Here is a 144,179-nt window from a genome sequence, read left to right as displayed (position 1 = left end):
CTAAATTACATGTTAAATCTTGTTTGTTTCATCTGTACAAAAAAGAAGTAAAAATGTAAATGAGTGGTTTTACAGATAGGTGGGTTATATTATTATTATTATATTATTATATTATATTTTATTATATACCGTATTCCCCCCTCTGTTTCCAGTCTTTATGCGAAGCTAGGCTAACCAGCTGCTGGCTGTAGCCTATTTTTAGTGGACAGACATGGAAGTGGTATCAATCTTCTCATCGAGCTCATGGCAAGAAAGTGAATCAGCCAAACTACTCCTTTAAATAAGCATCCCCTCAACTAGCTTAGCGTTGCAGTTAGGATTAGAGCTGTAAATTTTGGATCACTTTACTAATTCAAATTGTTTCATTCAGTTTATCTGAAAGATTCATAGTCACTGACTATGTAGTTTGTTCACTTTTTTCGAAGCTATAAGAATGGCACTACCATTGAAATGAAGAGTACATTTGTAAATAATACATCACGGTTTGTAACACTGTGATGTTCGGTGCTGCTTCTGTCTGTTTTCAGTTTAGCATTATGTTCAATCTGTTGCTTGTTCAAGCCGTTATGTTCAGTTCAGTTCAAAACAAGCCCCTTACAAGCACTGCACATAAGTTTAACAGCTCAGTATTCACCTATGTGTGACGGGGTTATCACATCGTCCTTTTTTTGGCAGCTTTTGCAGTCTTTTAGTGAGCTTTTAAGAGGAAGTAATGTACCGTGAATTAAGGCTGAGATGATGGTGGTCTCAGGCTCCACTGCTACAAACTACTGATTTGGCCAGTGACAATGGTTGATTCAGTACAGTCAGTTCAGATTAAAGAGTCATTCATATATGTTCTGAAAAACACTCATGAGAGTGTGAAGTATTTGTCAAAGCAGAATTTTTTTGGTAATCTTCTCTGTATAATGTCACAAATCAGTATACTGTAGATGAAAACGTTCTCTTGATAAGCAGCTTAAGTTTCAATGCCAATAAATGATTGTCTGAGTCTTAGAAAATGACATCCAACATCTGAGTCATTTTACCTGGATTGATAGTAAAACGATCCATTGGCAGATCAATAGTCTTGTTGATGGAGAATCCAGATGAGCCAGCGTTGCTCTAGCTAGAGGGCTTGCGCCATTATGCTAAACCCAAGACTAGAGAGGCCCTAAGGTCCAAACAACACACACCACATCCCTCATTTGATGTGGCATTGACATCTAACATATTGGATTCCATGCTGGAGCAATTAGGTTGGGACTACAGCACGGGGGCACAGATGAGACGGGACCAGGAGCCAGGATAATTACCATTTATTGATACATGACTGCTTTAAGCCTGTTTGCCCAGTGAATTAAACCAGCTCATTACAGGCTTAATGGTGGGTAGGGGAGATAAATAATAGATGCCAGTCCATTCACTGGCACTTTAGCATGCATCAGGAGACCCCCACCACCACTGCCACCAGCCCCACCCCCACCCGTCTTCCACCATTCCTGACATCAATTTGCCCTACACAAAGTCAAGACATCCTCCCTTGAAACCAGAACTGACACCACCACTTCAATCCAATCAAGTGGTCTCATGAGGGTTTGATTGGAGGTTTTAATGATTGTGGCTGTGGATAAAGGTTGGGGTGAGTTGGGTACTACATCAGATATAGTCACATGTGCGGATGCATTTTCAATACAGTGAGTACATTTTTTGCAAGTGATAAAAACTCAGATGTCAAGACAGAATGAAAAACGTTTCTGTAGATATGGACACCACAAAAAGGTCTTCACTTATTCTACTTTTCCCTCACTCTCTTCTGCCTTACTTCTGCTCACAGAAATGAAACACCAATACATTTTAGTGGAGCGTTACAGCAAAGCATTCTGACAAACAGATGATGCTTTTTGTTGTGCTTGTTTTCGTCTGTGCCTCCCTTGTCCTTTCCAATTGTTCTCCTCCCTGACAACATAACTTTTCACATTCCTTATTTCTGTTGGTTTGCACATTGTTTCTAACAGTTATGATACCATTGCACTGGCCAAAGATTGACTAAATCAGAATGTGGCAACATTGTTTGAAAAAAAAAAGTGAAACGTACCAGGAAAGATGAGAAGTCAGACAATTCGATTTTTTAAAAAGCCCCAGTTCAACCGAACTCATCGGCTTTAGAAGATGAAGGCAAACAGTAGATTTATTACTCACACTGTCTTTTGTACACATCCATCACAGTTTACAGACCAACTTTGTGGTTCAGCTTTGATCATACTTGCCATAGTTGTGTAACCTGTCTAACTGACTGCTTGTGCTACGTGCCTCGTCAGATTTAATTTTAGCGATATCACCATCATGATAGATACTTCGTGCTTTGATATTTTGGTGACTACAATGTAACCATCACCAAGTGAAATGATGGCCAAACCTTCAAAAATAAAATCCCATTTGTTATTAAGTGCATTTATCCTTTAATTAAGGCACGTGATGCCCACTTTGTTTGAATGGAAAAAAGTTCAAATGTAGACGTTTTTGCTTCCTGGCACTATCTAATATGATTGAGGCAGTCTGGCTAGAGATAAGCACGGGTGTGAGTTGGTGAGGGACTGTGATGATACTCTGGTGCCTGTGTGGGAGAAGTCTTTCCTTCCGCTGAACAATTGATTCTGTTATGACCAAATCCCTACCCATTGTTTCTTAGTGTCATTATTACAGCATAAATCTTAACAAAGGACTAGTTGCTTGATTCATCTGTGAACCTGTGGAGGAACTACATCTGAAACCTGTGTGGAGACTGTATTTGATTTTGTCATGACCTCAAATAGCCTGATAAGAAATGGAACTAAAATCCACTTGCTAGCGTTGGTTTAAATATAACTTGACAAAGGCTGAATTTTATTTGGTCTATAATGATATGGTGCACGATTATTACCCTTTGTATGCACTTACATAGATAAATGAAAAAAAAAAAAATTTGGAATATGAAGCAATTATACTTAAATAAGAGCTGCTGGCAGGTGCATTTGTTTGTAGCTGTTGTAGCTTTCACAGGTGACACAAAATATGGGGATGGGGATTTCACACAACAATCTACATCTAAAGAAATTTCACATGAGAAATGTTTTTCCAATTATCTTGGACACTTCAATTTAAACTTGCGAACATGAAGACATTTCTCAGATGCTTGAATCAAACAGGGCAGATGTTTGATGACACAAACTGGAGCTAATACCCAGACAATGAATGACTGACTTTGAAGACTTGTGGAATGTTTTGAGCATTTACAAATAAAGGAGGCCTATATCACAACAGTAGACAGTGGCTCAGAGCCAGCACCTTAATAAAGATCTACATCTACATAAATTTCTACTTGAATTAATTCTGGTATTAGAGATAGATCTGAGGCAGGATTGTATCAATACAGATATTTTGATTTATATTTTCTTTTCCACAAAGTACCAAAAGGTCAGGGGATGAAATTTCAAAACTCCGACCATGTCTCACGGCCGCAGACAGCATTCAGAAGTTAACTTACTCTCATTGCCCTCATTATGTCACTTCTGACATTTGCAATGCTTTTGCCCGTTTGTTTATTCTGGGTTGTAGGAGTACTCCTTCAGTGCCACCCATGAGGGTCTATCGGTATCAAAGCAACACCTCAGAAACCTGACACACATCACAAGCCTTTCTCCAGTACTGCCAAGGCTGTGCTGGGAGCACACTTAAGTCTATAGGAAACAGGCTCTTGTAAATCATCAGAAGCATAAGAGCCCTATGTAACATTTACAGTTATATGGTACATGTGAGCATATAGGTCCGAACAAGTGTACAATGTCTATTGTCTTTGTCTTAGAAAAAAAATACAGAAGCTGGTAATTTGTCAGTATCATACCCAAACATCCCTGAAAATTCCTCAACTTCTATTTGAAACACATATAGGGCATTTTGTGCAACATTTATACCAACCTTCTGTTAATCCAAACTACTACTGTTTTACATGAAATCTAATATAATTGATTGCAGGATATTTTTCAGAAGCAGCATTGTAGTTGCTTTTCAGTTTTCTACACATTTCAAAATACTTCTACAACCCTTTCAGCTTAACAAGACTAAAGGTCTACAATTCATTAAGTACTGGAACACAAAATTGTTGGATTGGTTAAAAAGATAAAAAACCAAAAAAGTAATAATTTAGCTGGAAAATAAATTTACGGGCAGGATATGCTGTTAGCCAAATTTGGCTAAGCTAACATTAGCTCAACTCTGAGCTGATGCAGCGCAAAAAAAATTAGTTAAAAGCTAGCTGCCAGCTACATTGTGTCTGGAACTATTGTTGTAAATAAACAAATGGCTTAAACGAGGTTTGAACTTCTCTGCAAAATATTAATCGATTACTTTTTCCTAAATCTTAAAATTTCTGGTGTGTAGATGATGTTTGTGTTTTTACGGATGAAGTTTGTTAACACAGAAGAGCAAAAGACAACAATATGCTAGAAAGATTAGGGACAATTTGATTTGAATTCAAAATTTGTTTGCACTGTGAAACAAATTTACCATAACCTCCAATTCATGGTAACAAGTCAGCCTATGATATTTTCACTGCATGAGGTGAAACAACCACAAATGCACAGGACATGCTCTGTCATCTATGCTATAGTTTAATTGTTTTGAAAGTAACAGATTATGGCTGCGTACATAAGTCTTGACAATAATAGTTAACATATTTTAGGGGTGCCTGCTTGGTAACCTGTTACATGTTCACATTCAAGAACTATATTTTCTTATTAAAACACATCATTAATTTACTCTTTTTCCAGGCTACTAGAAAACTTGCTAGAAAGAAGGCTGTAGTTATAAAGGCAGAGGCTTCACAATGAGGAAGGAATTAAGTGCGGGTAGAAAAAGATTTTTTTAAAGCACTGTTGTATTATTGAAAACTGCATTCAATGCTATAGCACTGTAATAGAAATAGTAATAGTGCCCTCCTCTTCTGCAGTGGTTTAATGGGACCTAACTGGAGAATTAGCTCCACCAAATGTAACAGCAGTGGATGAAAATGTGGATTTATTTACTTTTGGGAAAGTTGTTTAAAATTTTGCAGTACATTAGGATGGAAACTTATGATGTGATGGTACTGGCCAAATTACAAAGCCATTTGTATGGTGTCACCACGTTAGTTTTTGGTTGTACTGAATGGTGCTTTTTAGAGCCAACACTATTAGGGTTAGGGTTAGAACCATTCTTAACGTGTAAATGGATCTTTACTGCTATCTGAGGTATCAGCGCCCAGTTACAGGGCGCATTTCAGAACCGGGTGGCTCTTTGGTGGTTTTGACTTTGACAGTTCTTAACTCTGACGGGACAAAATGATTTTTGGAATTTGTGGCAAAGGGGTATAACCACTGTGTTTTGAACAATTTAGCCATTCCAAGTTCTGTTGGATCATTCAGTGCTGAAGCTCTGTAATATTGTCTGTGGGCGCATGCCTGATTTTCGTTATGTCAATACTTCCTTTTTTGTGACGTGCAAATGGATGTTTTCCATATCATTTTTGTCCTACCATCTGTCCCAGTAATCTAGGAGGCAAAGTAAGCTGCTTCTACGTCTCCATAGCTTTTTCTGAGGAATATGGTGACTTATTTTCATCTGCCAGTCCCCTATCTATGTGCAAGATGCCCTGCTCCTTTTGAATAGATTTTAAATCGACATCAGCAATATGCCTACATTATATTCTCTCAAAATGATCACAAACTTGAGAGTAATGGAGTGCTTGGACAATAATAGACAATAATTCGATTTCAAGGATGGATCTTGTCTTTGTTTATTGTTTGCTTGCTTATTTATTTGCTTATAGTGATCCACCCTAAAGATCATTAAAAGTAAAGTCAGAAACAAATAAAGCAAGCAACACGTACAGTATAATAGCACCACTACACTTCAAATATGCAGCCAAGCTGCATTAGTTATTTATGTTCAGAGGCGACTTTTAAAGTCAGTGTAGGAAGTGGTGTGACGTTCATGCTGCAGTAAAAGTAAAGGTGTGAAGGTCATGGTGGTTGAATGGCCTATAAGCATTTTTTCAACACTGGCAGCCCACTTTTGTGTCTCATCTCATAAAAGCAATCAGTGATGAAATTTTTGTCACATAGCAATGACCACTATCTATCTATGACCTTAATGAATTGGCTTTAATTACCCAGCATTATCCATGCCCTAACTATACTTACGGATCCACATACAGATATTGTCTGAATAGAAAAATGTTGGTAATGAATGTTTTGCTGTTAACTACAGCCTAAGAATTCCTTTTACTACTTAAAAGGAAAGCAAAATCCAGTCAACCCATTGTTTCCCCCAAAATGTATTTTGCTAATGAATAATAGTTTTATATGAACAGTATTTGTGGGACATACGGATGATGTAAATGAGCCTCTAGAATATTGCTATCTTTCAGAGACTTTTGCCTCCTCACTTCTTTTCATAAATTCAGATCTAGATGAGATTGAGGGTGACGAAATGTTGTTTAATACAATCCTTGTCATTTCCACACAATTGCACTTCGGATTGGCCAGGAACCATTTATTCCTGTGACTAGCTACAGAGCTGGTAGTTTGTGATTGGGCATCTTTAAAAACTGTCACGCTATCTTAAGAATTTATATTATTTTCCATGGAGAGCTTCAGCATTAGCACGTGAGATGTATCTGAATCATTTCTAAATCAACTGGTTAAACTGCACTAGACTGTCCAATTTTCAAGACTGTAGTGTCTCAGTGTCTGAGTTAGGCTGTCACAGTTAGGCTGAGTTAACTGTCACCTTGTGCTCATTATAGTTTGGTATAAGAGGCTGGTGGAGTAAGGAGTAGTTAAGCAGTTTCTATGATGTTTCTCCTGTGTAGACTCTGTTTCCTGGACCCATAATTAATACATAGGTTTTGATAATATTGCTTTAATATCGTAGTATTATGGAACTGGACCAACCAAAGTGATGTATTTCTCTGAAATATAACAAGGAAAACACTAAAACACAACATGAAAGTCTAACACATTGTTGCTGCCTCCAGTCCTACATTGCCTTCCATTTTACAATCAAAAACAGTAAAATGTATTAACTGTTTCCCTCAGTTATAGCAAGGGAGGATTGTTCTGCTAAATTATTCTTGATTAAGCTGATGGTGGAGACAGACAAAGGTTAGCCCTGGATTAACTCATTTCACCTTAACAAATGAGCTTCACCTTATTTAGTCAATATTAACACCCACAATTATCACTGGCGGGATAACAAATGTAACTTACAATCAAATTCTGTATTAGCCATACTTCACTGATTTTAACTACTTAGAGGAACAGACGGAAACTGGTGGACACATTGAATTGCACTGCTACAACTGCTGCAAAGTAATTTTTCCAGAGAAATGCTGGTCAATATCTGCTGAACAGCAAAACAACATGTGTCCAACAGCTTAGCATTTGGAAACTAATGGACCTGCTGGATTGAGATGTTTGAAAGAAGGAAACATAAACAACACCAAAACAGTTGGTAAGGTGTGATGAAGATTAATTAGAAGATTAACACACATACAAGTGCAGACATACAAGTACATATAGAATCATACACACTTTCACAGATGCTTACGCACATTCATGCAACCCTCTATCCTCTCAAGGGAGCACTTCCACAACCTTCTCTGATGTTTTTATCATTCAGTGTTTGATCCTACTTGCCTTCTTCATGCGTCTACCCTCAAGCCTGGACAACTCAAGTGGCCAGGTGCAGCCTCTTACCTAACACAAAAGCCCTCCAGTCACTGTGTTTTTACCAACACCACAATCATATTCAACAAATTATTCAGCTTTTTCACCCTTCAGGACTGAGAACATCATATCAGCTATCCAATTTATCTTCTTTGAAATTTTGTGACGGGCTACAGCAGTCACACTGACGTGTAAGAAAACCTGTTCTCTTGCTTCCTTCTTCAAACATATTTCGCTGAACTAATTATTAACATGTCAGATGAGGGAAGATCTTAATAAATCCACTGTACAAACACTGTTTACACAGTTAGTATACTTACAGTATAAGGGAACTTCAGGCTCAGAATCAACTCTGGGCACATAACATCAGACTGGCATCGGCACGAAAAGGGGATTATAACTGGGTGCACCATCTCTATTATCCTCTTCGCCGTTGCCATGAATATATTGGTCAAGCCATGTGAAACTGAGTGCAGAGGCCCTCCGTGCAAGTCTGGGGTCCGACAGCCCCCCGTCAGAGCCTTTATGGACGACCTCACTGTCACCACATCATTGGTGCCTGGTGGTAGGTGGATCCTTCAGGGCCTGGAAAAGCTAATTTCCTGAGCAAGAATGAGTTTCAAACCTGCCAAATCCAGGGCCATGGTGTTGAAGAGGGGAAAAGTGGTGGACAAGTTTCGCTTTTTTTTGAATGGCACTGCAATCCCATTCATTACTGACAAACATGAAAAGTCTGGCCCACCTAGCAGGTTAGCAAGGCTTGAATTTACCAACATGACATCTTACCTCGAGTCCTCTGGCCTCTGCTGGTGTACAAGGCAACCCTGTCGACAGTGGAGACGCTGGAGAGGAAGATCAGTAGCTACCTCTGGAGATGGCTGGGTCTGCCACGCGGCCTAACCAGTGCAGCACTTTATTAAGAGGAGCAACAGACTCCAGCTCCTTATCAGCAGCCTGGACAAGGAATTCAGGATTTCTCACACAAGAGAGGCACTGCTCTATCGGGGCTTCAGGGACTCTAGATTGGCGTCAGCAGGCATTAAGGCGTGGACAGGCAGGAGGTGGAGAGCCCAGGAAGGCTTGGATATAGCAGAGTCTTGGCAGAGACACATGGCATTGGTGGGCATAGTGGCAACTAGATGGGGTGGGCTGGGAGCGATCCCACATATCGTAATTCTATTGCGATAGCATGACCTTGCCAAAGCTTGATGGAAGGTAGCTTCTTCGAATCTTCAGGGCTGCCAAGCGAAGCAAATTTTTAAGCCATGACTCTCATTGTGGCAGAATGTGCTAGGCAAGATCTTCATCCCAGCTTACTTTTTCTCTACATAGCGCCTGAAGGATAGTGGAGAGGACCCCTCTCCCTGTCAGTGGATTTTCCTTGACTACCATGCATTAGAATACATCTGCTTCAAAGCACCACTGAACTCCAAGTGCTTGGTCAGTGTGAAGTTCTCCTGAGATGCAAACTTGTGCAGCCGAAGATTTCCTGATCTGCACGTGGCTCTTGACCCTTCCACTAGATGTATGTCTTCAGCAGGTTGAACTTGATGGGACTTTTCCCTGAATTTTCCATGACTATGTGGTGCCAGATTCTTGAGTCCAAAGTTGGAGGAGCCAGGGGATCAAGCTGCCCCAAACACATGCACCTTCATTCTGTACACTGAGGTCCTGGAGTCCAGATCACCTTTGTCCCACCTGACGAGCCTCAAGTAGCCTTGGTGTTCCTTTGCAACGTGAAACTGATGGAACAGTCTTTCAAAGTTACATATTATGTCTATTTCTAAATCAACATAGCACTCCAACTTATGTGTTAGTCAGGTTTGGCCCAGTCCAAAGATGATCATTGAGAGAGGTTCCTTGGAAGCATGCTGAACAGTCGATAACCACATGGATATTCCCAGGTTTCTGGGCATGGTAGACTCTGTGGTGTGGAAAATTCTATGCTGGTTGGTTATCGAGTTCAGGCTGTGGAACCTTCTCAGTATCTCCTCGGGTTAATATATCATTCATGAAATGGACATAGTCCTTGTAATACTATTCATTTCTTCTTAGTCATCCTCTAATGAGGTGACCCTATGAACTGCTAATCATTTATTGTCTAGGAGATTAGGTTTGTCTGTCCTGAAATGTCCTCCTTCTGCCTAATACCTTCTCTCAGTATAGACAAGAAGAGGAGGTCTGCCTGAAAATTGGGTTATCATTTGCAGTATGATCTTTGAAATCGGATTCAAGAGCCTTGATTTTGTCTGTTGGATTGATCTCTTTGATGGGAGTTTTGCGCACAAAATGCACTTCTCTCTTTAGGTTAACTGATGGCTGCACAGCAGGTGTTACTTGTTGCACTAAGATTCTGTGACATTAGAAGCAAAGCTTCTCTGCGTGCACAAACTTGACATGATCTTGAATTGTCTTTTCACCAAACCTTCTGCATTTGGCAAGGACATGTCCTGTTCTTTTGTAGAAGATGCATGATGGGATGCAGCTTTGCGTTGTCTTTGAGGACAGTGTCTTTGTTTGAATAGTTTGGCTTTGTGGATGCTTTGGTTTCTCACTTTCCACACTCTTGTTTATATATATATTGAGGATGGGGGAAGAGAGATCTGCTGCTTTTCTTCACTAGGCTACAAACAAAACTAGAAGAATGGTGAGTACCCAGCGTTTGCTTTTCTGACTTCAATTACCTTGTGGTTCCATCTGGATACCAATCAATCTGGCAATTTCAGCAGAATTTTTTGACTCTGATGTCTTAATATGGGGCATTGTGGCCTTGAGGAAGTCTGGGAATTCTCTAAGTTCACAACCATCTTTAGAGCTTATCTTTGGCCATCCATGCAGCTTCTCTTTGAAGGACTTCTGTATTATGTAAAGGTCTCTGAAACAGCATATGCTCAGCTGCCAGGCTGAGTCATTTGCAGTTTCGGTGCCTAGTAAGAAAAATCCTTCAACAGCTTTGCAGCGCCACCTAACTACTTTCCTGGGTAAAACAGTTTTTCATTCTTCGGAATGTTTTTCCTTTCTATTAGTCGCCAGTCTATGAATTTCAAAGGATCTCCATTGAATAATGCAGGCTCTGGTGTTGGACGCTATTGGCACTTATACGGTAGCTTTTGCTAGTATGTTGACCAAATCAGAGCTTTTCTGCACTTTAGACGTTGAAGTGATGTTGAGCCTGAGATACCAGTTGCAGACTTTGGGGACTAGGAGCTTGACTTGTAACTGGTAGAGATTGAGGAATGAATGGAGGAGTTGAGGTATATAGGGCTTGGGTTGTGACTGGCAGAGATTGAGGTATGAATGGGGGACTTGAGGCATGGAAGGTTTGGGTTGGGACTTGCAGAGATTGAGGAATGACTAGCGGAATTGTGGTTACGAATTTGAAGTTCTCCCACTAGTTCAACATTATGCAGCACATTAATTATTGGGCTTGAATTCGATTTTTCTAATATGCTATTTATCAATGTAAGCTACAGTAGGTCTAAATGTGAGTAGCCAGAAAGGTTGTTAATAACTGTAAGAATTCTTTGCCAACTGGGTGAAGACTATGTGGGAAGCCTAATTTAGCTAAATTACTTTGGCACAAAAAACCTTAATTGCAGAGGGAATATGCTTAGAAATGCATTGAATCACATGTCCTTTACATAAGAAAAAGTTTTCACAGCAGTGGAGTGACCCTTTAAACTCCATCTAAGTTGCCCTTTAAGCTCAGTTACTTCTCATAAACACTTTTTTTTTTCAACTTATAATAATGTCCTTTTCTTTAACTTTTACTAAAAACATGTTCACTTGCTTATGGGGTTAAGTTGCCATTTAAACCTTGCTTAAGGGGTGGAGATCTCCTTTAAACCGTGTGACATTTAACAACCGCAAACACTGGCACATTAGATTTATCCTCAAACATATAAGCTAAGCATAGTATGCAAGGTTAATAGAGTCCTTAGTTGCAATTTCCAAGTTGAATCACTTCTCACACCAACTTAACTTGACGGTTGTGGTATAGCACTTCCTGGCGCTGGCCTGAAAAGTTGCGCTTTCAACACAGTGTAATTACCAGTGCTTGCAATGGCTATACTGAAAATGTGTTATGGGCTTTGCGTTATACACTGGCTCTTCATCACTTCGTTACCAACTGCAGTCTTGTAGTCTCTACTACTCGTGTTGAGCAAGCAAGTTTTCACTGTAGCTCTCTTCATGACAACACAGACACAGGTCGGTTCTTTGAAATGGGCTTTTATTGCTTGGCCACATCTTTTTTCTCTGAGGCATTCTCGCCAGTCTTGCCGTAAGAACTATATTTGTGAATTAACACAGTACAAAAATACATCAACAAATTACACAGTACATTGCATGAAAACAAATGAAAATACAAAATGGTGCTTAGCGTGAACATGAAACAAAGGCATTCTACAAGTAGAACAAAATACCCTCTTGGCCGCTTGTCATAAAAAGAGGTTCTTGAATCCTTAAGAGTCTTTCGATAGTCTCTTTGACTGTTTGCTTTGGCTTCAGACATCAATAATCATGACTTTGAATGCAATATAACAGAGCCTTGTGAGAGACTTCCACTCACCTTTACTAAATGCAGCAGTGCATTCTTGTAAGATACGTTATTTTGTGCCTCATTGTATTTTAACTGTAACCAATAAATAAACTGTGCATTTCATAAAATCAGATTTAAGTTTAACCTTACATTAAATAAATGATTGATTGATTTATTGCATTAAATTGTGGAATCAATAATGAATCAATTATGCATCATGAACATAGAGCATTTATGCAACAGCACTTACGGTGAAGATATGTTGATTTTGTGTTCACAACTTGTTTCTGCTTCCCCCAAGTGGCAAAAAAAAGTAGTTATTGCGGGTAGAAGTTTTAAGTCTAATGTGTGATCAGAGGATTTTATTTGTTATTTATGTTCACTGTGATGTTTTAGGGTCAAGCCACTGATTCCCACAACACTGACCTGCGGCTATCCATCCCCAAGTCTTGGTTAGCAAACAGTTAGGACTGAATGGGGTCAAATAGTGAGGTTACTGGGATAAACACCGAATCAAATTCAAGCTACAGTCTTTTGCCTGTGCTGTAGTGTGGCCTATGGCTACTTTGTGACTGCAACTGAACCTGAAACATTAAAAGATGCATTTGACATTCCCCATGGCTAGACAGGGCTAACAAATCTATGCAAGTAACCACCAGTATGCCACAACTTCAACACAGCTCCATCTATGTGGTACCGAATGCGCTATAAGTCACAAGCAACATCTGTTCAATTACACGCCATCAAATCATTAGCTAGTGCTCGTATAATGAGGTCATCAGTAGGGATATTACCACCCAATGCACACTTTTTCCCACCACACACTGACTACTCCGACGGTGATGGCCGGCTCAGCGTACCAACCTATGTAATCCTCCCTCACCCCGCTCAACACGACAATCTCTCTTAGCCATTCTTCTGCTCTATTGAGTACAAAGCCACTCGCGCCACTCTTTTTCTCCTCTCAAGCAGAATCATTGGCAGTGACAAACATCATTATAATGTTCCTCAATGAGTGCTTCACCTTTAGCTGCATGTTGTAGCCTGCGGGGGGCTTTTCTCCTGAGTGGGATCTATGTGCTGACCCGTGTTTGCATGCTTGCAGTTTGACTGTCCACTCCAGTGACTCACACACCCCAGTCAGTTCTCAGCCTTTTCATTAGAAGATAGTGAAGATGTCACTCTAGCTACATGACTGACTAAATAAAGACATGTAAAAAAAAAACAACTAATAAATAAATAAATTAGATTTGAAAATGCTGAAAATACAAACGAAGAAAAGGTTAATAAAGTACTACTCTGGGAAACCTCCAATCTACAACACAAAGTTTACCGAGTAATAGTTAACATTTTACTAACCAACAAAATTATTTTCAGCTGTGCACTGATGCCAGAATGACTGCCAGATAAATCAACATGAATAGGAGGAGTGCTACTCTCCTTCTTCCTTTCTGTAAAATAAAAATGTAGTTGGGAAACCTGGGGCACAGTTGAAAACATACAAATTAGGCTAAATATGACGTAATACAGTATATACATAGTTTAATAGGATGTACAATCACAGGATATAATGTTTGGTACATTTATTTGCATGTTTTGGTAATCTGTATGGTGGGGAGTTATTGCTGGCAGAAAAAGGGATTTAGCAAGTAAGTGATATAGTATGTGGCATCAAAGCTTTAAGTATTAATGATTTACAACAGTGGAGCTGCTGAAAACTCTTCCTATAGCATTCTGGTCTCAGCATTTTTGGGATATGACTGACTAGTGGATGAACAACTGCCTTTCCATTGTTCAAATAAAAAGGAAAATGCTATACATATTCTAATATTTTTTATGCAGAGGCAAGAACCTTCCACCAAATGTTGTCTAGAGTGTGTTTTCAGGACTACCCATTCACATAAAAATCTTGAACGTTGTACCATCTATTGGCTTTCTGCTTAATGTAAATTACAGTTACTTTATAATTTAAGGACCCTAATATGCATGAAATATTAATCTGTGGACTATTAGAGCCACACTGCCACAGAGTCTATTGGGGGCTTAAGTGTTCTTTATGACAGAGCTGTGCTTTCAGACAGTCTGCTGCAGACTATTTCAAGTATTAACGCTTTCGGTCCTCTGTGAATTTGCCATAAGATTAAGCTCCGAGAAAGAGTCACGCATGTCCCTTGGCAGGCATTTTTATATCCTAAAACTATTATTTCACCGATGATTTATAACATATTAACTACACGTGTAAATTTTCCTGTGACCATTTTGACAGCACCATTAATGTTGCTAAAACCCAGGATATAAAAATTCATACTGGGTCTCAACAACAAAACGCACAAAAGATGCTGCTTTTTTTGTTTTGTTTTATGCATAATGCGGGTTTTTGGAGGTACATCAGTAATGTGGCTCTGGTTAGGAAGCATGTGGTGACTTTGACCTTTCTAACCTTGGCAAGATGATGCGATGACCAACTGTGAGGCCGGCTGTCAGTCTCTCACTGAGCCCTTTTCTTTAAGTGACAGGCCTGGAAATGTTTCCAACACATTAATTTAACTGTTAAAGTATATCTAAAAGCAAGGGAAAATGCAGTCATTAAGTTATTATGATAACATCTTTACTGTCCAATTAAACTAAATGTTTTGCTAATCACAAGAAAATTATGGATGGAAACATAATCTTGTTTGTGCTGACGTTGCTCCCTGTAAGTACCCTACACCTTGCCACTGAGTGTGCTTCTGCTGATTCTTTATGGAACAAATCATGAGGAACAGATGTACCTGTTGTCAGAGATGGCAGCCCCTGTAGGGCGTTGCTAGCTCTGTGCTCTGGGATCATGTGTCCACCCTGTTACCAAGTCCAAGAGGTGTCTGACACATTTGTGGCAGGTGGATTGCCAGGTGTCCCAGCTGGTGGCCAGGCATATATATGCTCAGGGATGTCGCATACAGTATTCTCAAGCGACTATTCCTGAAATACTGTTTGTTCAGATCTGAATAGGCCAAAGAGGGCAGTGGTAACCAATGCAGCTCCATGTGTATCTAATGCTCGAACTACACATTTTCACTTTTCTGTTTTCAGATACAGTATATGTTTTCAGGTCCCTGAACGCAATGTGTGTGTTCATTTTTGCTTTGATTAAATTTTGCTCACCGATTTTCCTGGAAAATCGTTAATACTCTAAATTATATGAAATGTGATCAGTGATATCACTTCAGTGAAACTGCAAACAATATGGCATATGTGTCCGTAGTTCCTGAAAAGTATCTGCATTTCAAAATACAGTATACTCTGATCAGTAATGTGAAAAAAGCTTCTCTTGAGAGACAGGGACAAACTACGCGACATGCAAAGTAGAAAGGTGAGATGACTCCTGGAATCTAATGTGACTCTGTTGTCTGTGTGTGTGTGTGTGTGTGTGTGTGTGTGTGTGTGTGTGTGTGTGTGTGTGTGTGTGTGTGTGTGTGTGTGTGTGTGTGTGCGCGTGTGTGTATTCTGTATATTGGAGGTACTACACCTGTAAGCCCTGCACTCACTGGAGCAAAGCCTATTAGAACAAGCTTGAGACATATCCCGCAGACTGTGAACTGTGAACACACACACACACACACACACACACACACACACACACACACACACACACACACACACACACACACACACACACACACACACACACACACACACACACACACACACACACACAAGCCCATTTTAGGTAGACAGGACATTGTACAGTGCAGGCATGAATTACCATCTTGATCATATCCACAGCAGCCGCAATGTCATGCAAACGTATTGTTCTGTCTAAAGCTGAGGTCACCTTCAATAAAACAACAAGTCAAGGTGTGGCTTTATGCTGTCTGCAGCTGTTATGCTTTGTTCTAGCCACAAAATGTATTTCTTATCTCCTGCAAATACTTATTCATCAATTGACAGCGCAGAATCCAGTAACTGTCAAAGGTAAACTTATTGCTCTGCCTGCTGCAGAGCTACTGAGCTACCATGAACACAATGTGTGGTATTCTAAAATTCACTTAATGCAACAATGATGCTTTTCCAGACACAAAGTTTATTTCTAATAATTGATCAAAGCTTAGTCATTCCTTTGACATCAAACCACTGTAACTGTCTAGCATTTAGTATCTCAGGCTCTTTTGTGCATTGTCCGATATTTGGTGCAGATTAAATATTGATTTCTATACATTATGGAACATGGTGAAAAATGTTCCCTTGTGTTGGGTTATAAGGGGTGTTACTGGAGGCCACTCATCATTTTTCTGATACCTACAATTTGACTCAAGAGGTGAGATTATACCATATACTAGGCTGTCGTGGCCTTTCAATATTTTAGTTATTTGAGTATTCAGCAAGCCTTTCTCAAACGACTTGTTCATAGCAGTGATCAAACTCCACTAAACTTACTTTCCATTGCGCTAAGTCCTTAAAGCAATCAAGGATGAGGAGAAAATAGACTATCTCCAAGAGAGTATCTCATGCTGATTTGCTCGCTATGCTTATCCAAATAGTCTGGCTCCTTATCAAATTGGGTTGGTTTATTTGAATGGGAGTGAAGTCCCTTTTGGTTAGCAGAAGATTACTATTGATTTAATCTGAAATTGTTAAATACGGGACAGATGGTGACAGTAGACCTTGAATTCTGAAACGATTGTCCATAATACACTGTAATACACTGTCTCTTGGTGTCGTTCTTCTTTTCTGCATAAAGACAAGGCATCTGTAGACTACTAAAGTGTTCTTCAAGGGACTAAGCAAAATTTTTGTGAGAAATAGCCATAGTTGTGCACTTCTGTGGCCTCTTCACATTGTGAAGACCAATAACTTCTCATGCAACATTGAAATATCTGAAGATATTTAGGATCCATGCGCTACTCCTCCATTTTTTTTTTTAAGAAATGTATCCAGATCAATTAACTTAAATTCTAGCACTCAGAGAACTTCAGTAAAAGGTGTACAACTGAATGATCCTAAATGTCTGGGTAAATACACATTGTTTTCCTAGCTACAATATGTTACAAAATAATAATCCATCATGGCTCTCATCCTTACTATGCTGCTATGATTACAATTGATATTGCATAATATCATTTGTCTTGGGTGAGTGATGTTACTGATTGTGAAAAATGAGAATTGGTGTCAGCTGTAGAACAGAGACTGTTTCAGCATCCTTGTCCACAGCTCATTCAAAGCTGTCTCCTTGTGCCAGTAGATAATTACAAAGGATTTACAGCAGGCCCTCGCCCCGAAATACAGTACGCCTCATCAGGACTAAATGTCATTTGCCTGTTTTGAAGATAATTACAGCAAAGTTGACAAAAAGTCCCCACAGGTCAGTTCAACTGATTTTCTAATTACAGATATCATAAGGACTGTGATGATGCGGCCTCTGCTTTCATCTGAGCACCAGGGAGTATCCACAAATGCACTACAAGCTTGATGCTTGCCTTGTTGTTGTTCTTTTATCCCTCTATCCCACACACAGGAGCAGCCTTTGAGCCTCTGCAGATGCTGGTGAGAGCTAGGAAATCAATGCACTCAAACAGGGATAAGAGGGGCTTGGTTCTGGATAACTCAGGGTGCCCTAGTGTGAATTATTCATTTGACGGGAGAGACACAGTCACAATTGCTGGTGCTGCAGAGGTGTACTGGAGACAAAGAATATGAAAGCTAAACCCAATCACTCCCTAAATCTCAGAGCAGAGGCACTGCAATTCCTGGTGTTTGGTTTCTCTCGCTCCCTCTGTGTCAGGGCAGGTACAACACAGCTTCTGACAATGTTGTAAACCTGTTTGAAATGGAAACAAGGGCAAGGGTTTTTCTGTGAGCCTGCAGGGTTTTCTGGTACAGATAAAGCTAGTGTGTATTGTGTAATTATAATCACTGTAGACATAATTTTCACAAAAACAAAGAAACAAACACACAATCGATACTCATGGGACTTTCATTACTACATGAACAATTTCATGATTTGCACGGGATGTAAAAAAAGCAAGTCTTATCAGAGCATAATTCTTATCCATTTGATAAGAATTATTGATGTACGTCAATGTTAGTTGAAAAACAATTTCTTATTGTACGTAGGTGCCATCACAGCAGTTCTTAATTTGCATTGCCTGTCATTTCACTCAGAGAATTACTTCTTTTAAAACTCAAAGATGAGGAAGAATATATTCCAAAGCAGGAGATATCTACTGTAAGTAAAAATCATCACAACAGTAAGAGAATCTATTATTAATTTTAACCTTTTGCCTAAGCTCATTACGTTCAGTCTAAATATATGAAGATATTAATCATATCAATCCCAGATAAAATGTTCTTAAAAGTGTGTGGCCTTTCTAGCTCAAAGAGATTGGCATCCACGCAAATGTGTAGGAATATTTATATATATATATATATATATATATATATATCAAAGACATAAATCTCACATATACTTCTCACATACAAAGTGAAAACACCTTAAGGGAATGCATTTACACACACATTTGCACAGACAGCCTGCAAAACACACACACACACACACACACACACACACACACACACACACACACACACACACACACACACACACACACACACACACACACACACACACACACCTACAGAATACTTTTGAACTTTTTCCTATTTTAATGTTTATCAAAAGTTAAATTTTGTCTTCATGTCACTGTAGGTTTGTACTTTGAAGAGGTAGCTGTCACTTTAAATCTGGAATATTTCTTACTTACCATAGAGACTAAAAGCTCAAGGGGCTGGGTATCATATAAATCTTTGTTGGTGCTTTTCAGATTCTCTTTCAGAAGTGTGGTATGTTTCAAAATATATTTAATTTGCACAGGTGCCCGCACATATGCGCGCACCCAGAAATCCAAATTCAGAGGGAATTTCTGCAGCTTTTGCTTTGATTGTGAATTAGGTGGTAATTTGCTCCACTCCATCCCCTTTCATCATTTCTCCCTGGCTGCATTGAGTCTGCTGGGTACGTAGGCACTTGAATTTCTTATTCATCAGGAAATGATTGTGAAAGCAAGTATAACAAAAAGCAGACCGATACAACACAATTCTGATAATGATTCCAGTCCATGACTTCATGACATTTGAGAGGCCAGTAACTGATTAATCTTGAGGTAGTCTGGGTTGTAACCTCCTATCAGAGGGACAACTACCTCTATTTCATGGTTCAAGAACTCAGCTTTTCTAAGTGAGAAGACAGATTGGCTCAAGGTTAAATGTGTTGGCAAGACAGTCATTAGTGTGCAGCAAGTGAAGGCTGGTGGTAAGGGACAAAAACTTCAGCCCCTTGATTTTCTGTGAGATATCTCCCACCCAGATAATTTAGCCCATGGGGCCAGAAGTCACAAACCAATCTCAAAGCCCTTGTGTTATACCATTTTGAACTAACATGACTAATTAGCAAGAAGTAGTCAAGTCTTCTCCTGGACGTATTTCTGAGCGCTTGCTTTGTGTTAGACATGTATCATTAGTTAATGAGTATCTCTGTCTATCTCTTTATGCCTACATTGCCTAATGAAATATAAACAGTTAACACAAGCCCTATAGTTTTTGCTCGTTGTTTCTCCTTCCAGATCTCATTTGGGGACTTCACTTGTGCTTTCAACATGATTTTCATGAACCTGCTGCACAGTAATGTGTTGCAGCAATGTGTTGCAGCTATACATTGCTCCGTCACTGTGTAGGCAGATATCAGCCTTCCTGACAAATCGAAGGCAGCGACCTGTCAAACACCACGCTGCAAGCACAGGTGCACCACAGAAATGTGTTTTCGCCTCTACTACTCTCACTGTAAATCTATCATTGTATGGCCTAACTTGTTGTAAAGCTTTTTCAGTTTATGAACAACACTTGTCTTGTGAACTTCAGCTCTAAAAGTAGGTTTGAGCTGATAAACAGAGGTGGGCGTTCCTTCATCATACTGCTCAATCAATAACCATGAGATGAAACTGTGAAGATGAGAATTCATTTACAAGGAACTAGGGCTACAAGTACCGATTACTGAATTTTCATTGTTTGATTATTTTACTCATGGCTTAACCCCAGAGCCTCAGATGACATATGTTCAAATTTCACGTCTGGTGCATTTAACGGTACGAAACTGAAAAGGTTAGCGCGTAGAGATAATTACCATCTGACTCTGAAGTTCCTCTCAGCTCTATGGAGCTTCATAGTTACTTTCAGCTAATTGTTTTGATTGTATGGCCTGTAACTATACCATTTTGATTCACCTCACATCCCTGCCTTTCTTTGATATTAAATGTTGTATTGTAAACATATAGCTCCTAATCCTCCTTACTCCATAACATGGATATATTATATATATAATATTACTCAGATCTTACATTAATTTTTGGGACTATTATATATTTCTCTTACATTATTCTTTTTGGTAAATAGGAATCCATCATTATCCATTCGGTTTATTGGTTTAGTTGCAACAGAGAAACTCAGCCTCAGGGTACGGTATATTTCTACAGACATATTTATATAAACAGCTTAAACCAAGTGACACCTTAACCGCGTATATGGACAATCACCTTTTTACTCCAAATATAAGGCTATAGCCAGTCCATTGGCTTAATAGGTTCTAAGGTCAGTTATCACCAGCAGCATTAAATGAGCAAGTATGCCAACTCAAAGGCTTCAGTAAAAGATCGAGTAATTAATGTTCTTTCCATTTCAGCTGAAAAAAATGTAATATCACGCAGTTTTTCTTGGTCCAGTGTTGCAGGTCAGTAACAGAGAGTATCCTCATATCAGGCATGAATCTTGCATTTAGATCCACATCCCTCTGTTCTAAGGATGAACTCCAGTGTGTTATCTGCAATACTACTGAGCAGGTGACGGAGCTGCTGACTGTGCTTGATTTGATTAAAATGGAATGGCATCATGTAGAGAGAAGGGCAGGAAAGATTGCCCTAACTCAGTCAATGCGCACCCAGTCTTCCAGAAACTGTGCCAGAAACTTTGCTTTGACAGACAGTAGAGGTCAACGTAGCCGCTTCTCCCAAGCACCAATTAAAGCAGTTTCCCCTAAAAGGCAGGTTTAGGAGATATTAAAAAAAAATAAAAGAAATCCGTTGTAAAAAAGATGTTGTGATGAACTGTGTGCGGAGAACACGGGTGTAATCTTACATGAAGTACACTGTTGATTTAGCTGCAACAAATGAATGAGTCAAAAAGTGGGCATTTACAAGCTAGAGATGCTGTGATACTGTGGCTGTAGCTGGCTTTTTGTAGAAGGATTTTTGGCTATTGATTAGTTTCTGTCTCCAAAATAGCCTAAAGAAAGGGCCAAAAGAATACATCTAACTTGCTACTTTCATAATGAGGGGATACAACTTTAAAATAAAAACGGATTTTTTAAGCCATTCTTTTGTTTGAGATCACTTTACAGCAGCACTGCATATCTGATTTAGTTTCCTTAAATTAAACAGTCAGTTTGTTCATTGTATCAAGTTGAACCTTGAGGAAGAGGTTTAGAAGACAAGAGATCTAATAGATCTATAGGTATGTAAAGTGGAGAGTAAGAGGCAGATGTAAGAGGAGCTTGACACATAACAGTATGACAAGTACAAGTCAGTGAAATATAGACATAGTCAGTATAGACAATGTTTACTTAAGATCATTGTTTCACGTGTGTCTAGAAGAGCATGTGGCACCTCTGCAGAGAATAATCTGTCTTTTGTTGCTCCCACAGAGGCAGCCCTGAAAATGCTTGTCTTTCTGACTCCTGGCAGCTCCAAGTTGCTCATTTCAGCATCTCATTTACTGCCTCAGGGGAAAAAAAACATAATTCATGTATTTAAATGACATCTTCCAAACAACAATGAAAAGCTCATTGTCACATGGGCCTGGCAACATCCAACATTTACCCATAGCAGAGCAGAGAGAGATGACTAAAACTGCATAATGTAAAATTCAGTTAGTTTTTCTTTGGAAGAAATCATCACAGTAAAATGATAAGAAAAATTGCCCCGGCCTTGAGAATTAAAGAATTCATGAAACTTTCAATATTCAAAAGTTGCTGATATTTTCTGTGTAGGTGCTATACTATTAAGTGCTCCTTGGAGCTTTGATGTGCCATTAGTAGCTGTGTGCATGTGTGGCTAAGGAATACTAAATGTTCATTCAGTAGGTTAATCCAAATATTTTCTTTTTGCCTATCCAAGGCTCAGGGGGGCATTCATTAATTTCTTCTGTAACTATCACACTCCCATTTGCTCAAACAGAAGTAGATTCTCTTAAATCCCACTCAACATTATGAGTGGATAATGAGCCAGAGGCGTAGTGCAAATAAGAAGTTCTGACTATTCAGACTTTATGAGCTGGCAAGCTCCCCCGTTTTGCGTAGAAGTAAGGATGAGAGACAAGCGCATGATACATATATCTCATTTCAACGGGCAAAGATGTGTTACTCCGGACAGAGCTGTGTTTCTTTTGTTTCTTGTTTTAATTTTGTGATAATTTGCAGTACCACATACAGGGGATGAACAAATAATGTTAACACCTCATAAAAAACTGCTGCAACTATGAATAATTTTATCACACTTACAAATGCTACTACAGTGATAGTTTATTGAAGGTGGAATGCCTTAATCGTCAGTTTTTTGTGTGACTTTTTAAAGCAACAGGAGACAAGCAACAGAGCTCCAAAGAGGCGACATCATCTATTACCAAACTGAAAATTGCGTCTGGGAAATATTAAATATGTCAAATACACAAAAACATTAAAACATCATGACAGCAAATACCAAAAATGCACAGCCTGGCTGTAAGATGACCACAAGTTGAAACTAACTAACAGGGATATCATGTGCCAATCGTGGAAGAAGCACTCACATCCTTTTCTTCAGAGAAAGTAGTACCATGATTTAGAATACACATTTGCAAGTATGTCCTGTGTTTGAAATGTAAGCAAAATATACTTAAAGAATCAAAAGCAAAAACTCCATTATTAACATGTAATTAATGTCCATCTTAAAATTCAAGTACCTCAATATACTTAATTACAGTACTCGAGTAAATGTACTTAGTTACTTTCATCACTGTAACGGACATACAGTACGCAGTCTAGAGGGTTGACATTACTGTAAGGTATAGAGGCCACTGCCACCTCTGTAACGGTCATATAGTTACTTTAGAGTTTTAGCTCTTTTTTCATTATGTGTCCATCCTGCATTACTTCACTCTTTTCCCATTCAAGTTTAGCTTCCTGTTCACGTTTTCTCAACTGAACATGGTGGAAGGTGATTTACGCAAGTGCTGTACTTGAATACGGTGTTGAGGTACTTGTACTTTACTTAAATATTTACATTTACCTGACAGCTGTCGTTTTTAGATACTTTTGCTGCTCTCAGTTAGTCTGATCAGACCTCTAGTCAGGTTTATGTTGAGTGGCGATATGCTGGTAATTATGTGATGACACTAAAAGACTATGTACTAATAAGATGACTAATAACTTATACCAGTGTATAATAAATGCTAATTTATAAAATCAAACAATCAAACATTATAATAAGCAGTTAAAATGTGCTCTACCATACCCTACCATTAAAATGCGGCAGTTCAATGCTTCAGTAGTAATAAAACAACAATAATAAATAGTAAAATAAATAATAAAATATGTAATAAATACACAAGGTCCACTCTGCATAATGAATACTTTTGATACTTTTAGTACATCTTTCTGATAATACTTAAACTTGTAACAGAATATTTAACGCTGTGGTATTGCTGCTTTACTTTTTTACTTCTGCATTGCTTTTTAAGTAAAGCATCACAATACCTACAGTTCCTCCAAAGAAAATGAAAAATGTTTAATTTTTGTTTTAATGCCTTAATAAATAAACAGCATCTTCGCAGTGGAAAGATCATTTACAGGCTCGTTGGTCCTCGTGTCGGACTGAGGACAGGGCGCGCGATGAGGAGTAGGCGGTGTGAACCTGCAGCGTGAAAAAAACAAAACAAAACCACAAACCAAAAAAAAAAAAAAAAAAAAACTACTGTATATCCACCTCGGATGTCCCGTGTGCCACTGCCGCCGCGCGCGCAGGCAACTACAGTCCTCATCCTGTGGACGAGCCGGACGCTCAGACACCGACGTCGAAACAGACCGTGAGCACTTTCTGCTCCCCAAATGAAATTACTCAGTGAAATTTAACAAAACAGAACAACGACAACAACAACAACAACAACAAAACCCTCCACACCGCGCAGCTCCGTGACAGTAGCCACCGCCGCGGGTCTGGTTCGTGTCAGCCCGGCAGCGGTGCGAGCAGGACAGCCGGGGGACCCTAAATTGAATGTGCCGGAAACTGGAAACGGGCTGCTAGCAAACTGCCCCGACCCTGAAACCACCGCGGGGGCCTGAGGGTGGAGGGAGCGAGCGCTAGCGTTTTTGGGGGTAGCCTGCCTCCAGAGGCGAGAGGAGAGTTTGGGTCCATTTCTACGGGAACGACTTCCGCGGGGGGGTTTAGGGGGGGGGCGAACTTAACTGTCGCCGTCGACTCGATGCTGGGAGCTGCTGGGCTGAAGGAGTGACGGGATGCGCGGTGTAACATGGATGTCCGAGAAGGGATAAACATCAGCAAACACCGCGGGCGACCTACTCAGGTAAACAACTACAACTATTTCCTTTCTCTGTATTGTGTTTGAATTCAAATGTTCATTGCTCCCAAAGAATTATTGCTTATTTTCGGTCAGTGCAATCATCAGGCTGTCAGTCAACACAAACTTCCACTTAAGCCATCGGAGATAATTACATTCAAATGGCGCACAACCCTGATATTTTAGACATTTACCGAAAAATATCAGCGTGCAGGCTGTAATATTCCGGGTTTTTAGACTATCCTTGCGTTTTTGTTTTTTTGTTTTCTCTCTCACAGGCAATAGTAGGCAGCAACAGAGGTTATTACAACACGTCCAGCGTGTAAATGGCTCACGTCAACGCACATATTCGTGTCCATGCCTTGGAGCATTGGCGTATGTGCCTTATGGCCATACGCCAATTAGAAAAGCTCACAGGTTCGAAATCCCTGCTGCGCAGTCCCCACTGGAGTTGTACACTGTCTACATTAGAGACAGTAACATCCGTATGTCCTCCAATTGCCACGGCCATCACTAATTCCACGCGTCTTTTCTGCAAGAGGACACAAATACACTCGACAGTTCTTGCTCGTTTATAAACCCTCTGACAGAACTCATTTTGTCGCCAGGGACCAACAGGGGACTGGACTCAGTTCCAGTCACATCATCTCTCGCTGTCTTTGATTGCTTGATTGCCTCTCGGACCGTCTCAAGTCCTTTAGCGTGCGTATTCTCAGGAAATCAAGTGTCCATGTGTCTGAGAGGGAGCTGCCTCGCACATTGTGATTCTGCTATTAAGTAAATTACATGTGGCTCAGAAACTAGATGTGGTACTTTTTGACAGTTGACTCTTCCCTATAGAAAAGCGTTTACATGTTTGCCTCATTTGCCCCCCCCCCTATTTGCTGGGAAGTCTCATAGTTCCAAGCACTGTCTTTGGTTTCATGCTGACAATGGGCCAGCCGGATCTTCTTTTTAGGCGTAACTGTTGCTACCTAAAGCTAAGGTTTAATTCCCTCCACTCAACACCACACTGGAGTGCAGTTACTCTTCTTACCTTTTGTATTCAAGTAGCTGCACTAGTAGAGCTATTGCTCGTCTCCTTGGGGAAGTGTTATGGCTTGGCAGGTTTCTGATGATGTCACTGGCTCAGAAAGAGGAGGAGGGTGGAACATGAAGTTCATTGTACCCCACTGAGTGGAGCATGGTCTGCGTGAGAATTGGAAAAACAGCACACGCACTGAAGAAGGTTGATGCGGGCACGTGTTTCAGCATTTTAACACAACAGGTAAGCACTGGTAGTGGGCTGACCCACGCGATTTCTTTAGAAATCTGTTTCAGTTTTGTGTCTCCGCCGCTCAGCCTTCTCTTTGTGTTGAAAAAACAAAGGAATGCAGCTGACCACCAACAGCTATGCCATCTTTATCTTGTATTCAAATTTAGGTACAGCCGGGACAGTCAGAGTTATAGTTTGAAGGAGCCTGCTAGATTCTACAGTGTATCTACGTAACTCTTTACAGTGTGCCAGAACAGAACAGTAGCAATGCAGAAAATGAAACCATTTGGATCATATGCTTACCTATTGCCTTAAACTGTTTAGAATCGACAACCCTGATTTGTACTAATCAGAATGCAGATATTTTCCCCGTGCATCAAAATACTTCAGTGCTGGTTTTGCATTTTGTCATGTACACCAGGCAGCGCTCAGTGAGGAACTATAAAGTTCACGTTCCAACCTCCTCCTCTTTTTGAGTCACTCGCACCCTCAGAGACGTGGCCATCCATAAACATAATTTTCTGCTGGCAGAGAAATGTCATGTAAAATGATTCCCTCTCGTCACAGAATGTCTGTAATGTATATTTGTAATATGATACTGTGCAAATTTTTTTTATATATTTGAATTTTTTGTCAAATAATCAAATTTTAAATGATTAAATACCATAGAATTGTTACTGTCTTCAGCTCTGTTTTCAGTTGCACATTATGTGCTAATTCTCAGCGTGTATTGAGTATGCAGTGCGTTTACGCATGAAACAATGACAGAATGAGGTATGTTGAGAGACAGGATCTCTCAATTTTGGAATGCGGTGTGGATGGACATCACAGCTGGACGTGTCCAGTAAGGTAACAAATATAGGAAAAACATACTTACTTTATATTCCAAAGTTGTAGCTTGATTGATAATCCATGCACGCCTTGTATAAACAAGGAAAAGGTACATTGACTTCTTCTATAGTGTCAAAACAATGTAGTGTAAAATTACACCATATTCTGTAAATACCATATAGTTTTGAATTGGGCCACAATTTGCATATTTTTACAAAACAGTGCAGTCTTCCAGATTTTTTGTAATAGCAGCAGTAATCGTGCTTCCAGTCTGTACAGATGCCTTAAGCCCCAGTGCTCACAGTCACTTGAGGATTTTTGTCTGGTAGAGGATCTTTCATTCATTTCAGGTAATATCAGCTTGCATTTCTCCACCATGGTCGTAAATTACCTCCCATGGTAACTGCTGAGTTCAACCATTGTTCCACCAAAGACCTAAATCTGTGTATTTAAGGAACTATTAACTGGCAGGATCTTAAGTCCTCACGGGATCCTTAATTATTACCTTAGTAAAGGCAGGTGCACTGGTACTGTCAAACACTTGTGCCTAAAAAAAAAGAGTTGGTCAGAGCTACCATCAGTTGTAAGACAAATACACAATTTAGGCCACTGCAGTTACATTTAGTTTAGTTCTAATAAAAAATAAGTTGCAACCATTTTTCAGTTTACTTACATGTTTTAGTTATTGTAGCGTACGTACAGTGAGTGAATTGCTTGAAGTTTAACCATTCATTCAATAATGCTTAAATACAAGATGTTCAGAAACTTTATAAATGAATTTGGATGTTTAGATCTATAATGGTGTGTAAATTATTAACACATACTATGCTCATTATATTAAAACTTGGGCTTGGAGCAACGTGTGCAAGCAGGAAGAACCTTTCAACACACTCAGTTGGTCTTGTCACGGGGGAGAATGGGATGAGCGTTCCGTGGAGTGCCCGTGGTGTGGTCTCGAGAAATGAAGAAGCTGGCATGTGTTATGTCATGCCTGCGGCTTGTGTGCTTAGATCAAAACACCATTAGTCTATTTGTCTTGTGCCACTATTTGAGGTAGAATCTTGGCTAGGGAATACGTTGGCACTTCCGTCACTCCCATGGTGTGCCATTTGTTTGGAAGGAAAAAAAATGGGTTGGCACATGTAAAAGCATCAGCTCAAAAGTTATGAGCTTATGGGTTATAGCTGCATAGATTCTTGAAGAGCAAGATTAGCAGGGGGAAGTTAAATTAGTTTTTTTTTTTTTTTTTTTGACCTTTTCACTTCGGTCGAATTTGAAAAGCACCCCTGAGTTCACTCTAAGGAAAAGAAAAAGAAAGCACCTTCAACATACCTTTGAAAGTACAGTCAGTCATTGCATCTTGAAATTGTACGCGAGGCCATAAACATGTTTAATGGATCAGATATAACACTTACTTATCACATACCAACAACCATGTCAGTTCTTTGATGAAAAAGAAAAATATTTGCAAGATTTTTAAACCTTCAAAGAACAAGAATGTAGTCTTGCTCACTTTAAAACTTTGCATCACCGTCAAAAAAACAAAATAAGAAAATGTTTTGCTGTCTTACAACTGTGGACAATATACATGTATATGGTTAAATGATTGAATATGTAGTGTAAAAGAACCTATAACTGTAAAATAATATCATCTGATAAGGACTTGATATCATTATCACTGCCACTCTTCCACAGAGCTGCTTAAATCTTTGATTCATGTATGCGGTGAATCAGAGTATGCAGCATTAGGAAGAAATTTCACGTTCCCTACTACTACTAGTCTCAACTCGAGCACCACCAGTAAATGAATTTTAGATGACTGGAGGCACTCTGAGCCGTGAGATGAGACTCTCATGCAGGAAAACACTGATCGAGCTGGTGTCTGCAGATCAAATGAAGTCACAGCTCAGGTGATTAAAGATGCAGCATTGTATGCCATTTTTCCTGGTCTTGTCTCATTCTGGCAGAGTGTGGGAGTCTGGTCTCATTCATGATTCAGAGCTCGGGGGGGAGTGGGTTTGTGTGAGTGTGTGTGGGCTGCTCATGCACTTTCGTGTGAATTTTATCCTCATCTGGACTCTTCAACCAAAGGGATCTGGAGTACCCTACTATTAATACATTTTTGAGCCCTGAAAAATTGATGGTAGCAGAGAGATCGGGTATAGTAGAGAGGGTCGATCACTGTCAGCTTCTGTGGCTGACTGAACTAAAATCTGTGGTTTATCAACTCCAGCTGGCGCTGTCAGAGAAGAGGAGGAACAGAGGTGTCATTTTGTCAACACTTAAATTTGGAAGAGCGCTTTGTCTCCAAAAATCTTAAGCCTCCCTCAAAGCAGCTGCATTTCCTCAAAAGTCAAATAAAATGAAGCGCTCAGTTTCACCTCCAAGCTTTCTGCTGTTGCAATACATGCAAATGATTCCTTGTGATTAGATGAAGTTCTAGTACTATTACACATGGGAATGGACCAGAGCTGCAACGATTAGTTGATTAATCAATTAGCTGACTGACAGAAAATTAACTAGCAACTATTTTGATTAATTGTTGAAGTCATTTTTTTTTCAAGCAAAAATGATTAGATGTTTAAATTTCTCAAATGAGAGGATTTGCTGCTTTTCCTCATCTTAAATGACAGTAAATTGAATATCTTTGGTTTTTAGGTTTTTGATCAGACATGACAATTGATGACAGCACCTTTCCACTGTTTTCTGATTATTTAGAGACCAAGCGATTAATCGAAAAATAATCAAAAGGTTCATCGTTAATGAAAATAATAGTAAGTTGCAGTACTAGAATGACATACTGTATATTTCTCCCATACATTGCATGCCACAAGGAACACAGGATAAAATGTTAGAAAATCATGAAAAATGCACATCACAATTTCCTGAAGTGCAAGTAACCTTGCTTGTTTTGTCTGACCAACAGCCCCAAACCTAAAGCTATTCAATTTATAATTAAACTAGAATTACCATCTTGCGGTTGTATTCCTCCGCCAACTAGTGAAGTTGCTGTTTACATCCATTTCTGTCCAGACTCATATAATATATGTACTCAAGACTCTGAGGGAATTAAATAGAAGGTAGTAAGTGTATTTTGTAATAATTAGCATATGAATTCTTCGTGCGCTATGGCCAAAAATGTGTTTTGTGAGGTCACTACCAAATTCTTATCAGTTCAGCCTTGAGTCCAAGTGGATATTTGTGCCAAATATGAAGAAATTACCTCAAGGCGTTCCTGAGATATTGCATTCACGAGAATGGAACGGACAGACAACCCGTAAACAATATATCTCCGGCCACGGCTGTCACCAGCACGGCGGCATAATAAAACAGAGAAAAGTAGCAAAGCCTGAATGAACAAGTGCTTGGCACTTTGGCTGCTGTGCATATAACTTTAATTTATTATCAAAACATTGTTGATTAATCTTCAAAAGTAAACTTGCTGTTATATTGATATCTCTACTTAAGATTAAACATCTGAGATGTTGGTTACTATGATAATGTGACATTTGGGAATTTTATACATTCATCACTCAACACTCATCATCATGCCTTGATTCTAATTAAAATGTTTTGATCTCCCAACATCAATCAAGGGTTTTGGCACACTTTTAGCAAACTAAAGTCAAAGCATACGAATTCGGTAGATACCATTCATTTCCTCTAGATATTGAGTTTGTGTAAGTACTCGAACTGTAACGTCAGTTTCATAGCTAGAAATATTGGGCACTTGACAGGGATAATGCTGTATGCAGTATGTCCATCACAAGGTCAGCAGTCGTTAAATCATTACTCAGACGGAAAGAAAGTATATAAATCTGTGTCATTTATTGCATTGACTCTTTGTATGTTATCCTCCATTTATGTCATCTGCATGAGAGGCTGAATTCATCACTGTGGTGTTACATTTAAATGCAGTGCAGATCATACAAATTGGGTCAGGAAATGTTTAGGCCAGGACTGTCATTCCAGCTTTGGTCATATTCCATTTTTCAACCATTTGGTTTTTTCCAGGGACATGAAAGAGGGTGGAACTTGAAAGGAAAAGTCTGAAAGCCTTTCCTATCATTAACTTTCATCTCATAGACCAAACAAATGAGAGAATCAATTTAGGATGAAAGTAAGTCATTGGCCTTGTCAATACCACTTAAGGTCATAAGGGTAATTAATTTGTACTAAAGAGGAAGTCAAATACTGCCATGGACACTCCCAGCTCCCCTAGCCATTATTTTAGTGCCGAGCTTCTTTGGATCAAAAGGCTGTCTTTTACCCCCCCCACTAACCCTTCTGTCTGATGTCTCGTGTTTCGGGGCTTGTGAATAATAGAGTTTAAGAGATTGTTGATAGAGGCTAACAGATACCTGCTTTTATGAATGGGCTGTCTCAGTAGTTAACATGTTTTGGTCATGTTGGCTTGTGATGCTGTAAAAACAGGATAAATTAATTTTAGATGACCAGAGTGTCAAACATTTATGAGACTGACAAAGCAATTACTTGAAAAGTTTTTGAAAACATGGAGCATTTGTCATAAGGGTATGAGTGTCAAATTGCAGCGACAGTTCAATCTGCAGCCTGAGGTGACATAACTGTTTACTTTGGTATAGTGAAAAGAAAACTGCAATTTGCCGGATTTAGTCTATGTATACATGTTAGATGTTGTCCAAACATCTAAAAAACATGGCATAGGCGAGACAGTGGAATATAAAGTTTCAGCTGAATTTCTAGACTCCTGATTTGTCTTTTAAAGACACTCTGTGGAGGAATTTATTCCTTGCATCTCTCACAACTATTCCCTCAAAGGAGGAGCACTCCAAAAATATCCAGGAGCACAAGAAGGGATTTGAAGTCTCTCTGTTTTATTATTAAAAGCCAACATTTACTTATGACATGTGCATCCTAATAACTGCAAGATAAATTGGAACTAAGATGACACTCTAAACCCAATCTCCATAATGAGATTTACAGGGGAAAAGTGTTGCCTTTAATGGTTCAGTACATGCAGAAGGGAGAGTAGTGTAGGCAAATGTGTCAGGGACGCAGTTGATATATTCACATAAGCATCAGAATGCTCTGTCATGCCTTTCAGTGGTGCAGAGATAAGAGGCATAAAGATAACTGAGAAACTATGAAACTGTAATCATTCAGTTGTCTCTGCTTTTTTGGCACTTATCTCATGATAGACTATACTGTATGTTCTTCTCATTTATTTCAGCATTGTTGGTGGTGTGTAGTTTGACGAAACTGTGCCATCGGTCAGTTAAATGTACCAGGAAGAGACAGTTTTAGCAAAGACAGTGGCTAATTTCCTCATTTCATCCTCTTTCACTCCATAACCAGCCTATCATACGCACACATGTATCTGCTGCTTTATCAGAAAGTATCATAGCTATTAACATATTGCGGGTCTTAGAGTAGTTAGACAAATAAATAAATCACTGTTTATCAGTGATGGGAGGAGTACATCTCATTATCATGTCAACTTTTTTTGAGACCTCATTTGAGTCTAAGCAGGGATAAATTAAGGTTTAATTCTCGAGAAAATCCATTGTGGGAGTCTCCCGGGGGACCAAAAATGATTTTGCACTGCATACAGTCAGCTCTTTATGTCAGAAATACGTAATCCCCCAGCTCAGACGAATTCAAGGAGCCAGGACAGTGCTTTATTACATCCTAGGGATGTGTCTGACAACCAGCTTGCTTTTTGTTTTGTCTCAGCAGGTTTGAGTACAAGCAAGCAATCCCTTTATGTTTCTCTTGCAGACATGATCCCTATTATGTAATGTTAAGAACACTGAAGCAAACCGTAGAACTAAAGTCTTTTGTAAGTGCTTTGGTTGGACAAATCATTTTCTACGTTTGCACAAGACAGAGCAGTTTCTTAGTTATTCCCACAGATACATTAAACACGGCCCATCATTCAAACAAGAGCTGCTATTACATGTCACCTAGACCTGAATAGTTTTTTCAGAGATTAAATTTTATTAGCTAAGATCTTTTGGTTTTCTGGGTATGATTGATCATTTTTTTAACATGCTCTTGTGTTTTATATCACTACCCAGCAAACATGGACAGTTAATGCATGTGAATGTCTAATGGCTTTCCCCCTCCTTTTCTTTTCATTTGACAGACGAAAAGTGAAAGTGCTGGAAAGGACAAAGCCGGGATTCTACACACCTGTGATTGGATGTGAGCTTGTAGTGACCTGATACAATTAAAATGGAGTTGCTATGTAAACTTATACTGCTTCTATCATTGGTGGAGTGTCTGACAGGTAAGCCTCCCAAACATGCGCTTTTTTATGTTGTTAGCATAGAGGCTATGAATTGCTATTTATAGATTTTTTGTGATGGCGCCTTGGCACACAAAACAGATGGCACTTAAAAGTCAAAAGGAAAACTGAAAGGTTTTATGGCAAAGAGTACCCAAAGCGCCCCACCAATTTTACAAATGGTAGGAAAGATTCATGTTGTGTTTTCATTGGCAGTTTAAGGTGGCAGATCAGCATTTTTTCAGTTGAGTATTGCAACTATCTCTTTTTTTTCCTGGCTTATTCTGTTTTGGAAAATAAGAAGCCAGGTTTCTATCTCTGAAAGACAGGCCCTATCTAGAAATTGAATATGCAGTCATTCATTTCAAAGAGCACCTCAACTGTTACCCTAATTGAGATTGCACTGGTAGTGGTACAGAAATCTCCTCATTGATCTTGCCTTTAATGAGAGGCCTAACTTTCCTATCTTATAAAATGTCCAGGTTCAAATGCTAGTTCTCTTCAGAATGTCAGAGTCTGGAGCTGAGAACAAAATGAATAAGGACTTTGTTGCATGAGCACAATATCTTGAGGAATGAGTAATCTTTCCTGCTCCAAATCAACAGCCCCTCCTCGCAGCTGGGACCTAAAATAATTAGTGTGCGTGCGTGTGTGCTTCTGACTGTCACTGTGTGTATTTGTTTGTGCATGTGGGTCTCTTTTCAAAAGCACAACAGCACGTTGGCACCTAAATTTGCCGACATGGCAATTAGCACCACTTATCACTAAATCCAATACACATCAGTGGATGTCTAATGAGGCTTTCCTCAGGGAACTGTGACTCACTGGGGGATTAGGATCTACACCACAAGTCTGGATAACATATTATGTCCTACTTAGGCATTCTGTTAAATATACAGACGAGTGAATGTCTTCGACATTGGTGGAAATCCTACCATATACCTGACAGAGTTTTGATCTCAGATAAACACTTAAAGAAGACAATTCAAGTCTGTGATCTGTTCTGCACACTAGATCGCAGCCACAAAATGTATTCATGCAATCATGAGGTGCAGAAACCACATCAGAGTTATGTATTCAAAGCAAATTAGTGCTTAACAAAGGAGCAGAGGGCAAATCGTTTCTGAAAAGCATTGGTTGCACAGCCCTTGCCTCACTCTTGAGGCTCACACTCACAGTTGGAAACACAGAGTAACTGAGCATTAATATTCAATATGGGCTTACATTACATATGCTCTGCTTGCAAGACAAGTGTGGTGCAATATAACGACAGACCTCAGAAGCCTCTGCGTTCTGATAAAGACATGATAAGCATTTCAGTATTCAGAGGTGCCATAGTGGGTAGAAAAAGCACAGTGTGAGGGTGTTAGATGGCTGCTGCTAGGTAGGTTATTTATCCAGAATTAGAGGTTGTTCTTAAAGCAGTAAAAATCGGCTGTGTGGGAGAGCAATGGGGCCAAAGGGAAGTCATTCCCATAGTGAGTTCATCTGGAGTTAACCAGCCCCCCCCCCACTTCCACCTTCCCCAAGTCTCCCAGAGGGTCTGAATGACCCGAGGCAGGGGCATGTACTGTACAGTATGTGTGCTTGTGAGAATGAATGAAAGAGAGCAAGGAAGGGAAAAGGAGATGTTGAGGTAGGCCCGGATGTGGTTTGCCCCAAACAGACACAGCTATCCTTCACACAGCAAGCCACATCCAGCACAGGCTCAACAGTCCTCATCAGACAGAAAGCACCAAGAAGGGAACTAAAGACCAAGCTGTGAAGCTTGCTGTACATATTCCCTCTTATTACACAACCATTTCACACAAATATAAATCATTTGATGCAAAATATTAATTGACATTTCACTACATGCTCAAAAATAATTGGCAACAGGGCAGTCACAGAAACATCTGTAATTGGCATTGAAGGGCTACAGTTCAGCAGCACTGGAAACAGAAATGTAAACACATCCAGTAAGATTGCTGTTAAGGCTCTAGCCACAGATCAAATGTTTTGTGCTCTGAGAATAATTAAGAATAAACATTCAGAAAAGAATTCCCTGGTTAGGAGTGTCTACATTTGTAGAGTAATGCATTTTTGGCATAACATGTTGTTTAATTTGAAAATTCAACGAAAATCTCCAGGACTGATAACATGTCTAGTGTTCAGAAATCACTCACCTGAGACTGTGTTTGTTGGCCAATCAGCAATAAGCATTCAACAAAGCTGTAATGAGTTTTCCTAAGGCTTCAGCAGTCTGAGTTGATCAAATCAAGTGGGTGTTGTCCAAAGTTTTGGTCATTTAAAAGACTAACTTTGTAAGATACGTCTTGTTACACAGGAAGAGTACTGTGCATTTTGACCCACATCACTTACATTTAAATAGCATCTGGAGGTAATCTTTTCACAAACACTATGAACAGGAGAAATTATTTCAGTGACCAAAAACTGTTTTAAATGTATATATAGATATGTAACTATTGTTTAAGACACTTAAAAAATGTGAACCTCTCCTTTAATGTGCCACAGCCAGCGGTTCCCCCCAAATAAATATTTAAAAGACAAAACTGCTCATTTAAACCAGGTTTATAGTGATGATAGTGAGTGAAAATGAAGGACTGCTTCTGGCCAGCATTATAATCTCCTAAAACTACTTTTACTTTGCTCTGTATCCCCATGTGTGCATCCCAGGGATGACTGGAGTTTCAAATATTGACTTACCTCACTGATTCTTCAGAACATGGCAAAGCCTTTTAGGAATCATTAAGCAAGGATTTTATTGCATCTTTGAAGTTCTGTATATGCGAAGATGTGGAGTATTCCCCAGTGATTCTTCCTCTCATAGCTTTTCACTTTATCCAGGATTGAAAAAGTATCCAATTTAAATGTGTTATCAGTGTAGGGTTAATTATAGACCCATGCTAATCAATCTGTACTGTGTATTATTTCTTTTAAACGGATCGCTATCAGTTAAACAGAAATATGCATTTTTACAGGATACATTCGGTAGCCTTGAGCACTGGTGTGAGCTCCTTTACTGGCATATTTCAGTGTCACTAACTCCTGATACTTTACTTATGAGTCTGATAACATTTCTCTCCCTTTAATCTGAATATTTTACCTGAATTTTCTTACATAGTAGCAGAGACATGACAGTAATAATGCTTAAATTTAGATTTATAAGAAAGAATGAAACATTTATTTTCAGCATCACTAAACTCTCACACGTACAGTAGTTTAATTAGACGATGTAAAAGTTTGCGTTACAAACATTACATTTGGATTTTTTTTTACATCTTATTAACAGTATTAATGAGGTTTGTGTTACATATTTAGAAAAAAAAATGTTTTCAATTTACAAGAATCCACTTCGTACACTGCCTTGTCAGAAAATAAAAACCACTAATAGCAAAATAGGCATTCTGTAAGTTACTATGGTTGAAAACATGGTACAGTTTTATACCATACCATACTTACAGAATACTCATTTTATACCATGATGAATGTTTCCATTAGTGTGTACCACAGCAGCTGGTAAATGACAAATAACCTTCAAACCAATCTTGAGAAAGAAAAAGAAGGGATATTACTACAATTAAATGACAAATGGTATTCTCAGGAGCTGTATCTTTCTGGGTTTATCCAGACATTCAATAGAGCAACAACAAAAAATAGCTTTAATTTGCCTTTCCCACATATGGAGTTAGACCTAATCAATTTCTGTGTTTCCCCAGTGAACATGGCATTGGATACACTCGATACAAAGGCTGTTATTGAATTTCAGTTGCACTAGCTTTGTTTAGTTAGAGAACGGTTTGACATAGTAGGATACTGGTTGCGAGTGTGTTGTAATTATCTAAATTATCGTGAGTCTGCTGTACAGTACAGTACACCCTAGCTTATAGTCACAAAAGTAAAGTATTGCATACGTTTGACTCTGTTTCTTTTTATGGGTTTCTAATATGTCTTCTCACTATATCCATAGCACTGGAATCACGAGAATGGGGCTATCTCTATTCACAACGTTTCTTTTTCCGCTATTTTAGTAGTAAAATGTAAAATTATCAATTGTTTTATTATTTACAGTTCAATGTTTTTGTTTTTCAAGGATGTTGTGAAACAAGTCCTACAGATATTTCAAACTTTTAGACAAGATGCGATTGAATCTATATGTTGCTCGAAACAACCCAAACCTTCCTTCTGCTCTGGAGTAACACTCGCTGCACCTGAATGAGAGACCTTAAAGGTGTACCTTATCGGCCTGAACAGAGGGGAAAGATGCTTTAAAAAGCAAGATTGGCTTTTTTTATTTGATGCATAAAACCCTGAGCTGAAACGAATGGATTTGGTACCTCGCAAACGACCGATACCTCCCCCATCGCCGACTCCCCATGTGCCTGTTTATTCATGCTGAGGTAAGCTGGAGGAATTCATTTGCTGTCAGCTAGTATTGAATATGAGATAAGTTTTTATTTCAGCCTCCAAAACAACTCCCTCTGCCTTCCACTTGTGCTTGTGTTGTCTGAGGAGCCTTCGAAAATGGCTGCACATATCACCATCTGGCAGCAGTTGACAGATATGAGTGGAGGCAGCCTATTTTTTTAAGAATCCTTTCATAATGACCTCCATCTCTGTCCTGTGCCATTGTACAGTCAACTTCCTGTTAGGATTGTGGATTGGTGCACTTCTCTGACAGAGAACTTTTTCATACTTTTACTTTCTGTGGTCATGGGTGCTCAGGGTTGGACCTGCAATCAGATTTTGACACTCTGGTTTCAACATGATTTCCTGACTCCTTCTTAGACCTTAAATGGGGTAACTGTTGTTGTCAGTGTTGATATTAAATTTTAAACTTCCATTTTTGGCCAGACGCATTTCCAGTATTTATCCATGGTTTGGTCAAGCCAATAAGTATTCCAGCTAAATGAGATGTTCCTGGGAAAAAATAATAAATCCCGCAGTGTCTTTAGTCTGTGGATCCCAGTCTGAGTGGCACTGGCTTAGTGTGTAGCACCTCCCATGTTTGATTACCAGAAAGCAAGCCAGAAAATTATTCCACTTTACCTACCGCATCTTACATTCAGTCCTGCTAGGGCAATGAAAGAGTTTCAGAGTGGTTGCATCAGTTTGAACTGAGCCCCCAGGCACAGCCGCGGGAGCTCAATCCCTACTTTTTATTCTGACACTTAGTCACCATTATAGTAACAGTTGCTATGGTGCTGCCAGAGATCAGGTCAGTTCAGCACGGCCATAACTGAGAGTCCGGGCTGCAATGAAAATGTTGATTAATTTCCCATTAATTGAATATTGAGTGAGGTTTGTGTGATGCAGTCCAGTTAAGGACTGATTAAGAGTGCATACACACCAAGGCTATGCAAAAACATACTGACAGACAGTGTGTTTACTTGTGGATGCAGTTGGGGTAATGCAAGTTATTCTGTTGCAGTTGTTTGTGCGTAGAAACAACACATTAAGTGAGAGGTCCACCACATTAAATACGCATCTTCAGGAACTCATGAAAATAAGTTGAGAACAAGCCAGAGCAGTGCATTTTCTTATTCCGGTTTCTCTACATTAATCAAGTCATTAACATACAATGCTATGCTACAGCATACATGAAGTATTTAACAACCTTAAAGAATGAACTTGTTTATTATTAATAAAAACAATTTCTCTCTCTATGTATGTATGTGTGTGTGTGTGTGTGTATATATATATACACACACACACACACACACACACACACACACACATACACACCGACATACACACATTACATTATCAGTTTAATAAGACAATGTGATTCCTCTCATGGTTACTGCAATCATTATCATCCTGGCAAGTTTGTGTACAAGAATTATCAGGATGTTTCAATATGTTTGTAAGAAAAGTGTCTACTTGTAATCAATCATTATCAAAGCTGCTTCGAAGGACACGCCTCATCTATAACAAAGATTATAATTAGGTGCCCTTTTATTGTGTGTAACTTTCTGAGAGGTTTATCCTTGTGGAGAGGAACAATCAGTGTACAAGGTCCCTTGTCAAACATCCCCATTCTCTCAGAGAGTTATTTTGAGTCCTGAGGATAAACCTGTACTCCCTTGTCTTCAGGGACTTGAGAAGGATACCTGCCTCCCATACAAATTAGTTATCCTACCTACAAAATCTTCCCACTTTTGTACCATTACAGATATGCAAATGTATTCTGACAAATCCAAATTAATTCACCTGTCATCACAGAGAGAAAGGTTTAATTCCAATGAAGTGTTGACTACCCCACTGGTCTCTGTGGGCTTTGACTGCACAACATGCTGCTGTCTGCATCTTTGTTCTCACAAAGACAATGAATCAACAATGCTTTAATATAACTCAGGGAATTTCGAGTTATTGTATTAATTCATGTGCTTTGCTGTATATATTGTATATTTACAAGTTTTTCTTCTTTGCAGAACACCACATGATGAATAATTATGATAATAATAATTATAATAATGATAAAAATTATAATCGTAGTCAGTGTCCACACTGCATATATGCACAGTGAATTACACTGTAAAAGTGTAATTCAAAGTAATTTGCAAGCAGCACTGGCAATTTGTTGTACCATGGCAAGATTGTATTATAAGGAATAATGGGACGTTTGGATGAAATTTGAAATTAAAGCAATTTGTGTTCCTCTTCCTCTGAACAAAAATCAAACTATCTTGAAAGACTACAAGACACAAAAACACAAAACAAACCCTCTCTAAAGTATTTTGAAAATTACTTTGAAAATTACTCTTTTCTTTACCTGATTCACAAAGGGCACAATTTTGATGGTTCAAATGAGGGTCCGATTCAAAATTAGACCATATTACTCTCAGTATTTGTTGTTTCAGATTTCTTATTGGATGACATGGGATTCTTATGGGATGGTGATAAGTTTGAAGGGTCTGGATGAAATTGTGCTGAAGCACGGTGGCAGTAAAGTGTGCCTCTGACAAGTCTGTACATTCAGATGTTTGCATCAAAGTTTTATGAAGGTTTCCAGCTAATTATGCAGTACCTCAGGGATAGATCAAATTTTTTATGACTATATGAATATATGAAAAATGTGAATCCATGCCAAAGAGAGGTATATAGTGATTCTACCTTTTCTTGTACAGCATGGTTTCCCACTTGCTTCTTGTAGATGTTAAAACTGTTTTTTTGGCTCACCAGGACATCAAAACTGAGGTAGTTTTGTTGGTTTCCCTACACAGGAAGTGGGGTCTTACTGAGACCCGTGTTCACCAAGCAACCAGGCAGTGTGGTGTTTCCCCTTCAACCTGGAGAGAATCGCAGAGAGGTGGTGTTTAGCTGTGAGGCCCAGGGACACCCACCGCCCTACTACAGGTAACACTTGCAGGCATAGCTTCATGCACACAGTTTTTGATTTTTGTTATGCAGAACCTTCAAGTAACACCCCAGAACTTTCAAGTGCAACATTCGTGCTAAAAACCAAGTAAGACTGGATTTATTGCCCAGGGAAAACTGGGGAATTGTGGATCTTATGGCCCACTGCTGCTCACTGCCTGCAGTGTTTAGCTTTACTGTCAGTCATGGTTAATTTGAGAATGATGAATTAATTGGTCTTAGTTGCTGGGTATGGTATATTTGCATTGTCAGATGGACATTGATCTAGTTTAGAATTCACTTTGAGAGCTTCCTGTCATCAGTATCAGTGACCATTCAGAAGATCAAGTGACCCAAGAGAATCACGCACCAAAAGTCAGCTTATATCATGACACAAGATGTCTTTTCATATCTCTTGTTCAGGCCTGCTACAGTTAATGTTTTTTGTACAGAATCACTGCCAAAGTCGGCACAGACAGTGCCACAGGGCATCTGATTTGGAGGTTATCATTACATGATAAACATGATACAAATCACTTGATTGACCGAGGTGCAGAAAAACAGTAGATGTTCGTTGTCCTTCTTCAATACGTTGACTTTTTGTAGTTTAGCGGTCCCCCGGGGACTGTGTTAGAAACAAATTGATGCCCAGTTCCTCTGCTGCTAAATTGATGACAAATGAAAACAAATGACAAAGGATGATTTGCTTTTAAGTGCATCAAGCGCATTCACTATTCATTCATAATCTATCAAATGGGGCTGGATAGCTGTTGTATTCCTGTCGGTGTAATTAAATGCAAATTGCAAAGCCAAGCATTTAATGTGTAATAGGTTGAAACGATCTCTCATAACATCAGCATATGCGGCCGTTAATGTAGCTTGAAGATCCTTGGTGTTATGCCTAATGGGCACAAATTGAAATGAATGTACAAGATCTTATCACTTGGATCAGCTGGCAATCAGTCACTACTTCACTGTCTGGATAGTCCTACTTTTTAAAATGAAAACCAATTCATGAGTTCAAATCTGCACATTTTTTTGCCCTTCTGAGTTCATGTTCTGAGAGCATGCCCGGCTCCATGTCAAATCAAATTTTGCTTTAATTCGCTCTTTAATTACAGCAAGTGCCACCAACTGTGGCAGTTTATATACCACATTAAGAAGTGATTTTCATTATGATATCACTCTTTTATCCCTTTTAATGATGGGACTGATATTCAGATGGACATATTGCGGTGTTGTTAGTTAAGTCAGCACACATCGTAGTGCTGTCATCGCCTTGATGATATTCTTTTTTAACAAAAGTCACTTGTGCCAGCTTTGGTAATGAGTTTTGAAAGGGTTTTGAGGTCCTTGTGAGGTTCAGCAGCAGGACTCCATATGCTGAGTAGCTGTTCACTGCTGTGAATGTAAACAGGTCTATTTCAGGGGCGCCAAGGACAAATTAATTTGTCTAAGACTACCCAACGACCGCTGCCACACAGAGCTCCCACTCTAAGTTGTCACCACGGCCCCTTGATTTGTCTCATCTGGAGCTCTTGGACCAGTTCCCGCTGCAACACCAAATCACTAAATCAATCCAATCAGCCAATCTGCCATTGAGCACCACTCCATTGCATATGTTCTCCCATTCCCTTCGTTCATCAACCCATCCTCCTGTTCCCTTTGTCTATATCTTTCCCATTGAAAAAGGAGGAAGAAAGGTGAAATAGAAACCTTAAGCTTCCCTTTTCTCAGAGAGCTGTGAAAATCTAATTAGGACAAAGGAGCTAACATCAGCCTAATTGTCCCTATTTCTTCGATGAAAAGCTATTTCTTGGGAGTCTTCTTTTGAAAGTGTCACTTTTTTTGTCAGTCACTCTCTTCTTGTCAAAGTGTTATTGCACACTATTTCCTGAGTGTAATACAGACAATTTCAAGAAACCACTGAATTGATTAAATGTATCTGAGTACATTTAGAAAGTTTTCTGCTAAACAAAATGGCGGCTTTTAATTCTTTTCATGTATTGCTGTAAACTCTTTACTGTTCACAATTAATAGAAAAACCGAACCTTGTAGTCTACGTAATGATCTAGGAGGTCATGGTCCCATGATGAGTTTGGTTTAACAGACATCATTAACTCAGCAGGTTTTCTTGGACCATGAGCCTTAATTATGCAAATTGAACAACAATAGGCCTCCCAAATCAAGCCACACAGAGGTCTTGTACAGTTAAGAGTTGATTGCCGGTTTTTCCATATTCCATATTCTTTTTCTCACACACACACACACACACTTGCTGGACTGCTGCATTACTCTGAACAAGAGGTTTAATCAGAAACCAGCATTATCCTGTGCTTTGCATGTGGCCATTTTGTTTTAGCAGTGACTGGTACTTAATACTCCCATGTAATTACTATGATTGGAGGGGAGGATTTTTATTCTTGGTGAAAGGGCCGTCCTCATGGGGTTGTGGTTGATGGACAAACAGACTGAAAAGAGAAAGGAAATGTCAGAGGAATGTTAGTGAAGTGAATAAAAGTGAATAAAAGCCTGAATAGAAATGAACAGTGTTTTGAAATGACTGTCCCTGGTTGCCTCTCATTTCAGTTATATTGAATTTGGTTTTTCGTGCAGCACACATTAGACTGTGTCATATCTGGTAATTCCTGCTTTAGCCAGAATAAGGTCTGGTAAGCCATAGTTTAGGCTACCAGGCAATCTCTGTTGTACATTATTTGCTCTTATTGTTGTGCGTTATGTGCTTGCATTCACAGATGGAAACTAAATGACACTTTCATCCTGCCCAGACCAGGGTCACATTACTCTCTCATGGGAGGAAACTTACACATCAGCCATCTGAATAAAGAGGAAGATGTTGGCATCTATCAGTGCCTGGCATCAAATTCTTTTGGCACCATCATCAGCAGAGAGGCCAGTCTGCACATTGCATGTAAGTTCAAGATATGTTTAAAGTGGAAGTCCACTGATTTTTCACTTTTCTCAAAGTGCAGGTTTTGAGGAGTACTACCGCATACATGACAAAAGCTGTATAAAGCCTTTTGATAAATTACCTCAAGTGATGTCACTTGAGTCAGCGTCAGTAGGGACTGAAGGCTACAAGTTTGAAAATGAAAAAAAATATTTGGGTGTGGAGTTACAAAGGAATTAGTTTACCAGACCTCTATAGCCCGCTCCTCATCTCTGCTTGAAGCTCTAGGCTTTAGGCTACATTGGCCGGTACATGCATAACACAGCCGGATCTCTGCCCAAACTGTCAGTGGTCAAGTTGCATTGTGAGTAATGCAGGTGCCAGATTCTGACAAGGAAGAAGAATGTGTGGAATAAAAAAGATATCTCTGGTTTTACTGCATTGATTATGATCTTATTTTAAAAACTGTCTATCGTGAGCATTATAGGAGTGCCAGGCTAAATCTTTTATGCAAACTACAGTATACTGTATGTTATTTCAGAATAAAATAAGTTTCTATTGGTAATAAACCCATTTCAATTAGCAAATATACAGCCCTTAAATTTGACATTGATTTGTGTTATTGTAATATTTTCTTCAGTTTGATTATTTCACCTCAGTTAAGTTTAGTTCACCTCAATTCAAGCTCCTTTGACTTCAGTTCAGTCTTTGTTTTCCTTAGAAAGCAAAGTTTCATTTAGCATCAGACGCTGTGGTTCACTGAAAGTATAATGACCCAGTAGGATTCTCTGGAAATTGTTTGTTGTCAGACCTGATCCTCTCTAACAACAAACAACCAGCGACAGAAGACTCTTATAGTAGGCTGATACACTTAATATCATGTTATCTTTTTATCCTTTAACCCCGATTAAAGCTCCACTGCTGGTGTTTACTCTGCTTGGTGGTTCTAAATTTCTCACACCCCTGTGATGAAGACTGCATGATTGCGTGGTGGGCCTTGACAAACCCCCGTGTAGTTGATGCTTTACAGTCTTCATCCATCACATTTTATAAGACCAGAGTCTAAGGCATCTCTGATGGCAAGGTGAACTTGCGGCCTCCACTCTTGATGGGCAGCCCATATCAAATGACAGCCCTTATATCTGTGAACAGATGGTGCAGCTAGATTGAATTCTGATGTCTGTTTCTCTGCAATAGCAGTTGCACAGATGATCCTTGGCAGGGAGAGCACCAGGGGTATCCATCTCGCTACTGTTTGGTGCTTCTCTGTCACAAAGCAGTATTAAATCTTCGGCATATAGGGCAAATCGGTGTCCTGAGTTGCTAGCAGGCTGTTGATCATATTCACATTTCCTATCAGCTATCGAGTCCTGACCAGAACTGTATTTCACTGCGATTGGTCTCCTCAGTTGCCTGGGACGGACCTGGATTCTGCTGCTTTTGTCAACGATTGAGGACAAGCATCAGTGCTGATGTGTCATACATCTTATTTATTGCTCTTGGTTTAACTTAATTAAGTGTGCTGTGTGATTGAGCGGGTCTCAGTTCAAGGGAATAATTCATCGGAGGAGCAGCCTGTTATGAGTCAGTATTGTGTCATTTGTGACAGACTCTTACTCAGAGTAGCTCAATATGCTCTTTCAAACACCCAGGGGCTTGCGCCTCTCTCTGTCTTGCAAAAACTCTGTGAGACAAAAACCTGGGTAAAGACCGTTAATGAATTGAATACGAAGATCTAAAATAATGTCCAGCTTGTAATCTTACCAAGTCTGGAAGCCTAAAACCAATGTTTTTAGGCACTACTGCAGAAAACAAATTTAGAATAATGATTACAGCATTATTAAATACACTATTGTACCTCTTTAACAATGTATTTTATATTTGGCGATATATTCCTGAGAGTCCATGGTGATGAAGAACTGAAAATCAATGTCTTAGAATTGTGCCAATTGATGATGCCCTATAACATCAAATTTGTATTACATGAATGTGCAGTGCATACATAAGAGTTAAGATAGCCTACATTTTTAATCATCTGAAAGATGGATGATATAACAGTTTCTGTTACCATCTGGTAGGGGCTTAAACCTCTAAAAGTATAAAGGTTCTTGATCGTGTCGACAATACAGACTTAAATCTTTAAAAGGTTCTGCTCGCCTGCTGGTAGCGCTGGAAGGAATAATCTAGTTGGTTATCAAACCAGATTGAGTTTCCTAATCTCCCAGGGATATTTTTTGGTTGAAGTGAAAGGATTTTCACTGATGCAAGATGCAGCATTATAAAACAGATTGCAAGGTCTGCAATATAAGCAAAGTGTATTGGATGCCTGCCCTGGAGAAGGAACATGCTACACCCTAGATGCTGCTTATAGAGTCCTAAGGGTAAAACAGTGTTTAATGAAGGGTGAAATCGCTGTATTTATGAAAGAAATGCAGGATGTGACTCCCTTGTATCTTAGTGCTCATGATTTCTCCTATCAAATTCAGTCCTGTAATTGCACATCATTTGCTTTTTTTCTTACTGGATCCAGTCTAACCTATCAGCCTTATCTGTATAATTACTGTGCAAGATTTCTATCTCTTGTTTTTTTTTTTCTTTGCATTTGCATTTGCATTAGCTCTGTACTCTTTCTTCAGTGCTGTTGCCTCAGGTGAAAATTAAGTCTGTTTTGCGCATCTGAGGACGGGACAGTAACATTTCTCATCAGAACTGTGATGTTAAGTGCTCAATCTTGGTTTCAAATCATCTTTTAGAGAGGACGGCAATGGCCATTTTCTGAATGCTGCACTTCACGATAGTGTTGTAATTGTCAGGAGACACCAGCAGTAGTTCTCTGTAAGAATTAGGCCCCTTTGATGTTTATCAACCTTCAAATGTCATGTGTCACTCACTGTTAGGGGTTCACTGCATGATGCGTGAAAAGAGGAGAGGAGAGGGGAGGGAAGACGAGAGGCAGACGAAAGTGAGAGAAGAAGATGGTTTTCCATCAACTATCAGTAACGTTCATTGCAGTTATTCATTTATATTTTTACCTTCATGGTAACAACATAGGGCAGCGTGTTGATTGCAGCTTTTTGGTGACTTGCACTTTACTTGTACCTTTTTTAATACTTACATAGTCACTTTAAACGGCTTTACTTGGTGATGAATAACCCTTCTGTTTACAATCAAAGTCGCTTTTGCAAATAAAGACTAGATACTATATGGTGAGAATATTGACATAAGTATTGCAGGAAAAAAATGTAATTATAATAATAATAACAAAACAACAACAACAATAGTAATAGTAATAATAATAATAATAATAACAATAACAACAATGATAATAATAATGGCAATAATAATAATAATTATTATTATTACTATTATTATTATTATTATTATTACTATTATTAACATAGTAATAACTTACATGTTTTTTCAGGCTATTTTTTGTATACTTTCTTTTTATTCATTACTCAGGGTATGGCATTGTTAGTGGGCCTGCCAGTCTCAACATTTGATTGTCATAACATCGTCCCAAGACAATGAATCCTAATGACTGTGGATTTTATAAAATCGTATCAAACAACACTTTAGTTCATCACAAATCGCATTAAAAACCAGTGACCCAGTTTACATTGTGCTGAAATGAAGGTACTGATGGAGACACCATTGGACATTTATCAGATGTTAATTACAATTTATACCAATGTTCTATTTTCTGTCAGATCTAATATTATTTCTTTTTTTAATCATTATTTTTATTTTTATTTTTTTTATTTTGAGGAATAAAAGCCTAAAGGTTCATAGGTTTTTAAAGAATATATTCAATCCAAACCCGCTATGACTGGTCAGCTTACATCAGAAATACAGAATAACCCTTTTTTCATTAAAAGACAGGCTAATGGGGGCAATTGAACCATAGGTAGAGATCTTCATATAAAGAAGGTTTTTAAGTCTTTTGTCCAATGGCTAGATGACAAATGTAAGCACATCACAAATTGTCCTCATGCTCACACTCCAACAGAATGACTTCCATTTTTCCTATACTGCAATTGCTTCTCAATCATTAAAATGGGTTACATTGGAATAGCAAGCCCAAAAATGCAAATTCACATCCAATTTCATGGATCTGGAAACACTCAAAATAGCCTGAACCTGGCCATGGATAAGCACATGGAGGTGCAGAGCCATGATAGGCTTGATAAGATGATCCACAGGGTGCAGAACAGCTTGGGTTGTCAGGCATTGTTGGCTTTTAGTGTGTCTAGCTCATTTACGCCCCATCATGCTCCAAAGTAATATTGATCAGGAGAGCTTCACTCTCAGTGTGAGTTGAGCAATTCTAATATTTTCTAATGTGTCAGCCTGGTTTGGCTGAAAAGACTTGAATCTGATCCTGCATATTGCTTGTACTACCTGCTGACGGAAAGACGATGGGGACAAAAAACAGGGCTGTCTGGCCCTATATTTCTTTCTCATTATGACAAAATATTTGATCTGATATACCCTTATTCAACACAGCTTTGTTCACCCTAAAGCAACCCCACACATGGACGCTTGTTTAGGGCAGATGCCTCAAATAAGTTGCTTCACTTAGTGGTAGAGTGGTGATTCAAAGCTGAGAACCTTGTTCACCTGTGCAGTTGTTAATTAAATGACTATAATGTTATATTGTTTAGATGATTGCAAAAGAAATATAATACACTATTGTACATGATAGGAAATTGTTTTGCGGTTCAAAACAAATTCCATCCATGCATACTTTACGATAGAAAAGTTTTGAAAACTTTCCAAAAATATTATTTTCCTTCTCTATTTTTTATTTTATTTTTGATATAGCATTACAGTATCCAAAATATATGAAATATCTTAAATTTTAAGATTAAAAGTTATGTTTTGTAAATGTTATGTTTTTTAAAAATATAAGAAATGAAGATTCCAGTGTAACGTTTGGAGAATGATCCTTCTTTTAGTCAAAAAATAAAAAACTAATTTGGCATATTGTTTTTCAGATATCCACCATATTCTGCCCATTATTAAGTCCAATATAAATTATTATTATTTTTCCTCCAATTTGATATATTGAAAAGGTCCTACCTGGCTATTCTAATACAATGAAGCAGACAATTAGCCTTCCTAAACTATTACTATCAGGAAAAATATTGCCCTGTGTACAGTTTTTTAATCAGGAGAAGGCTGTATTGAAAAGGCCAATCCTTTTCAACGGAGTAATCCAACTGTTTGAAAACCATAAATCAGGGAGCAGACTCCTAAAACCATGCTAATGACAGTCTGTAATGAAAGATACAGGGAAGTACTCAAGACATATACAGACCTAACAGTGGGCAAAATGTTTTCTGTAGAAAGCCTAAAACCACCGACGGCCTACTGTAGATGGTGTATTATTCTTATCAGCATTCGGATGACAATAGTGCGCAGAATACTAAATGAAACCAAACCATCCACGACATCAAACCATTCAAAATCCTTGCTACCGCAGCTACTGGGACATACTGTCTGACTCAGCAGGTAGTGGCCCTGCCCGAGCAGCTAGAGTTTAATATGTTATCAGATATGTGGTTATCCTGCTCACTAAGCCAATACTGTATGTGGAGATAGGTGGAAAAGGGACGCAACTTAAAAAATAGACACCTTCATTTTTAGCTGTGCTAATGGCATAGCTGAAGTGATGGCAATGTCGCTCGGTCTGTCAGTCCATCACTTTTGCTCAGACTGAAATATCTAAACAACTATTTGATGGATTGACATGTCACTATAGGTAATGCAAAGGTGTAAATGATAAAAATAATGATGGCTGAATTCCATTTAGCTGCTTCCATTTCAGGGTCCTGGTATTGTTCCTGCTGGCTCACTGCCACTCCATCGTGTCTTGCAACTTGCTTTAAATGCTTTAAATAAAGCAGATAAAATAAGATTGAACTTGTAAGTTTGGATCAGCCAGGAGAAAGATAATTTTATCTCTTCCTCTCTGGGTTTTCCTATACTGGTTCATTAATATCTGTGAGCTTGGGCTTTTACCGAGTATTGGTTATTGCAACAGCGGCAAGGTTTTGAGTTCAATTTTAAATTCAGCTTGGAAAGCAAGCATATTTGAACAAATTGCCAATATTTTTATTGTTGTGTTTTTTTTAAATTTATACAGTGATTAACAGCATTAAGATGTGATGTTACGTGAAAAAAGGCTGATAATGATAGCTGCCACAAACATTTCTGGCATACACAGTATAAAAGAGATAACGGTAAAGTAATAGATTTCTCACATTAACTTTGGAGCTTAATCAGGTCTACAGGGATCTATAGATGTCTTGCTGGTCCAGAGGGACCTTAACTGTGTTGAATCTTGTTATGCAGAGAGAGGCTGTATGTTATTTGGCATTACCCATGGATCAGCCATAGATTAAGAACTGGCCACTGAAGCATCTCCTCAATCTGTCTACACGAAATATGGAAAGAACTTAATGATCCACTAATTAATTTGTGAAATTGTTGTGAAGTTATACAGGGGCTTTAAACTTAATAATTTCTGAACCCCCCCAAAAAACAGAAAAAGAACGTGTTTCAAGTGTGATAATGTAATACTCTTCTGCTGGAAGCAATTTTCCATTACACAAGGTCTGCAAAGATTATGAACACCGTATCATCCTATCATCCTACTGTGTTTGTACACACGATGTGTCAGTTTTGCATTCTTTCATTCTGTTTTTGAATTCAGTCTTGATTATGTCATTATATGGCAGCGGCATATTTGGCTGCGCCACCTGTGATATCTCCAAGAGCCACAGCAGGCAAGAAAAGGCCAAGTGTTCAAAGATTGCTGTTTCTATTTGCTTTCTCTCAGTAGGTTGTCAACAAGTAATCGGTCTCCATACAAATGATGTTTCAGTCTTAGTCATTTAATTGTTGCTGGTCTGTGTGCAGTGGATGAAACACAGAAAGTGATAACAATACACAGTTCCAATTAAATTCACTCATGTGTGACTTAAACTTGAGGAATTGCTTTCTGCTCCAGTCAGAAGTGTTCAGGTCTTTACAGCACCATGTCTGCATTTATGGTATGCAAACATAGCATGAGTGTTTCATGAAAATATGCAAGAGTTCTGCTTCATATCTCGATCTTAAACTTTGGTCAGTAGCTGTGCTTTAACTAGATATGATATTATTGAGTAATCACGGATATGACTTATAGTGCATTTTTATCTCTGTAAACAGCTAGCCGGTTTGCTTCCTGTGTGCTTATGGCTTTAGAATGAATTGATTATTTTTTGGTTTATTGCTTTTGTGTTGTGTTTAACAGACTTGGAGAATTTCAAGACGCAGAGAAGAAGTCCAGTGAGGGTTCGTGAAGGTCAAGGAGTGGTCTTACTGTGTGGCCCACCGCCCCACTCCGGAGGTAAGTTTCTTCTCATGTGGTATATATTTTAATCTCTGCCAGTAATTTCTTGCTGCCAGTCAAAACACACTCTATATCAGTGAAGATTCACTATTGGTTTTACATGGAAACGTGGACACAGTGCGGTTTGTCATCTCTGATTCCTCATCTACTCTGTGTTTATCTGGACAAAGTGGAAGTGATGTTTGTAATCTCCCCCTCAGATCTCCTGGCTGTTTGTTTGTGTTCCTGAGATCAGTGAAGTGAGTCATTTTTAGTTTGGTACACTCTGGCCTGTGAGCCTGATCTTCAGTGGGGGCGAGGAAAAACTTTGGCATGCAGACTGGAGAGGCTGTCTGTGGCTGGGGCCCTGCCAGGCTGAGTAATGGAGCTTCTCTCTGAAGGTGCTTTGTTTGCTCCACATCCCTTTGCTTCCATGACATTATCAATGGGAGTTAGCATTCAGTGCTATTAACTTCTACACAGGGGTCTGAAGATTGGCTTTTTGCTCTACCAGCCAGCAAGGCTGAATGTAATTCTCCACTGTAACATACTGCCATTATTTAAGATTAGTATAGTGAGGACAAGGGTACAATGATAGTGCCTGTTTTTAGTGTAAGTATTCACTTCAGTTGAATTTAGAGCGTGGGAATAATATGGGGTTTGGGGTGTCAAAAAGCTGTGATGATGGTGGTTATAATTATTATTATTATTTCTACTGGTTAAGGCTGGACAATTATTCAGTATTATCATGTATCAACTTTTGGTAAAGTCATTTCATGATGATTTGATCATATCCTACTGCTACTGTGTGAAAACATGCTGTTCTGCTGCTGCAAATCTAACACAAGACCTTCATTTGTAGTACTTTGTTCTGTATATGTTATAATGAGACATCTCACCTTGTGTTGACAAGAAAAGCTGGAACAATGAGCCATATGCATATATTTGGCAGCCCCGTAGTGTTATAATTTGTTTTTTTTTTAGACACATCCCCTGGTGCAAGGTGTCCAAATGCCAACATTCTAACTAGCTAAAAAAAAACAAAAAACAGCAGCATTGTCAGGAATGTTGGGCTGTAGTAGCAGTGTCATGACAATGTCCAAAAATACTTTTGAAAAATCTGGGCACAGCAATTTAAATTCAATAGTTTATTCATTATTCACAGTAAAACAGCACCAGCTAAGTCAGGATGATGTCCCATATTCAGAAATTGGTCCTGCTTTCTTTCCAGAAGCACGACGCATTGTCTGTTGTGAAGGCAATCCTGCATCCACCAGGCTAATGTTTACAGATTGGAAGAGGAAAATTGCTTCCTTTATGTAAGAGCGTTGACAAGGCGTGTAGCGCTCCCTGGACAACCTTTTGGGTTAGCCATCTTTTTTGGGAACAAAAATCAGCTGACATTGACTGACCTCTCCTTGGATAGATTACATGTGCCAAATTCTCGAGGGTCATTTGCACACAGGACACAAACAGGGTACAAGTATGTGAAAGCAAAAAGCAGAAAAAAAGAGGAGAAGACGTACAGTAAACAATCATCATTTACTCACTTGGACATGTATTGATGTAGTTTAATGAGTCACCTTTAAATCACCTTTTCGTCAAGAAAATAATCTGGATTGTTTACATGTGTAATGAATGCTGAAGTCACGGTAGGTCATACCATTTATCTATCATATTGTGGCTACGTGCTCCATAGTTTAAGCAATTTTTGACAGTGTATATTGTTGTTACAAACTTATTTAGTTAGTTAGTTAGTTAGTTAGCTATGCATAGTGGAGGTACTGGTGTACAAAGCATGAATTTCAATATCTACAGGTGGTAACTGTTTCTATTGAGAGCAAGTGATTCATTTGTTAATTTTGTATCCACATTGTGTGAGAACAATCCATGTATTTTTGGCAAACTGAGGCCAGAACATATAACTTAAAATGTGGAATTTTAATTTAATCTTAATTCAAATTGAATGTCAAGAAGATGAGCAAGGTACAGGTTGCCCAAATAGACAACTTTAGTCAGAATTAATTTATTCGCCAAATGTTCTTTTTTCCTGATGGCAGTTATGTGGGCTATGTTTGTAGTATAAGTACATAAAGTCACATACAATATGGCACAAGTACAAGAGGGTGTTACATGACAGGTACAAAAGAAAGTCCATAAGTATTTTCTTCCTAGATCTCAGAGATTTTGTTTTACATAGAAATACAAGGTAATAACTAGGCATAGAGAAATAACAAGGCATATTTGACTTGAGAAAACTACTTATAGTCACATTTTCATGCCTCAAGAATTATTCAGGAGTGCTGCTGCTTGGCTCTGAAATTGTTGAATGACCTTGTCCAGAGGTCATAAGGCTCATAATGTGAACATCACACCTGCATAAAAACATGTCTGATGATGATTTGCGTTATATTTACATAGCAGCAGGTGGGAGCTTCACCCCTGTGAGAAACTTCACAGTGTGTGTCATTTAAAAACCTTTGGAACTCCACTCCTAATCATTCGAAGCTCAGTTATTCCATTCTCCCACATGTGGTGTGGTATTCTCTCAGTTGCACAGCTTTTTATGTTTTTCTTTTTCCATGGGTGATGAAATTTTTTGTTTTACCTTTTAACTGACAGATGGTTACACCAGCAGGGTTTCTATACTCAAATCTTAGTTCTTTTAATTTAGGCTCCAAACTCCCTTTGGACTACCCTCGATGTGACACTGATCATTTGGGACTAGTGTCCTGGAGGGATTGTTGTCAGCAACCCACACTGCTACATTGCACCTGGCCCATATCTGTCACATCCAGTCTGATACAAACCTTTACCTGCTCTTAAAGAGGAACGATAACTACATGCACACTAACGTAAAATCGGTAGCCCCATCTTTATTTCATTATCTAAAATGCAGAGAAAAACACAAAACCTAATGCTTTTAATGCCACTGAGACACATAAACTCAGATGGTCATTTGAGTAAATGCTTCCTCTCATTAGATGAAAATATTGTATAATGATTTTAGATTTGATAACTGTCGTGCAGATTTATGTTTATGCACAATGGGTAGAAATTGTGTTTCCTGCTTGTTCCAATACTCAATTTGCTTCAGTTTCCCTCTGACTTTTTGGTGTTAGAAGGTAAAATATATAAATGTTGGCCCATTCATTTCATTTAAGGAGATTATGAGAAGCCTGACTGGAGGGTCTAGGAAGGTAGTAGGAGGCAGGCTCGAGGAACTCATTATGTGAATATAAAAGTTTTATTTTATATTCGACCAAAGTACATGTGTACTATAGGAAGTGTAAAGAAAAAACAACAAACAACTAAATAACAAACTTGGCCTAACTGACATAATTAAGGGAAACTCAAGTAAACATCACATGCACACAGCTACATGGACATTTCTCTCCCTTCTAAACAATAACCTTAGGCAGAACCGTACATCTCTTTTAGGGTTGCCTCAGTCCACACCAAACAGGTAATATCACTGTTACTTGTATCAATATCAATCAATATCAATGTATCAATATATATAACATTATCAGTATAAACATTCATCACCATTTTGGCAGGAAAACTCTATAATCATTTCAAAAACAAATAAATACTAACCAGCTTAACATGTTATACCAAAGATGTAGTATCAGAATCAATAAATAATTTAACTTAAAGAATACCAGCAAATAACAAAATGTGACGCATAACAATAACCCGGGAAAATTAGTGTTTGCAATGCTATAGATTAAAGATTAAAGATAATATAAATAAGAAGCATGGTTAGAACATTTACATAAGTGTAAATATGACAAAGTATGCCACTTTGTCACAGACATTAAAGTATTCTCATAATAATCTTTAACACAGTAGTGGAAATAAAATGATATGTAGATTGCGTATATGATTAAGCTATTAATTACTAATATTAAAAAGTTGATTTTGTACAACACTAGCCAAAATAAATGGCAGTTTTATGAGCATGTCTGTCTTTTTCCAGAAATAATCAGTGACAGTGCACCGTTAGCTAAAAGCTGCCCTGGTTAAAAAGAGTCATTTTAGGTTTTTTTTCAAAATCTTCCTTGGGTAGCTGTTCAGTATACTTTTGAAATGATTAAAAAATTATGCCAAACACTTTGTGTCACCAAAGTCTATGGCATTGACTAGTACAAGACAGCCAGAGTATTTTAAGGAGACAGACTAATTTTGTTCCAATAATTTTCAGACCTGATAACAAATGAACCATACACAGCTAAATGTAAAGCAAGACATCTGATATGATAACATGAAATACAAGGATGTTCCAAATCCAATATGTATTATCAGCGCTCCCTAACTGTCAACAATAATTGCAGTTCGGTGAATGGTGAGTAATTGCTAACCTTGTTCATATTTATTCAAACTGGGTCAGTTCGCTTCCATGCTGTTTTCCCCCTATCAAATACGCACAGCCAGAGCCTGCTTTTGTCCAGCTGACCAGTAATGTGCTTTTATTTACACCAACAGCCCTTTCATTCCTGCTCGTTGTAATGGATCATAGCTGTTCTCTGGAGATCTAGCACAATGTTTGGAATGATCCATTTTCTGACAATATTTTTGGCAGCTGTCATCGTAGATTATGCCTATTGATGGAGATGTTGAGGCTGTTGAGATTTGCTTCAGGATGAATCATATCCAATTTTCTAACATCTTTGCTGAAAGGCTAGCCTGACCATATCTGTTATGGTAATGATGTATCCACCTAGATTTAGTTACATGCTCACACATTCATACATACAGAAACACCCACACACTTTACATTCGCATTCTCTTGTCCTCATTTAACCCCTCATTTTATCTACAAATATAAATGGATATACTTCACTGTATCACTGTATCTACTGGATTCCTTTTAAGAGAAGAAAAGTAAATAATTTGATATCAATACTAGTACAAAGAAAAGGGAGAAAACAATGTCTGAACCAGTGTCTTACTTTGAAGCTGAATTTGTCTCCAGATATTTTTAGAGTAACAACCAAGGTTATTTTGAAATCTAGCTGTGGGTGTATTACCAAAATTGTAGTTTGTAGAAAGATATTGCTGAATATTTTCACGTGTGGACAAAGAGACTATAAAGACTGCAAAATAAAAAAGATTAAAAAGATCTTAGTAAATGTGAGATACATTCATGGGAATTACATGGATACATTTGGAAGGTGTGACAAGTACATGAATACGCTAAGACAAATAAATGTATGCTGTCCTATATTTACAGCGTTATGACTGTATTGTTGCACATTTGAAACAAAGAAAATCCTGACTGGCATTTCTCTCACAGTGTTGCTGAGAAACACGTTCCCATAAAGGATGAGAAGATATAATTCATGATCAGCACAATGCAGCCTTTAGACAAGGATCTGCCTCATCTCCCCTGTAAAGGATTTCAACATGCCATGCATGATTCAGGAAGCCATTATATCATTTAAACAATGCCTCAAAAACCCTCAAGACAGCTGCAGGAAGTAGTTTGGTGCGGCCAGGATGTGCTAAAAGTGTAAGGCAGTTTGAAGTTGCACTTAAAGAATGACCAAAATATTGTCAAGTATCCAAGAGGAGCTCCAGCAGCGTTCTTTCACTGTGCTTTTTGCATTAGATGTCAGTATGTGTCGTCTTTTGCTTTGAGAGGGTCTGAATGACCGGGGTTCATCCAGGACCTAATGCATCTGACCTCCTTTCACTAATGGAAATGGGCCTTTTAGATTTACTCAAGGCTGAAATCACTTGTTCTCTCTATCCAGTGCATCTACTCCGAAACAGAGGCTGCTCGCTGGCCAGTAACAACTCACGTAGCTTGCAGGGATTTTTCCCATGTGCGTAACCTAAGCCATTTCATAGAGTGAACTTGTTGTGTGTTATGAATACAGATAGGTAGCCCTGGATAATGGCTGTTACTTTCCAGGGAACAGACATGCAAGTACAAACTTTGACACAAGTTGTGCATATACTTTTATTTGATGCAATACACACTTGTGCAAAAACCCACTCTGGATTCAGCATGTCCTTGGCTTGTCATGTTCCATTTCTCTTTCCTCTTCTCAGATCATTAAGGGGGAATTGATGCTGCCTGTTCATTATACAAGAGCTAAATGGAACCACAATGAAAATCTGCCCCTCACTGTCACTCATGATTGCATTATTCCATTACCGCCTAGCCGCAGAAGGCTCTCAAGTCAAATCATCAAGTACAACCAATGGTGCTTTCCACTTCCTATTTCCTGCTTCCTGTTTCTCACCATGAATCTTTAACTAACCAATTAGTAACCTCTTATTTGCTGTTGTTCCAGTTTGTTGTGCCCTGCACCATTGGAAGATATTGTTTCAAAAAGAGCCATTAAATATAAATAACCCTGTCAGGATGAGAGCTTGGATATATTATTTAGGGGAGAGGAGGATATTACAGCTGTTCCCTGTGTGGGTCAGATGGATCAAACCAAGAAGTTATGGTCGGTACAAGTCACAGAGGCTAGGATGCAGTTCATGTCAGGAGAAACCGCAAGTTGAAATACAAGTTGAAACCAAAACGCAGCTCCTCTTACTATGTGTCTTAAACCAGTCTGTGAACTTCCTGAAAGGATTAGTTCAACATTTTGGGAAATACACCTTTTTGCTTTCTTGCCAAGAATTAGATGAGAAGATTGATACCATTTGCATATCTGTTCCTTAAATATGAAGCTACAGCCAGGAGATGATTAGTGTAGCTCAGCTTAAAGACTGGAAATTGGGGGGGGGGGGCTAGACTGGCTCTGACCAAAGGGAATAAAAACAATCCACCTACCAGCACCTATAAAGCTCACTGATGAATGGATTTTGTCTAATTTTCTAATCTCTACAAAAACTGAAGTGAAAAAAATTACAAAAATTAAGCTGATTACAAGACTCAAGGATTTGACTGCTCCTGGTGATGTAATTGTAATTTTTTCCCTTTGGTTTTTGTATAGATTAATTGTATTAAACGTAATATATAGCGTGTTAATAAGTGAGCTTTAGAAGGTGTCATTAGCCAGATTTTTTAGCTTGGGAAGGACTCAAACAAGCTATATCCCTCTGTTTCCAGTTTTTGTGCTAAGCTAAGGTAACGGTCTCCTTGCTGTAGCTTTGTGTCTCTCTCATGATTGTATTTACTGTACAGATAAGAATGGTATGAATCTTTTAATCTAACTCTTGGCAAGAAAGTGAGTCAACATATTTTTCTAAACTTCAAACCATTCCTTTCATTCCAAAGTACATCTATCAATAACTACCAATTGTTTGCAGACATATGAAACAAACAAGAGAGTATTTACACAAGATTTCATATATTGTAAAGTGTTTGTACATTATAAAATTTAAAATGTGACACATTTTAAAGCAGGAAATGTGGGTATTATTGGCACAAAACAGAGGGACAGGTTTGATTACACTGTGTTGTCCAAGTTTCAGTCTTGTGTTGTGTTCTTTGGATGATCACAAGGTCAGTATGTCCTCTACAGGTCCAACCCACAGAAAAAACACCCACTCTGTACTTGTTAAAAAGGGGCATCCTCACATGCAAATCACACATTCTCAGGATTCTATGTCACGTCATGATTAGCAAGGTTTGCAGTAATATGTCAAAGCCCACACATCCTCTTGCCCCCTAAAGAGCAGAAGTGAAGAATACTGAGTCAGTAGATGAGTGTCCAACTCATATCTCAGTTATTTCCTGTACAATAACGCCAAGTCATCACTTAGACAAGTTTTTAACAAAGGCCAAGATTGCTTTTGGGACAGGGATGTAATATGGTCCAGAGCAATCTGTCCTTGTGTCAGTATGTCAAAACACCATCACTGGTTTTTATAATGCTAGAGATTGTTAGTGCAAAGCTTCTCTGACTACACTCCATTTGGTTGATGGCAGTGGGAGTCTTTTACAGAAACTTGTTATCATGGATGATAAAAAGTAGACCAGGTGGGACCATACTGAATAACATGATCTGTAATACATTGGTTTTATTGGGCATTATAGAGTTTTTTATACAGGAGCTGAAGCTTCAGGTTGGATTTAAGGTCCTTTTCTGCGACATGAGAGGTGCAGAGGTAGATGGTTGTTGCTGTTTTTTTTTTACGTACAACCACTTTCTTTGTGTTTTTAAATACATTCTTATTAGGTAATAAATCCCAAAACGAGGTATGAAAAAGAAGGCAGATAAAATAAAGAATATGAGATTAAATAAAATATAATTTAATGATATAATGGTAATACAGTTACACACTTATTTAATTTTAACACACAGGACTGTGGCAAGAAAAACAAGGGGTGTTTTTCAGCAAAAAAGTTGTGGTGGCCGGTCAGATACATGCAAGCACAGATTTCTAAAAGATAACTTTGTATAGTAAACTCTGATGATTGTTGCAAATCTTTTCTTTTTTTAAAATCCTATCTTATAATAATATAAACTGCTTTGCAGAGTTCTGGTGTCTGATAAACCCTTAGATTGACAGATCTATAACTCAAACTGGACTCCCTATATTGTACTCCATGTCTCAGTGGTACCTGGGGCAACATGTCCCCACCAGTGCAGGCTTCTCCACTGTCTTAACGCACGGCTGTTATTGGTCTGAGAGCCTGCTTAGTCATTTGACCATCATCCCACTCCTCATTTTTCCATCCAACCTTTAAGTCAAGTATGCCACTGTTATAAAGAGCTGCTGTGGATGTAAGTATCCACTATCCTGCAAAGGCAGTCACATACTCTCCGCATGATTACACAACAAACACAGTTCTGCCACAACATTACAATGGTAACTGTTTAAAATGTTCTCGCTGATTGCTGTACTGAACCTGTGAAATTTTTACCATATTAATTCATCCAACAGTGAGTAATTGTTCTTCAATTATGAACTACGTTTTTAATCATGGAAGGCAACCTGTCCAATCCACTAATTGTTTTATCCCTGAAGGCATCCACTCAACCTGAAGTAATGAGACTGCTGACGAAGCACACATTATCTGTACATGGGTATAGATGATGTATAATTACAGTATGTGTTTTTGACTTGCACCCTGCATGTCTCACATTCATTATCCCTGACTTTGTTCGCAGAGCTTACCTTCACATGGATCTTCAATGAGTACCCATCGTTTGTCATCCAGGATACACGACGATTTGTTTCCCAGAAGACAGGCAACCTCTACATCGCCAAAGTGGAACCCTCTGATGTGGGCAACTACACTTGTGTAGTCACCAACACTGTCACCAAAAGCAGTGTGCAAGGACCACCAACTCCCCTAGTGCTGCGGGTTGATGGTATGAAAGTACCACCCTTCCTGAACTGTTTCACAATTAAAAATTGAGACCATGCAACTTTAAAATTACAAGTGTAGTGACTTTAATTAGCTATAGCCTGGCAAGATAACAAGTTTAAAAAGGTAAAAGTTTTAGCGGGTGGACATTGATTTTGCCAGCTGCTCTTTAACTGGCTAACCAGCAGTTTGAATCATCTGTGCTCATTTATTACTTGGCTTACAAAATTAAACAGTTTACTTTCTGGTTTGCATGTTCATTGTAATGTTATGCTCAGACAAAGATAGTCTTGTGTAAATACACACTACTCTGTGTTGATATTTAACTGGACTTCTGCTGCTCAGTGTGCTCAAAAGAGTGGTGAGTCTCTTGGTCAAACAGACTGGCCGATCAGATGAGAATTTTTTTCTTTGAAGCTGACTGTTATCTGGCTACCGGGTTTGAACCCTGGGAGGACTGGTGTCAACCTCATGTGGGAACAAGCAACTGCATCATTTCATCTCTTTCTTTTCATGTCAAAACAAGATAGGTTTTTAATTATGCTTGGTGGATATTTGATGTGATATAGACCACCAATATAGGCTTGGAGTGTAATTTATAGATTGTATTTTAAACCACAAGCCAAACATTGGTCATAAAAGTCACAAGTAGACACTTAAACCAAGTCCTCGGTCACAGTGCAAGGAAAACTAAGTGTTCAAAGAAACCGACTTATAATTTCTTTTTGCTAAAACAGTCGTGGCCTACACTTTGTTTTGATTGTGTTTCTTTGCGACCTTTTCAAGCCTTAAACTGAAAGAATTGCCTCAAATTGCATCAAATCTATGTTTCTCTTTGTAACTCCAGGTGTGATGGGTGAATACGAGCCAAAGATCGAAGTTCAGTTCCCTGAAGTTGTCCCTGTTGCTAAGAGCTCAACCATCAAACTGGAATGTTTTGCACTTGGAAAGTACGTCCCACTGTGAATAATTATACCACAGTCATAACTATGCCATAAGTTGTTTGCTGTACCAGTCTTAGCTGCTTGGTAATGTGTGGATACCATTGTGAAGTGATTTTGGGAGCAGCAGATTTCACATTTTAATGACTTCTTCTTGTTCTGTAAACCCAGAATGCACAGAGAACAAACACTAACAACTTTCACAATAATTTAATGTTGACATGCTTTGTCATTTTTTTCAAATATTCACTGGTGTCATACACTGTACTTGTCTTCAACTAAGCAAAATCCCTGGATAAAAATGATCTCCAGGAGTATTTTTCATTTCATGGTCTTGCTGTGTTGTATTTTCATACCTTTAGCCCAGTGCCAACTATCACCTGGAGAAGAGTGGATGGAGCCTCTTTTGGCAGGAAGGTGGAAATAAATAAAGCCAGCGGAGTTTTAGAGATCCCTTACTTCCAGCAGGAGGATGCAGGGATATATGAATGTGTAGCTGAAAACAGCAGAGGAAGAAACTCAGTTAAAGGAAAGCTGTCTTTCTATGGTGAGTAGGAGGATGGTTTTGCTGACTTTGATCTAAATCTTATCTTACTTCACCCTTCTCATCTACGGAACCAGAAGATAGCTTATGCCTTCAACCTGTCAGTCATCTTCCTAACATATCATGTACATTTATAGACTGTTAGGAATCTTATGCCCGTTGATTCATAGCCTCAAAGGTTCACTACAACTGAGCTCGATTGAAAATCTTGCAGAATCAAAGGGTTGCTTCAGTTTGAGTCAAACAGAAAGTTTTATTTGTTGTATTGCAATCTGTGTCTTTTATTAGAACTCATATATAACTGCATCATATAGTGGAATTTGGTATTAAATTAAACTATTACCAGTAGTTCATTTCTGACAAGGTCTTTATTGTGCCAGTGGCTAACACGGGCTGTAGCGCACACAGATTTATACCACCTTTCAGGGAGAGGTGATTTTTCCCTTACCAACACTGGACTTATGGGCCATATTCTGAGAAAGCTTTTAATGGCCATTGATGAAAGATTTTTATGGTTTCTCTCGCCATCATTTTGCAGTTTATGCATTGATGATGTCTGCCCACAAGGCCCTGTAGGGATGTGCTTGACTGAAATAATCAAATCCAGATTTTTCTTTCCTGTGAAGGAGGATGCCTTTGATATGATAATACAGGGTTTTTTCAGGACCTGTGGGTAAGATGAAATGCTCACAGTACCTTTAGGTAGGCTGCTGATTAAACTTGCTTTACTTTAAAGAGAAGTGCCTCTTCACAGAGCAGTACAGAGACTGGATCTTGACAAGTTAAAGTTCCAAAAACTGGGGGAAATTGTATGATCATTTATGGTCATTTTGTAAACAAAGTCATGATATTTCAACAACTTGTATCTATCACTGACTTGGTACCATGTTGTATGGCCTCTATACCTTTTCTCTACTGTAGCTGTGTGGAAGTCATGTTTCCCCTTGTAAGATTTAAGTCTTGTCTTATCTCAAAGCCTCGCAGATTGGCCAGCTGCCAGGTGATAAAAATCTGTAATGTCATTTTAAACTCCCATAGACAGGTGCTTGTGGGACATCCATCAACTCTATAGAAGAACAGGAGAATCAATATTGGGATGTGGTGCTGCAACACCCAACCAATGCGGGCACAGGAACAATAAGGGGTGACTTCTCTTTCGATTTCCCACATAATTGTCCTTCTGTAGTTCCAGGGGATTTATGAAATTAGATCATGGTTTAGCAGTTGACTGCATTTGAATGGGCTCACACACGATCGGATTGACTTTGTATAGAAACTGCTTGCATCATGTCTTCGGTTCCATTATGTTATTTCTGACGGTCTCATTTGTAATATTGTTAACAGCCTGTCATGTACTATTTGTTTCTGTATAGTGATGCATTTTCCAATTCAGTACTGCTTGCTCGTTTCCAAATGTATTTATTATGCAGTTTCTTTTCACGAAAAGAACATAAGGAGCAGATTTTTTGATTAAAATTTTTTTATCTCAATTAACATATGGGGCTGCTCTCCTGAAGCTCTGTGAGCTTTTTAAATATTACTTCAGTGAGAATTTGTTTAAGTCCCTGTGTGTGGGTGAGTTTTTGACCTGCTAAAAAGTCCATGACACTGATTGTACCGCAGATACTGAGCAATCTGTACTCTTGTATTCCCAGAGCGAGATAAGATAAAAGGCTATTTCAACCAAGAAAAATTAATTGTATTATTATTAAGATTATTACATTATCAAACATTATCACAGCTAGGCAAGCAGACAGACTGACTTAACTACCTTGTTCCCCTTGACCCTGGCAGGGCGGCTTGTATTTATGTGGGTGCTTCACAAGGGCCATAAATCTTACACTGTTGCCAGAGATAAGGTGCTAGTCATTTATATGACAGGAGAAGCACTATCATAAATATAGAGGTATTTTCTCTATAGATTTCTGATGCTTCAAAAGACAAGTCGATGCCTTCAAATGGAGTGCAATCTGTGTTACAAACTGCAATGCTAAAAAAGAATTACAACCCATTCATTGTAAGAATCGCAAAAATAATCCGGTCAGTAAAATGGATTCTTGTAAAGGATTTGCATCAATATAGCTAATTCAAGCTGGCTTTAGAAAATCTAATAGCTTATCTTTTACCCTTTAACCTTAAAGTGAATGATTTCAACCATTCACTTTTGATCCTTCCTCATTTTAAGCTCGTACAGTTCTTTTTATTAATATTATTTTCAAGTAAAGGTCAGTTTTGAGTTAATTGGAAGTGGATTTATGATTTGTGCCCTTAGATGCTTCTTTAATTAACCAATTGCCTGCTTGGTTGGTTCATTGATTTATTGTAGAAGTGCTGCATACTGATAATGGTCAAGCATTTGTGTAGCATTAATGTGTTAATTTACAGTATGTGGTTTGTGACCTCTCAGCTGCACCTCACTTGACCGAGAAGCCTCAGGATGTTCAGAAGACCATTGACGACACTCTTGTGTGGGAATGCAAAGCCAGTGCCAAGCCCAAACCTTCGTACCGCTGGCTGAAGAATGGAGAGCCTCTGGACCCCATCGAGGTAAGGTATTTTTCTTTTTTTTAATTGCCTTTAATTGGAAAAAAAACATGAACACGAGATTGATTCCTCAATTCCCTGCATTACAGAGGGCTGGCATCCCCACCCCACTTCAAACGTTAATAAATGAAGAAACAAAAAACATGAAGGAACAATAAAGCAAAGTGCGCCCACACAATCAGTTTGGAACAGGAAACATCAGATGATCAGTGCTAATTTGTGCTCTCTAGCTTAAATCAACACCCAGTCTTATAAAGGTGTGTAACACTCTTTTGAAAACAGACATATTATGACTGCTGAAAGCTGCAATGTTCAATTTAACAGGCTTCTACTTAAATGATATTTTGTCAATATGTTTCTGATATTAAAACAGCCATTAAGCAGTTCAATGAGTGGATATGTCTCAGATGAAAGCTGATAAGACTACAGTATTACAGTATTACTTAAATGATACGCGAAGTGTTAGCGCGCTGTTTGCTGGATTCATTTTGCTCAGAAGCATAAAATGGTTCCAACTCATAGGCTTGTACTTGGCAAGCACATGCCACTTTGAAAGGCTTGTATTTGCTTGGGACTAAATTTGGCATCACAATTGTGTGTGTGTATGTGTTGGGGGAGGGTGTTTGTATGTGTTTTGCAAAGAAGCCAAAGTGATGCCATTTTCTGCCTGTCATCAGCCGGGGACTCGACAATTTAGCACTCAATCTCTCCTATCTGCTACTCTCAATTTCGTCATTAAGTTTTGTTCACTCTGGGGAGGGTGAAAAATGCTTTATCATCCAAAATACATTTCACATTTAGGCAGTTTGCCTTATTTTGTGTTATTGTGCTTCTTGAGTGAATGTGCTTTCTGCGTGAAAAGAACAGCTCCAGTGAATCACAGTCACTGATAGTGTAGAGTTTGGATTAGGTAATGAGATCAAGAAACGCTTTTTGTTTGGTTAGACGTGTTTTTTAAGGGACCAGGTGGGTTTAGTTTCTGTAACTTCAGCTGAGAGCTGGGTACTTATATTCAAGAGTTGGGTACTTAAATTTGAGAACTGTACACACACTGAATAAGTTTACAGAGTTTTGAACTAAAAATGGGTTGCCATTATGACACAGAAGTAGTTATGTGCAAACTCTGTATGTAGAGCAAATAAAAATTAAGGTAACTTCTCTGTACATGTGGCTATATTAATGAGGTGGGGTGTTACCATTTTCAAAATGCCACCATCAACAGCAGCAACAGTAAATCAATTTCCAAACCCAAAGGTCAGCGATGTAGAGAGAGAGGTAGAAGGAGAGGAAGGCCAAAGGGGCCATTTGTTATTCCTCATTAGAATGGATCAGTCTTCCTCTCCCTCTCTCTCTCTCTCTCTCTCACTCTCTCTCTCTCTCTCTTTATCTCAACATCTCTGTTGCTATCTTTCTCTTTCTTGCGATCTCTTTTAAGCTTTTTTCCTCCCACTTTTTCCCGTCTCTATGACCACCTCATTTTGGGCTCCCTCCAAGGGAATTAAATTGTGCAGAGGAGGGCTGTCACTTCAAAATGTCACCCTGGTGAAGCAAAGACCTACTTGTATTTTTCCACTCCAGCACCCTTCCCCCTTTCGTTACATACGTGAGTGTGTGTTTTTGAGATTTTTCTACCTTTGACCTCCAAAGTCAGGGAAAAGTTACTGTGTCCATGATTTGCCCTTTTCATAGCTCAACCTGAAACAGTGCTGCTATCGGAGAAGAGTCAAGCATAATTAATGATGACCATAAAGCAGACGAATGCCATAATTTGTCTCCAGCGCTAAAGAGATTGTGATAGAGCCACCGCTGAGTCTCTGGGGTTTTTTTTAACAGGGCATTGGGTACATTGTAATGTGGCAACAATCCATGCACTTCCACAGATCTCTTTCATCTCTTTCATCCCCCTGGGCCCTTGCACTGTGTAACCTAAAAAGGACAATCTATTATCTATTCAAAGTTGCTAAGGCTCTCTCTGTCTCTCTCTCTCTCTCTCTCTCTCTCCCTATTTCTCTCTCTTTCTCTCTTTTTCTCTCTCTTTCTGTTGCTCCCTCTCTCTCTCTATCATCCTTTTTCCTTGAACACTGAACACTCATATAAGTATCCAGTCCCAGCCGAAAACCCAGGCACTTGTGTTCCACTTGGAAACTGCTGCATCCACCGAGGACCCCCTCTGGTGGTGGCTTTAGCACCAGGTCAGCCGTGTGTCCATTGTGTGACTAGGCCTCAGAAAGAGCCCTATTTGAAGATCCTCAGCAGTGTCACTGACTAATGTTAAGGGACAGTCCCTGTCTTTTCAAGTGGCCGTACTGTAATGACTCCAGACGACAGACAGACTGGCGGTAGGACCCTCTGGACTACTTTGTCAGTGACATTAAAAGGTCCAGCTACACTCAATGGGAAGGATCAAGGACAAGAACAATGAGTGCTGCCACACTTAAATTGACACGACTATAAAAAGGGAGCAGAAAGCAGTGCCAAACCCATGTAAAGGTCAGAAGGAGCAGTGGGACGAGAAGAACTTTATTCAGGTGTTGTTATTACTGTCCATACTCTGTGTAGGCATTTTTAAAACTGCATGTATTCATTTGTAAACAAACATCATCACCTGCTAAGCATTTCTTTTCTCTGACACCTAACACTATGATACTTTGTGGAGTATAAATCCGCCTGCGTGCTTCAGCTTATGCCTGACTAAATTTCAGCCACCGTTTGATGATGTCTTAGTGCTATGTTAAGCTGAGAGGGGTTACATCTAGTCACAGCGGGCCTATTAAGACCACGGAAAATTAGAAGTGTTTCAATTATCAACCCCCCCAAGGAGAGAAAAAGTGTGGCTAAAGCTTGAATTAGATCAGGCCATTCTTCAGAATGAAAACAGTTAGCATCGTAGTACTTATAATGTCCATATATAGCCCTAATCGCCCCCGCCTCAACGCAGTTTTAGTCCAGCATTCTCATATTAACACCTTGTATGTGATACTGTTATGGCACTAATTGGACTGATTATATGCTAACCTTGAAAAGATCTCACACATTTCTTTTATAAAGTGAAAAGTCAGTCTTGTCTTAGAAAAAATACTTACTCTAGATTGCTGTATTAGCCATGGATGATAGGTTGGTCTAAATTAAGGTAAATACTCCAGGTGCTGCTCCAAACAAGACATAAAAAAAGCACCATTAGGATAAAGAAGGTCTCGTAATATCTGAGAAGTAACAGAACTTACAGTGACCTTTTATTACTTTATCAAACCCACTTATAGAACCACTGCAAACAACAGAACAATAATGCTAGAAACTATTAAAATACAATAAACCACACACAAACAGTCTAAAGCCATTCTATTGTGCTAAGTAAACAAACATAATGTCCTGAAATAAAAAAATTAATGATATTAATATTGCTGCTGAGTACTTCTTTACAACGGGCCAGCATAAAATGAATCCATGTGTGTGTCAACACTGTAATTACTATGTAATTGCTTGTAACTATCATCATCCTTAAAGTATAAAAATGAGCACTTACAACACATTAAAGGCTGGTGGTGGATGGTTTGATCGTTATATTGACATGAGTGTAAAACTGTCAGTCTTTAAACAGGCATAAGATTTCAGGGAACTATAAATGTAACTGATTTTTGGAATTTACCTTGCTATAGTCACCAGCAGAATAGACTATTGTAATGCCCTTTTCACTGGCCTTCCTGTGAAAGCCATCCAGCAGCTTCAGTTCGTTCAAAATGCAGCTGCCCATCATCTGACTAGGACCAAAAAATTTAGCCCATGTCAACCCAATTCTCAAACAAGTCCACTGGCTATCTGTTCATTACAGCACTGACTTTGAGGTTTTGCTCCTGGTCTACAACGCATTGAATAGTCTGGCTCTGGATTACATATTCGACATGCTGCCAGTTTATCAACCCGACAGATCTCTCAGGTCACAGGACAGCTGTTTCCTCCAAATTCCAAGAGTGCAATCAAAATCTGGACACAGAGCTTTCAGTGTTTATGCAACTAAAGTATGGAACACCCTACCTGCTGAATTGAGGTTTGCATGCGGTCTGTCTTTATTCATGTTATAACCTATTCTCTATTGTTGTATCTCTCTTTAGAGCACTTTGAATTGCTTTTGCATGGTACTGTACTTTACGAATAAATTTGAACGTGAAATGCTCATATAGTATATAAGAAAACCTTGAATCTATTATGGATATACTCTGTGCTTTATCTGTGCATAATTTATGATGGTTTTGTTATATAGACAAGTGTCAGTACTTCTGAGGGATCAATGTCAGATTTGCTAAGGGGATCATCAACTGAGGTCTCTCAGACAGCATTCTTGGACCTGAATTGCTCGTGTGAATCTGGGGCCAACAAGCAACATGTTAGCGTGTTTGGACGGAACCTAAGAGGATTTTATCGTCCTTTCAGATTTATCTCTTATCTCTACTGATCAATATTTTTACATTTTAACAATGGATCAAATGAGTGCATCTGAAAGGGGTTACTGTAGTGACAAAACCGTAAAGAACTGTTACACAGTGTACACCACTGTACCTCCCAAGCAACAGCAGACAGACACAGTTAGTGACAAGCCGGAGACCCGGATATTTTTCTCAGGATTTGGTGGAGAACAATGAGCTAAAAAGATGGTGAATATCATATGTAGGTGTCCAGAAACATGGACAGAGGGAAAAAGCAAAGACACAGTATGATTTTGATAACAGTGCTTTCATCACTTGAAGGAGCATACAACAGTACCAGCACAGAGGACGTCATAATTGGATGTAAATCCTATTTTGTATTTGGGCTTATTTTTATTCTAGAGTCAACCACTCAAGCACCTTCTGCTGACTGTTCAAGTTGTCTAAAACTGTTTAGTGTTTGTTGTCAGGCTAGAACAGCAGCTTCCATTTCGAGTCATGTGGTGTTAAATGCATGCGTGTGTGTATTTGTGTGTGCCTGTGTCTTTAGCAGGACAGAGTTCAGGCGAATAATGGAGTGCTGACGATCAGTAGCTTGAATCTGGCTGACATCGGCATGTACCAGTGTGTGGCAGAGAACAAGCATGGCCGAATTTTCACCAATGCTGAGCTACGAGTCCTAGGTAAGACCAAACACGCAAGACTTTGTTGATTTCTCTAAATACATTTAGAGGGGTTCTGCTCATGCCATCTCCCTAATCACTTTTAGCTGATACATAATACACACTTTTTTTGGCAAGCTTGGGCAGCTTGGTGGCAGCAATATAATGAAAGGTGTACATCTGAGGCCATATCTCCTATACTCACAGTCATATTGGCAGAAAATGTCTGCAACATGTGTAGTACATGTCTTTTGCCAGTTGGATCCCCAACATAATTCTACAAAATAAATTTCTCTTAATACTTTTTCTTTTTTCTTGTATGGACATTTTCCAAAAAAGGCTGTACAGTCAATCTGAAAGGTAAACTCGCCCTCCCCCATCCATTTAAATGAATACTGAGCACATAAAAAAGCAATTTTTGTTTCTGTTCTTGCCTCTGTGTTAAGCAAACTGAGGGAAAACACATTCATGATTACAATTCTTTTGCCAGTAGCTTGTCTAAAAGTACAAACTAGTCCTTCTTTCATAATCAAGTGACCACATGGGATTTGGGTGAAGTGACTGGTTTGCTTGGGGAAGCTCACGTCTGTGCACTGAGAATAGCACGGAGATTTTTCATGCAATTATCCAGCCAATCATTTGGCTGCAGTGCAACGCATAAAATCATGCAGATACACGTCAGAATCTTCTGTTTATTGTTCACATCAAACATCAGAATTGGGAAAAATGTGATCTCATTGACTTTGACTGTGGCAGGAAGGCTGGTTAGAGTGTTTTTCTGAAACTGCTGATCTCCTGAGATTTTCACACACACCAATCTCTGGGGTTTTACTTAGCACAAAAAATAAAAAACATCCAGTGAGTGGCAGTTCTGCAGACAGAAACACCTTGCTAATGAGAGAGGTCAGAGGAGAATGGCCAGACTGGTTGGAGCTGACAGAAAGGCTACAGTAACTAAGATAACCACCTTTTACAACTGTGGGGAGCTGAAAAGCATCTCAGAATGCACAACATGTTGAGGGGATGGGCTACAACAGCAGAAGACCATGTCGGGGAACCCATCTCCTGCCAACCAAGAAGAGAAATCCGAGGCTACAGTGGGCACGGGTTCACCAAAACTGGACAGTTGAAGACTGGAAAAATGTAGCCTGGTCTGATGAATGTTGTATTCTGCTGAGACAGCAGATGGTAGGGTCAGAATTTTGCGTCAGCAGCATGAATCCATGGTCCCAACTTGCCTTGTGTCAACAGTCCAGACTGGTGGTGATGGTGATAATGGTGAGGGGAATGTTCTCTTGGCACACTTTGGGCCCCTTAATACCAATTAATCATCATTTGAATGCCATTGCAATTTATTGACTGTTTCTTGTAATAATCATTAAATTTTACTTGTCCATTGTCACAATTTACTGCTAACTATCAATTAATAGATTTTAGATAACATAAATTAATTTAATTAAGTTAATTTACATATACATATGTTGTCACATTACATTTTTACAGAATGCACCAGAAAATCTGCAGCACCAGTGAAGCTCCTACGTCTGCTGTGAAGGAAATAATATTTATTTTAGAGTTTCTAACATTAGAAAGAATCTAACCATAAACAATGAACCTTATGTCACAGTTTATAATAATAATAATAATAATATAACACACCATGTGTTAACACAAACTGTTTCGGCCGATCGATATATAAGGAACAGTAAGAGGCAGTTTAATACTTTCAAGGTCCTTCAGGCTTAAAAAACAGTTAGTTGGCAAAAGTTTATCAGACAAACAGGCGCAGGTAACATGAAAGGCTAAGATGCTATGACTATCTGAGCAAGCAGAGTTTTGAGTTGAGTTTATATGCACCTCAACAGCCATTAGCACCTACATGTCTGGCTTACTGTGGAAATTAAGTGCAAACTTAATTTCCTTGCAAACCGTATTTTAGGTATTTGATATAGGCAAGTATTGAAAAATTATGTTTTTTAAATCCTTATACAAGCACATTGCTGTGGCAGTTTGACATCAGTTAAACAAACTGTTAGGAGTCTGTCAAAGCCACTTTACTCCCTGACATAGCAGCTTTAGATGCTTGTGTTTAAAAATATACATAACTCTGATTGACAGCTCAACACAAAGTAACTGCATGTATGCAGGCAGGGTTAAAGCTGCAGAGCTCACAGAGCCTCCGAGCAGGTTTAAATGACTCTATTGTGGATGTGTATGTCCAGTACAAATCAGTAAGTGTGGTAGTGCAAAGCCTTTACATCACACAACAATTCTCAACTCAGACCACAGCCATTACTGCAGGATTTCTTATGATTTACTAATGTGCACTTCATGATTGATTAATGTGACCTTTTTTTTTTTTTGAATAGTGAAGTAATATTTTACATCTTTGGTAGATGGATAGTTTCTTACTGAAAGTGTAATGATAGTTAAACTATGCTAATTTTAATCCTTCCACGTGCCGCCGTCATAATGTCTGTTCATCAAACACATAACTCAGAAACACAAAATGATAAACATTTCTTACTTACTTAACATGGTCCTCCAACAGACTAGAAGATCTGTTTAAATTTTGTAGTACCTTGCTGCATTCGTTTAAAAGATGAGTATAAACGAATTTTATTGAAACTGTAACTCCACCAACTTCTGCCTCAGGATAAGAGTTCATATAAATTCCACCCATGTGTTATCAGAAGACAGGTATGACAAATGTCTATTCTGTTGTTCAAGGAGACGCTGGCATTTTTACACTTAGTGTCAATAAATAATTCTGAAGTGCTATGTGTTTAGAAATACATGTGTATTATAGTGTGTATTGCTGTGTATGCACGCACACTGGCGTGCCGTTGGCAGGTGCTCAGCCATGTCACTGGCGCCAGGCTGTGTGTTCACTTTCAAGAGCTTTCTGCTGAGTCGGTGCGCATACAAAACAGCTGCAGACGACGGCGCCTTAGTAATTAAGGCCTAAAGGAGCAGCAACAAAGCCTCCCTCTCATTTTACATTCTCTCGTTTTTGCTTCAGAGCCCCACAGCTTAAATCTTAATGCATAATGTCCTTCTAAGGAAAATACATGGAATTGGTAAACCCACTTCCTTTCAAATAAAATGTCTTCTTAAAAAGGATTTACCATGTCTGTTTTCCTGCATTTATGTGTGCATGTCAGCCTGTTTGTGTCCGTGCAAATATGTGTGTATGTGTGAGGAAAGGAAAGGGTGTGGGAGCTGACTTATCTAATGGATGGAGTGACCTGCCTGTTTTAAGTATGCTCTTCCACTGTCATCTCCTCAATAGCTCCTACCCCCTTTGCTTCACTCTATCTCTCTTTCTCTTACAGTAAATTAAACATCCTTTCCTTTTTTCTTCTTCTCCTGTCTCACTCACAATCCTTACATTCCTCTCGTTCTAATCTCCGTATCAGCTATCGCTCCAGACTTCTCCCAGAACCTTCTGAGGGCACAAACTCTGGCCCGACAGGGTGGCGACATTTTGATCGAATGCAAGCCCAGGATGTCTCCTCGGGGCGTTATTTCTTGGAGGAAAGGGAAGGAAGCCCTGAGAGAGAGCCACAGGTACCAGGTTTCTTTGTGTAAAGCAGTAAGTGCATTGTGTATGGGACCACCGTTGTTTAGTTTGTGTGCTTTACCAGCAAAATAGTATTTCATCCACTTATTTTATTTTTCCCTCCTTGGTATTCATGGTGACAAACTGCAAAGAAAAGAACCAAAGTGTGACACAATACAATTTGAACTGCATAACACGTTAAAGCACTCTACCACTTTCCCTCCCACTATCTACATTTCTTTACTGAGCCCCATTGTACTTTCATCTCCTGGCTGTGCTCAGAGCTGATCTCTGCCCTGTTTACTTAAGGTAATTGGTCATTCCTAGACTGTGGCACTTGGATCGATGCACTGATCCATCAGCTCATTAGCAGCATGTAAGGCATGGAGGGTTATTAGAGGGCCAGGTAGAAGATGATCCAAACTACCACTGAGACACGGAAGAAGCAGATGAAATCCCCAAAAGGACTGATCAATGACTAGCTGCTGAACAGCATACATTCTTCTGTGATAGTGGTGGTGACACCAGGGGAAATAGCTGGACACCGTGTTTTATTAGAAATCAGGTTAAGTACAGATCAATGAAATACTTCTTTGTGCTGGAGAGGAGAACAAAAAAGAAAACAAATGTTAATGAGACCAGAAAAACCACTTCTCTCCCCTGAAGATATAATGCTGGTCAAGGTAGCAGTAGGATATTTGGTCAGTGATTGATCGGGATTCATACTGTTTCTTCTCACGTGGCAGCAAACAGGGTAGATATGGCAGAGGGGATCTCTAAATTACATGCCCATTGTTAGTGAAGTGGACATACATTTTGTCTGTTTTAAATGCACGACCACCTGCAGAAACAGGCAGTCACAGGAATGGTGATATTTCACTACTGCAGGACTCACATCCTAAAAAAAAAAATTCAACAAGATTACTTTGGAACGAACCAAAATTTGAAATCATTAACTTTCAGGTGTGCTCTCATAACCTCTCATTGTATAAAACCTAGTGGGATCCACACAAATTACTAACTGACGCATTTCCAGTTAGAACATTTTTTGCAGGAATTTACCAGCAGGAGGAAAAAGACACCTGCTGGTACATGCAGTAACATGTGCTGCACCCCCACTGTGGGAGTGCAGCTGTCAGACAGTTTGCTGGGGAAACTAAAGGTGCGATCTGATTGTTAACACAGATCATAATACCAGGCTGAGACATCTTGATTACAGGAGAGAGATGTTTTATTTGAGGGGGAAGCAGCAGAATCAGCAGCAAGATTATGTTTTGCAGAGGCCTGCTAAATGTTGGACCCGGCTTGCAGATTTATCCTCCTCTTAAGTATTGAAAGGCTAATGCATCCCTACTGCAATGTGCAATATCAATCGCGCCCATAAAGGCAAGATTTCACATTAGAGATTTAACATTACAGCCTCAACCTGAAGTGGGTGAGCTGCATACGAGATGTTAGGCTTTGACATTATTGCAGCATCTCGCAAACCTATTCCCCTGATCCTGGCTTGTTACCATTTACTTTCCTCCATATCGAAATGGGGCTGCTACCAGTGCTATTACAGCAGTGGCACAACGCTAATCCATCCCACTGGCTCAACTAAAATACCCATAATACCTTCTAATCTTCCAGGGATAATGTTTTCAAGGATCTGGAGCAGGGGAGAACAAATCAACTAAGAACAAGGCAGGATCTGATTAGTTAATGAAATCATGCAGTGGTGATACCTACATGAGCTCTTATCCCAAGCATGTATAACAAGATATCCTTATAACAGGGTTGCAGTGCACTTACAAATGGAGCTATGAGGTTAACAATAAAGGGCTTACCCTAATTTAATTTAACTGCTGACCACTGCAAGCAAATGTGAAATGGATATAGGAAACAGCTCTCAGGAACATTGCCTTTAGATTGAAGCATTGTGTTTAAGATTGTTATGCTAAATGATATAGAGTATATTGATTTATTAAGTAATGTAGATCCATTTATAATCCTGCAAGATCTTTGTGGATGTGTTGCCAAAACAGAATGTGCATCGCTAATGAATTAATTACGCAGTCCTTGAGAAGATTGCAAGTTCCTTGTAATAGGGTTGATTGCGCAATCCTTCTTAAGTGGTTAAAATAATGTTTTTCATTTGCAGTCTCTTAGTTTTTGTTACACCATAGAGAGGCCGAGCAGGATGTTAGATTACGGGCAGTATCTCACTTTAACAGCAACTAATAGGGTTGAGGTAAAGTGTCCGTTTACTGTGTCACACTGCTCAAGATCTTACGTGTCCCACAAATTTCCCCCAATACCTCAGTTGCTCCAGGGCAACATGTGAGAGAAAAGGGAGCAAAGTGAAAGCATTTCAGACAGATAATGCCCCTTACATCTTTATCCTGAACCGTTCCTTTGGTGAGGGGGAAGCCTGATATAGGTGGCTGCACAGTTTAATGGCAAGTCTTATCCCTGTGACATCTCATATCCATAACTCTTTGTTATAGTCCATTACAAAGGAAGCCCTCAGTTCACTTAGGAGAATATACCCATGGCTCCATGGGGAATGGACTCTGTTGGAGAGGCTAATGTGTTTTAATTCTTCCAAGCCTTTAAGGCGATACAGGTCATTTTTGATCATTTTGGGAGGTACAGGCTGCCTTCAAGGGATGTTTTAGAAAGGAGTGTTCAGCTTCTTCTTTCAAACCAGTTACGTTTGAAACACTGGCTCAACTCCATTACACCATCGTGTGCAGTTTAGAAGCTAAGATGGGAGTTTCTGGTGAGGATTTATGGGGCACAGCATTTATCAATGGGGTAATTAATTTCAAATGTGGTAAGGAAATTGTGGCGACCATGGTTGAAAGGCAGCATCAAAAAACCGTGGAACATAATTTGGTTAAATTGGCATGACCTTTCTGTAAAAGAGGTGAGCTGTAGCATTTTCTGCTTTGCATCTATCAAAAATATCAATATCACATTTCTTCCACAAGCATGCAATGTTTACCCAGTGTTGTAGTGTCTTTCTTTGACAAATTACTCTTCAAGAAAGAAATCCCAGCAGATGGGAATTATCACCGATATCCTCCTTTTGTCAGTTAAGCCATGGCATCAGAATCTAAGTCTAACAACTGTTTCACATCATGAAATATTAATCTGTGCTCATGAGGCTTAATGGTTTGTAATAACTTTGATAACACCGGGCCAAATTAATTATTAGTTCAATAAGCACTGGCTGTCTTGTTAGCTCAAGGGAATTTATTTTTAACAGTGATATTTTATTGATCCCCGTAGGGATTTTTCTTCTTCATGCCTGCCTGCTCTGGGGAGATCAGAGCTGGTTGAGACTCGGTGTTGCTGAAGGACATCTCAGCAATGCAGATTGTTGAAGGATGGACTCTAACAACTAACCTGTCCTGCCTCTATTATTATTTTTATTCTCTAAAGTTATACAACAGATATTCAGTAATGAACAGTAAGGGTGATGGGCCTTTTATTGATTTGACAGATTGAAATGACAGATTTCAGTTTTTGATATTTCATAAACTTGGAAAAATTTCTAAAAAAAATCTACAACTCATTATGGTGTGCAAAAAGTGAGGCTTTCTGAGGACACTGTAAGTTATCACATATTTTTCATCCCTTTAATGTTTATAGGTTTTGAGATCTTGCACCTCAAATGAAAACATTTAGAAGATCTGCTTTGAGACAAATCTGAGACCCCTAGTTTCAACAAGTTTTTCGAAATTTGTATCACAGAACAATTACAATGTTTTGAATTGTAACACTCTGCAAGAGTGTCACAACTGACACCACGACAAGTGGCATGAGATGGGGGGGATTAAATAAAACGTTTTTAACAAATAGATAACAAGACTGTAGATTACCACCTATTCAGGCCAACAGATGAGCCAAATTAAGACGCCTGCCTGAGCTATAATTAATTAAATAAACACAGAAGATACAGCAAGACTATACAACATTAAAGCTTTTTAATGACACTTTACTAGGACGAACGTATTTGCAAATACCATACCCTCAAAGCTTGATAGAAGTGCTGGGAAACATTTTTCAGTGACGTGAAGCAAAGAGAATCGAGGAATTAAGCAAAAACAGTCACGCTGTCTTTTAAGGGATGTGATAGATTACTTCCAGTAATTACAGAAATCAAAGGAGAGAGAACAAGACAATGATTTTTTCCGCATCAGCTGGAATGCCTTGATAACAGGGAAGACAAAAGGATCAAACATGAACAGTAGATATTAAAAATTAATAATTTAGTGATACATTATACCAAGCTAGTAGTAGCTTATATAGCTGATTATGTTTGGATGAAATAATGGTTTAAATGATTCTACTGCATCATCACCATGCTGAACACATGAATAAACTCTTTTGGCTTTTAATCAGAGTACTATTCTGTGCAGCATGTGACTAGTTTTTCACTAAGGCAAAGGAATGTTTTTTTGGCATCATGGTAAATAGAACTAATCAAACCATTAACGTTTCTGTGTGTGTGTGTGTGTGTGTGTGTGTGTGTGTGTGTGTGTGTGTGTGTGTGTGTGTGTGTGTGTGTGTGTGTGTGTGTGTGTTTGTGTGCGTGCCTCAATCACCTGTGGCTCTGCCATTCATTTCAATTTTAGAAAGTGTTTGTGTATCCCAGGCACTTATTTTTCTTTTATCTTCTATCCTTGACTCTGATAAAAATTTGGCAAAATAATGCCATTATACATATTTCCTTACAAGTTCTTTGTGCGTTTTCTGTACACACTGTATTCAAGGACCTGTTGACCCTGACATGCTTTAAAGATTCATCGCCCACAAATCTTTTCAGTTCTCCTGGACTAAACTGAGGTTTAGTTTTTCTCTTTTCACTTAAGATAACAGACAAACAACTCCATCTTCTAAAAACTGCATTTATATAAAACTAAACTGCAACAATTTATATGTATTATATTCAGAGTCAACTTTTTTTTCTGAATGAATGAATAAATGAATGAATGAAGCGTTACATTTATGAAGAGCAGCTGACTCACCAGCGGGTGGTTAGGGTGGATGGTTGGTGTACAACACACATGACTGCCACACCAGAGACAGGGGTTGGTATCCCCAGTCCTATCTGTGTTTAGGTTTAGGCAAGAAAAGCATTTCGGTTGGGGAAAGATTGTGTTTTTTGTTAAATGTAAGTAAATGTAATGTGTATGAAGCCACTATGGACTCTTTTCTATATTAAACTAGACCAAGATCTTTCCCCAACCTTAACCAAGTGCTGTGAGTGCCTAAAGTTTATTAATGCTGTAATCACTACAATTTGATATTATACTGCAACATCAAATTTATTTTTTTTGGAAAACAAACATGTTTTCTGTGAACATTTTACCTATATGTTCAGTATCAACGTATTTGGGATTTGCCAAATACATAAATTTGCAACATATCCTCATTACATTAACATAAAACATAATCCCGTCGCCATTACATTTCCTACAAACGTATTTGCTGTTGTAGTTTAGTTGTATATAACTTCTAGGACACAGGGTTGCAGATGAATTAGTTCATGAGTTCTAGTTATGGTTTATAGTTAAAAGCACGAATAAAATGATACTGTTAGTGTCTGGGTTAAATATGAGCAACTGAGTAAAATGAGAATAACTACGTAGCTCATGGATGAATTTAATTGTTGCTGTGAAATGAAACAGTACTTGTCAAATGAAATCTAAATGTGAAACATAATTGAACAGGGGGGCTGGAAATACACTTTACAGTATGCACTTTATTCATGCAATTCCTTGTTGCTGACTTATCTTTCATATTTGGCTTGACGTCGCTCCAGCACCTTGTTGACTGGTGAGGTTAAAGCAGTGCGCTCTCCCACTCGCTCAGAGAAAATCTGTCAGCCTTGACACACCTTGTAATTATGCCAGCACATGAAATGAGGCTCTTTATAATTTGGACTCCTTGGTAGAGTTTTAACTTTCTTTTATTACCACACAACCAGGCAGGTAAAATTTGTTTCTCTGCTGGTGAAATGTTACTGAAATATACAGTACAACACTCCATCGGATTAAATCCAAGAGCAGTTTGGGTTGGATCTCAGTAGTTTTAGTTGTTTGTACTTTTACTTTTTCATCTTAGATCTATTAAAGCATTTATCCAGGTTACAAAATTAACAACTGCAGAGATCTTAGCAGTCATTGCATGTCATTATGTCTGAACAGTATTATGAACTAAATCATCTCAGTGCTGATTTAAAAATTAGGGTTTAATTGACTTACTTTGGGCTGAAATCAAGTTAAATGTTTTTTAAGGCACAGTTTTCCTTGGCATTATGCTGCATTTCCCTCCTTTCTTAACAGTGTATTTAGGATGAGGTGTCTTAACCATCATGTAGCATTGTATGAAGAATTTGTCATATGGCAAATCATCAATGTTAAATTTAAGTGTATTTAGGTTTGCTGAATCAGTACTCCTAAAATAACACTTATGATGCACTAATACAGTATGAGTAGATATATAAAATTGAATTATTTAGAATCCACCCTGATATCCCCATGAACTGAAATGAGACTTCCCTCCCATAGAGTCATAAAGTGAAAGCAATGTTCTTAGCAAGTCAGTCCTGAGAAATCAAACTGTAACTCTTCAAACTGAACCTCTCCTCCTGTCACACCCAAGCACAGGAAGCCAATTAAAATTCCCTGAGATGAACTCCAGGCTAAAGTTAAAATACTGCAAGACAGTGGACTGGCTCATTTAGAATAGATTTTCATGCACTTTGAATAAAATGACCGCCACGTAGGCTTCCACAAGGAAGGCTGTACCGTACTTTATTAACCCACTACCGATGCACTGTCAACTGGCCTAATATAGTTTTACATATGTATATAATATACTCTTTTTACCCCTGACAGAGTTGCTGTGTTGGATAATGGGAGCCTTCGGATTTCTAATGTTACTAAAATGGATGCTGGACTCTACACGTGTGTAGCCAGAAACCAGTTTGGAGTGGCGAGCAGTGCTGGCAGCCTTTTGGTTAAAGGTAAGATATTATTTTCTACATTATGATACAGTCCATAATATGGAAAAGCAATAAGCTCCATTTATTAAGACAATATCGCAATTGTACCAAACAGTAAAACTGCATCAATATCCAAACATATAATATACAAAACATTAAAAGCGTGTTTGCTTTTTGTCATGTATTTTAGTAATGGGATTGGTACAGTAGTTATTATCCTTTAATATCCTTTTATGTAATTCATTTGAACATCAGCCCTTTTCAGCTTTTGTTATCCAGTTCTCTGTAAACCAACACATCATTTATGGTTGCCAGTAATTTGGAGGAACACAAAAACAAATGATCTGGCAGTCTGCACAAGAGCTCCGAGACACAGCCAACCAGTGTTGCTTTTAAAGTGAACCAACACCGAAATTCACTGCACACTTAATGAATCAACAGTGACGCATCCTCTTCTTACCTGACAGATGTACAGTGGGGTCCAAAAGTCAGACACCAGTGGTGTCAGACAGTACAGTCCAGTACAGTCCAATTGGTTGAGTGGCAGTGGATGGAGGGAGTGAGACATGAGGCTCATTGCATTCATGCGCCTCAATGTTTAATTCATATTTTTTTGCACAGTGGCTCATAGCCATGCTCGGTCTGTTTAAGATTTCAATCTGTTTAAATCATACACTTCTGCAGTGCAATGGCTTTTCTAGGTCTTTATAAAGAGCAGAGTCAACAACAGCGCTCTATTAAAATGCCTTTTGGTGATTCCCAAGTTTTTTGAATTGCAAATTGGCTTGCATAGAAGCCCAATATGCTTTCTCTTTCTTTTTCTGTCAAAACCTCTTTACATATACGAATGCGGCCTCTATTCAGTAGACAGTATACTGTACATGTATGTGTATGTTTAGAATATTGGTCAGAAGTGGAAGGATTTATTTAAGTACTCTCTTAAGTACAAATTCAACTACACAAGAACAGTACATTGCAGGGTAAGATTTTGCATGCAGACAGTAAATTCAAATAATACATTTGCTGATGATGAGGGCTCATTAATGTTTCTATCATCAGTCACCATCATCTGCAGGGTTATTATTTTATTTTTTTTATTAAAATGTCAGAAAACAGGGAAAAATGCTTCTCAATGTTTCTCAGACAAAAGTGACATTTTAATTTTTTTATTTAATTTTCAGACAACAGTCCATAACCTCAAAATATTCAATTTGTAATGATATAAGACAGAAAAAGCTCTAAATCATCACATTTGGTAAGTGGGAAACAGTGAATGCTTGCCAATGATTTGCAAAATTGCAGATGATTGGTAAAAAGCTCTGGGTTTTTAACATTGTGTGAAATTACACAACAATGAGACAATATAAAAGAGGTCGCTCATAGCGATGAACCTACAGACAATTTTCCCCAAAATCTGCAGCTCCTCCGGCTTTACGGAGCTTTACAGTGAGTTTCAGCTCATTGTTAAGCTGTTCTGGCCCGCCTCTCTACCGTTACTGTTTTTGACTTGACTTCAAATGAATGATAAACTTGCTCCATAACTGCTGGATGTGAAAGTAAGCAACTGAAAAGGTGGAGATATGTCAGTGTTATGGTCACAACTTGTTTCCGCTGCCCCCTAGTTGCCAAAAAAATTTTTTATTGCAGGTTTAAAACAGCTTTCTGAAACAAGCCTCAGGAGCGTGCTGGTCCTCAAGATTCTGAATGCAGTTTGCTTTCCATCCTCCCATCTGCTTAATTGCAGTTCGTAACATTACAGCTGGCCTCCCAGGTGTAAACCATTCCTTAGATTTCACCAGGAGTTGATGTCAGCTACCATTTTCCATTGAACCTCAGGCGTACTATGGATATTCAGACGTAACAACACATCCAAGAAATTCCTATGCTAATTCAAATGGAAACATTATAATCCAGTCTATTCTGTCCCTGATCTATACAATAAAATCTGCTCATTATAGGTGTTTGAAATATACTGTCATTCCATAGGTTTACAGAATGAGAACTGCCATGCACAGTGCAAACTGTACAGAATGAGGGAGCCAATTTGTGATTTTCCTTCCAGTCCATAACAGGAAATCAGCATCAAGTATGACAGCTTTGCAATCGGAGGCAGAAAGTTTTGCTCTTCTTATTTTTTTGCATCTGGTGCCAAACCCTCCTAAGACTCACCTGGAATGCACTGCCATGACCAGTTGGTTCTCCTTAGGGGGTGCGAGATAAAGAAGCTGGCTTGTTTTGACAGAGCTGAATATAGACCTTTACTCCCCCTGACATGCTGCATTGGCTTGCCTGTCCATTAGATGCTTATGACATGCATGCATAATTCACAGTGGACTGGTGTATGGGCCTCTCAGCCTGTGCTATATTCTCTGCTCTGCACTGCTGCTGAATGACACACCAAGCTGAGAAGGACCAAAGATTATGTTGACGCAACCCATGCTGAGGATGAAATAGGATGGCTTTTTGTCTCGGCACAAACAGCCAAATTATAGACTTGGATCTGACCTGCTGTAATGGGTGCTTTTTTCCTTTTGTTTGTTTATTTTACTTTCTCTGTTGTTGTTTTGTGGTATGTAAGCCCATGATCTGATTTATGAAACTCGAACAAAGAGATGCAATATAAGCTCACTGGCAGACTCAAAAGTAATTTATCTTGTTTGGTTAACATCTAGGACAGAATTTAATGAAGGACAGGATTTTTTTTTTGAGTGTGCAATTGTTTCTTGTAACATAAATAACATAAAGAAATAAAAACAAACTAGATGAAGGAAATGTGTAAATATCTATATAGCAGACTGTCTGGACAGTCTGGATCTACTTTGACAGAGGAAAGCCTCTGTGTGAACACGCCTGCCCTTTTTAACTTGGTGCCCCCTGTTGCCAGAGCCAACTGTGATCACCAGTCCAGCAGGTCATCTGGACGTGACCGTAGGCGAGAGCATTGTGCTGCCCTGCCAGGTGTCTCATGACCCCACGCTGGACCTCAAGTTCACCTGGTTCTTCAACGAACAGCTCATCCACTTTGGAAGCCACGGGGCTTATTTTGAAAAAGTGGGTGGGGTAAGTGCATCCATGGATTTAGATTCTCCATGTTACCATGTCTTCAGGGTAACACGTGAAGGAAATAGGATATGTAGTGGCTTAGAAGTTCCACGTGCACATCCCCTTCAGATCACCATTGGGATCACCATTCATCGTCCTGTGTGCTTCAGATATCATACTCACATAAGTTTCTGAGCTGAGTTCTTTAGAACACCTTTTGAATATTCATTACGGCAGAACTATGTAATATATTTGAAACACTGGTTTCTTGTGCTGGCCAGCTAACATTTCCCGGGATAAAAAACAGTAACTTCTGTATCCTCTTGACACCCTGTATGTTCCCACTAGAACATGATGACTGTGTGCTTGTGACTTTACCCATTGAAAAAGCTTACAGCATCTGAAGACAGGCTTAAAGAAAAGCCATATGTGAATAGTTTAACTATTTACAATACTCACATTGTGTTTCTCTACATTTTCACTTTTTGTTATAGATGAAGTTTTACACACATGCAGTAGTTTAAACTGACTCATAAGGAAGTGACTTATTTGAACTTCACTGAAATGGATATTAACACATTAATGACTCATTTTCTCTAAAGCTTAATTTCAGCTTTTTTTTTTTTTTTTACTGAACAAGACGGCTCCTTGTTTGCTTATTCTGCTTGTTAATAAAACCTCCTCCATTGGCAAAGCAGCAACTGAGGAATTCATTATGCAATGCTCAGCCATGCGTTACATTTGATCATCTAACAACAAATACATTTCTCTTTTAATTAGGAAAAGCAATTATGAGGTCTTGGCCTCTTTATCCCCTCTTATTGTTTTTTTTTTTCATTCAAAATGATCATTAACAACAACAGATGTATAACTGCATGTAGCCCTGCAGTTCCTTTAAACACTTGACTCCATCGCACCACACCCTGTCATGTTGTGGTAGAGAAACTAGTGTCATATTAATGGCAGATGGTCACATTACTTAAACTTTAGTGTAGGCATCATCAGTGTAGCTACTCCCCTAAATGTATGAATCCCAGGTTCGATTTCTACTTTTTACACACTCAGGGATATTCCCTAAATGTTCGAATTTCTGTTACAGATAAAGATGAAGTAAGTCATCTCAATCCAATACACAGAGTAAACTGAAAAAGTATCAGTTTTAAAGTACCTGGGCGAGTCATATGAAAATTGTAAGGGTTTTAATAACTTAATGTTGTAAAATAATGCACCTTGAGTATACATGAAGCAACAAGATCCTTGAGCTTGAAATAACAGACTAATTCGGTTCAATTATAAACTGAGAGCTATGGTTGTAATGGTTAACATGCTGTGGCAGCCTCATTTAAGTCAGCTGGTAGATAACAAACTGTTTCCTGCAAATGTTGAACACTATGAAAACTGTGTGCCTCTAACAGTATTACACTAGCCTCACTGTTGGCTACAACCCCTCCCTCTTGTACAGCTCTAAAGAGAGCCATGCTCCTTGCATTTTATAGACTGCCAGAGCTGTAGTCACCCTACTGTAAGGGCTGTGATTGATAGAACTATGGGACTTGTGGTGTCTATTTGGAAAAAAATGTTTACCTGAAATTGGAAGACATTTTGAACTTTCCATCTGAAATAAGATGCTGAATATCTTAGGTCTAATATACACTACGCTTATATTACTTAAAATGAAAGGGAGATGAAAAGGCGGACTGAAGGAGGCATTGCCAAACCCCAGTAAAACATAGTGTGCATTTCCAGTTGCATTGAAAAATATCATAATACCAGAATATGGTTGTACATCTTTGTAATTATCTGATATAGCAGTTGGTATTTTGTTCAGTTTTTCCATCACCCAATAAATCATGATAAGTCATCCTTAACATAAAGTAATTGCATTGCCTTGTAGATACAGATGAGATGTGCAACGCACAGAGAATGTCATCTACTTTTTTTCTTCGTCTAAAAGGCACATAACATATGATTACTGTATTTTGTAGGACTTCTTATAGTCTCAATTGATTTAATAAGCAAGCTAGGAGGTTCTTTTTTTTAATGCTGTATATAAAATTTTCAAAATTGAGAGATCAGTGACCCATTCCATGCTCAGTTATATTATTTTAATGATGGCAGAGAATTTCAAAGAGTGAATGACTTGAAGCAACTGAATTTTTATCTCTATGAAATGTCCCTGATTATACATCAAAGTAATTACTCATTCTCATTGGTCTCATCCTGTTTCACAGTCCCTTATTTTCATAGATAAGACATCAACTTAACATTAGCACTAACTTTAAAGTTAGAAGCTAATAATGCGTTTGGAATTGAATGAATGTCTTCAGAGTAAATGGAATCAGAGTGAAGAAAAGGGATAGAGCTTAAAGAAGCTATTTCATTCCTCACACAGAGCCGTCCTCATAAATTATCGTGAAAACCTGCACTCAGTCATTTGGTGCGTCCCTGGATTTGTGTTGTGCCTTTTTCTTTCATAAAATAATAAACTGCCAAAAGACATCACACTGACATTGCACTTGCTTCTCCAGTCCTTTTAATTTATTTTGCCCTTTTACTGTTTTTCTTTACTGAGTTTGTTGTTTTTCCAAACTTGTGCAATGACAGCGCTCAGCCGGTGACATCATGATCCGGAACATTCAACTGAGGCATGCTGGGAAATACACGTGTGCCGTTCAGACCAAAGTGGACAGTGTGTCTATTGCCACTGATGTGGTAGTCAGAGGTAAGGACGCCCCTCACACCACATATAAAGATAAATCAAACTTCAACATCTGAATTTTTATCTAAGCCTGGCACCCTGCATGACTTGTCTTTTTTTTTTTTTTTTTCACAGACACTAAAATCATTTTCATCTGGACCACCTCCCATTGCATGTACAACCTCCTTTTTTAAATCACAGACATGTCAAACCAAATTTATTTTCACATGGGCTCTCTCCCGTTATATAAGTAACCTACAGCTTATAATGAAAATCTTGCGATATGCAATGTAGTTCTGACTTCCCCTATTGATTTCCACCTGAACCATTAACAGTTACACAGCTTTTTTTTTGGACTCAGTTTAGACTTAGGGGTTCAAATACAAATCGTGTTTTATTATTTGATTAGTTCAGGTACATGATCAAAATGTTACGTTATCGTGGTGGCTGCCTAACTTACAGATATACAGTATGTATGATGAGTATAAATAGCAGTAGGAACCAATTTTATTGCAGAAAAACAACTTCTAAACAACTTCCTTTATTCATCACACCCACCTCCAGTATAAAGCCAAATACAGATATAAAGATGTATATTTTTAACATATGCTGTAGGTTTGTGTTACACCTGTAGTTAAGAGGTTATGGCATATTGATGGAGTGCACACACATTGCCACTGTTGCTATGCCACAGCTGACATTCATCTCACAAAATGCAACCATATGTCAGGGCTATGGCAGCTATGGAGATACCAGAGCGAAGCTCAGTTATCTACTATCTTTCATATTTCGCAGTAACACATTTAGCAAAGCCATTTCTAAAACAAACTTTCTGCTAGTCATGAATGTCTCTCTTTTTCACAGTGAATGAAAGCACGTTAATACAGTACCATTAAAGCAGCATTAAAGCTGACTGGATAGCAACTGTCATGCTATTCAATAGCATGACAAACAAACCTTCCCATTACCACTCTGTATCACAAAGTGAATGAAAGCATGTGAACAGAATTACTGTGGGGTATATAACTAAAAATATATGGCCTGACAGTGTAAACCAAATCTATGTAGTTTCTATGTGGGAGGCAAATGTTTTGGGTCCAACATGCACAATGATCCAGACATTTAACCCCACCTTTACCTTCTCACATAAACCCCTGTATGGCAGTGGTTCCCAACCTTTTTGGCTTCTGACCCTTTAAAATGAAAAAAAAGAAACAAAAACCCACCATGTTTTCATGACCTCTCGTTACATAATTTTGTGTAGCAGAATATTATATCATGTTTTTTTTCTTTCCTGTCCCGTTAATCATCTCTCAACCCTGTGATTTACGTTGCAAATGCTTGGAGAGATTTTGACACCCACGTTGGGAACCATTGCTGTAGGGCATGTTATGATCTGTTATAGTGCATATACTTCACTTTAGAAATACAGAAAATTAGATAAGAAACACTTCATTTGTTAGAACAAATCAAACTGCAGCTTTTGTTCCTTATTTGGATTTTTTGCTACGTTGCCTTCAATGTAACAAACACTGAGTTTGGACCGGCTATAGTTCAGTTGTGCACTCTAACTTCAGCAAGTGTTATCTAAGTGTTAAGCAGCCGTTATCCACCCACTCTTTGTGTCCGTTCCTCTTGTCTTGATTAATCTCTACAGTATTAATCGTCCTTTGTAAGTAAAGTGTGATAAATTATCCTTCCAGGTCCCCCGGGCCCCCCTGTGGACTGTCAGGTGACTGAGATGACAGAGACCACTGCCTCGCTGTTCTGGGGACCCGGCATGGATAACCACAGCCCTGTCCTCAGCTACGCCATCCAGGCCAGAACGCCCTTCTCTCTCGGGTGGCAAGCTGTTACCACTGGTAGGCTGGTTTCATCTGACAGTCTGGTGTAGGTTACCTGAATGTGAAGTTTATTGAATAGATAAAAAAGAGTGTGTGTGGGGGGGGGGGGCGTGACCGGTATCCTTTTCAAACGCCACATGTGAAATGACAGTAAATAACACATCACCAGCTTGGCTTGCTCTCTGTGGCAGATCTTGCAGCGTTTTGATGAAAGGTTATTTATGTGATGTCTCTCAGTTCCTGAGCTGCTCGGGGGGAAGCAGCTGTCAGCCACTGTCACTGACTTGAGTCCCTGGGTGGAGTATGAGTTCAGAGTCCTGGCAACCAACAGCATAGGAACAGGAGAGCCCAGCAAACCCTCCAAAAAAGCCCGCACCAAAGAAATGCGTATGTATCAGAAGCTCCTTACATTTCCTCTGTTGACAACAGTGACACAAATTATTTACAAAGTATGCAAATCATATGTAGAGAGATTCTACTTCAGGACGGCAATTAGTTCTCTTCAAAGAACTTCATTGAACCAATGTATTCCAGAGAATTCTCTTCTTCCTCAGGGCACACAACATATCAATGAACCAAATTCACACCAAACTTATTGACACCAGGCAGCTTCAATCAGACAGTTGCACCTGTGTGTGTGTGTGTGTGTGTGTGTGTGTGTGTGTGTGTGTGTGTGTGTGTGTGTGTGTGTGTGTGTGTGTGTGTGTGTGTGTGTGTGTGTAGAGAGGGCCACAATAGCCACCCCATAAAAACGCTCTCTAACCTAGTACAGGGCAGTACTTTATGGTTTCATAAAGACCATTAGGTGTTTGGATTGTCAAAGTATCCGAGATGCTGGACATTTAAGTATGAATTTAAGAAACTCTCTAACTCTTGATCATTTTGGACATGTTTAATACCAACAACCTTTTCCCATGTATTAGTGAGCAACACAACAGTGCACATTTTCATTTCAAATGACAGATACTGGGGTATACAAACTGCTACATACTTTTAACACTGTGGTTCGTCTGTTAGTTCCCAGGGTGACTCCGTCCAGAGTGAATGGCGGTGGTGGTGGGCGTTCAGAGTTGGTCATCACTTGGGAGGTAAACATGCATTTGCATACATTAAATTATTTTTGTGTGTGTATTTTTAGCGTATTTGGATGAACACATGTGAATGTGTTTTTATGCTATATTTACATACATAAGTGAAATTGATTTTTATTTTTAACAAAACAAACAAAAAAATCTTCACATGTATATTGAATTTACAATACGAACCTTTTTATATTGATATTGAAATAAAACACAGCAGTACTGAAATATTGACTTGGGTAAATGTTTGTACCACCTCAGTTTTTCTGACTTGGACCTCTCGCATCAGTAATTTTAATGTGAAACTGGAATATACAAAGAATAGCTCCCCTGCTCTGTTTGGATAGTTCTATTACGTTTCTCCTCAGCATAAAACCACTTAACCAGACAGAATGATAAATTCATGCAAGGCTTGCAAGTACAGCACTGCTCTCAGCACTATTCTTCTAAGTGCCCTAATCCATGCAGAGCTGAATGGTATTTGCATGGTATCTTTGAGGTATTAATACCTTTAATATCAGTCATCTTGAGTCATCCCTCTGAGTCATCTCATTCCTCCTTAGACCGTTCCAGAGGAGCTGCAGAGCGGTCCGGGCTTTGGCTACGTGGTGGCTTTCCGCCCACTCGGGGCACAAGGCTGGATGCAGGCTGCTATCACGTCCCCAGATGCCTCTAGATATGTCTTCAAGAATGAGAGCATCCCTCCCTTCTCCCCCTACCAAGTCAAAGTCAGGGTTTACAACAATAAGGGGGAAGGCCCTTTTAGTCCAGTGACCACCATCCATTCAGCGGAGGAAGGTGGGTACTATTACACCTATGAGCAAAGCGTGTCTTAATTTCACTCTGAGAATCTACAATAATGTATGGTTGGGTTTTTTTTAATTCCAGTATTAATAATTGTCATTTTAAACACCCACTGCCACGTATACTGCCAATGCCACCTATAGATGAACAAAATGTTCTGTGTAGCATGAAGCGGGTCTAAAATCCTGGCTCAAGACACCCTTAAAGGCCATGATAACATGTCTTCTCAATCAGCCTCTTACTAAGATTGATACGGTCCTACATGAAAACAAAACCTTCTGCCAAAGTCAGAACGTTTTCTGTCATTTCACGGGGGAGATTTCTGTATGTATGTGCTTTCTCGTAGTTGCTCATCTCACTGGTTTGTTTGGTGTCAGCTGGAAGAAGGTGATGTCACACACACTGCCGTGAACCAATTGGGATTTAGCAATATTGAATCAAAATATGGTGACACCTCGTGAGCTTCTGTTGAGAGATCACTGTCAATTTCATTAGATCAACCACAACAGCACAGTCCTGATGAACCAGGTCAGCTGAGTTTATGACTGGTAAAGTTGTAACAAATAATAACTTTAACATTGACTGTTGCACATTACAAAGTACTCTACGTTATAGAGGACTACTTAAGATGAACACAGGTTTTCAGGAGCTTTGACGTTGTGTTGGGTGCATAGACTAATGCCTTGCATCCATTTGCAGGCAGTGGAGGTGTTAGCAGGTTCTTCTTTGTCACTAACACAAACAACAGACTAAAGTCTCTCTATCAGGAAAAGCTAGCCACAAAAAAATGAAACTTAATTATTATTTCTGCCCAAGGTTTGTTAAAAAAAAAAAAAAAATGGTCACAGAACCTGAAAGGCATTCTCCAGACACACTCATCTAAGTCTTCGGTGTCTTGTAAATATTCACATGTACAGGAAAGTCTTGTTTCTGGTAAAGTAATTTAAAGAGTTTTTGGGCTTTGAGATAATTTAGAAGAGTTTAAAACTGCTTCAGTTATTTACCAGAAACAATACCCTACGTGTGATCCATGTACACATGTTCACAAGATACCTAAAAAGAAGATAAACGTGCTTAGACATCCTTTCTATCATTTCCCTTATAGTTTCTTTACCAATAAACATACAGTCCTCTCAATGTACAGTATTTGCGCTAAACCTGCTACAGACACTGGGGATTGTGGTCTATGTAAAACCACCAGTTAAAGTTATATCACACCTTTGAGTGATACAAATTCCAGTGAAAAACTTGTTTTTTTTTCCAACACTGGATGTTGCAGACTCACCCCTCCTTACACTCCAGTATAGATAATTTGATAGAGCTAAGGTACATTCAATAGGTCATATTGTGGATGTGGGTGTACTGAATCCATGTTTCCTTACTATCCTGTGTGCCTTTCAGAGCCCAGCAGAGCTCCAGGGAGGCTGAGGGCGAGGAGTGTATCAGCGTCCGAGGTAGAGGTCACCTGGAAGCCGCTGGCCTGGAGTAACAACCGCAGACACATCCTGGGCTATGAGGTCAAGCCAACACATGCCCACACAATAGGACAAACATAGTGGACAGTGCCAGCAGCCTTTCTGTATTAGTGTCTATATGATTATTCATTCATGAGGTAAACTACAGCGTATGAGCATGATGAAGCCCCTCAAGATTCATGACCACAATTGTAATAGTACAGCTAAAGAACGAGGTATTAAGTTACAAATTGGCCACAACGTGATAAAGAATAACCCGTGTATTTTTTGTACGTTTTTAGTTGCGGTACTGGGGTGAGAAGGAAAAGCAGGACACAGCCAATGTGATCAGGACAGCAGGAAATAAAACTTCAGTACTCATCAGGGATCTAGAGGGCAGCAGTACCTATTACATGTCCCTCCGGGCCTATAACAGCGCTGGGGTGGGTCCACAGAGCGTCATAGTCAATGTCACAACCAAGAAACCACGTAAGGACTCACAACATATTGTGGGGACTGACTTTGTGCTTTCGAGAAATCTCCTTCATGCTGGTTTGGTTCTGGACATTGCTTTTTATTGACTTGGCGGCTTGTTCTTCTTTTCCATCCTTTTTCCTCTTCTCCCCCCTTCCCCTTCATCGGCTTTATCCAGCGCCTAGTCAAGCACCAGTCAAAATAATGTGGAACACCTCCAACTCCAAGGTCATCCTTAGGTGGGACCAAGTACATGCTCTGGAGAACGAGTCAGAGGTCACAGGATATAAGGTAAAAAGTGGACAGTTTTACATTTCTCCAGTAGAGAGGGCTTAAACTGAACTGGCGGCAACTCTGATGAATGATTGCTTTTATTGATTGTAACATACCAGAGATTGACAGACTGTCACTCGGCCCATTTACTCCATATGAGTACATCGTTTTTTTGGTTTTTTTTGCCAGTTTTTACTGCACGGATACACTGATATTGCTGATAAGTAAGGAAGCATCTCAACTTTTCACAGTATTGTTAATTGCAGCTAATTTGGAAGTACATGAAGCCCTATGTCATATTGAAGTTGTTTTGGTGTAATATGTAGCTGCATATTAATTGAATTTTTGAAGTCCTCCACAAATTGCCTCCTATCCTCAACATAACAACCCCTTGATAACACCCGTGTGTACATCCTACATACTTTTAGCCACACACTTTCAGCCTCACACAAAATCTACAACTTGTTAAATTGTCGCTCAAGGGGGATTCATTGCAGAAAATAGAGTATTAATACATATTAACAGTTGATGGATTGTCATCATCCCTCATTGTGACATTTGACTTGTCATTGCGGCTTCAATTGCATAATATACTGTATGCCTTAATGATTCCAGGATTGGCTTTTAGGTTGTTATGAATCCATTTGCAGCGCCGTTTGGTTTATAAATCTAGAAAAAATATTCATTTGCAGCCAAGTGAAACTGGGGGTCTGGGTCTTACTCACCTGCACTCACCTGTCATCTGAGAGTGTGCCTTATTGCATCCACAGCCCAGAGTCAAGACGCAGCTGAAACGTCAGGACTGATGCATCTCTACTCTAAACTTGCTCCTGCACAATCTCCTCTGGTGATCTAAAACAGTAATGTGCAGATACTGCACAAACCTACAGCACATTGCATCTCATGGAGCTGTCTGAAAGAAACACGAGCTGGAGCTCAGATTTTCTTGTCAGTGCATCAACAAGATAACTCTGAAACCACTCATACGATGCACTGTGTTAGGAGTGTCCTCGTGCCACACCTCACATTGTCATCATCCTCCCCTCTCTACTTCCTGTAGGTGATGTACAGCCAGGACAAACACAGCCGTCCCAGTGTGGTGGAGACCAACACCACCTCCTTGGAGTTGTCGCTGCCAGTCAACCAGGACTACGTCATCCAGATTAAACCCTTCAGTGAGGGAGGGGAAGGCCGCAGCAGCCGCCAGATAACCATCCCCAGGATAGCAGGTGGGCCAGTCCTGACACATGAAACATGAAAATGACGTCTGTCTCCATTTATGAGAGGTCACTGCAAAAACATATGAATTCAGCTGACCTAGTGTCGAGTCTTAAAAAAAATCTCCCTGCAGAGACCAATATGCTGTTGTCGAGAGCATTTAAGGAATTACTATTTGTCTCTTTAATTTGATTTCTTCTATCTAAGATGATATATGACAAATCCCAGAGAAAGACTGTGTGACATTGTTGGTATTTATCAAAGACCAATGCGTAAGTGTAGAAATATACTGTAGTACTCTAAACATGTTCTGCAGCTACCTTGTATTATGGTCTTCTGAGGCTGCTGTCCGTAGAAAAATTGGTATCTCTGATATTTATGAGGTATTTTTTCCCATTAGGTGTTGGTGCAAAATAGTGAGACTTCAAATAAGCCATTTCTCTCTTTTATCTTTAGCAGTAAAATAGTCTCTTATCCACGGACTGAGACGTTTATATCATAAAACAACAAAATGAGCTCAGACATGTAAAGAATATTGCCAGTAGGTGGTTGTTTAAAAGTGGATTTTTCCTGGTAATCAAAGTATGGCTGTTGCTGTGCCCGCCTCACTGGTCTGGCTCTTTGGAAGTCAGGCTGTCGAATCATTCAGCGTGGCGTACTAGTGCCATCTAGCGATCTAGTGATGTACTTACACCACAGAGTTCTTTGTACTTAATGCTCTTGTTATAATTGGTTTACTGTGTCCTGTGCTGTGATGATTTAAGTGAAACCTTCATGTCAGAGTTCATACTTAAGCCATGTTAAAAGAGCTGGGGGGTTTTTTTTTCATACATTTTAAGATCACACCAGACAAAAAGAATAAAGGACTATATAGATTTTGATTTGTTTGTGCGTTTCAGGCCCAACAGCCGTGGGAGCAGCCCCAGAGGCCTCTGCATTTCCCTTGGTTAACCTCGCAGCCCTAATCCTCACAGCCAGGACTGTGCTATGACAAACATCTCTGGGAACCAGGCACTACAGCTGCTTATTAAGAGGAGAAACAGCAGGTCAAAGACAACAAGAGGCTGACAGCAGCATTTCCTCCTGCTCTCTACCCTACCCACTGTGTCTTTCCTCTTCTTTCTACAAAGATCTCTTTGTAAGGAAGATTCTTTTCCTCTACCTTTCCAAAGGAGTTACTGAAAAGAAATGGCTGTTTCAGAAGTTGCATTTATGGAACTGAAAGGACACTGTGACTCGACCACAGTATCTTTGAAGATGTTGTTTTGCTCTGCTTCCTTCTAACCAGGGATATTCTCGTTTGGTTTTCACCAGGGAGGCCCGGTGCTGTGCACAATGAGAAGTGTATATGTTTTCTCTGCGGGGCTGTGCAGACTTTGTTAAAAGGATATGTATGTACTACTGGACTTTTCTCAGAAGATGGGATTGTATCTTAACTGGGGATGGAGGGGACCTAAAGCACTTACATAGCTCATTCTTGAATGAATGAAATTATACTTAAAATTGATTTAAGACAAAAATTGGATTAAGTCATTTTCATCCTCACTCTGGACTGTCTTTGGGAAACGTCCTGAACTGTCTCAGAAAGAAAATCAACTGTTACTAATCCGTGCCAGACAACAGGGAGCTGCGCCTCATTGCTTTATGACTAACCAGAATTTGGGACCTTTGTAACTTTGCCTGGATTTTAATCGTGCTTTTATGTTACACCACGTTACATCAACACCTCAGAGTTGCCGTGAAACTGACTGGAACCAAAGGTATTGAGTCAACAAGATTGAGTTCCATCTGGTATATCATTGTGAGAAAATGCAGCGTGTACACCCCCAGTATGGCTACCATCATAAACAGCAGACTTGTGTTGATAAATCGATGTCTTACCTTCCTCCCTCATCCATGATAAATTTGTGACAAAGGCACACTGAGCCGTGTGAGCTGCATTGTTGTACGCTGTATGTATGAAATCCTCAGGTCCCAAATGAGCCTTAAGTCTTATGATTATTATCCATTTTGTTATTATTCAAGAGACGCTTTATTTATTTTCCCCCTCTCTTTATCCAGATTGTGTTTTGGCTCACTCATGCTATGATTTATAAATAACTGACAACAGTATACGCTATGTTGAGATTTTTCACTTTAGTTACTTTCTGGATCATATTTTTGGGCGTTTTGGGCTCAGAAACAACATGCCTTTCTCCTATGTCTTTCATGATGAGCACTGTAATACAGTACCAGTGGCAGTGATTACTGACTTTTCGAACATAGCTTATTACAAAGCAGGGATGGTATTTTACTTTCAGCCGCTGTTTGGCATGAGATTGGTCAGTGTACGTACCTTCGTTGCTTAGGATGTCTGAATGGATCAACCCGCTTTTAATAAACATAATGTCATTTTCCTCATTTCCTTCTTTGATGTCAGAAGAGGCCAAAAGGTTGGTTATTCCAAATTTAAGTGCCCTCCTCAGCAGGCCATGCAGTTGGAAGTAAATGGTCCACCTTAGCAGATGGGGTTTGCTCTGGAAAAAGCTAGTAAGTGGACATTTCATTGTCAAACTACTATTTCCAAGGTCATGAATAAACTTTCACATTTTCATGAACCCAAGGTCAAAATAAGTGGCTAGAATTCAACTGAAAAGAGCATGAACTCAAACTCGTTACTTTGTATTAATGTACATAATCCTGAACCACTACTACTAGCCTGACTCATAGCTGTAAGTCAAAGTTTGTCAAATTATTTTATACTTCTTATTTTATTTAAGTCATCATGTTAATTGAATTTAGAAATTCACCGCTTTGGTTGGAAAAAGTAAACTGTACGCAACAATTCTGCACCAGAACTAACTTTAACCAAACGTATCCAGTAGCTGTGTGTCAAAGGCCTTCCAGCCCATTTCTTTTTACAAGAACACTTTAAATTCCTTAAGTTTGGAGTTTCTTGCATGAAGCTTTTGCAATTAAAGATCAGGGCTTGACTTGGCAATTTCAGAAAGTAAATTGCCAAGTCAATTTAGTAGATTTCAATCTCCTTAAGCCCCCCATTGTAGATTTATTTCTGTGCTTAGGGTCATTGTTACACTGTGTGGCCCATCTACTGTTTCAAATCATTAGCAAGTTAGAGAAAGACCAGTGTCTCTTCTCTGTTATCCCTCCTTGGATGCTCCTGATCAATAGTCTGAAATCGGATACTCATAAGTGCATTCAATATGTGTAGATCTATACCGTTAAACCCTGAGTTTGTCACCCTCTCAAGATTAGTTTGGTGCTCTTGCAGTGATCTTTACACCCACTCCCCTCAGGGGAAGGAGAGCATCAATTTATTCCATACTATATGCTGTGTCTGCATGACTGTGAGCAATCATACCTCGAAAGTATCTATTGTGAAGTGCCGAAACTTGACAGGGCATGACGTAAGTGACCTACATCTGAATGTCACCACACTAAACCAATTATATAACTTCCCTTTCATAGAAATCGTTTTCCTAGAGGTTCAAATACTTATGAAGAAGGTTGTTTGTGTTAGTTTTAATGCAGACTGGGTTCGCACAACAATTTGCATTTACACAAAATTAGAACCAGTTACAGGTTTTAATGTTGTGGCTGATTGGCGTGCGTGTATATATATATGTGTGTGTGTGTGTGTGTGTGTGTGTGTTTGCGTGTGTGTTTGCGTGTGTGTACATATATATAGTGTATATACTGAATCTTAGTTTTAAGATGCATTTGCAGCATCTTAACTACTGCTTTCATGGAATACTTATTGCTTTAACAAGCACTGGTAATAACACATATTTTATTCTGCTCCATTTTTCCAACACTGCAAGAAACCTTTTTATTTATTTATTTACATATTTTATGCAGTCATCTTAAATTTATTGATAGATTCTTTTTCGCTAACAAACCCTAAAACCAGATTAATTTGATGCCCTTGGTATGGAAAACACACACACACACACACACACACACACACAGACACACACACACACACACACACACACACAACTATTGTAAGTAACCTAAGACCTTATTTTATTGTTTCTTTCATGACTGAAAAATACAGTAGCTGTATTCATTATTGGGCCTAGAAGACAAATACGCACATACTAGCCGTAATAAGACAAACACAGATACGAGATTCTGCTCTCATCTTGTTCTTTTTTTTTTTTCTCTCCTCTTTATTCACTTCGAAGGAACGCAAGTACAATGTACAGCAAAGACACAGCACCAAGCAACGGAGAGCAGCAGAGTGGAAGAGATGAAGCTGCTGTGGAGGAGGAGGAGGAGGAGGATGAAGAAGAGGGCTCTGTACAGAGAGGAGTGGGGAAGGTGTAAGGGTCGGCCAGAGGTTGTCCAATCAGACTTCGGCACCAAGTGTCTTGGCTACAGCCAAGTGTCTGCTATTAATCACAGTCTGGTTATTACTTGTCAGACTTCCATTAGTAGGCCTTTTCTGGACAGAGAGAGGTAAGTTTGACCTTCCAGGCTGATCCAAGGATGATCTGAATATTTTTGCCTCTAGTGAACAATAGTGAGAGGGACTTCAGTGGGTTATGCTTGATGTTGTTGCAAAGCTCTCTTCCTTTATGTAACTGGTGCCCCCTAGTGTACATCAAACCCATGGCCATTAACTACTTGACATCTTCACAATCCACTGAATATACAGTACAAGGTATGCATGGCTGCATTATTTTTTTTTTTTCCGCACCTTCCAGTTTGACATCCATATCCATGAGATAACCATCACTTTAAAGGATTTGGCAGTAACATATGAAACACAACAGGAGTTACACTACGCATGTGAAACGTTAACTGTAAAGTTTAGTGTCTGAAAGCCAAAGGTTCACCTCGGTAATACTCTCATAAACTTGACATGATAGTTTTTCACATTGTGTTTTCTCAATTGAATTTATAACTTTCTCAATTTTGCCGCTGCATGGACTGATTTAAATACATGACTTTTGCATTAAAAAATTACTTTTGCAAGGAGGCAGGAATTTTGCAGGTAATATTAAAGACACCATAATTAAAGGAAAACTTTGCCATGTCAAGTTTACGCATTTGACTTTCTGGCATATAAAGTTGTTTCATACAAAATCAGAGTTTGTACAATTTGACTGCTACCTTAATTGGCACACTACATGTCTATGGCATCCCTCTAACATTCATATACCAAATCACACACAACTAAAAGTTCAAAGATGCTGCCCCTACTGTATATTTTTTTTATTTATAACACTGGACTTTGTTAGGAATAGTATTGGAAGGGCTCTGATGCATCATACTATTTCAGCACAGAGTCTTAAAAGACGCAGGAAATTTGTCGTAGCATAAACAGCTATGAGAAAAATCAGTCACCACAACTGAATGTAGGCTTTACAGGCCTATGTTATGTTCCTTTATGGGGAAATTGAATGAAAAGCAAACTTATATTTAAAAGATATATTAAACCGTTAAAGAGGTTGTAACTGAAGGACAAAACTGTGGCCGCTATGCTGTCATTGGATGAGGGGATTAACAAACAACTGGACGCATTGTGCGCTTGATATTTCCCACTTTTTCTAATGAATACTCTCAATTTTCTGGCAGTGAGCTTCATTTCCTTTTTACATGTCAGAGCTCAGATTTGACTTCAGATTGTGAGTAATTCGGCCTTTACATCTTTGTGCTTATTCATGGTGTTTCCTTCATGAACCTGGATATCATGAACCAATCCTTATGAGTTAATATCCATATTACTCAATTACAATCCAATAATGCAAGAAATTATCATGCAAATATTATCTCAAATACTGGATATATTGATGCAGAAGCCTGTTCTGCGACTTAAACAAGGGCCTGAGCCTAATCTATGTATCTACTACAACAAAAATGGCCAAAGTGGTATTATATCCAGCTGAATGCTGAAAACATGTCTAAAGGCTGGGAAACGTGACACACTGGGCTAACTCTGAAACATCAGCATGCTCAGAAACTACATCTGTACCATTTGACTAAATACAACAGGTACATTGTGTGTACTGACATCTCCTAATGTCCAGGGACATACGCAGAAATTCTGATTTTGATTGGAAAGTCCAATCAAAGTCCATCACAATGCAGCAGCTTGGATCTTGTGCTTGCATAGCTGCCACCTGCACATCGTGGTGAAATATATTGTACAGAGGTAAAATCTTAAGGGTTAGACAGACAGAGTTAAGTATGGGGATCAGACTAGCTTTGAGTTTAGTCCTTAACAAACACTTGAACAAACACCACCAGAGGACCCTGTGGGCACAGCCTGATCCTTTCCAATCAGTGTATCCTCATCAGTCAACGTGATGGGGGTGGGGCAACGCTCATTTGTTCATTTTACTGGCTATGCAGGAGTGAAAACCCTGCTTCACTGGATGCTTTAACAGCACTGGAGCTACGTTTAATGGATTCTTATTAAGTACAGCAGGACGGACATTTAAAAGACACTCTCTCTGTGCATGGTCATTTTTTCACATATTCCTAATTTTCCAAATGATACTTTCTGCATGGGATGGGTACCGACATGACACGGGACTCTGGATTATTCCACAGTGGGAATGAGTGCACAGATTACCTAAACAAACCCTTTCTACGCCAATTCCCTTTGAACTCTGAGTAGCACTGAAGAAAGGGGTTTGAATATATAGGCCCTGAGAGCTTTGCAGGGAATTTACTTGGATTATCTCTTTAATTGTTCTAGATATCTGGAATCATGGTGGCATACTGTCAACCAATCAAAGACCACCAATGATGTTTACTTTTTTTGCAGCATCGCCGCCAAACCACTCCATTACACGTGAACGATTTCAACAGTGAAATGTTTGAATGAAAAAAAAAAACAGAAGGATTTGAAAGGAGTCCTGGTTCGTGTGTGAACATGAACAAGAGGCTCCATTTGAGCACCACTGTCAGTAATCTATCAGTCAGGATGGCGGGTGGCAATTTCAGGTCGGGCACTGACACTTCTGGTCCAAAGGGGGGCACTCTTGTCTCAGCGAATCAGGACTGCAGATCAAAAAGAAGAGATAAGTCAACCTTAAATCCCTGAACCCCAAAGGAGGTTGTGAGGCTAAATCTTGGCCAGTTATTATCTTTTGGATTCAAGATGGCACCTGTACCTCTGATGTGCTGTGTCGATCCTCAGTGGACGATTCTGTTTCCCTGACAACGACTGCCTTGGTCACCTGCATGTCTGGATGCTGCTGCTTGGCTTCCTGGATTGCAATAGCCAGAGCCTGCAAGCAAAGAGTGAACTGTGTGTTTAAACCTTGAGTACTTCATACAACTTTTCCAAAGATTTCTGTTCATTTCTGTGTTTTACGGCCCCTGACTGAATTCCAGTTCAAATTTGAGACAATTTCTATGCTCGTAGATGGAGCTGAAACAATTAGTCTATTGACATAAAAATAATCAGCAACCGTTTTGATCACTGATTAATAATTTCAATCATTTTTCAAGCTAAAACAATGGAAAAAAAAGCCAGATATTCTATGGTTCCAGTCTGTCAAATGTGAGGGTTTCCTGCTTTTCTGTGTCATATATTATTTTAAATTGAATATCTTTTGGTTTTGCACTGTTGGTCAGACAAGACATTTTAATGTCACGTTGGACTCTGGGAAGTTGCCTTTTTTTCCCACTGTTTTTTGACGTTTTATGTTCTAACAATCAATCCAAAAAGCTAAAGCCAGATTCATCGATAATGAAAATAATCAGTAGCTGCAAGTCTAAGACATTTTTCTTTGAATATTCCATTTATTCAAGTCATGTCTTTGCTCAGTGTCTGAAATTACTGAAGTAGGCTAATCTTGATCTGATCTGAGGTAGGCTAATGTTTGCAAATATATATGCATGATAGACTGTATGTAAGACTGCAGGGCTTAAACCTTGACTTTTTGTCATATCAATGTCTAAATTTAAGGATATTAAGGGTTTACATGAAACACAGATTATAAATACTCCCAGTACCAAAACAATAAATAATCAGAATACACGATTATCGGTAGAAACATGTTTCTTATCAGCAACTAAAAAACCCAAGCCAAAAACTGTTAAACACTGTGCACATGGTTCTTTTGACTTAACTGTTTCAGCCACATTTCATTTGTCCTTTTCAGCTCACCTGCTCTTGGTCTACATCATCGTCTCCTGTGATTATGATCCTCTTCTCGATCCTGGTCTCTGAATATCCTCCTTTCACCGTCTGCAACACACAATGGGTTTTCTTTTAACCTGTTACCAGGCACCCCTATTTATGTGCACAAGCCCAAAAATAATATACCCAAAATAAAAACGTGTCTCTTCTTCAGCCCTTTCCATTACAGTCATATAAACCTGGTCTCATTTGAAAGGCACCTCTTTCACAAACAACAAAAGTCAGAATGAGGATAAAAGATACTGAACCAAAGTTACAGAGGCAACAAACATGGTTTTTTTTTTTTTTTTTTGGTCTTGCCTATGTTTGTTATTTTGTTTATTCCTTTTTTTTTTGCATAAAAAAGGAAACATAAGGCTAGTAGTGCTATTTGTGTGGTATACAGACTTGTGGCCATAGCTATAGCTGGGTTAACGGCTTTGCAGTGATATGATGATCCTAAAATGCTTTGCACAGATAGACCTAGAGCTTTCAAACAATGTATAATTTTTTCAAGTCCACCACATTGAGTCCACTACAGACCAAAACACACCTGAGGCAGTGCTACCCAGGCCAAAGACTCCCACGGGTGAGACAGTGTATTTTAAAAGGTTAACAGCCTGCATTTAACTGTATTGAGACAGTTCATGCGTCATGCTTTGTATGTTTTATTTAAGCATCTCTACCTTGGTGACGTGGGTGGTTGCTGAGGTAACATTTTCAGTGACCAGGATGGGCGACCCTGCCGCCTCTCTTCCAAGACTGCCCATGTGCACCTGAGAAAGCAACAGCCAGAAGCATTAGGTAAATACTGTAAACAAACAAACAAACAAACAAACAAACAAACAAACAAACAAACAAACACACACACACACACACACACACACACTCATCTTTATGGAAAACACCAGTAACACTAAGGCTTTTTTGATATTTTAAAGTCAGGACATGAATTGATTTCTTTGGTCTTTGTAAGTAGGTTTAAACCCTGGAGAGCAGGACTGAGCGTGCTGCAGGTTGAGTTAAAATTGGAGAGGTCCTTCTGTTTGTACTCACAGGGGATACACTCTGTCTCGAAGAGTATGAAACGTCACTCATTGCAGCAAAACCGTGATCCTGAAATAGAGGAGTTCATTATGCGACTTGTTTTTATTGTGTGTTCTTAAAATATTCTTCTTCTTGCAAAATATGTAATTAACCTGATCTGTGAACTCCACGATGGTTGTGGTGACCTCTGACCCGTTGGGCTGAGTCTCCGTCCTGACGTCCGTCTTCCTCACTGTCGGCGTGGGCATGACATCGCTGGCCTCCCTGCTCAGCGGCGTGACGGCAGGGGCGCGACTGGCTTCTCTGTGCGACTGCTCTCTGTCCGCTGACGAAGACACTGGCACTGACCTCTTGGGTTTTTTGGGAACTACAGGCTTGAGAGAAAAAAAAAAAACAAGATTTAGTTTTAACACATGCTTTGCCTTTTACTTAAATTCATTAAAACAGGGCTTCAAAAGGGCAGAGTTAGAAGCACTTTGCTTGCCAAAATGAGGATATTATATAAAACTTCTGATGCATAGATATAAACACAAGGGCACGCAAAGCAAAAGACAAACATTAGTGACTGCAATGGATCATACAGATTAGCATTGTGTTTCAAGTCAGTGCTTAAGAGATGTCTTATCGTCTTTTTTCATTACCCTTCAGCGCTGCTTTATAAAGACCATTAAACTTGAAACATATTGCTTGTCTACATGTTTCATTACAGCCACTGACTGTGTCTTTTGTCTGCTCTTTTGTTAATTTCAGTGCGTCAGAAGCATCAGGCATCAATTCTGTATATTCAATGCATTATTTTTAGCACTAGATCTTTACATTGTACAGCTTTTTGACAATTCAAATCATAAACCTAAATGCAAGACTAACAACAGACCCGGTAAATTACATTTCTGTGAAATCGGTGACCAACACTTCAGCTGTACACCACAATTTGTTTTTTTCATTGGAACCACAGTAGAAATATTGTCACTGCTCTATTTCTATTATGTTCACAGCCATACTCACCTGCACTACAGTTTGACTGAAAAGGACTAAGATTTATATTTTTAGGTGCCTAAAAATAGTATAGTTCTTTTCACCTGCCAGAACGAATCAAACAAAAGGAACAGAAGCTTTTAAGTGCTACAAACACACTTGAAATGAAAACTTTGGTCTACCTGAACATCGGAACGTTTGACCTCTAGTCGGACTTCATCAGCCTGAACATGCTTGGCCGGAGGGCTGCTGCTGGCTCCTCTGGACAGAGGAGCTGATACTAACGGAGAAGGTGGTTCAGACGGGCCCTGCTGCTGAAGTAAGTCAATGCCTAGGCATAGACCCCCATCAGGTGACAGGTCCCTTTCTCCCAGCTCTGACATGCCCCTGGAGAACTCCTCCATGCCGGTGTGCAGGTCTGTGAGGACGGTGAAATCTACTTCGGCCTCCAGGCTGGACGTAGAGCTGACCGTGATGCTGGAACATTTGCGCTCGATGCCCAAGTGGGTTTCCTTCAGGTACAGGATCTCGTGGTCCTGGTCATCCTCTGATACAGAGCCCAGACGTCTCTCCCATGGTTCCCTCTTCAGAAAAGACAGATAACACATTAATATAGTTCAAAACCCAATCAGAACATTTGCTTATATAATCAAAGAATTTTAGCTACGGCAAAAATGTATTTTTGTGTTTCTCTACGAATCAGAATTAAAAATGTCGGCCTGCTGCCAATAATTACTGATGTACATAAAACACTCAACTGCATAAGAAAAACATTTATAAATTAGATGTAGTCATTGTCTAGTGTTAGCAGATTAAAATATTGCATTTTGAGTTTTGGTGGTGGGGTCCCTTCCATTAGCAATGAATTTACAGACTATACTTTTAAGGAAACCAGACTAGAGAGATCATTTACACATTTTGCACATAAAAACAAACACGCAAATGAAAACATCATGAAGAAGAATGAGTTCAACAACTAAGTCTAGTTTGTTTACTCATTTCCAAAATAGTGGCTAAAAATGAGAAAAAACAAATAAGAGACTGGTGGAGCTGAGGGATGACTTACTAAAGCTTCGCCGAGAGGCTCCTCATGAATAGCAGGTGTGGGAGGTGTCTCCTATAGAACAGAAACAATCAACAAGAAAAGGTTAATGTAAAACTAAATAAAGAATGTGTCAATTCATAGAAGTGACAGCCACAAACAATAATAACTATCTACACTGTAGCTAATATATGTATTTGTATCAGAAAAGGAGAGCAGAAACAGAGTTAATAGGTCTTCTCTGTCGTTGCATCGATTTTGTATTCAACAGCGACACACAGCTGATTAAAGCAGTAATTTTTATATTTAGGAAAAAAAAAAAATTTAACCCTGTCCTCTACTCAGTTTTTGAGCTAATGGCTTTCACTGCAATATTATTTATAAAATGTAAACACTTGATTCGTCCATCAACCTTAGGGGTTACGTCAAACTTGAGCACTAAACACAGATATGAGAATTCCAAGAGACTCTAAAGCTTAAAGCTACTGTCAGAAGCATGCACAAACGGTATATTTCACAGGCTGACATCATTAAAAATGACCGCAAGTGCAATGGTAATGCCATGCACTGAAAAGTTTGAGTTTTCATAATCCCTTTCAGGAAAAAGGTATTCATAATCGTAAATGTGGCATATGAATGCCTAAGCCCTGAAGAGGTTTGGCAGCTCTGTAGCCTGTGATTACATCAAATCGCCTTTTTCATATTCTGCTATTGCTACAGAGGTGCCAAGGCAGAACATTTGGCTCAAATGCCCTTCTCAGCATTTTATAAAAAGGACTTAAATAAAAGAATAAAAAAAAAGATGGTGGAAAGGTCTTGCGCTCCTTGCAACAGCAGCCACCTTTATTCTGTGAGTATGTTGGAAGGAGAGACCAGGTGTTAACGTGACAAGTTGAGGGGGGATAAAAGGGACGCCTGAAGCTTAAGCAATGGGAACTTTGCTTAAAGGCCCGCAGGGTTCTGAAATGGCCAAGCAGATGTCAAGCTTTGCGGAGAGGGAACAGGGGAAAACAAAGAGCTCCCTGGGCCATGGACGTGAACTGAGTCGGTCAATGATGCGATGCGAAGGAACGTGGACTTTTTCATACACATGAACCACATGAGTTCTGAAGTATGTGTGATTTTTTTTGTTTTTAGATGGTAAAAACAAGATTTGCACGACATCGTCTGAAGCTCATGCAATGCTTTACTTTCCGATGATTTACAAACAGGTTAGGGGGCAGGTGGTTTACCGCTTGCTTCCTCTTGGCCATTTCTTGTGTGGGCATCCTGTAGTGGATGTGACTATTATCGCCATTGCTCTGTCTCTCTCGGGACCACTGCGTTTTCAGAGGAAGAGTTCGAGGGGGAGCTGTTGGGAATTTGGAGCTAGAAAAGAGGTTCTCTTTAAACTCTGAGTTGTTTTGAAAAAGATCTTCATGTAGCATGCCTCCTCCTCTCGTCCACTGATTTTGCCCTGTTGTATCTCTGCAGCCTCTGAGCTCCTGTTGTCCAAATAAATCATTCTTTCTCTGCTGATGTAGTTGAGTTTGCTGCTGATATGACATTGCAGCTTCACTGTGGTATTTGGTGGCTGCTATGTTTTCCTTGACAACATCTGCAATTTGCAGTTCAGTATTATCATCTAGTCTCCTTCCTGCCTGACAGGATCCATCTTTTGATTTTATCTTCTGTACGTCCCCAGCCGCACCAAAGACACCTCTATCAGACTGGCTTTGAGTTTGAGGGTTTACAACATCTTTGTTCTCTTTATTCAAAGACTTCTTTGATCGCTGTGGCTTGAGAGGGACTATTTTGGTGACTCCTGAGTGTGACTTCCCAGTTTTTTTACAATCTCTCACTCCCATAGGGCTTGGGTCTTTTATTTTCCAAGTCTCACAATGTCCTGCATCACTCTCAATTCTGTCCCCGTTGCCCTTTGGGAGAGAATCCACAGCCACCGCAGTTTCAAAGTTCTTTGGTCTCTCTCGATGAATGTTGTGGTCATACTGACAATGCCTCACATCTCTGCTGTTCATTACACTCCTCTGTTTGTCCGTCGGAGATCCGTATCCATTTTCTTGAATGGCATTCCTTGCTAATACAGAATCATGATACCTGCTAGTTGCTAAGGTATCATCAATGGGGTTCAAATCTATTACTCCTGTAGCTGTAAAGTCTGTTTCTTGTTTCAAAGACGTTCCGGGTCTAGTTCTCAAAGAGTCCCAGGGTGTTTGACAAGTGTTCATATTTGTTTCAGTCCAAGATGCAAATATGTTTCTACCCATAGAAGAGATCTTACTCTTTTCACCTTTAGAGTAAGTATCCAGCGCTCCTTCATAAGCGTTCTGCTTGTCAATCAATTTTCCATCACCGGTCGCCTATGTTGACATAGAGTAGACAGTTGCATTAGCCTAGCTAGGTACACTGCTCTTCCATTTTTGAAATCATAGTTACCCCACTTAAATACTGTAAATCACTGCTTTTTTCTAATTTTCTGTGTTTTGGCTCAGTGGGTTCTAAATTTCGACAGAGAGTATTAAAAGTACACAGGATGGGAAAAGGCTGACCAATACAGCATTAAAAATAAAAAAAACTAATGGTAGTTCAGTTAGTACAATAACTTGGGAGCAGGATTTTGTTCTTACTGATTTCCGTTCAGGGGTTCCTCCAGGAGGAGTAGCTGAGGAGAGACGTTTCTCCCTCTGGGCCATCTTGCTGTTAGGCTGCCTCAAAGCCCTCTTCAGCTCATTGATGCTCGCCTGGTGCTTTTGTAGAACATCTTCCGGCTTATCCAAGAATTGCTGCTCACAAAGTGAAGGGCACATCAGGGGCACAAATTAATATCAGTTACAATCCTAGCTCTAAATCTGTTAGATGGTTACAGTTGTATCTACTATTGAAAAAAATGAACATGGAGGTTTTTGATTTGATATTTTATACTCTAAATCTGTTGTGTTGGGGTTGTGTCCATGAGTGTCTGTTTTCTGTTTTTTGACAGTGCTATAAGGTGAATTACGTGCTGCACCACATGGTTGACAATAGATGTCCTAATGATGACCAGAAACAGATAAAGACCTCATTATAGTTCACAGAGATCGTAAATATTAACATTTATAACATTTTTTTCTTTTACCTTGCAGCACTGTAGAAAAAAAGAGATCCAGTTAAAGTTAAGTTTAAAAATCTCCCAATTACAGGAACAAACTATTCAACTGAATATTTTCCCAAAGTACTTTACTGTCTCTGCTCTTTTTTGAAAAATACATCTTAGACATTATCATAAATAACCATTTGCACCCCCAAACTGATTTAGGTTTGTATTCATCCACTAGTCAGAGGCTAGACAGATAACAAATAACCAGATAACTTAAATAGTAATAGTGCTCAGAAAAAAATAAACTGACATGCACAAATATGATACTACAGAAATAAAAAGAAAGTAGTGCACCAAATCATTAAATGTGCTGTAGAAAAAATAAACTGAATGTTTTAACATGAACTCTATTGCTGCTGCTGTTTACTGAGCTTTAAAAGTGTCTGACAGTCACGGATATGAGAAAATACAGCACACCTGCTAGGGGTCACACACAGTACATGCCAAAAAAGAGAGGACAAGCAGTACCTCCTGTTTGGGCCGAGGGATGGCCAGATCCTTGTCCAATAGATGAGGGAGCCCAAGGTGGGGCAAGTGAGATGAAGTGAGGGGTGAGCAAAGCAGGAGGTTGAAGGATTTGGGGCAGGGGGGGAACAGATGCGTGCAGAGACAAAGAGGTAAAGTGCTGCAGGTGAGTCAAAAAGGCAGGCAGCCAGATGGACAGACAAACAGAAACTGTTGACACCACTGGGGCTTTGGACTAAGACCGTTAAGCCATTTAATGTTCTGCCAAGAAGACAGGGACAATCCATTTCAGTGTGAACCAACCGATGAATAATGCAGACATGTATTGACTGAATTTAAATGCTTGGACAGTGGGATTATTATCGCACCATCTCATCATACTTTTTCATCCCAAGACTACAAAACCACAAATTAACAGATCCTTCCTTTAGTGACAATTGCAATGCCAATATTTCCTCCATACTTCATGATACTACCACACACTCCTGCACGGGAATAATATGAACTAGATACACTGGAATATTTCTTTACCACAGAAATAAAAAATAAAATAAATTTGTGTATCTTTACATCAAACACAACAAAAGAAAAAAAAATTAAACCAAATAACTAACAAATAATGAGATTTTTACACATCTCAGCTGGAGAACTAGGATTCACTAGGATTCATTAAAAACCGATTCACTGAATCATGCACAGTGCTTAAAGGGCATCTTTTTATTCTGCTAATAACAATCCATCCCTCTAATTTCACACAGGGACACACGCTCTTCAACATGTTGACATTTGAAAAAAAGGAGCTTTTTTCCACTGGAGTTGAACTGTTTAAGTCAATCTGGATAAGAGCTAAATGCCTCTGAAGAAAATCTAATATGAATTTCCACTGAAACTATTTCCCAGTGGGCCGACAGGAAAAAAGAAAAGGAAGACCCTGAATAAATGTATATTAAAGATTTCGTGTCTATTCATCTGAAGATCGATTCATGCAGTTCCCATGGATTATACCATACCATGGAATCCTGGAAATCGTGACATGAAAACAAATAACATCCCCTCCGGAGACAAACAATCAAATAAAGGGCAGGCGGTGCTTAACAAACAGAGTACAGATGCATGATCTATAACAACCAAAACCACACAGATACAAACTAAGGTCCAAGGCCAAAATACCTCTGGCTTTGAATCTACAGGCGAGCCTGCCTCTTCACTCTGCAGGAGAGGACAAGGTGGAGGACAGAGAGGTCAGAGAAAGAGAGCCGGGGTTACAAAAGAGATTTAACATTAAAGCAACGAGAAGAGAAGAACTGTTAGAGGCAGGATGCTGGGTTGAGAAATTAATATCTGCAGCAAAGAGGTCAAATTAAATCTTGGGAGGCAATTTAAGAAATAGTGAGTAGAGAGAAATCATACTGAGAAGTCCTTTAAGACTGGTGAGGAGCAGAAAATGGAGGAAATTAAGCTACGGAGAAAAAAAATGTTGAAGAGGAATGTGAGAGAGAAGGATGAGGAGTGTTAGTCAAAAGTTTATGAGGGATTTTTCTGACTCAGGGCGCAGCAAAAGTGCTATGTAATCTTTCAAATGAACCAAAGGAACTGCTTTTGCATGATCCTCCTTTACCGTCCTCAAAAGTGTGATTTAGTTTTCACACTTGCAATATCTTATACCTTGATTTCATTTGCATTTCTATCTGACAAGGCTGTGGCTCAGTAAAAGCTTCCCTCTTCTAAATGATGACATGTAATTTCTTCATACTGTGCGTACTAAAACGTTTCAGCCTTTTCTTTAACAGCTATGTATCAAGGCAACAGGCGCTGCAATGAGCTGCAGGTTTCTGTGTATATGAACAGCATCATATCCTCTCATCTTGTACCTTGAGCTCTAAAGCCTTGGTGGGTGTTGAGGTGTTGTCGCCCCATGGCTGCTTCTGATCTTGACCTTCATGCTGCTCCAGCTCTTGATCTGTGTACTGGTCCTGGTCTTGGTCCTGATAGTGGTACTGATCGTGGTCCAGATCCAGGCTGCCCTCTTGGTCCAGGTCTTCTCTGGACATGAACTGTGTGCGTTCACTGGAGCTTCGCTGGGAGAGCTGGTCCGTGCTATCACCGAGAGCTGAGGCTGGTAAAATGATAAGGGGAGGGTAACAATCAACCACGGACCTTTTAGGAGACAAGAAGTTAAATACTGCCTTAAATCCTGTTCTCAGAGATTTGGCAGGCACTCTCTTCACTTTGAGGTCCATAATAAAACATCAATAAGTCCTGTTGTTGACATATTTTCACTGTGGGAGAGGGGAAGACTATGTCTTCATGCCTACACTGCTATCCATCCATCAGTCCATCTTCTAACCTGAGGGGCTGGAGCCTGCCTCACATAACATCATCCGGAAAACACGAGTGAACCTCAGGGTAGACACAGTCAGGGTACTCACTTCCATCAATGCTTCGAGGCAGCATGTACCTCTTGCTCACGGACCGATCGAACTGTGGGGCTGGCCTGTCAATCAGAGCGCTGGCCTGTCTGGTCTGGGCTTGGGTTCGCCCACTGTAGCGGAACTTGGAACCAATCACCAGGAAGCCCTTGGGAGGCGGCTCTGGAGAAACCAACCTGCAGGAAGATTCAGTTTATGTATCTACCACAAATACTCAGGCTCTGCCCCTTGTTGATATCGTTTACTTAATTACACTATTTAGAATTTGATAAAGAAGATTGAAAGGGGTATCACCTTATTTTCCTGGTCCCTAATTTCCTAATAACTTTCTGTTAAGTTTAAGTCAAGTTAAGCTAATTATAGGGAAAATAGAGGAAAAGTTCTACGACAGCTGTTGGGTTTAGTTAGTAGTCTTGACTTTAAAGGCGGGCATGGGAGGCGCTGGGGGGGGGGGGGGGACTGCTGTAGCCTACCCCTAGGATAGTTGTAGGACCACCCCTAGCACCACAAAGAGATTTCTGTGGTTTATTTATAATTTTTAATGTGTGAATAATATGATTTATAATTTGAAAAATGAATAAATACATGTATAAAACAAACCGATTATTTTTAGACTAAAAAACATAAAGCCAACACAGCTGATCTTATTGGAACAATGAGAACAGCCCGCATTCAACTTTTGACCTTACTTCCACTTCCTGTTAGCAAAAGCGCAATTTTTTGGCAATGTAGCAGTAGCAAAGTGGTTATCATAACGGGTCGTTTTTTTTTTTACTCCGTAAACGTTTGTGTGTGGAAACTCAATCAAAACGTGGAAAGTAAAGTGACTGCTAACCTAAGAGGGCTAAAATAGGTGATTTTAATAGGTCTCTGCCCATGGCCCGTCACTATGGAATCAGTGAGGAAAAGTTCGCCGGCTACTGCAATGAAAAGAAGAACAGGGACATACTATCACCAGCACTCCGGAGTTCCCATCCCTCACCAGGCCGCACAAAGATGCATTTATAGACGTGTGCGATCTGATATGCATATCTCTGACACTTCCCGTCACACCAGCAAGCTGTGAGCGCAGTTTTTCTTGTCCGCGTCGTTTAAAAAAAAAAAATACTAGAGGAACAGCAGTGGGGCGTCTCCAACCAGTTACCTGGAACTGATGGCTATAAAAACTGAGGTAACAAGGGCCGCCGACAGTGACAAAAAAAAAAGATGAGTTCTCATTAAACCACAACAGACGCATTTTTTTTTTTATGAAGATGTCTAATGGTAAGTGCATGAATTTTCTTTCATATTATAAATTTAATGCATTTGGTGCTTGAGGCACAAAGTCTGACTCCTTATTGTTCTCTCTGTGCGAGTGTCATTCATATAACATTAGGTCTATGGAACGGAATACTGTTAATTCTTTAGCGGCTGCTCATCTCAGGAGCTGGGCAGCGAGCGGCTGAGATGAGCGCCAGTCTCACCCGGTGTGAGGGGTAAATCTCTCCGAAAACGCCAGAGCAAATTTTCAAACAGGCATTGTCTGGATAAACCGACCGCATCTTCGAAATCTAAGAGGTTACTTTCTCAATTGAAAGAAATTTAAAAACTTAGTGAAGTGATATGATAGCCCCTAGGGTGAAAATTGTCACAGCCTGGAGGCTGGCTCAAAATCTCCGCTATTGCCGCTGGTTGGCACGCAGTGCATTCTGGGACACTTAGCCGACCCAAGTCCACACAAGTCAGCTCCCGATGCATCCTCGATAAAACGAGCGAGAACACTTCCGGATATCTGATCTCTACTGGGCTAATATGGCCTCGTTAAACATCAATATGTCATTTTCACACTTTGATTTTTGTAAAGACAGACGAGATATGAGGTTGTAGGCAGATTTTGTTACCTTCGGACAGACCAGGTTCTTCCCATCTCAGGTGAATGACAAAACCAATTGAAGACCATTTAAAACCAAGGAAATAATCATTTACTATTGGAAACTTCTTACCATGTAGGTGTTGAATTGTCTGTTTGCCTGTGGACTAATTTTTACATTTGTGCATGTTCAGCTGACCAGCTCTGCACTGACTAAAAGGCTCTCTAATGGATCGGCTCCATTTTACCTATTAGAACATTACATACTCGTCTTCAGCAACCTTCCTGTAAATCTACAGTTACATATCAGTCCCTTTAAAGGAAATTATACAGAACTATGGGACCCGTATTAAAAAAAGCCTAAAGCATAGTGTGTTTGACTTGAAGGACAGCTCTACTGTGCCAACAATTCATGCAGGGTTCAACAACTACACTGCAGAAAAGGTGTGTCTGTCTGTGAGTATAAAGTCCTACCTGAAGAAGGTGTGGTGCTCAATGCAGACTTTCCACAGTCGCTTTGAGGCCCGATGGTTGGGCAGCTTGAAGCCTATGGTGCTCTCAAACTGTTCATACTGATCGGTGAGGGAAAGGAGTGGAGGTGGTGGAGGAGGAGGAGGAAGGGAGATGAAGAAGAAACGGAGAGTGACGGGAGTGAGCGTGAGGAAAGATGGAGGGGCGGTGGCAGGTTGTATTGTGTTTACTCCGCAGCAATGGAAAAATCAATGTTGTTGTTTGGTTTACTTGTAGAAATATATTTTCGCGTCTGCCAGGTCACGTAGATTTTCCATCTCTAACCAACCTACAAATTAGTTGTTCATGCATTCACTCCATCAAATGTTCAGTGGTGTGAACAGAAGAAGACACTTTAAAATCAATAGGTTATTAGCAGTATAACAGGTCTTTAAACATTAGGAGTAGTCCGTTTACAAGGAGAAGCCAAGTTTTGCTCCAAAAAAAAAATTCTGTGGGGGCATTAAAAAAACAATGATGACCATCCAGGCACATTTGAAGTGACTGCTGACTTAAGAGGATAAATCTGCAGAATAAAGTATATGCAAAGAATGGCCTTGGTATTCACTATGAAGATGTCAATTCCAGTTAAACAGTGGATATAAAACATATTCCACGTACCCTGAAGGCAAAAGAATGAGGGGAAAAAACAGCAAATCACAATAATTTTAGGGAGTAGAAAACCAGAGCAAGCATAATGTGGCTCTAACAACTTGCAAGTAAAATCCTTGATGAAAGTGCAAATCCTCATGACTGGCTAATCAGGCTTTAAAGTCACCATATAGGCTGAGAGAAGGAGTAGAATAATAAAAACATGACCTATCAGCCTAATATTCATGAACAGTACCGCTGAGGGCTAAAAATAATGTCCGAAAAATACTTCTTGTCAGTTGTCACATGGTTTGTAGCAGATAAATCTCAGAAATAACTCTTATCAAACCATGAAATGACTATTTATGCTGCTTGGGACAAGTCAAGAGAGACAATGATGTATTTTTAACAACTGTGAAACCATGAAATAGAAATGTGGCGTTGGCTCTTTACCAAATGATTCTCCATTCCGCTTGCCTCAGCTTTGCCAGAGTGACTGCTATGATCTAGTGGGGTTTTACATGCAGTAATGCCGCAGTGAACTTCTAATAAATCAAGCAGGATGCAAGATAATTGTAGTTTTTATTTACCTCTCCAGGGCGGATCTTGATGTAGAAATTGCTTCTTTTATAGGAAATCTTGAGGATTTTTGGCCAGGCGAACCGGTTGATCCTGAGGCGGTCTCGATAGATGAGCAGACCATTGGCACTCACTCCGAGCATTATGTCAATTCCTTCTGAATCCTGATGAACACAGGAATGTATAGAGCGTCAGAAAATCTCATACAAAAGTGTGTTGACAGTTGAAAAGTTTGGGAGTATTATCTCTGTACCTTAGCGTGATGCAGGTCCACTCCATACATTGAGAGCTTCTTGGCATTTTCTAGAAAATTCACCTCTGCCTCTGCCGGACTCATTCCCCTACGACACAAATGTCACACATGATTCATCACTTCTTTGATATTCATCCAAAAAAAAAAAAAAAAAAAAAAACCATCTTCCAGTCACCTCAAGGCATTCAATTTAATTGATAAAGCCATATTTTCTCTAACCTGTAGTTACGGTGAAGCTCCATCACTCTCTCCTCCAGCTCATGTGTCTGGTTGGGGGCAAAGCGGAAATCGCTAACATAGTCTGGGCCATGTTCCTCAGGCTCATAGTCACCCAATTCAGCCTGGACAGTGTAGGAGCCCAGAAGAGCGTGGGTGACAAACGAGCAGGGTAGACGACCGGACAGGATGTCGTCCCTAAGCTGCAGGCACAGGTAGTACCTGGAGAAACACAGAAATGCTGTATTCAAGAGTTATGTGTCTACATTATCAGGAAACGCCTGCAAGAACCAATGTTCTCAGTTTCAGTTCTTATTTCATGTTGATTCAAATTTTTAGCCATGCTAGCAGCATTGATGTGTCCACGTGTCATGTGAGCCGGTCCACCAATCTGAAATATTTCAACTACTTGATGGATTGCTATGAAATTGTGCACAGACATTCATGGTGCTCAGCTGATGAATCCAAATGACCTTGGTGATTCCATGAATTTTAATTTAGCACCATCATCAGATCAAAATTTTACTTTGTCCAGTACTTTGGTGTACGACCAAATGCCTGAAAAACTAATGACATTTCTGTCGGCTTGAAATGTACTTTGTGGTTAATGCACGCTAAACTAAGATAGAGAACATCATAAACATTTAACCTGCTAAAAATTAGCATGTTGGCATGTCATTGTGAGCGTGTTAGCACGCTGATATTAGCATTTAGCTCAAAGCATTGCTGTGCCTTAGTACAGTCTCTCAAAACTACTAGCATAGCTGTAGACTCTCGGTCTTGTTCATTTGTGTATGAAAATCTTTAAAAGATGGATTTTCTTCTTACTTGGCCCTGGTCTGTTTATTTTCTCTCCAGCACAATAAAAAATGTCACAATATACAGCCGGGTATAGTAATTATCATCAAGCTTTTATACATTGAGTGTGTTGGGTTCCTATGCATTAATAGACTAAACAATGAAGGACGTAGCACATAGCTGCCACGAAATCTTTGCCTACCTTACAGTAAAATTTACCAGGTATTTGGATAATCCATAAATCTCACTGTCAATAGTTAGTTCTAGGCTATATAAAGCAAAAATATTTGAAAACTTCAAAATGATAATAATAATACCAACAGTTTTCATAGAGACTACGTTTAGAAAGAAAGTTCAAATGAGAACTCTTACCACTGTGTTCTGTGGATTATCAAGAGTAACTCGGTCACTGGTTTGCATTGGACGATATGGTATAAACATATACCATATCGTCCAATGTCTGTGTGGAGTACATGAAGTACATACACTCTAGATGCTAGTGTGCTTTGTGATCACTATCACTGAATTTGTTGTCCTTGTTCAAAGACTACTAAAGTCAACTCCTTGTCTTATCTTATATTTGAAGTGTGTATCATTCATTTGGATACTAGTCTTAGCTATTATGTTCTTTCTATAAATCCTGCCAAAAAAAAAAAAAATGCCCTCTGGAAAACTATATTGGCTTTAGACAGCCAAAACAAATTAGCATTCTTTAACTGTGAATTTAAAAAGTCCCCGTTATTGTATTCATACCTACCTGGTGATGTCTTCAATGAGCACAGATGGGTCTGGGGGGTAGAACTTGACAGAAAATCCAAAAATCCATGAACCAACTGTGGACAAACCAACAGCAAGGTTGTTTTGTGAAGGACTGCCTGTTCATTAAAATACTGTCTGTGTGTTGTTTTGTTGGACTGTGTGTGTGTGTGTGTGTGGGGGGGGGGTGGGTGTGTGTCTGCTGCATTTACCCCGAATTTGCTTCTTTATCTCCTTGGAGGGATCCAACCAATTCTGATAAAGAACGAAAGAGACAATCCCTTTTGAGAAATTGGACTTCAGAACAATCATCCACACTCATTTTTAAGAGTGCCTTTAAAGTGTTGTACTTTGCTGGCTGCTCCTCCCTTTATAAAATCTATTCCCAAATTGAGAGCCAAATATATTCATACTACAAGAAAATGGATGAAATTCTTTGTAAACACTGAAAGCAACAATATTGGGGCTATAAATACCAGTTGAGTCCAACTCCCTCAACTTAATGTCACTAGAGCTTTCATGGTGCACTGTTAGACCCTGTGTAGCCATTTTTAAAAGGCCATACTGTCTAATCACATTTTAAAAGGTTAAAGGCTATTTATGCTACTCTCGAGCTGTACGTGGTTAGGCACAGTTTAAAGGGCAACCAGGGATTCACTGCTTTATAAAACCTGGAAAAACAAGTTGGTTAAATGGGCTGGTTGGCGGCTGGTTGACATTTGCTCGGAAATCCCTGACATAATCCAACCGAAACAGTAAATAATCTATTTATTAGCCGCTGCAAAGAACAACATGCTAAATTCATTGTCAACAACGTATTTGACCTTTAGCTTGTTTTATGGGTAATAACTTGAAAGTTTATCAAATACAAATCTAGACAAGTAACAAATACCCAGCGCACACATGCATCGGTGTGTATGTGTGAGGTCTTTCAGAGGCCACATTTGGAAGTAAATTTTGGATTTACCAGCTCGTTCAGGATAGTTTCTAACCTGGGGACATATTTGCTGTTCTATGTTAGATTTAATTGTAGCTGCATTTTTCCTGCTACAGATTAGTCAGTTAAAGAACTTAGATAAAAGTAAATGTAATGCCCCCAAGTAGGCTATCCTAATGTGTATGCATATTTTTTGTGTGTCTGACCTTGGCGTTGTCCGTGTCCTGGAAAGTCAGTCCAAAGTAGTCCCTCTCCAGCAGGTTCAGATGGCCACACACCATGTCCAGCAGGGTCTGGCCCTTGGCAAATTTCTGTTACACGCACACACGCACACACAAGCACAAGCACACACACACACACACACACGCACACACAAGCACAAGCACACACACACAAGCACACACACACACACACACACACAGCATACACAAGCACACACACACACACACACACACACACACACAGAGCATAAGAACACACACACATGCATACAGACAGCATAAGAACACAGGCAAGTGGGCAGGTGACACGGTGCAGGTTTAGCTTGTAGAACGTTCTGTAAAAGACAAAAGAAGAGTAGAAATGCAAGTGCAATAATGCACTTCAATAAATATGTGTGAGACTATGGGGCATCTGCTGACCTAATTTAAGATCCATACCAGATTTCAGCCAGGAATTTTTGTTGCATGTCATACCCTTCTTTTTACCCATATTTCCTCTCTGTATCTACACTATCAGCTGATATGAACACAAAATGCTAAAAATAGTTTTTAAAAAAGATTTATAAAACTGTTTGTAATCTCAGGATCACATTTGCTCTAGAAAGCTATTGTATTTATTACATAATTCAGTGGTTGTTTGGCTAGTAAAATAATTGCTGGATATTATTTTATTAGACAATAATAATAATTCTTTATTCATTCATAAACCAAAGGAGTCAAAAATATCAGTGACACAAAAATCTGCCCCAACTCTGGTCTCAGATATGCTTCCAGTCTGTCCTCTCCCCTGTTGAGTAGGAGGAGCTATGTTCTGTATGCCTATGTAAGGGCAGGAATTGCATTTTGCATCAGTGGCGTTTCAGCAGACCACACCTATTTTCTATCCAGCCCTTCAGGGCTGAAAACAAGGCCTCTGTGGGTTGCACAGACGGCCTTGGCAAAATGCAGTTTATACACACACACACGCATACACACACAGGCACACACACACGCCAGCTTCATCTCCAAGGGAAACGTGGCTCCTATGGCGATAAAGCAACCAAGCAACTGTTGCCATGGAAACAGAAGTAATAGGTCCCTGCTGTGTGTGCGTGTGCCATTTCACTTTCTCTATTTCAGGTTACTACAAGGCCATTACGCAGCTTTGTTCAGCCCTTGTAAGAAAATCTGGCAGGTAAGTAGGCATACCTTTTTTTAAAATTTAAGTGAGGCTAATTAATTTACCATTATATAGTGATCGGTCTCTTAATTAAATAAATAGTCATTTCCTGCAGCACTGAGGCTGGCATCGGCAAAGTAGTGAGAGAATGTTGCTGCTTAACAGGCAGAGGCTACAGTCAGAGATTTTTTGGAGAGCGGCGCATATATTCGATTTTACAACAAAATGAAATTGCAACGCACATCTCATGTGGTCCCCCAAGCATGGCAGCCAGTTCGGTAGCTGCTGATGGGATTTTGCTGTTGCTCCAATTGGCTCCAATCACATTTCTGTTAATAGTTCTGTGGACTGATTGTGTTAGCAGCCATCTGGTGTAATCCTAGAAATCCATTTTGCTGATAGCCTCACCCACGCAAACAAGATGAGGAGAGACAACGAGTGCGTGAATGGGTTAATGGCTGACCGAGGAGAAAGTAAATCTATTGAAGTTAGTCACTTTAAGTAACACAAGTGGAAAGATAGCACTGTGGAATCTAATGGCTCTATGAAAACTGTAAAGATGTGGTAAAGTTAGCCTGAGTTGGTGTATCTTCTATTATGCAATGTAAAAGCACAGCTTTGTTCATAGCTACAGTTTAGTTTCTAGCCATGACTTCAGCCAAGTTATACAAAACCCTGCAGTAGCCTTGTGACATGAAAGATAAATAAATTGCACCATTTCATTTACCTGCATAAAATTAATATCAAAATTGCATTCTGTTTTGACAAACAATCCCAGTAAAGAACAATTATACAAGTTAAGATTTAGTATTGTACCTATGTACAATTTAGGGAGTTTCAAGAGTCAGACTTTTAGTCCCTGTTATGGGTGAAACTCAGAAAGCTTGAAACCTACATCTTCTTGAAATACCTTTTAAACAGCTTTCATTGATAAATGCCCATTACATCAACATGTTTTTTATTTATTAGGAAGACTTCAGAAAGCTCCCTGCAGAACCACAGAAGACTTTGTACTGTTTTCAGCCTGAGTAGTAGTACTCAAGGTGAGTAATGTAAATTAAATTATAAAATAGGTGGACAGCAGCCTAAAATAAAAAGTTTCACAGGTGTGACACTTTTTTTTAGTTCAGTTGAAATAAACAAGGATACATTAAGCAGCATCACATGTGAATTAAGAACAAGCCACGTGAATGCAATAATCATATAATTTGTAATACTTAAAGGTCGATAGACCTAATATATTCTGTTTCCAGAGTCATTTTAATAATAGCTTTAGTTCACCAGGTTTGACTCATGACCAGTTGGGGGGTGGGGGAATTACATGGCTGTATTTATATAGTGGCTTTATCCAAATTGCTTAACAATTCATCCATGTTCACACCCACACATACATACTGAGAGCAGCGGGCTACCATGCAAGGTGTTTGTTTGACCATCAGGAACAATTTGGGGTTCAGTGTCTTGCCCAAGGATACATCAACATATGGGAGGAGCTGGGGATCGAACCGCCAACCCTGCGCTAGATTTGTTAAATTCCTAAACAATTCTTGTCCGGTAAAATGATTTGGGATTTGGAGTGAAGAACCCCAGATCTCCAAAGTGTAATCAGTTTATCTTGAATTTTTAAGGGTCCTTCTAGTGGTTTAAAGCATAGTATAGACAAACTTGTTCTTAGGATGTCGAGCAGTGTAGAACATATAAAACCTGCCCATCAATCAGACAGTGATACAGTGTTGGCAAGTATATGTTCTGAAGCTCCCTCGAGCAAAATGATGAACGTTCAGCTTTGCAGCTGACCATGCACTCCGATCTCCTAAGAAGGGAAGAAGCAGAGAGCTGTTGTCTAGGGATGCATTTTAGATTGGTGTTGGCATAACAGGTGGGACTGATAAAGAATATAGATAACCGGATAGCATCATCTTTTAAGCCTTTTTCAAAGGAGGACAAGCTTTGTCACAGTGTTGTGAATCTTTCATTTGGCTTTAACTTGTAAACCACATGAACGTCACATGTATGGAGCTGCTGGTTTTCTTTGAGGAGGCAATTTACATTTAAGTATGTTGAGCACTCTAGACTGTAAATTTAATCCTAGGCATACATAGATGTATGTTGTCCAATATTTACTGTATGCTTTCTGCTACTGCTGCCTCCCTCTCCCAAAGAGAAACAAGTTACAGAAATGATTTGCTTTAGGTCAGAGATATTACAATTCAGGAAAATAATGGGGAAAGAAACACATTTCAAAAATGCCAGTACAGGATGTATTGAGGATAAATGCACAAAAGCTATTTCTTAGGCTTTAGGTTAAGGACTGGACAACGTAAACGCATTGAGCCTCAATCAATATCTATACTGTTGTGAGCCAAACATCCTTAGGAGGCTGAGGGTGCTTCCCTGTGTTTTTATCATCAGGGCCTGTTTGTTCAGTGGACATCATGTCTGTAATTAAAGTAATGATTTCACTGCATTCATCATTGTGTCCCTTCTTGTCTTTTTCATTTACAGACACATTGATATAAACACTCGTGCGTACTACGGTACACAAACAAGCACTCCCGAAATATACCTCCTCTCTGTCTTACTCTCCACCTCCTCCCCCACTCTTTTCATCCTTCCTCCCTCCTCTTTCCTTCACTCATTCTATTTTCTATCCGGCCAAACATAAGAGCACTCATCTGTCACCTGTATGGATTTCCTGTCAAAGTCCAATACCTCTACTGCCCAGGTGACATGAAGAAATGTTTATGCCTGTGTATGTGTTCACATATGCAAGCCAGAGGGAGAGATTGTGGCTTTAGTTGAAGGAAATTGTGTGTGATGCCTCAGTCAGGACCCCTGACATATTTCTTCACTCGCTGCCTCTGAGTAAAATATGTGAGGTCACGTGGGAGGCGGTAAGCCATAAAACAAAAATAGCTGACATGACTGAGGTCAAGCAGCCAACAAGATCCTTACCATCACACTCCATCATAGCAGCAGCCAGTGGGGATGCAGTGCTGCTTTTAATGTGTTTCATGGCAACTCTGTAAGTCCTGCGCAGGAGCTCCCTCTAGTATGGAACATCCCCTTCGACACCCTTTGCTCTTCCTGAGAAGTAATTTCATGTCCAGGAGCAAATAAATTTTCTGCAGTACTCAATCATGAGCGTGTAGACTACTGTTAAGTTCAAATAAACCAAGAGCGGTGGGAATTCACCGAGCTACACCTGTCTGTTTACAAACACAAAAGGCTACAGAGTCATGGTTTATGGAAGGATGGAGGGGATTGCTCATCTCAGCCTTCCATCCCCCACAATGCGGAGCTCATCTCATCTCCCTCTACCCGTCATTCCCCCTCTTAGTAGTGAGAAAAGCAACAGAGCTGCATTTCCTGACTCAGTAGCATGTATTACCGAGGGAGACTAAAGCTTACTGAGGTGTACTCTGGTGGACTGTGCTGAGTCAAGGGGTCCATTCAAATCGGGGAAGCTGAGTGCTTAGCTGTGAAGCTGGAAGCAGCTCTAAAGGAAAGCTCTGACTTTTGAAGTTATGGCCATCATTTTTGATAGCTATTGAAGGGTTATTTTTATGTGTTTTTTATATATTATCTTGTTATGAGACTAAAAGAAAGTGGCTTGTGGTGCTTATTACACTCAGGTGCTGGTAATAAACAGAGGTGTCTGCAAGGAATGCACCCAAAGATAGATGGTTGTCTATATGTGACAAACAACCCCTTATATGGAGGCGGCATGACAGTTTGAGAAACTGTCCTTGGGTGCTGTGTAGTGTCTTGTCTTTTACTACCTCTTTTTCTACAGATAAGTCGTTAAATGGGGAGAGTCAATCATGTCCAGAGTGAAATGTCTGTACGAGGGAGGCACATACCTGAGGAGGGACTGAGGTCTCAGTCAATAAAAAAGATGACCATGCCGACAATGTTATTTACAATGTTTAAACCTAATATCTGCTGGACCAGGGAGAGAATAGACACTCAGACTTCGTGAACTGATGTGAATGCTGTATGCTTGCCAGGGATGCATAGTCTGGTCCAGAGCTCTGTAAGCAACCTCAATCTTTAAGACACGGCTGTATTCTAATAAACATGTGAATTTAACTTTTTGCGTCCTGCATACTTCACTAAACGAATGCGCGAGTCCTGATGTTTTGAAGGATGGACTCAACACTATGTAACTGTAACCCCCAAACTGAGATATGGGAACATGGGGCTGTCGCTACAACAAAGTCTGACGGAGCAAGAAACAAGTCGTCAAACGAAAAGAGACAGGTTGTGAAGGGCTAATTGTGAACAAGCAGAAAGATTACCCAAAATGTATAAACCATTTTATTTGAAGGTAAAACTGAAAGTATTCACGTTTCCATCCATATGTAGAGCAAATTAAACTGAATTTCCAGAAAATCTGCTAAAAAAAAAGAAGACAAAAAGCTAATAAATACGTGTTTCTATCCATCACTGTTATTCTAATATTAAGAGCTGAAAAACACTTGCACTAAATCTCTGTTCGTGTGGCATTAAACTGTTGCAGAAGAACAGGGAAGATCATTCAATTAAAGGGAACCAGTGGAACCTCAACTGAACAAAAACAATGTGGAAAACATGTCAATATGGCATTTATGTTTGTCTTAGGTATCAGTTTGAGGAAGGTTACATCATTCAGCAAGGTACACATCATTCAGCAAGGGGCTGATGTTTGGTTTGTTTGTTTGTTTTTTCATCTTTTGTCATTTCTTCAGTAAAGCGAAAGCCTGACTGACGTTTAAGTCACATGATTCATGCACTTCTTGTTTTATTCAATAATACGGTTTCCATTTTTATCTCTGCACTTTGTTTTAGTCGATACACCACCCCTCCACCTAAGCCAAGCATAAAAAGTCTTTTATGACTTCTTTACAAATTTCCAAAATGTCTTTTCAGGTTTTCATGTACGCAAATTGAAAATGCATATAAAACAAGGTGGTTAGAAACACAATAAAAGAAGGAACTGGATGTGTCCCATCAATGCACAAGAAAACGGTGTGTGTGCACTGTGAAAGTAAGCTACCATGAATTATTGGTTTTATTATTTATTCACTCTGTTACGACTATGTGCCTTTGATTACTTTGCTTAAATGCCTACTGGGATTTATGTAGCTGAAGAATTGAAGATGTCATGTCAAGTGTAACCAGATTTTCTGTGTTTTCATACTAAGAAAGCCTCTTTCCTGGAATTCCTGTGCATGCATTTAGTGTATGTTTAGTGCATACCTGTGAACGGCTCATGGCCTCTTGCCAAATGGTGTATGGGAGTTGAAATCTCATTTTTGTTGGGCAGAGAGCTGATGACATTTCACTTTTTTGATCTCTCTAATGGTATAAAAAAGGAGTTTCACTGTAATTCAGGGGAAACTCTGCTGACACTCTGTATAAGTGAACATATATATTGTACAGTATATATTTTTATACTCATTTACTACAGTTTTTTGTGTGTTTATTGATGTTATGATATTCATGCAGTTTCCACGACAGCACAACCATAGCAAGTACTGTAAGTCAAAGTTGGACCAGGAAGTCAGGAAAGTTTGGGTAAAATTTCTATTGTTTACCTTTGTTTTCCCCAGTGAATAATTCTGGCTAACCTTTTGTTTTAAATCTCTGACAGTTTCACTGCTCTTGTGCTGCCTTGTTGGGCTTCATTTTATTGTTTTCCTCAGCAAAAACTTAGTGAATAAAATATTGTTATTGCTTATATAAGTGATGGCCAGATCTATTAAAAGTTGTAATAATTTTTAAATGACATGTTCATTGTCAAATCCTTTTGCATGGATTGACAAGAAATTGTCTCCATGCTTGCTGACAAAAATGAGTCGTGTACCTCAACTGCAGCCTCATAGTCTGAACCATCGAGTAGAGTGACTTTGACAGGGACAGTCTTGGGCCGCTTGGTGCTTTTCTGGGGTGATTTTGAGGCTTTACTGGGGGTCTTCTCTGAACTATCATCCACTTCCCCGTGGTCCTCAGGAACCTAGGAGAGAGAAAACCCTTCATCTTAGTGAGTGATCTTGAAAACACTTTACTTTGTCCTTCATTTAAACATTTGAATTCTTAATCTCAAGGGGCTTTATGTAGTTGTCTTGCAAAGTGATTTAGAACCAAAATCTCTGATCATGTAAACCAATCATCCAATGCATGAAGTAGTGTGAGCTGCCTCTCTAAGATGTTAAAGTTGCTGGCAGAGGCAGAGGCGGCTAGTTTCCTTGCATATCAAACAGAACGCCAGAGGGTCCCTGAGTGATTGAGAGTCCTGGGTAGAATGATTTACAGCTGCCATGAGTTCCACAGCGCTCCCACCTGATTGGTCCTCCGGGCATCACCCTCCATTGCGCTCTTCATTTCCCCAGCGAAAGCCTTCTCTGTCGTCATAGAAATGGATTTCAGTCCTGCAACCAAAAATAAACATATTCAGTCAACAGCAAATCTCTTCCTGTTCCAAAAACTAGTGTGGTGTGTTTAAGACTTTTCAAAGTCCAATCCGCCTATGGACTCCTCATAGATTCGACTCATGAGATATAAGCAAAACACTTTACCATCCTTACACTTTCCACCCAATCTTCACTTAAACTGATGTGGTGTAATGACTGGCCACGGAGCTGATACCTGGACATCATATCCCATCTCCTTTGCAGCTGACAGCTACTATGGTATTTTTAATTATTTCCTACCACTATGCAGATTGAGTGTCTTTTTCACATGCATGGTCATTGTGCACAGGAGGATGGTGAAAGGGAGAAACAGAGTGGCTCAGTCAGTGCTGGCTCACAGCCTCCCACAGGAGCACTCTGTATGAAGAGTGTTGGCTCCAGGACGCTCTCTTCTCACACTAGCAAAGGAGATCGCATAAATTACATCAGCCAGAGAGCCCTGCGGCACCGCACAGGACAGCAGACACACCGAGATAGAGAATGAGAGAGAGAGGGGAAAGGAGGAAGACAACAAGGAAGGAGAGGGCAAGGGGAATGTGACAACAGTCTGAGGATGAGACAGGAGGAAGAAAAGAGTAGCACAGAATAAAAGGCAGAGCTGGGAGAGACACCTGGGAGAGGAAAATAAAGGGGCTGGAGAGTGAGACATACAGCAATGCTGATACAATATTAAGGTGAGCTGGAGACAGATGAGGCTTGTCATTTGAAGGTGACCACTGCTATTACTGGGCTGGACTCAGTTACATACAGTATAAATAGCTGATATTCAGATTAGGTGCTCCAGCTAGGAGAAACGAATGGTCCGAGATAAAGCCCAGAGTCAATCTGTAGATTTATTATGAAAAGTGAGAACGGGGTCACGGGTTTAACATTTCTTATATGTCAGCTGAAATTTTCCAAGACGACATGAGAAATTTCCTTAAGAATTAGCACCTGTTTAAATTCTTTACTGAAACCATTTCTTGAGAAAGATTGGATTGTGATGGGGCAGTGTTAGAGATTTAAGTATGTGCTTCCTTTTTCAGGTCTGGCAAAAAATACAAGGTGGAAATTGGTTAATTATTAGGTTCCTTCCTTCCTTGAATATATTTATCTTCCCATTTAAATTCCCATTTTTCAGTCTCAAGACAAAATTGTGAGCAAGAAATGCATGCTCGGCTGTGTAATGTATCATTTTCTTTTTAAGAAATTCCAGGAAATGCGTTAGCCTGTGGGGTTTGTAATATTGTTTAAAAACTGGAGAGATTAATGACTACATATAAAGTGTAAAACAGCCTTAAAGCCATAAAGAGAGTGTGCTTCTTGCTTCAAAGCAAAGTGTCAATGAATAGTATACTACTATGCACTTCATCACATGTTTGTGAAGACATTTGTAATGTAAACCTTATAGCTCGAATGTTTAAAAAATGTGGAAAACGCATAAAATAAGGCATGAGATTAATGAGAGGAAGGGATTAGTAAGAAGAGGACATGGGAAGCTCTGATAAAAAGTTCAAAGCTTCTGTGGAAAACTGTCATTAGGGAGGAGCAGAACAGAACCTTAAATTGGTATAATAACAACCGACAAAACATCCGCCCACTCATCCAAAAATATCTCAGTCATAATGTAGATTCACAAGTCTAATACTAACGACAATAAAACTTTATTTTTTAGCACACTTCATCAGGGTTGGGAAAATTATTCATGTTGTCATCGACACTGACCTTTGGTGGAATGGTCTACTAATGATATGATCGTATATTGTTATCAATTAGACAATTAAAATTATGTTTTCCAAATAAATGATTCATGATTAGAAATGGACACAGTTATAAAAGTTTTTGTTTTAAATGTGTGAATAGTTTTCTCTAATGTAAAGCATAACAGTGACACAGTTCATTACACTCCATACTATAGAGTCCACTACTTCTGTCTAGGCTAATATATCTCAACAACTATTGGATCGATTTCCATGAAAGTTTGTAACAAAACTCCAGTAATAACACGTGTTAAAAAAAAAAAAAAAATGTCATTGTCGTGTGTGTGTGTGTGTGTGTGTGTGTGTGTGTAAAGTATATACTTATTGATTCTGAGATATACAGTATACAGTGGCATGACCCCTGGTCAAAATTTCTGTTACTGTGAATAGTTAAGCAAGTAAAATTGATCCCCAAAAGACATAACACAGATGGCACATTTCTTCAATATTTTAAGCAAGATTTTTTTGTTTTCATCTTTTACAGTTTCAAAATAACAAAAAAGGAAAAAGGACCAAAACAAAAGTTTGGGCATCTTGCATGGTCAGTACTACACTGCTCTTTTGAGGTCTAGCCACAGATTTTCACTGATGTTTAGGTTGGGGGACTGTGTGGGCCATTGCAAAACGTTCAGCTTGCGCCGCTTTAGGTAATCCATTGTGAATTTTGAGGTGTGTTCAGGATCATTATCCTGTTGTAGAAGCCATCCTCTTCATCTACAGCTTTTTTAAAAGACAGTGTGATGGTGAGAATTTGCTGGTATTTAATTGAATCCATTCTTCCCTCTACCAGTCTAATTTTCACTGTGCCACTTGCTACAACACAAGCCCAAAGCATCATCGATCCACCCCCATGCTTAACAGTTTGAGAGGTGTTCATTTCATGAAATTCTACACCTTTTTTTCTCAATATTTTTGCTCATTGTGGCCAAATAGTTCTATTCTGACTTGATCAAAATGTATCGGGCTCGTTTAGATGTTCCCTTGCAAACATCTGACATTTAATTTTGTAGTGAGGATGCAGGAAAAGTTTTCTTCTGATGACTCCTCCATCAAGGTCATATTTGTGCAGGTGTCGCTGCACAGTAGAACAGTGCACCACCACTCTAGAGTCTGCTGAATCTTCCTGAAGGTCTTTTGCAGTCCAATGGGGGTTTTGGTTTGCCTTTCTAACATTCCTATGAGCAGTTCTCTCTAAGAGTTTTCTTGGTCTTCCAGACCTCAAATTGACCTCCACCATTCCTGTTAACTGCCATTTCTTAATTACATTACGAGCTGAGGAAAGCGTTACCTGAAAACGCTTCGCTATCCTCTTACAGCCTTCTCCTGCTTTGTGGGCATCAATTATTTAAATTTTCAGAGTGCTAGGCAGCTGCTTACAGGAGCCCATGGCTGCTGATTGTTGGGACAAGGTTTTAGGAGTCAGAGTATTTATAGAACTTTGAAATTTGCGTCACTTGGCCTTTTCTAACAATGACTGTGAACCCATAGCCCTAACAAGCTAGTTAAGGTCAGAGACCTCAGTAAAAAGTTATAAGAGCTCAATTCTTTCGGGGTGCCCACACTTTTGTATGGTGCTCCTTTCCTTTTTTTTCCACTCTTAAATTGTATAAACAAAAATAATACACCAATCTTTCTTAAAATGTTGAAGAGAATGTTTCATCTTTAACTGTATGCCTTTTGGAGAACAATTCATCTAATACTCAGTTAACTATTCACAGTAACAGAAATGTTGACCAGGGGTGCCCAAACTCTTTCATGGCACTGTATACTGTATATATCAGAATCAATCAAAAATCCAGTATTGATTGGGCTATAGACTGAACGTTAGACTATTTTATATGCAATTTTGCATTTATTTTCCATATTTACAGTCCACTTTATATTGAAGGTAGAATATATATTTGATTCATGTGATATTGATGTCAACCATATTACAGAGGCCTATATTTTGCTTTTTATTTTTTGCCTTTAATTGTTTCTGTAAAGTCAAGATGCAGACAGGAAATATGGGTAGTGAAAGTGAGATGACATGCAAGAAAGGTGTACGACTCAATTAGGGGACGTTGTGGTTATATAGTATTCTTCTTATACCCCTTGGCCACAATAATGCCACTCACTCACATGAGCCAATCACATCTGTCCACTGTAATACCCCCACTAAGTGTGAACGTCAACCCCATAAAGCAGCTGTCAGAGCAATGTGTCAGCAAATCATAAGGAAACTCGAGAGGAATCCTAATAGATCATTGTCAGAGACTGTAGGCCGCTTGTTTCACACACATCATGATCGCGAGGCCAATTAATTCTTTCATTTGGGTCACGTTGTGATTCAATCACTCCGGCTCTACATCGGTTATGGTCTCCACACACCTAATCATCTGTGTGAGGGAGATAATGGAGACTGAGATGTGTGTAGTACCATGGCTGCTTTGACTCCAAATTCCTTTTAACAGTTATTGTCTTCAAACAGATTCCCATTAAAGGTCTTTCTTTGGTTACTGAACTTCAAATAACAAGCATCAAGGAAAGTCTCAGTGAAGTATAACTGCATTGGAGTAAGTGAGCTTTGAAAACAGTCTGCGAGACTGAAGGCCTCCAAAAATAGTTGCATTAGGTGAGTTGGCATTTCTTTACTTAAATGAGACAGGAATACTTTTTTATTTATACTTCACAAGTTTATGGACCAAATTAAAATAGTGTCAGACTACATTTGGGAAAGTTCTTATATTAGGATGGTTATCTAACTAAATTCCATTATTCTGAGACAGCACTGTGATACTGGAAAACAGGTTTTAACATTTGCTTGAGTCAAAGATGACCAAAATAATCCCAGTTTCCACTCTACTTCAACTCTGGTCTATTAATCTCAAACTGTGCGGGCACTGTGGTGTACTGTATGTTTGTATGTGTACATAAGTAGGTGAGTTTTAAATGTTTCTGTGTTCATGAAAACAATTCTCCAACTAGCTAAAGGTTGCGACATTACAAAACTAAACACTGAAATTGCATCGAGAGACAGAAGTCGATGTGATATACAGGATATAGAAAAACTGGGGAAGCTTTGCAGGTCTCTCTCAACATTTTTCCACAGTGCTGAATGAACACAGAGGGATTTATCTTAAAGGCCCTGAAAAACATTTTAGAATGTTAATAAAATTTGTTAACTATATGTTTCAATCTTTGTATGTTTTTCGTCTGCACTTTTCTCATTGGTTGGAAGTGGGCTGAGCGCTGTTGGAAACGTGATGTCATGTAGTTGTGTGCACCAATCAGAATTGAGTAATTTAAGAATCAGAGTTAGAATGTGATAATAGCTGTAGGATTCTTTGTTTAGGTTGCCAGGTAGATGCCATGTCAGTCAAATCTGATAAAACCACACCCACACATTCCTTTTAGCTTTAATTGGTGCTTATTTAGTCATGAACATTCAAAACTTAAACTTGCATTAACCAATTTTTTAGCCTAATGGGGGCAGCAGAAACAACCTCTGAACACAATACTGACATACAATATTATCACTTTTTAAGGTGATATGGCAACTTGTTTGCAAACAGTTGCCTATTTACACATCTCATCACCTTGATTTAAATTGAACAAAGGATGGACACAACAACACGAATACCTCTGAAATGTGATCAGTCATGCAATGAATACTTTTATTGAAGCTTCAAAAGTGTTGTCAGGTGTTGCTTCTGTATGGTTATGTTTTAGATGGAGGTTTTTGGATCTGTTATACTGCATTTCACCTCACAAATCAACATAAAGTTGATAAATTCTTTGGCATTCTAAATAGCAATTTATCAGCTTCACAAAGTAACCTGTACTCTTTCAAAACCATTAGGTATAGGATATTCGGTCTGGAACATAACCTGTTTCAGTTTCGTATGCCCTATGAAACACATAATTACTGTTATTAGTCTTATCAAGTCTAAGTAGAGTCTACATACCGAATTTGTGTGCTCAACACAAAAGGCGAGTTCCACCTAGAAAGCTTTGGCAGTGTGTCAATGTGTTCGTATTAGGGATGTAGCCAAGATTTTAGAAATACCAAGAACCCCCAGGATCAAATATGAAAATGTCTAATTCTTTCTAATTATTGGGATGTTTTCACAATATATTTATTCAGCTGCACATTCAATCATATTATCTGTAAATATTAGTTCCCTACCTGAAAGCTTCTATTCTTTTTCCAAGTTTTCCCCACACTGCCAATAATAACTTTCTGCCAAAGAAATACTTAGTTTTATTATTTTTCTTCCATTTTTGTTGGCTTAAAGATACTTACTGCATGAATAGTGGAATTAGCCTTTAAATCTCTCCATGTTTAACTTTCCATCGTAGAATGTAGCCCCTTAAATCCTTCAAACTCCCCCAAAAATACTGAAGACATTACCTAACTAGTAACTACACCCGGGTTATACAGATCTTTTTCACTGCTTCTGGCACAAACATGCACCAATGTCGCAAACACCAGTGCAAATCCTTTACCGTATACACATATGCATGCACAGACTTATTTTTCACTGAGTCCTCTCATTCAGGACTCTTTCAGCCTTGCCTTTCAGTCTATCTCTGAAGGTTACCTGCTCTGCACTCTATATTTCATAGTCACTCCAGATACATAGTAATCATTCCTAAGAATTTCAGTGGTCCTGATGTAAACTTGGGCCAACTGAAAGACTTAAAACTTTACTCAATAAAGTTGAAGGAAGTCTCAAACTGTGGAACGTCAACTCTTCTCCAACAAGGAAGTAAAATGCAGACAATGTGATACCCTAAATAATGCATCATGGGCAGCAGGACAGCTCAGATATATTACCGGATAGTAACGGATGTAATGGCTGAGCATCTAGGGCAAAATGATGTCCATGATGCACCATTCACCATGGCCTGCCTATTCCCATTTGTCTTCATGCCATCACTCAGACAAAGAATGTCAATTTAGAGACCCATAAATTTAAGCGTCAAGCAGGCATCAGTTGCCCATAGGCCCATCCTTCATCAGCAGGTGGGCAAGAGAAATCTGTCAAATATAGCATCTCAAAAAATGTGTCACAGTAGAGCAGGAGAAACACAGGGATGACAACGTGTAGTTTCCTCTAGCTCCTCAAACAAAGTATGTTGTCAGGAAATTGTGCATGTGCTAATGTGTTTGTATCCCTCCAGAGTATATTGGAGGAAAAAAAAGATCCCTAAAATAGCATGTGAGAGCAAAACAGTAACGAAAGCAAGAGTCACAGTGTCATCAACACCTTTTCTGGTCACAGTATCAAAGCTTTGTAAAATAAGTATCTGGAATTTTGGAAAAATTAAACAAAAAAGAAAATCAGGAAGGTTTCAGGCTCCAGATTTCTAAAAGCAATCAAGACCATTCTGCCATCTGAGCAGACGAGACTGTCCTGTAAAAAAGGAGCCCATAGGTCATCTGTGGAAGCAGCTTATTACACCCCATAATTACATTTCATTGGCTGAAATGACGGGAGCAAAGGAGGATGTCAGTTGAAGTAGTATGCAATATTGTAAATAGTGACCAGTCCACCTTAGGGGTTGTTTACAGGCAGTGTTGCCAACTTAGCACCTTTGTCGCTAGATTTAATGACTTTTCCGAACCCTTTAGCGACTTTTTTTCAAAAAAGCACCTAACAACAAATCTAACAACTTTTCAGACAAATCTAGTATTGCCCTGCGAGCGTGAGGTCGGGCTATCCCAGCGCAGGCTCACCTCTTTATGCGTCTCATTCAATTGATGGCACTGCAGCTGACACTGCCTGAACAAGCTTCTGACTTTCTCTTTGAGTGATCATTTTGCAAGAAAATATAACTGAAATTGCAGTACAGCTGTTTTCTTTAACTTATGTGTGTAGTGATTTTGTCAAACAACATTGTGGTTATAAAAACAGGATTTTAGCATTGCAGGGCAGCAGCTTGGAAATGGCTTGGAAGTTACTGCTAGTTAACATGTAGTCCTAATGGGCCCCACTCAGAGGCTAGTGGTATAGTATCTGGCTACACATGGTTTTTGTAATGTTTTGTTTTTTTGTATTTAACACTGACCTTTTAATGATGACACTAGTTTTAAGTTACTATCATCCAGCAATGGCTCTCTGACCTTTTTGATTTTCTGACTAAACAAACTGGTCATTACAACTTTTGACATAGGGATGCAACAACCTCACTTACAGGGTTAGGATGTGGGATATATTAAGGTGAATATTTTAATCCTTTTTTTTTTTTTTTTTACAGACAGGCTTTTATAAAAACTGATTTAACAGTCTTTGCTCTTTTCCCATGCAAACCTAACATTTTGGGCGTGCCCTCTTTACATGTATTTTAATATTGCTAAATAATTAAGTACTATGTCAATAAAGCAGTAGTAATAGTAGAAGAAGCAATAGTAGTAGTAGTGGCAGTAGTTACAGTATGTATAATGTGCTGCAGGGACGAGCACTCTTTGTAGATAATATGCTTACTGTAATCTCCAGGCAGTTTTATTCCTTTCCCAGAAAGTCTTTTGTGACTACGCCATTTACAAAAATGAACAAAGTATGCCCCAAACTGTACTGTTAATTAGGCTAGTCATTAATTTGGAGATTTAAAAGGATATTACCTTCACTAAGAAAAAAAGACAGATTGCTCCAACCAGACCATCTGTCTTTTTCAGGACATTTTAAGAGATAATTCTAATTGACTATAAATATGGATTCAGGTCTCTTCTTTTTATCCAAAGTGTAAAAGTGTTGTTTTCCAGGGAGTTAACTTGACAGTTTGGCTGCCCTAATGGATTTTTGGCACTTTCTTGAAGTTAATCCCTCTCCATGGTGCCTTTGACTAGCACAAACAGCAATTTCAGTGTTTATCATTTGATGTTACCAGTGCAGAAGGACTGATGATCTGCCATGTCAGCACTCTGGTATTAATACGAGGATTCTTGGAAAAAATATTGTCTTAGCCCACAGTATTATTCCAAGGTAATGTTGAAAAAAAATCTTCCTATCTGTTTTTCAGAAACTCTTATTTAAATTATGACCCTGTCTGGCCATGAGAAAACAGAATTCTAGGCATCTAGAGGTTTTTTTTTTTTTTTTTCATTTGTGTCTGAAAAACGTTGTTCAGTGCAACACACTATTCATAAACAGGGAAAAATGTCTGCTATTCAGGTTACATTGCTAACGTAACAGGTAGGGCTCAAGCTAGCAAAGCATAATGTGATTTAAGATCAAAATACTCAATAGTTTTTCAGATAGTGGCTGAAATCCCTACAACTAATATCTAGATGTAAATCTAAAAATCTAATTTTCAAAGATCTAACTTAACATAACTGAGATGATGTTGTGACTGGAATCACAGACGAGTGAGTTGGGGTTTTTTTTACCGTTTCAGCTGTAAATTAACTCCATAAATATCATGGAACGTTTCAAGAAACTTATTGTAATGGCTGAGAATCCTCACTAAGGGGGATTGTTTGAACCATATCAATCTTTAATACTTTTCATTTTTGGTTGGTTATAAAAAAGCTCAATGGGGATCAATGTGAGTTCATTACTCCACCAACTTTGGTCCAGACTGAAATATCATATCAACTAATGAAGGTACTGCTGTAAAAATCTGTACATTCATCTTCCCCAGAGGATGAATCCTACTGATTTTGGTAATCCCTTGACGTTTATTCTAAGGACACCATGAGGTTGACATTTTTAGTTTTCAATGAAATCTCTCAACAACTACTGGATGGATTCACATAAAATTTGGTACAGATAGCCATGGTGTCCAGAGCATGACTCTTAATAACTTTGATGATGATCCCTAGAGTTTTCAAGTAGTGCCACCAGCCGGTCAGAATTTTAGTATGTCCAATACTTTGGTTTATGATTTACTACCTGGAAGACTAATGACATCCCCATCAGCCTCAGTTGCAGCATGCTAACACGCTTAACTGAGATGGTGAACATGGTAACATTAAAACCTGCTAAACATCTGCATGTTGGTAGTGTCACAGTAAGCATGTTAGCTTGTTAGGATTAGCAAAAACATCACTGGTGATGTAGACCAAGAGTCTACATCACCAGCATGACTGTAGACTCTTGGTCACTTGGTCGACATAATTTTACTTTTTGCGCGCTGGTATTGCTGTATAAAATGACCAGTATTTTAAATCAAACACTCTGCATGGACATATAATGAACACAGTGACCAAGACTATAATGGTTACCATGACAACTAGCATGAATAGCTATGATTTTTATGTTGTTATTGTGTATCCAGACATATTCAAAGCAGCTACTGCTGCTAAAAGGCAATAGTATTATATGGTACACTGACATCCACAGAAGCCACCCACTGCATTAGCCAATCACTGAACACTCCTCAAGGAGCCTTGGCATTTCATCATGCAGCTCCCTCCACATCTCGGCTTTATAATCAGTGCTTCCCTTGTAATGGAATACACAGCCATTCCATCAATCCTTGCTAGGCAGAGGCTGGCTCTGGGAAACCAGGTATAGGACGGTGGGGTTGGGGAAGAGGGAGTGGCAAGATGTCCTTGTTCAGGAGAAGCCAAATACACACATTCTCCAAACCTTTCGCACTCAGCAGTCTTGGAAGTAGATTGCGTGGCACGACTTTTAACTCTGCTGCAAATCATGTCACCCCACAATGGAGACAAATGATACAGTTTCCGAACCAATGAGTCTGCAAGTTCATTTTCCCTGAGAAAAAAGCAAGCCCAGAGGGAGTTGTGCTACGTCCGTCGACATGGTATAAGGGCTCTCCCAAGGGAAGGGTCTGCACATCAGCAGCGGGTATTACAGGTTCTACACTTCAACATCTGAAGTTCTAAGTTCCACCTTTTCAGCTGAAATGAAAATACAGATTGTGTGATTGCAGACTTACCTGTGTCTGCTTCATTATCGTTTGGATTCAAAGATGGAGGCAAATGTGCATATCAAAATTATTAGAGCAGGGGGCTGGGTCATTGTTAAGTTAATCCTCACTGATTAAAACAAATCAGGCAGTGAAATCTCTCGAAATCAGCTGTCAAAATGCATTATTTGATTTATGAGATCATTATCTTAAATATTAATCAGTTTACACAAGTGGAAGAGCCAGCCTCTTCCATTCTACGCCACAAAGTAATCTTACATCCATTTAGTGAAGGGGGTCATGTCAGATATGTAACAAGACATGGGAATATCACATTAAAGGTCAAAAGCAATATGAATTCCTAGGACATGATTCGCATACGCAGACTACTAAATAATTTAAGATTTTTCTATCAAAAAAGATTATTTTAAGAGCAATTACTGTACAGAGACTTGAGTAGGTGACAATGATTGTAGACATGTTGAAATACTGTTGATAATATCACTGCCAAACACAGTCCAGACAGAATAACATGCTGCTGGACTTTACATATACAGTGAGATAGAGCGAGGCAGACTTGAGGCTATACATATTTTTATTTTATACAAGATTCTGTAGTATGTGTACGTTTGTGTATATGTGTATAAAATAGTATAGCAAAGCTATTTCACTGTGTGCATAACATCCTATAGCCATTGCTGTTAGGGTGGGCACCCCCTCTGTATTTAAGGAGCCCGGTAAACATCATGACTTCAGCTGGCAAGAGTAAGCAAGAAGAAAGTATGCAAAGTTACCTCCAGTAAAACTACATTCTCCAGGTTTCTCAGTAGAAGTTATGAACAATGCATTGAAGCATGTGATAATTAATTAACAAGTGCAATTTATCCATGAACATATAGCCCAACAACCCCAAGATTATATTCCACTTTATCACAGCGGTCACACTGTAAACGGAAGGCAAGCACCTTTCTCCCATTCCTATAGTAAAAACATCCTCTCCATTCTCACATTGATGATTCCTTCACTTTGATTTTTTTTTTTTTGCAGAACTTTACTTGCAGAGTCAAAAAGAAAAACACAACACCTATCTTCACTCTTCACCACAATGACGAGAAAACGACAGGCACTGTGCTGTGCCTACAGCGCAGTTCAGTTTTTTTCTATTTGACCACAGAGGAGTGTCGTCACTAACGATACTTAACACAGAGACATCAGACTGGCTTCTTTAAAATTCAGTTACCATGGGAACCCTGGCCTAGCATCGTCTGTCAAGCATATAAAAATAAGATAAAGGAGAAAAAGAACGAGCCTGTAGGCATTATTTTGCTAGTTGACACATTCCTGACATGGAAGGAGGGGTGAACCATCACATGGCACTTTACTGACGAATGTGACAGCTCATGTAGAGGCAGGCACAATGAAGTGACACCATGGAGACAGTGGTGGTGGGTGGAAGAGTCTGACCATCAGTTTTGAGTAGAATGCCGTTTTCTAGTCTGCATAAAAATGGTTTGCCATGAACACCAAAGGTCAGTGACACAACATGTAGATCTATGGTTACAGTATGTGTGTCACTGTGGAGGGACAGGGATATGTAAGATTATACAGTATAGGCTATGTAAGATTAGGGTTTAAGCATGTTAGTTTTAGGAGGACAATTTGTTGCTCAAAAACCTGGTGAGACTATTCAAGTCAAATATGCGATATAGCTTCCAAAGTCACTACCAAAACATACTTTCATTCACTTCAGTCATTCAAACTAAGCAGGTCACCACAACTGAACTTTCAAACTTCAGTACATCTCAGACTGCCTTCCATTTTGTTTTCAGTCTCAGGCAGACTAAATGCATTTACACATTTATATGTTCTCAGGTAATAACTTTTAGCTATAAGCAACCACACTCATTTTCTTTGGAAAATGCACTTTTTTAGTTCTAAACAGAAAAACTGCAGGCTCATCTTACGGTTGCATTTGATTTGTGGTTTAGCATTTAATGATACCAAAAGATTAATACCTGCCAAATCAATGTATCCACACAACATATGGTTTGTGACGGTGATACAAAAATTGTCAGTTTAATACACACTGTTATCTTTGAAAGCTCCTCTAACTTCTAAGCGACTTGGGGTTTATCTTGTGAAGAATTCCAATTTGGTTGTGAACAGACCACTGGCCCTGCTTCAGTGAGCTATTACAAATCAATTGTAGGATGACCTGAAATAGGGCTCAAGGGAAAATTGTATTGAACTGTGCTACCTTTAACATGCATGTATGCTGAATTTACATGCACAAAAACGCAGGGACAAAACTGCACGGTGCGGCTGTACGGCATAAGACCCAACCTTTACCCTTATGACAGGTTTACTGGTGACAGATTGCACAATCACTGCCTGCGAACACTGTGTGTACACTCTCCATTTACCCTCGCTAGTACCTCACTGTTTTAACTGAGGAGTTTGCCTGAGTGTTTGTTATATCTTACCTGTCATAGATAAGAGGAAACCGCTCAGTGGGAAGAAAGAAATTAGCATGTAATTGTGTTACCATATTACCTGCAGTGAGATTCCTTGAACCAACTTCAACAGTATTGAAAACAATTATTCAATCATTTTTCCTGCAGGTGTTTAACACAACATGCATCCACACAAAGAGGCTTTGCCCTTCAATGTGAGCAGGCACATGGGCGTAACAAAGGAGTACGCCACTGCTTATAGCTGCACCATTGTATTGCACGCCAACGAGGCTGAAAGTGGAGCAGGTGAAGGAAAGGAAAATGAGACTGGAGGATGCATGGAGGGACAGACGCATGGATAGACGGATGGATTTTAGATCTAATTTGCCCCCTCCCTGACTCTGCCTCCACAAATTCAGAATCGGGGAGTTACGGTAGCCTGTGGTGTGGCTGCAAAGGAGCCAAAGACACAAGGAGCGACAGTCTGTGTGAGTAGGAAGAGGGTGAACAGAAGGATGCATTACTGATCAGTCTGACTTGTCTGGAGGTTTTGAAATGAAACTTGCTGAATGGTTCACTTATGTAGATGTTGCTTACATTGCACGTTATTTGTTATTAAACTCTCTTTGTCGGTTCATTCTTTGCCAAACTTTTACTTCGGTGGCTGTGTTGTTCGTTTCTGCCCCCAAAAAATGTAGAGTTAAGCTTCACTTTTTTATGTTTCCAGCAGATTGCTGTATCTGCTATAACTGTCCAAATGCAATCCCAAATTATGTTTGGTTTACAGTTTACACAACCCAAACTAAATTGAATCCAGACTGTCTATCATTCTAGGAATACATGAGAATAGAGTTCATAGAAACAAAATACATCCCTAAATTGCTCATTATTGCTCATTTGATTGTGGTTTACAGCTGGAATACAGTTTTATAGTCGCAGCTTTAAAAACTGAGGACATTTCAGAACCATTGCAGAGATGTTCAAAGGTAATGTTTTATGAACGTGCAATTTCCTTCACCCATTGTCTAACTACTTGTTTTCTTTAAACTTCCTTATTTTTTCTTTGAGATGAATGTACAGTTTCTTCTTTGATAAACTCTTCTGCTGCTAGTTTTAGGGGCATTTCCAGTTTAATGGCCCAGCTTCTCACAGTGCAATTCAACCCATGTGGGAGACCCCCCACCCCCCCGATTGTCGAGGCGCCCCACGCCTGCCCCCTCTGCCACACCCGCGACAATACACTCCGTCTTCAATTAGCTCATTATCCCGAGCCTCAGCTGTTAGCCGATAGCTCCACATAGAGAAAGCACAATCTTTACACACGCTGGCATGATCCGAGAAAGCGGTCCTAGAGGTGGACGTGGGCTGGATGAGTCCAGCGGCGGAGCTGATCGGGCACCGTGTTTCAGTGAGACGATAAAGAAAGGTGCACCTGCTGAAGCGTCCTGCCCCACTGGGCCTTGATATCCACGAAATAAAGGATGCCCTGATTCTGTGACGCTCGTTGGAGCAGCCTGCCGACCATATTGCCCGGATTCAGGCTCCGTGGCAACACCCTCTCCATCCCCACGACCCCCCTGAGGCACAAAGCGGTGTCCGTGCGGGGCATTGCAGAGCACGGTCTTTATGCAAAGCGTTTCACCGGTGTGAGGATGCTTCCCATTCCTCACCCACAATGTCATTTCGTAACAACCGGCAAAAACGCAGCATGCAGCTGCTCCGCTCTCGCCAGCCTCCTGTCAGAGAGAAAAACAGAATTAGAACGCATACCTCTCCTCCTGTCAGGTCCGGGTGTCAAGCCTCAGTCCAGATCCTGATCATTGAGACTGCAGGAAAAAAAGTGGAAGACGGACCCCGCCACCGCCCCTGGGCGCCGTTACTCCGCCGCGGGAGACGTAGCCCTGCAGGCTGGGACCGCAGACAGGCACAAGCCGGCAGGGGACGGCTAGGGGGAGAGTAGAGGGGCGTTTTCACGGTGCGGGCAAGGGGAACTCCTAACGTCGTGCGTGGCAATGTGAGGACCGCTCCGCTTCTGACACGCAGCGTCTCCTGCCACTTGAGCACAATGCTTCGGTCGTTTGGCGTCGCGAATGAGACCAAAAAAAAAAAAAAAAGAGGCTCATAAGCACATAGAGCTCTCTAGCCTAGTGTCACTGTGAGCTGACCCACTTGTAATTAGACATATTGTATTTCCTTTAAAATTTGTATTTAGAATTTGATTGGGAAAAAAAATCACTTCACGTTTCTCGATTCTTGATTGTCAATTTCATTTCTAGTCATAAACCTATATTCCAATTCGAGTGTCCCGAGGAGAGGACACCTGCTGAGCTGCAGCTCCAGAGCTTTAAGCAAGGAACAATACTTCATCCTATCTGTGCCAGAGCGCCCTCAAATGTTCTTTTTGCACCTGTCAGGTGCTAAAAGGCCATTTCACATCCTTATTTACAAATTGCTGCCAACTGACTTTGCATAAAACCAATGGAAAGTGTTACTGATGGTTGTTGACATAGGGATTGATTTGGGCCTAAAGAGCAAAGAAGATGCAATGTAAAATTCAACTTTTGTCTTGCTTTGATCATAATTGAGTAAAAGACAAATTGTTATGCATATTATATTATGTGAGGTCAAATGTCCACTTTCTGTTGTATTGTGCTACAGAAGAGCTCTCTTAGCCAACTTGTATTTGATCATACACCTAACACAAGCTTTAATTCCTGACATGCTTGACAGTGGGAAGCATGTAAAAGTGCAACTTTAACTCACAGCATTGAGAAAAGTCGTCCTATGGTTCCCTGCCTAGCAAGAAGATTGTTGAACGGCTGAAGGCTACGTGGGTGATGTATTGCATTGGCGACTCATAGGAGCCTTCTGTGCTGAACGCCCTCTTTGGCTTTCATGCAGAAATGTCCTGTTAAAATGTAAATTTTCATACGGGAGACAGAGATCCTGTCACACTCCAGTGGGTTTCCTTCGGTTGCTTAACGGGGAATGCAAAAATGAGCAACGGAATGACTTCATAGCCATATGGGGAAGAATTTTGGAGTGTAAAACGATGCTATAGGATATTTATATTATCCCTGTAACGCATGAAGTAAGACATTACAAATGTTGAACAGCTGGCCACATAGGCCTACCCATATTAAAATCATTTAGGATAAAAGTGTAACATTCATTGTGAACATATGAGCCAAAATTCAAGGCACTCCAAGTAGTTGTGAAGGGATATGGTATATGATTGCTGCTGCTGCTGCTGATGATGATGATGGTATATGATTGCCACCCTGTGGCCATTATCACACACATCACAAACACAAGGACAGTGTACAGTGTATTGTGTAGTCTGTACACGCCTCACCCATACACCAAGCACAACAGTTATCAGTTAACCCCCTGAAAGCAAATCATTGTCTTTGCACCCTCGATTTAACACATAATTATATATATCTGTTAGTACTTTCATAAGAAGAAGACATCACACCAGACTTCCATACATGATTTATGGTGCTTCAAGCTCTGTCTCTTGTATGAAGCATTATCACTTTTGCAGTTATTACCTCTTCACACTGAGACTGAACAAACCTATAATTCTCTTTACTTATAAGAGGACATAACATAATTACCTCCGCCAAGGAGGTTATGTTTTCACCCATGTCTGTTGGTTTGTTTGTTTATTTGTTAGCAGGATTACGCAAAAAGCATGTAACCAATTCACACCGAACTTGGTGGAGGGCATGGGCCAAGGAATAACCCATTCAGTTTTTGGTGCAGATCGTGTGAAAGGGACGAATCCAGGAATTTTTTTAATCACTTTCCTCAGCATTGCGAGAGAGGGCATTTTTCTGACATCTTTGTCAATTGCTCAGCAAATTATATATGAGTCTTGATGAAAAAAATCACACATATTTATGGTGTTGAGATCTATGACTTTGTACAATTTGGCACAGATCCAGATAATCTAGATCTGGTGGAAGAAAATGCTGAATCTGCATTATAGACAGAGTTGTACTTACTATGTTTGACAATAAATATGCTAAATATGCTATCAGACTCATTCCTTTTTCCTTTTATTTTTCTATTATAACAGCTAAACAGATGTGTGGGATTGTTTGACCTCAGGGGAGGTATGTGGTCTACTGAGTGCCATTCTAGTTTTACACTGTCATATGGTCGTATTTCGTGGAGGCAGAAAAAGACATTAAATATTTCTCTGAGAAATAAAAGAATGGCACTTAAGATGAAATACTGCCATGACCATCTTGCCTTACGCATGATTTGTTTATATTTTCTGTTTTTTTGAAGATAATTTGAATAATTCATTAATAATTTCAGAAAATTTCTACACTAGTTCTTCTGACTTGAGGTCAGTAACTTGAAATAATGATCTTAATGGATGTACTGTTGAGTGTTGATTTAACCCATTAGATTAAGTGTCTAAACAAAGATGATTTGCATATTACCAGACTCCCCAGTGTGTAACCAAAATGAAAGATGTATGTTGATTTTAGAAGGAAGCCCAACACTCTCATTCAGAGACTGTGGAAAACTTTTCTTTAATTCTATGATAGTCAGTTATTAACATTGCCATTGTTATTTGGTTGGGCAATCTCTCAATGGGGAACAAGAACAGGCTGCACCATATAGGTAAAGATGCTCGTAAGGTCAGTGGTATCTAACTGGCTGATCTGTCTAACATTTTCAGAGAGAGAGAGCTATTTCAAAGACTCAAGTCATATTGGAGAGCCCTCTTCATCCTCTGTATGGCAGGTCTCTCCTCTCTGAATAGAGATTCAGGGGCATCTGTTTTTACATTTTTCACATTTTCACGTTTGCTACATACTTATTGTGTTTTATGTTCAAGTGTGTGTTTTGCGTTTTACCTGGCTGTGAGACAGATTTCCCCTTTGGGACAGTAAATGTGGAAAGTTTGAAAGTTGAAAGGTTGAAAGGTTGAAAGGTTGAATGCATTGGTAAAGATTTAAAACACTCCAGAGTTTTTTGTAGTTTGTAAGCAACATACATGATGGAAACTTGCTGTGTGGCCTTATGTTAACTTGAGGCACGGTTGTTTCTTCTGATATAAATTTAAACAATGCGAACCACAGTTCCCACCCCTATAGTCTGATTAATTTAACGAGGTCACTGGAAACAACCATAGGTGTTGTGTTTGTACTAATTCTGGTACAGTGTTGTTAGGTATTTTTGTCAAAGGAAGAACTGACTTCAAACTGAGAAAATATAACAGGAAAGCAAGTCTGACTGTAATGTGCATCAGTGTGACTAAACAGTTGTTGATGAAGCTTGATATCTCAAGTTTATTGAACTTTATTGAACAATATTAAGTGCTCCAAAACAATATATATTTAAATGATAAAATCGCAAAAAGGTTTTTACGCTTGGCTGAGGTGGAAAAGTTGGTGTATTGATTAAAGCAAAATGCGACAAAGTGCAGTGGAAACAGACTTAGCAAATTAATCATGATGTATGTGATTTAAACGTGTACTGAAGATACGGAAAGTAGCGGCAGACGAAAACATCTGTTTGGAGTTGAGGAAATTGTTCCTTAAATTAATAAATGAAACAAACTGAAATTTTTTCACCGTCTGATGATAGACTGGTGGTCTTTTAATTACATCATCCTGTTGCCCCGTTCTTCTGCAACAGTTTAATGCCATCAGACTGGAGAATTTGCACCACGAGCTGTTTATCTTCAAAAACCAAATCCTAATATTTGCATAATGGTATTGGATGGAAATGTGCATTAATTCTGTTTTGGTTTTTTTTTGGTTTTTTTGTAGATTTTCTTGAAATTCCGTTAAAATCTGCACTGCATTAGATGGAAACCCACCTATTATAATAGAACAAAAAAAATGTCAGACTTTGACATGAGAGACAGTTGTTCGTTTCCTGTTTCCACGACAGTCAGTGTTGGGTTGCTTTTTTAAAGCACAACCACGATCGTTAACCATGACAGCGAAGATCTCCAAACCTTGACCATTATGTCTTTTTTATACCTTAACCATTGCTTTGTCACATCATTAAACTCTTTAATTTTTCAAAAGTCTTCCTGCCGATAGAAACATCAAATGAGAAAACACTTGTGTCTTTCTGGAGGGCATAGACAAACAACGTATTTTGTCATCTAATTTGAAAGACTTCTAACTCAGCTGGCTTTTTCAATTTCCGAACTCCTGAGTCAATGTTGAACTAATTATTCAAGTTTAATTCAGTTGACTCACATTTTTTTAAGGCAGCTGAGGAACTTTTTTTTGGTTTGTTTGCTTGTGTGTTTGTTTTTATGTTGTTTTTTTTTCATTCCTAAAAACCTTCTTAAAATGTGAGCAAATGCTTGTGTACATAGGAGTTTCAATCAAAAAGGACATAGCTGGTCTTTCCAATAACTTACTAAGTGTTATATTTCCTTTTTGTATATAAACGATAAGGAATTCAAGTGACCAGAAATAAATTAATTAAGTTTTGTCACGGTTTTTGGACTGGACTGTCCTGTCAAACTGTTCTGATAACAATAGAACAATGGCCACAATCCCACCAAATGCACAACTGTGTGTGCAAAAGTGTTCAAAGGTTGTAAATGTAAAACAGACAGGTGTGCTCCTGTCTGTTTGGAAACTGTTGGGTTTCTACTTCCTTGCTATTCTGTTTAATGGTCTCTGAAGTCCTCATTTACAAGATATAATACACATGAACTTCTCTGAAAGTTATACAAACGGTAAACTTTGCTTTTCATTAACCCTCTCTTACCCAGCAAAATACAGCATAAGAACAGACTGCTGTACAAGGACGACACAGGCCTCAGAAACATGTGAT

General features: G+C 39.3%; 2 protein-coding genes across 5 annotated transcripts; one reads left to right on the top strand and one right to left on the bottom strand.

The window, feature by feature from the left end:
- Positions 1 to 24,806: 24,806 nt before the first annotated feature.
- cntn3a.1 (contactin 3a, tandem duplicate 1) lies at positions 24,807 to 95,087 on the top strand. 4 transcript variants are annotated; one of them, XM_040153813.1, is made up of 23 exons: positions 24,807 to 24,906; positions 33,114 to 33,257; positions 40,481 to 40,613; positions 43,370 to 43,545; positions 50,825 to 50,920; positions 59,986 to 60,189; positions 61,033 to 61,135; positions 61,489 to 61,673; positions 64,078 to 64,217; positions 69,189 to 69,318; positions 72,717 to 72,867; positions 79,753 to 79,880; positions 82,744 to 82,919; positions 85,506 to 85,623; positions 87,303 to 87,461; positions 87,681 to 87,830; positions 88,461 to 88,531; positions 89,086 to 89,320; positions 90,728 to 90,843; positions 91,083 to 91,269; positions 91,433 to 91,545; positions 92,588 to 92,756; positions 93,645 to 95,087. In XM_040153813.1, the coding sequence occupies exons 2-23, from the start codon at positions 33,203 to 33,205 to the stop codon at positions 93,734 to 93,736; spliced, it is 3,087 nt and encodes a 1,028-aa protein (XP_040009747.1). In that variant the 5' UTR covers positions 24,807 to 24,906; positions 33,114 to 33,202; the 3' UTR covers positions 93,737 to 95,087. The 4 variants fall into 4 exon arrangements, 3 of the variants coding, with proteins under 3 accessions (XP_040009747.1, XP_040009746.1, XP_040009748.1); XM_040153812.1 differs by having other exon boundaries at positions 69,186 to 69,318; XR_005709441.1 differs by lacking the exon at positions 93,645 to 95,087 and having other exon boundaries at positions 69,186 to 69,318; positions 91,083 to 91,223; positions 92,588 to 92,691.
- Positions 95,088 to 99,585: 4,498 nt separating this feature from the next.
- On the bottom strand, positions 99,586 to 139,415 carry si:dkey-178k16.1 (band 4.1-like protein 1). Its single transcript, XM_040153163.1, has 25 exons — positions 139,125 to 139,415; positions 124,173 to 124,261; positions 123,697 to 123,846; positions 116,675 to 116,779; positions 115,744 to 115,786; positions 115,533 to 115,608; positions 113,981 to 114,199; positions 113,762 to 113,849; positions 113,520 to 113,672; positions 112,303 to 112,400; positions 109,980 to 110,155; positions 109,422 to 109,666; positions 108,721 to 108,759; positions 107,554 to 107,583; positions 106,577 to 106,732; positions 105,542 to 106,309; positions 105,182 to 105,484; positions 103,974 to 104,024; positions 103,090 to 103,491; positions 102,085 to 102,306; positions 101,942 to 102,001; positions 101,572 to 101,661; positions 100,874 to 100,954; positions 99,873 to 99,989; positions 99,586 to 99,759 (listed from the first exon to the last, which is right to left on the bottom strand). The coding sequence occupies exons 2-25, from the start codon at positions 124,242 to 124,244 to the stop codon at positions 99,754 to 99,756; spliced, it is 3,750 nt and encodes a 1,249-aa protein (XP_040009097.1). The 5' UTR covers positions 124,245 to 124,261; positions 139,125 to 139,415; the 3' UTR covers positions 99,586 to 99,753.
- Between the last annotated feature and the right edge of the window lie 4,764 nt (positions 139,416 to 144,179).

The sequence above is a fragment of the Xiphias gladius genome, chromosome 18, assembly GCF_016859285.1.
Source record: "Xiphias gladius isolate SHS-SW01 ecotype Sanya breed wild chromosome 18, ASM1685928v1, whole genome shotgun sequence".
Taxonomy (NCBI): Eukaryota; Metazoa; Chordata; class Actinopteri; order Istiophoriformes; family Xiphiidae; genus Xiphias; species Xiphias gladius.
The sequence above is the reverse complement of the archived record's forward strand: the minus strand, read 5'-3'. Positions and strand labels throughout refer to the sequence as shown.

Coding starts and splice junctions, on each gene's coding strand:
- cntn3a.1 (XM_040153812.1), top strand. CDS start 33,203: ATGGAGTTGCTATGTAAACTTATACTGCTTCTATCATTGGTGGAGTGT. Junction 40,614..43,369: donor CACCCACCGCCCTACTACAG/GTAACACTTGCA, acceptor TTGCATTCACAG/ATGGAAACTAAATGACACTT. Junction 87,831..88,460: donor AGCCCGCACCAAAGAAATGC/GTATGTATCAGA, acceptor TTCGTCTGTTAG/TTCCCAGGGTGACTCCGTCC.
- si:dkey-178k16.1 (XM_040153163.1), bottom strand. CDS start 124,244: ATGACGACAGAGAAGGCTTTCGCTGGGGAAATGAAGAGCGCAATGGAG. Junction 115,609..115,743: donor GATAAAGAAGCAAATTCGGG/GTAAATGCAGCA, acceptor GTTTGTCCACAG/TTGGTTCATGGATTTTTGGA. Junction 114,200..115,532: donor CTCATTGAAGACATCACCAG/GTAGGTATGAAT, acceptor GTGTTTCTCCAG/GTACTACCTGTGCCTGCAGC.